General features: G+C 38.7%; 1 protein-coding gene across 2 annotated transcripts; it reads left to right on the forward strand.

Moving 5' to 3' along the window:
• The first annotated feature begins 43,435 nt into the window (after positions 1-43,435).
• Positions 43,436-102,346, forward strand: LOC149744298 (dedicator of cytokinesis protein 11-like). 2 transcript variants are annotated; one of them, XR_016391357.1, is made up of 4 exons: positions 43,436-46,257; positions 98,200-98,321; positions 98,935-99,021; positions 100,404-100,489. XR_016391357.1 is itself a non-coding variant. In XM_089904459.1 (4 exons), exons 1-4 carry the CDS (start codon positions 45,062-45,064, stop codon positions 100,587-100,589), a joined length of 405 nt encoding a protein of 134 aa, XP_089760585.1. In that variant the 5' UTR covers positions 43,436-45,061; the 3' UTR covers positions 100,590-102,346. The 2 variants fall into 2 exon arrangements, 1 of the variants encoding a protein (XP_089760585.1); XM_089904459.1 differs by having other exon boundaries at positions 43,436-45,071; positions 100,404-102,346.
• The last annotated feature ends 3,258 nt before the right edge of the window (positions 102,347-105,604 follow it).

A 105,604-nucleotide genomic window follows, 5' to 3' on the forward strand; every position in this document is an offset into this window, starting at 1 on the left:
TCCCATGTCTTTGAGATGTAAATGTTCTACCTGACCTTCTTAGGCACTCTTTTTTCTTCCCCCGTGTTTTGAGAACTTGCTCTCTGCCATCTGAAAGGTACACATATGGTGTACTTTGGGCAGCCAGTTGAATAGGGAGGGATTCTGAGCAGTTTTTTTTGTTTTTTTGCTGGTTTTGTTTGTTTGTTGGGTCTCTTTTTTTTTTCTTTTTTTTTTTTTGTCTGACTGCCAACTCTCAGGAGAAATTTGTCATAAGAGCTTCCAGAAAGGGCTTTTGTCATCTTAACCTTTGTTGTGTCCACCTGTACAATAAAGTCTCTTTACTTTCTTAGACTGTTTTGGGGAGTAAATTTTCTAGATCTTGTGAGGCTACATTCTTTGCACTCTCTTGTTGGGACAGCTCTTGCATCTTATGGGTTTGAGTGGTTATTAAGTTATACCTCATTAATGGCCAGACAATGGATCCTTTAAATTGGAGAAACTTTAAACTGGTAAATTTTTAGAGAGCTCTCATTATAAATAACTGCTTTATTGGCATCTATGAAAAAATCAAATTAGAAGGCAGATGCAATATATATATATATATAATGGCTAACTTAAGTACTCCCTTAGTATAAAACAAACAAACAAGCATACAAAAAATGGTTTTGGAAGCCTTATTTGTGGGTGCTACTTCTCCTTAATGGGTCTTTGAAATGCTAATAAAAATGTTAGGTTAATTAATGCTACTTAGGTTGATTAAGGGTGGGAGAAAAAACTGAGGGGAAAAGTTCTAGAGACTTTTTTTTCCCAACTAGGTGGAAATTTTAAAGGAACTCCTCCCAAAAGATAAAAATCTTTAGAAGATTATTAAGAAATTGAATAAATAAAATGGACAGTAATATGATTAAAACAAAAGTTTTTTTCTACAACACTATCTAAGGTTGGATGGGCCAAAGAGATCCCCTATTGGTCCCCGACATTAAAGGACCCCAAACGTGTCCACCCTATTTACCCCAGTGTAATATATATATATATATATATATATAGGACTGGAGAAAAAAATTACACTGAGATATCTGACAAGCAATTGCTTAGGGCAACAGTTAGGCCAATTAACCAAGTTAAAAGATTGACAAAAGGGCCCGACTCCCTCAGCTCAACTCCTCATTGGAGACACCAGAGCCTTTTATACAAAAAAAAAGATAAAATGGTCAGGGGATAAAAGGAAAGCTTCTAGGACTCCTTGTAAGACCAAGGTTTGTTGATGGGGTCCTAATGGAAACTAAAGTTAAAAGTATAACAGTTAACAGAATTGAGATGAAAGTTTATATAAATTGGTATATTTCAATGGGCTTTATATAAGATGGTTACATAATTTTTGCCTAATTATGTTGTGGGATTGACATTTTGTCTCACTAGGGAATGCTTCACCTGCTTGGTATGATAAGACAAGTCATATAAATCTGCCACTCAGACAATATTAATTAAACTTACTAAAGGAAATCAACAGGGTTACCTGAGTTCACACAGTATGAAGTAAAAACTGGGAGCCAATATTCAGGGGCTACTACTACTAATAATAATAATAACAATTATTATAATAATAGAAATTTTTGCCCTGGGTTTAACCTGTGCACTCCAAAATAGGGATATTGTTGGATGCCTTATGCACATTTTTGAAGGCATGATATATTGAACCCTAAAATTCTAGAACATAGAACACTTGATTTTCAGTTTAGGAAGAAATCTTCTCACTGATATATAAAAGCAAATTAAAAAATATAGTTGGGCAAATCAATCTTTTAATATTATTTAGGTGACAGACTAGTTCTTTGGGGAATTAAAAGCAACTCTTTGTCTTGCAAATCTCTACAAATTAGAAATGTAAATACAGCTCACAATAATCTGATACTAAGCCTATTTAGCCCAATCAGGTAAAATCTGAAAACAAAGGAATAATAAAAAACAGGAAAAAAAGGGGGGCCTTTTAAAACTCAAACTGCTGGAAAGGTTCCCTCACCCATAATCTAATTCATAGTTTCCTTAAAGATTTATTAAGGACAAATATGAATCTTAAAAGTCTTTTCCACATATAGTAAAGCCTTAGTCATCTGACCAAATAAATTTAACTTATTCCAGATGTTACTCATAAACTACTAAGTTTATATTGTAATATCTCATTCATAACTAATTGTTAAAGTGAAGCTATGAGATCTCTAGTTTTGTCTGTTTGTATGTCTGTGTGTACATTATACGTATGAGATTTCTTTACTCCTGGAAAATATAAAAAAATAAAGTTATAAAAGAGCTCTATTTAATTGGCTTAAAAGTAAGTTCTTACCAATTAAATATTTCTAAATATAAAGGAAACTGGCCAGAATGAATTTCAGGCTTATGTGATCTAGGAAATATTCAATATTAAATTAATGTCTAGTATTAGAACTAGCTTAGGCTTCCTGGTTTAATCAATACAGACATGTCCTAATTTTATTGTACCTAGGTTTACTGAAGGTCAATAAGTTCATGTTATTTCTGTTGCAGAGTTTGTCAGCAAGAAAAAAATGACTTGGTATGATGATCTATTCATAAGTAAGTTATAAAATAAAGACAAATGAGATAAGAGTTTTCAGGTGAACACTTTAGGAATAATTATGTTTTGGGTATGTCTATCTAAAATAGTTTCTCCAGATTTTTTGTAACTTGAAACTTCAAAGTTTTGTTAAATTAAATAATGGAATTCATTGAATATCCAGATCATTTCAAGTAGGATAAAATACTGGAACATTGACTGCTAAACTGGTCTAAATTTGCCTAATTTTGTCTCTTTACAAGAGAGAACTGAAAGATATTTGGGGTTTGTTAGACACATGTCTTGTACCACATTGAGAAAAGAAATACTATGAAAACCTCTATGTTTCTAGAGGTTATGGAATGTTCCTAAATTTGCCAATCAGGAAATGTTGGTTTAGCAAACAGTTCAAAATTGCTTGCTTTTCAGGTTTTGCTAGAGATTTTAAGAGTTGAAAATTATAATAAAATATTTAATTAAAGCTAGAAATAATAAGGGAAATGTGTCGGTATGCAGGGAAAGTAGGATATGAGTTTTCAGCAAAAGAAGGTATGAGGAATGGAAATGTATTTTGTTAAGGGGAAAGAGTGATTTTGTCCTAGAGCTGCTTGTTCCAGGATGGAAAAATAAGGGACAAATGAATATGGATACATAAAGTTGTGGAAGGTTTGTAGAAATAGAGCCCTTAAAAAGGAGTTTTGTACATGCTAAGGCTTAGATTGGATTGAATTTAATTAGATAAATGATTTCTGTTATTAAAGGTGGGCGGATGCAGGACTGGAGTTTGGTTTTCTCTCTCTGTTAAGAGAACAAAATTTTCTTGGAATGTTGAGCTACTTTTGATAACAGATTGTGAATTTCTTTGCCTTCTAAATGATCTGTATTTGACTTAAAAATCTTTTCTTGTCACTTTGGTTAACTGAATAAGTACTGCTTCATGGTGGTCTATGATTCTATTTGACCAAGTGTTTTAAAAAAAATTTTTTTTGATATTTTTTGACAAAGTTTCCAAATGTCAAATTCTAAATAAATTTCTTCTGATCTCTGGGTAACTTTGGGATTCTTCAAAGGGACACTGAAATATCTCAAAGAGAGATACTAAATTAGTTAGGTTTATTTGGTATGTTAAATTACATGGGAAACATTGTCAAATAAGTGGTGATAAAACCTTCTTAGGTTATGTTGTGTGGGTTAATGTATTTAATATAGATATTCCAAAATTTATTTGGAATTCCTAAAATTCTGATGTCTTGGTATAATGTTATAAGTCATAATTCCAGTTATTATCTTAAAATGTTGTATGTCACAGAAATAACGAAGTTTCTTGTCAATTGCATTGTAATCAGGTCTTTAACCATGCTATTTTAAGTCTTTTGTTATTTATAGGCCATCATTGTTTTATTCTGATGCTTTTACAAAATGAAGATCTTCAAGAAGATTCATAAAAAGGACTTTTTGGCAAATATAAGTTTCTGATGACTTTTAGATCATTCCACTGAACTGGGTAAGAAATTTAAAACTCTAATGGAAAACCTGATGACTTCATACAGATCAACAGAAATTGATTACATGGGACTGAATAAACTGATAAATATTATATAGTTTTATGACATTTTTCTGAAAAATACTGGCTTTCAATCTTTGTTTTCCAGAAAACTGTTCCTCTTACACTATGATAAGTTGATAAAGTATACCATTGTAAACAAAAATAAAACAGTTATCTTTTTCTCTCTACCTGATCCTTTCAGAATTTGGTTTCTCTAGCTGGCTCCCCTGTGGATTTGATGTTTTATTTTCACCAGATTACAACTTATAATAATAATTGTTTTAATTTGTTCTCTTGTTACTTACAAATTATTGATGCCTTGTGCCTCTCTCTGCTATACTATGATTTTTATTAATGTTACTACCTGTATTACTTATATCTTATCTATTTTACAAGATTACTGTCTCTTACTTTACCCAATGTGTAACCAGACCTCAGACAAAATTAATGATGGCTAAATGTCTTGAGGAAATCCATCATAAATATAACTCTATATAGAATAATTGTAGTGGTGCAACTCTACATATGGGAAGAAGCAACAAGGAAAAACATTTCCTGGATTATAATAGACTAGTAAAACAGGTGATCCAAAGAATTTTAGATTATCAACAAGGCTTAATCCAAAAATTATCACATTGAATGACCTATCAACAGACTCCTCCCCTACCCTAGGAATGAGCCTTCCCAGCACAGTGGGACAAAATTGGTCATGAAATGCCTCTCAAACATTGGTCGAATTTATGGTGAAGAGGAGAGACTGTGGACAATAAATATTGCCTGCTATTTCAGTAAACAAAGGATGTTGCTGTCATCAAGACATCAGCCACTGCAGCTAACCCCCTCATTAGTCCCTGAGGGAAATTCAGGAGGGAGAAAAACAGGATAGTGGTCCTAGATAGTTAAGATACATATCAAATGAATGATTTCAATAAGCCCAGACTCTTGCATCTTCCCATGCATAGAAAAGCATTAAAATCATTAACTTGAGATGTAGTCTGCTAAATAAAACATAAGTCTCAATGTTTAGGTTGTGCATTTTTTTCAGTCAACATGCCTTAAACCTGTTGTTAAAAAGAAGCAAGCCCTAAATGGAATCACTCTTGCTAAGCCTCACCAAGAATTAACACTTAACCTAATTGCAGTTTCAACCTCTCCCAGGAGTGGAATTTTAAACCAATCAGTCTGGAATTTCCAGGTCAGCTCTAGTGAGGTAATCTGCATAATTATAAACCTCCTGCCCTTCCCCCTAAAGGAAAGTAACTTAGCCTGAAACAACCCTTTCTTTTCTTTTGCTAATAACTTCCTTGTCCTACCCAGTTTCTGCCTATAAAATCCTTTCGTTTTTACATCTCCTCAGAGTGCCTTTGCTATCTACTAGATGGGATGCTGCCAGATTCATGAATTGTTGAAAGAGCCAATTAGATCTTCAGATTTACTCTGTTGAAGTTTACTTTTTAACACTATAGACCATCTGGGTAGAATTGGTATGTTTAGTATGTTGAATCTTTCAATCCATGACAATGGTATGTATTTCCATTTACTTCTCTTTGGTTTCTTTCATCAACATTTTGTAATTTTCAGCGTATAGATTTTAAGTGATTTTTTTAAAGCTTATATCTAAGTGTTTAATTTTCTTTGGATTGTACCTGATATGATGTGTAAATTGTGGTGAAATATACATGACATAAAATGTACCCTTTTAACCATTTTGAAATGTACAATTCAGTGACATTAATTATATTCACAAAGTGGTGCAATCATCACCAATTTCCAGAACTTTTCCAGCATCCCAAACAGAAATACTGAACACATTAAACAATACTTTTGTACGCCCTTCTTCCAGTCCCTGGTGTTCCTGGTGAATTTAAGGTTCTTTCTCCATATTGAAAGAATTTGGAGATGAGGCAGGGAGGTCAAGAAAGTAGAGTGAGAGTTTATTTAAGCAAGAATATGCTCTCAGAGGGAGAGCGGGCAGACAGGTGAGGAGCTGCTGCCCTGGGTTTCTTTGGCAAACCGGTTATGAGGGGCATACAAATGAATGGGTGGAATATTCACTGCGAAACGAGGAGTTTAGGGGTCATATTCCCTGATTTTCATCCCAGCTCCATCTTCCCAAGGGGAGGAGGGATTTTGCCCTTATTTAGCTTAGATTAGAAGTGTTATGGTGTCGGTGCATGATGGGTACTTTTATCTGTAAGGCTAATTTTATTGTAATGAGAGCATAATGAGCAACAGGTTACATTCAGACTCAGGAGATTCCCGCCTTTCCCCACCTTTCTTTGTTTCCAGGACACTTATCACCCAGAATGCATGGTTTCCTGTCAGTCTGGAGGTTCCTGCTTTTCTTTGCTGCCCATGGACCCCCACTGTTTACAGGATGCATCATTTCCTGCCACTTTTCACCTCCCCCCATTTCTCTGCTCATACATAGCTACCTGCCTGCTGTAACACTGGTTACTTCTATTCTACTTTCTGTGTCTAAGAATTTTAGGTACCTCATGTAACTGGAATCATATATTTATCTTTTCGCTTATGGCTTATTTCATTTATTGTAAGGTTTTCAAGATTCATCTGTGTCATAGTAAAAGGATGCAGAACTATCTCATCAGGCAGATGTCCATTTTTGATTATTATGTGTGGATTCACCCATGTCATAGCATGTATCACAATTTCAATTTTTAAGGCTGAATAACATTCCATTATATGAATATACTACATTTTGTTTACTCATCTGTTGGTGGATTTTGAATTGGTTAAACATTTTGGTTCTTGTGAATATGGCTGCTATGAATATTAATGTACATGTATCTGCTTGAGTCCTTGCTTTCAATTTTTTGGACATACACCTAGGAGTAGAATTGCTGGATCATATGGTAATTCTATGTTTAACTTTTTGAGAAACCACCAAATGGTTTTCCATAGCACTGTACCATTTACATTTCCACCAACAATGCATGAGAATTCCAATGTCTCCACATCCTTGTCAACATATTATTTTCTGTTTTGTTTTGTTTGACATATTACTTTATATATTCTAGGTATTAATCCTTTATCAGATAAGTGATTTTTAAGAATTTTCTTCCATTCTGTGGATTTTCTTTTCACTCTCTCAATAATATCCTTTCATGCAGAAAAGTTTAAAATTTTGGTGATGTCCAAATTACCTATATTTTGTTGTTGTTGTCCATACTTTTGGTGTCATATCAAAGAAATAGTGCCAAATATAATGTAATGAAGATTTACCCCTTTGTTTTCTACTACAAATTGTATAATTTTAGCTCTTATTTTTAGATCTTTCATCCATTTTGCACTAATTTTGTACATGGTGTAAAGAAAAGGTCTAACTTTATTCTTTTGCATATGTATATCCAGTTTTCCCAGCACCAATTATTGAAAAGACTGCTTTTTCCTATTGAATAACCTTGGCACACTTGTCAAAAATCAGTTGACCATATGTGCAAGGGTTTATTTCTGGAGTCTCTATTCTACTCCATTTGTCTCTTTGTCTGTCCTTATGCGACTTGCACACTTCGTATAAATGTCTGTTTTTCAGTTTTTGCATTTACATTTTCTATAGATATAAATGTGATGATTTGTGTGTTTACTTTGTATTCTGCAGCCTTGCTGAATTCACTTATTCTGGGAGGTTTTTTTGTAGGTGTCTCAGAATATTATATGTAGACACTCATGTCATCTTTAAATAGAGATCAGTCTCTTTCTTCCCTTTTACAAAGTATGATTTTTATTTATTTTTCTTGTTTTATTGCAGTGGCTAGAAATTTCAGTATTATGTTGAATAAGAGAAGTATAGCTGACATCCCAAATTTAGGGGAAAAGCATTCAGTTTTCACCACTACATATAATGTAAGTAGTAGTGTTTTGGTAGATGTTCTTTATCAAGTTGAGGAGATTGCCCTCTATTTCTAGTCTGCTGAGGTTTAAAAAAATATTTTTATGAATATGGTAAAAAGATCATTGGTTGCTGGGGATTGGGGAAAGAATGAATAGACAGACAGAGCATAGAGGATTTTTAGGGCAGTGAAAATACTTTGTATGATACCATAATGAGGGATAAATGTCATTTTACATTTGTCCAAACCCATAGAATGTACAACACCAAGAGTGAACCCTAGTGTAAACTTTGGACTTTGGGTGATTATGGTGTGTCAATATAGGTTTGTCAATTGTAACAAATGTACAACTCTTGTGGGGGATATTCATAATGGGGCAGGCTATGCATATATGGGGAAAGTGAGTATATGGGGAATCTCCCTTCCTTCTCAATTTTGCTGTGAACCTAAAAGTGATCTAAAACAATAAGGTCTTAAAAAAAAAGATCCTCCCTCCATGTCAGCTTTGCTAGGAATAGGGGAAGGAGGAAGCTCAGCAGAAGGCTTTTTTTTCCTATTTTTAAAATTATGTAATCATTCTCATTTAATATTATTGATATAGTTTGTTTACCTCTGCTATTTCACTTTCTGTTTTATATTTTCTCGTATCTTTTCTCTCTATTCCTCCTGCTTTATTTTACATTAAGTAGATATTTTGTAATGTAGCATTTTAATTTATTTAATTTCTTTTTCTTTAAGTATAATGTTTAGTTATTTCCTTCATGGTTGCTCTAGGGTTTACCATATGCATCTTCACTTATCAGAACTAGCACCAGATTTACACTAACTTAATTCCAGTGAGATATGGAAATGTTACTCCTACCTCTATGGATATATATCCTCTTTCTCCTTTTTGTGCTATTATTCTTATACATATTATGTCTATATATATTAAAACCCAACAATAAATTGTTATAATTATTAGTTTATATAATTTTATGTCTTTTAAATAAGCTGAGGAAAGAAAGAAGAGTAAGTATATATGTAAGCATTTGTTATATTAACCTTTTTTATTTTTTATTGAAGTACAGTTTAATTACCATGTGTGTTAATTACTGCTGTACAGCAAAGTGACTCAGTTATACATATACATATTCTTTTTCATATTCTTTTCCATTATTGTTTATCATAGGATATTGAATATAGTTCCCTGTGCTATACAGTAAGATGTTGTTTATCCATCCTATATACACCAGTTTTCATCTGCTAATCCCAAACTCCCATTCTTACCCTCTCCCACCCCCCAGCCCTTGGCAACGATCAGTCTATTCTCTATGTCCCTGATTTTGTTTGTTTCATAGATAGGTTCATTTCTGTCATATGTTCGATTCCACAGATAAGTGATACCATATGTTATTTGTCTTAACCTTCTTATTTGTCATTTTGCGTTGTCTCCATTTGTTCCTATGGATTCAACTTACTATCAGGAATCATTTTATAAGCTCAATACAGCTTTTCTCCAACCTAAAATCTTTTGTGCTGTTATTGACAAATATATTTCTATATGTTAAAGGCCCCAAAGTACATTTTATACATTTTTTTTATAAAATTGCTTTTTAAATTAGTTTAGAGAAGAGGAAGTAGTGTGCATTTATATTGGTTTATAATTATGTAATTTCCTTTTCCCTTACTCTTTGTTTTTTTCATATATAATCAAATTACTGTCTTGAGTTAGTTGCTTTTAGCCTGAAGAACATTCTTTAGCATTTCTTATAAGATGAGCCACAAATTTTCTCACCTTTTGTTTATTTGGGTATGTCTATTTCACCTTCATTTTTGAAAGATAGCTTTGATGGATATAAGATTCTTGATTGCTTCAGATTTATTTTCTTTGCCAATGATCCAAGGCTTGCCTCATATTTTTGGGAGATCTTCAATTTGATCTGGCAGAGAAATAAACCTACCTGGGCTGCTTTCCATTGCTGGGTTGGTGGTTCCGAAATTCTGGGTTGGCAGCATGGTGTTAGATGCCCTGCCCATTCTTAAGTCCTGGGATATCCCAAACCAGTTCATATTATTTTTAACTAGCTTTCAGAGTTTTATTTTGGTTTCCTTTTGAATTATTTCCAAGGTTTAGTTGTACATAGTAGCAAAGAGCCACCCTACTTGGGATAACAAGTTTATGCCATCTTATTCCAACTAGAAGTTTCCTGATGAGAATTTCAGAAACATAAAATTGCATGAGTAGAATGCAGATAGATTATGAAGGAGCTACACACACCATAAGCACTTAGACTTGAAGCTATAAGCATTTAGGGGTTCATTGTAGTTTTTAATCAGAGCAGTGATGTGATAGAAGTGGTAGTTTTAGAAGATTAGTCTGTTCACACTGTGCAGAATAAATTAGAGGTTCAAATTGATTTTAGTTGACTGTATTCTAGTTAATTGCCACCGATGCATCTAATACTACCATAAGTTGTGCTGTTGATGAAAATATTAAACTACACAGGCTCTGTGTTCAGCTCTATGAACATACCATTTATTATGTTGTCTCTCAGATCTAAGGGTTTATATAACCCTGTATTTAAGATCCCAAATTAGGAATGTGAATAATAATCTTGTTCTTAAACCAAAGCTTACCGCAGATCAATATCAGGCAGTGGGTACCACTGCACCATGGAAATTTTCTCAATGTCTAAAGCTATGAACTAGATCCCTGATACAAGGTAAAAATTCTGACTCTTGCAGGTCTTGAACATTTGCTATTCTAGTCAACAGACTCATTAGAATGTAGTTTAGATAAACTAAGCAATTATACCCAATTTATCTAGTGATATTATCTCAACAAGGATAAGAAAGTATTCCAAGAATATTGCGGAGAGAGATGTGGGCAACACATGACAGAGCTATCAGGGATAGGGAACAAAAGATGGCATATGCACAAACTTGCCAGGGATCTGGGAGAGTTTAAAGGGAAACTACCCCTAGTTGGTTTTGATCAAAGTCTGTGTCTTGCTGACATACAGTCACTGTATGGTCTCAGAATTGGAAATCAATAATCCATCTTATAAGAAGTTGAAAAACAAGCTATTAACTAGGTAGAATCAGGAAGTGAGGGAAGAATGAGAGATTATATCAGTTTAGCCTATAATTCCTGCCTCAGTCTTCCCCAGATCCTCACAGCTGGGTCACCTACAAGCACAACATCTCATCCCCCTCACCCCCTCCCAATTTCTGGGCCAAGCAAGCTTGGTCCCATCTCTCTCTATCCCAAAGGTGACACCTATTGCAGGATGTACCTTCTACAAAGCCCTAAAACACATTTTTTTTAAAAAAGTCATTCCTCCTTATCCTTTCCACAACCAAGTAAAATAACCTAAATTCCTTTAAGTTCTCAGAGAAATTATTTTCTACACTTTTGATCATTCTATTTTTTTTCCTGGACTATGTTCACATATTCTTTGGACAACTTGGGTACCAGAAGTAGATACAACATTCTTACAGAACTTTAACATATATATATATATATATATATATATATATATATATATATACTAAAGGAATTATCTGGTTTAATGAAACAAACAAATGTTAGAGAGTTAGAAAATCAGGATCTAGGTTTGACTCCATTGCTAGATTACTTTTAGTCCTTAAACAAGTCTCCTTACACCTCTGGTCTTCAGTTTTACAAATCTATAAATGGTTCTTTCCAGTTGTGTCATTTTAAGATTTTGCTTCTGTTTGCTGCCTGCCCAATCATTTTCCAAATCCCAGCATCCTTTTGGTTCTTTTAATAACCACAATGTGTTGCTGTCTCACATTCTGCTTGTGGTCCACCACTCCTAGATATTACTCTTATTGATTAATATTTCTTTAACTTGATTTTGGAATTTTGTTTCTTACTTAGGAGCCCATGCAATAGACTGGAATAGTTGCTACCTTTCCTGTTTTATTTTATTTTTTATTTATTTTTATTTTATTCACATCTTTATTGTATTATAATTGCTTTACAATGGTGTGTTAGTTGCTGCTATATAATAAAATGAATCAGCTATATGTATACATATATCTCCAAATTTCCTCCCGCTTCATCTCCCTCTCACCCTCCCTATCCCACCCCTCTAGGTGGACACAAAGCACCGACCTGATCTCCCTGTGCTATGTGGCTGCTTCCCACTAGCTATCAATTTTACATTTCGTAGTGTATATATATACATGCCACACTCCCACTTCATCCCAGCTTACAATTCCTCCTCTGCATGTACTCAAGTCCATTCTCTAAATCCACGTCTTTACTCCTGTCCTGCCCCAAGGTTCGTCAGAACCATTTTTTTTTAGACTCCATATATATGTGTTAGCATAAAATAATTATTTTTCTCTTTCTGACTTACTTCACTCTGTATGACAGACTCTAGGTCTAACCACTTCACTACAAATAACAATTTCATTTCTTTCTATGGCTGAGTAATATTCCATTGTATATATGTGCCACATCTTCTTTATCCATTCATTTGTCGATGGACATTTACGTTGCTTCCATGTCCTGGTTATGGTAAATAGATCTGCAATGAACATTTTGGTACATGACTCTTTTTGAATTATGGATTTCTCAGAGTATATGCCCAGTAGTGGCATTGCTGGGTCGTATGGTAGTTCTATTTTTAGTCTATAAAGGAACCTCCATACTGTTCTCCATAGTGGCTGTATCAATTTACATTCCCACCACCAGTGTATGCGGGTTTCCTTTACCCCACACCCTCTCCAGTGTTTATTGTTTGTAGATTTTTTTTTTTTTTTTTTGCGGTACGCGGGCCTCTCACTGCTGTGGCCTCTCCTGTTGCGGAGCCCAGGCTCCAGATGCGCAGGCTCAGCGGCCATGGCTCACGGGCGCAGCCACTCCGCGGCATGTGGGATCTTCCCAGACGAGGGCACGAACCCATGTCCCCTGCATCGGCAGGTGGACTCTCAACCACTGTGCCAGCAGGGAAGCCCTGTAGATGTTTTTGCTGGCCATTCTGACCAGTGTGAGATGATATCACATTGTAATTTTGATTTGCAGTTCTCTAATGATTAATGATGTTGAGCATTCCTTCATATGTTTGTTGGGAATCTTTATATCTTCTTTGGAGAAATGTCTATTTAGGTCTTCTGCCCATTTTTGGATTGGGTTTTTGCTTCTTTGATATTGAGCTGCATGAGCTGCTTGTAAATTTTGGAGATTAATCCTTTGTCAGTTGCTTCATTAGCAAATATTTTCTCTCATTCTGAGCGTTGTCTTTACATCTTTTTTAAGGTTTCCTTTGCAGTCCAAAACCTTTTAAGTTTCATTAGGCTCCATTTATTTATTTTTGGTTTTATTTCCATTTCTCTAGGAGGTGGATCAAGAAGGATCTTGCTGTGATTTATGTCATAGAGTATTCTGCCTATGTTTTCCTCTAAGAGTTGTATAATGTCTGGCCTTACATTTTGGTCTTTAATCATTTTGAGTTTATTTTTGTGTATGCTGTTAGGGAGTGTTCTAAATTCATTCTATTACATGTAGCTGTCCAGTTTTCCCAGCACCACTTATTAAAGAAGCTGTCTTTTCTCCATTGTATGTTCTTACCTCCTTTATCAAAGATAAGTTCACCGTATGTGCATGGGTTTATCTCTGGCCTTTATATCCTGTTCCATTGATCTATATTTCTGGCTTTGTGCCATTACCATACTGCCTTGATTGCTGTAGCTTTGTAGTATAGTCTGAAGTTCAGGAGCCAGATTCCTCCAGCTCCATTTTTCTTTCTCAAGATTGCTTTGGCTATTTGGGGTCTTTTGTGTTTCCATACAAATTGTGAAATTTTTTGTTCTAGTTCTGTGAAAAATGCCACTGGAAGTTTCATAGGGATTGCATTGAATCTGTAGATTGCTCTGGGTAGTATATTCATTTTCACAATATTGATTCTTCCAATCCAAGAACATGGTGTATCTCTCCATCTCTTTGTATCATCTTTAATTTTTTCATCAGCGTCTTATGATTTTCTGTATACAGGTCTTTTGTCTCCTTAGGTAGGTTTATTCCTAGGTATTTTATTTTTTTGTTGTAATAGTAAATGGGAATGCTTTCTTAATTTCACTTTCAGATATTTCATCATTAGTGTATAGGAATGCAAGAGATTTCTGTGGATTAATTTTCTATCCTGCTACTTTATCAAATTCATTGATTAGCTCTAGTAGTTTCCTGGTAGCATATTTAGGATTCTCTATGTATAGTTTCATGTAATCTGGAAACAATGACAGGTTTACTTCTTCTTTTCCAATTTGGATTCCTTTTATTTCTTTTTCTTCTCTGACTGCTGTGGCTAAAACTTCCAAAACTATGCTGAATAATAGTGGTGAGGGTGGGAAACCTTGTCTTCTTCCTGGTCTTAGTGGAAATGATTTCAGTTTTTCACCATTGAGAATGATGTTGGCTGTGGGTTTGTCATGTATGGCCTTTATTATGTTGAGGTAAGTTCCCCTATGTCTACTTTCTGGAGGATTTTTATCATAAATGGGTGTTGAATTTTTTTGAAAGCTTTTTTGGCATCTGTTGAGATGATCATATGCCTTTTATCCTTCAATTACTTAATGTTGTGTATCACATTGATTGATATGTGCATATTGAAGAATCCTTGCATTCCTGGGAAAAAACCCACTTGGTGTATGATCCTTTTAATGTACTGTTGGATTCTGTTTGCTAGTATTTTATTGAGGATTTTTGCATCTATGATCATCAGTGATATTGGCCTGTAGTTTTCTTTCTTTGTGACATCTTTGTCTGGTTTTGGTATCAGGGTGATGGTGCCCTCATAGAATGAGTTTGAGAGTGGTTCTCCCTCTGCTATATTTTGGAAGAGTTTGAGAAGGATAGGTGTTTCTTCTCTAAATTTTTGATATAATTCGCCTGTGAAGACTTCTAGTCCTGGGCATTTTTCTGCTGGAAGATTTTTAACCACACTCTTAATTTCAGTGCTTCTGATTGGTTTGTTTATATTTTCTATTTCTGGTTCAGTCTCGGAAGGTTTTGCTTTTCTAAGAATTTGTCCATTTCTTCCAGGTTGCCCATTTTATGTGGATATAGGTGCTTGTAGTAATCTCTCATGATCCTTTTTGTAATTCTGCAGTGTCAGTTGTAACTCCTTCTTATTCATTTATAAGTCTATTGATTTGAGTCTTCTCCCTTTTTTTCATTGTGAGTGTGACTAATGGTTTTTCAATTTTGTTTATCTTCGCAAATTACCAGATTTTAGTTTTATTGATCTTTGCTATTTTTTCCTTCATTTCTTTTTTCATTTATTTCTGATCTGATCTTTATGATTTCTTTCCTTCTGCTAACTTTGGGATTTTTTGTTCTTCTTTCTCTAATTGTAGGTGTAGGATTAGGTTGTTTATATTTGAGATGTTTCTTGTTTCTTGAAGTAGGATTGTACTGCTATAAACTTCCCTCTTAGAATTGCTTTTGCTGCATCCCGTAGGTTTGGGTCATTGTGTTTTCATTGTCTTTTTTTTCTAGGTATTTTTTGATTTCCTCTTTGATTTCTTCAGTGATCTTTTGGTTATTAAGTGGTGTATTATTTACCCTCCATGTGTTTGTATTTTCTACAGATTGTTTCCTGTAATTGATATCTAGTCTCATAGTATTGTGGTCGGAAAAGATACTTGAAACAATTCCAATTTTCTTAAATTTACCAAGTAGTGATTTGTGACCCATGGTATGATCTATAGTGGAAAATGTTCCATGAGCACTTGAGAAGAAAGTGTACTCTGTTCTTTTTGGATGGAATGTCCTATAAATATCAATTAAGTTCATCTTGTTTGATGTATTGTTTAAAGGTTGTGTTGAGTTATTTATTTTCATTTTGGTTGATCTGTCAATTGGTGAAAGTGGGGTGTTAAAGTCCCCTACTATGTTTGTGTTACTGTTGATTTCCCCCTTTATGGCTGTTAGCATTTGCCTTATGTATGGAGGTGCTCTTATGATAGGTGCATAAATATTTACAATTGTTCTATCTTCTTCTTGGATTGATCCCTTGATCATTATGTAGTGTCCTTCTTTGTCTCTTGTAATAGTGTTTGTTTTAAAGTCTATTTTTTCTCATATGAGAACTGCTGCTCCAGCTTTCTTTTGATTTCCATTTGCATGGAATATCTTTTTCCATCACCTCACTTTCAGTCTGTATGTGTCCCTAAGTCTGAAGTGGGTTTCTTTTAGACAGCATATATATGGGTTTGTTTTTGTATCCGTTCAGCCAGTCTATGTCTCTTGGTTGGAGCATTTAATCCCTTTACCTTAAAGGTAATTATCCACATGTATGTTCCTATTCCCATTTTCTTAATTCTTTTGGGTTTGTTATTGTAGGTCTTTTCCTTCTCTTGTGTTTCCTGCCTAGAGAAGGTCCTTTAGCATTTGTTGTAAAGCTGGTTTGGTGCTCCTGAATTCTCTTCACTTTGCTTGTCTGTAAAGGTTTTATATTCTAGGTCGAATCTGAATGAGATCCTTGCTGGGTAGAGTAATCTTGGTTGTACGTTTTTCCCTTTCATCACTTTAAATATGTCCTGCCACTCCCTTCTGGCTTGCAGATTTTCTGCTGAAAGATCAGCTGTTAACCTTATGGAGATTCCCTTGTGTGTTATTTGTTGTTTTTCCCTTGCTGCTTTTAATATGTTTTCTTTGTATTTAATTTTTGACAGTTTGATTAATGTGTGTCTTGGCATGTGTCTCCTTGGATTTATCCTGTATGGGACTCTCTGTGCTTCCTAGACTTGATTGATTATATCCTTTCACATATTAGGGAAGTTTTGAACTATAATCTCTTCAAATATTTTCTCAGTCCCTTTCTTTTTCTCTTCTTCTTTTGGGACACCTGTCATTCGAATGTTGGTGCCTTTAATGTTGTCCCAGTGGTCTCTGCTACTGTCCTCCATTCTTTTTTCTTTATTCTGCACTGCAGTAGTTATTTCCACTATTTTATCTTCCAGGTCACTTATCCGTTCTTCTGCCTCAGTTATTCTGCTATTGATTCCTTCTAGAGAATTTTATTTATTGTGTTGTTCATCATTGTTTATTTGCTCTTTCGTTCTTCTAGGTCCTTGTTAAACGTTTCTTGTATTTTCTCAATTCTATTTCCAAGATTTTGGGTCATCTTTACTATCTTTACTCTGAATTCTTTTTCAGGTAGACTGCCTATTTCCTCTTCATTTGTTTGGTCTGGTGTAATTTTTACCTTGCTCAATCATCTGCTCTGTGCTTCTCTGTTTTCTCATTTAACTTAACTTACTGTGTTTGGGATCTCCTTTCTGAAGGCTGCAGGTTCGCAGTTCCCGTTGTTTTTGGTTTCTCCCCTCAGTGGGTAAGGTTGGTTCAGTGGGTTGTGTAGGCTTCCTGGTGGAAGGGACTAGTGCCTGTGCTCTGCTGTATGAGGTTGGATCTTGTCTTTCTGATGGCCAGGTTTATGTCCGGTGGTGTGTTTTTGGGTATCTGTGACCTTATTGTGATTTTAGGCAGCCTCTCTGCTAGTGGGTGCAGTTGTGTTCCTCTTTTGGTTTTTTTTGGCATAGGATTCCAACACTGTAGCTTGCTGGTCATTGAGTGGAGCTGGTGTTGGCATTGAGATGGAGATCTCTGGGAGATTTTTGGCATCTGATATTATGAGAAGCTGGGAGGTCTCTGGACCAATGTCCTCAACTCAGCTCTCCCACCTCAGTAGCACAGGTCTGACACCCGGCCAGAGTAACAAGACCCGGTCAGTCACACGGCTCAGAATAAAAGTGAAAAGAAAGAAAGAAGGAAAAAATAATAAAATAAAATAATTTAAATAAAAAATAATAATTAAAAGTAAAAAAAATATTACAAAGTAGAAAAAAAAAAGAAACAAAGAAAAAAAGAAGAGAGCAATGAAACCAAGAAACACATCCACCAATGATAAGCACTAAAAACTATACTAAAAACAACAACAAAACAAACAAACAAAAAAAAAGTGGGCAGACACAACCCTAGGACAAATGGTAAAAGCAAATCTATATAGACAAAATTACACACAGAAGCATACCCATACACACTCACAAAAATAGAAAAAGGAAAAATATATATATATCATTGCTCCCAATGTCCACCACCTGTATTGGGGATGATTTGTTGTCTATTCAGGTATTCCACAGATGCAGGGTACATCAAGTTGATTGTGGAGATTTAATTCGCTGCTCCTTAGGCTGCTGGGAAAGATTTCCCTTTCTCTTCTTTCTTCACACACCTCCTGGGGTTCTCCTTTGGATTTGGCCCTGCCTCTGTGTATAGGTCGCCTGAGGGCGTCTGTTCTTAGCTCAGACAGGACGGGGTTAAAGGAGCAGCTGATTTCAGTGCCCTGGCTCACTCAGGCTGGGGAGAGGGAGGGATACGGAATGCAGGGCGAGCTTGTGGTGGCGGAGGCCAGTGTGATGTTGCACCATCCTGAGGCATGCTGTGTGTTCTCCTGGGGAATTTGTCCCTGGATCCCGGGACCCTGTCAGTGTTGGGCTGCACAGGCTCCTGGGAGGGGAGGTGTGGATAATGTCCTGTGCCTGCACTCAGGCTTCCTGGGGGCTGCAGCAGCAGCCTTAACATCTCATGCCCATCTCTGGGATCCATGCTGATAGCCGCAGCTCACGTCCATCTCTGGAGCTCATTTAGGTGGTGCTCTTAATCCTCTCTCCTCGTGCACTGTGAAACAAAGAGGCAAGAAAAAGTCTCTTGCCTCTGCAGCTGTTCCAGACTTTTTCCCGGACTCCCTCCTTGCTAGCTGGGCACACTAGCCTCCTTCAAGCTGTGTTTATGCAGCCAACTCCAGTCCTCTCCCTGGGGTCTGACCTCTGAAGCCCGAGCCTCAGCTCCCCGCCCCCACCTGTCCCAGCAGCTGAGCAGACAAGCTTCTCGGCCTGGTGAGTGTTGGTTGGCACCAATGCTGTGTGCAGGAATCCTTCCCCTTTGCTCTCTGCACTGCTGTTGCTGTGCTGTCCTCCATGGCTTGGAAGGTTCCCCCCGCCAGCCCCCCATCTCTGCCAGTGAACGGGCTTCCTAGTGTTTGGAAACTTTTCCTCCTTCACACTCCCTCCCAGTGGTGCAGGTCCCACCCCTGTTCTTTTTTCTCTGTTTTTTCTTTTTTCTTTTGCCCTACCCAGGCACCTGGGGAGTTTCTTGCCTTTTGGGAATTCTGAGGTCTTCTGCCAGTGTTCAGTAGGTGTTCTGTAGGAGTTGTTCCACATGTAGATGTATTTCTGATATATTTGTGGGGAGGAAGGTGATCTCCACATCTTACTCTTCCGCCATCTTGAAGGTCTCTCCTGGATATAAAATTCTTGATGGACACATTTTTTTGTGTCCATACTTTTCATGTGGCATCCCATTGCTTTCTGGATGCCACTGTTTCCGATGAGAAGTCAGTTGTTGATCTCACTGTAATTTGTTGTAGATGACTCCTTTTTCTCTTGCTATTTTCAAGATTCCCTCTTTATCTTTGCCATTCAGCACTTTTGCTATTTTATTTCTGGGTATGGGTTTCTTTGGGTTCATACTACTTGGGTTAAAAAAAATTAGATGAGTGGATTAATTCATTTGGGGAGTTTGAATGCATTATTTCTCCATTTTTTCTACTCCTTTTTGTCTTCTCTTCCTTGTAGCATCATAAATGATGTCCCACATTTCTGTGAGTTGGTACTTATTTTTTAATTTACTGTTTTATCACTGTTCTTCAGATTACTTAGAATATTTTGACTTATCTTTAAGTTTTCTGATATTTTCTGCCAGCAACTTAATTCCACTATTGAATCATACTAGTGATTATTCACTTTTATTATTGTAATTTTCAACTTCATAACTTTAAGTTCTTTCTTTTAAATTAATTTCTATCTCTTTATTGAAATTCTCTATTTGATGTGACATTGTTATGTTTTCCTTTTCTTCATTAAGCTTGACTTCCTTTAGTTCTTTTAACATATTTAAAATAGCTGATTTAAAATCTCTCTGCCAAGCCCAACACCTGGGCCCCTCCAAAGGCATTTCCCATAGCTTCCTCTTTTTTTTTCCTTTGTATGGGTCAATCTTTTAGATTTCTTTTTATGTCTTGGGATTTTCATTGAAAAGTGGACATTTTAGGTAATATGATGTTACAACTCTAGATACTGATTCCCCTCTACCCTCTACAGGTTTGCTTGTTTTTTTTCTTTTTCTTTGTTTATCTTTTTAGTGACTTCACTAAACCATTTTAAACAAGTCTATTTCTTCTAATAATGTGAAAGTTCTGTTTCACTCCTTGAAGACCTCTGCTTTCAGTATGTACACACTCACCCTGGTATGATAGTGGTTAGCTGAGTTCTCTTTGTCTCTTTCCCTGATATTTCCATTAAGCTGTCTGCCTCTTTTGATATCACACTTATCTTTTAGTTTCCATTAATTGCCAACTACTTGCTCTATTGTTTTCAATAATTTCCTGGGGTGTAAATGGTTCCATAGTATAATCTACTTAAATTCAAGTGGCATTTTTTAAAAAGACTGGTCTTTGAGGTTTATTTTGACCAATATATCATAGTCAGAATAAACCTCAAAGACCAGTCTCTTAAAAAAAAAAACAACTGATAGGTAAAAAATATTTTTGATAGGTAAAAAAAATAACTTTTTTGCCTTTGAAAGGTAAAAAAATATATAGTTTCGAGGTATATTCTGACCTCTACTTCAGCAGGACTCCTCTTAGCTGTTTCTTTTCCTGGTTCATTTTTCTAAACTTCTAGCTAGCCTACAACTTAGGCTGTTGTTCTTCCCTACACTCTGTTTTAAAAAAAAAATATCTTAAGGACAGCTTTAGAGTTCTCTGTTCTTTTGTACTGCCTATCTCCATGGGCAAATTATCTGAGGAACTGTTCCAGGCACTCAGCATAGTGGTCAGTAACCTCTGATTCTCTTAGCTTACCACTCTTGTCAGGGAATTCCCACCCTATGAGCAAGCTGAGGTCAGCGGAATTAGAACCCTAGTATTTCCAGCCCGTCACACCTGGGACAAGGGCTGGTTTGGTGCTGGGTTGAAGAAGGGACTTTATGAACTCTCAGCTTTGCACACCAGGAATTTAACCTCTACAACTCAAAGTTGAATGGAGTGACATATCCTGGTAGCTTGCTCCATACATTGAGATGTCAAATCTCTTGATTGATATCTGAGGGAACAGGTATCCCTGATGTCTTGGGCATATCTGCCTGGATTGTACCCTATATCAAACTGAGCTGGAGGTGGAGAGAGTGAGTGGGTCATAATTCAAGTGCCACAAACTCTTGCTGGTCTTCCTAAATTTTAGTAGATTTTCTTAAATAAATGTTATTCCATTCACTATATGCCCTTAAGACAATTTGTTAAGAACATAAATCGTTGTTTTCTTTTTCTTTTAATATACTTCATCAGCTGTGCTTGTCTTGCTGGGATGCAGTTCCACATACTGTGATTCCATTTGTATAATTGATTAAAACTGCATGTGAATTTACAATTACTTCAAAAAATATGTTCCATATGAATATTAAGGTCCTGTGAAGATACCACCATGAGCTAGATTAAAGGCAAGTTGGACAAGATTTCCACATGGAAAATGTGTTTGTAAAGACAACAATTTGGTATGGGGGTTTTGTGAAAAGAACATTCTCTCCTTTTATAAGATGGGGACACTTAGGTCTGGGAGTCCTGAGGCAGATTTTAATTAGTGTTAGGTAGGAAAAAAATGACATGTCATGGGAACAGTAGAATAGTAGAAACCCATGAATGGAGTTTTATATTAGCTTTGATATTAATAAGCTGCATAATTTTTAAAAAGCCCTATCTATCAGGGTTACAATCTGAAAAATAGATTATCATTAAATGTATTTTCCAGCTCTGACATTCTATATTCAAGAAAAGGTGAAATGTAAATGGATAAAAAACATAGAAATATATATACAACTTGACTAATTTACAAAAAATTTTTTAAATTCTATTTTTAACATAAGAAATATAATGTTTTAAAAAGATACATTCTAGTACTGGCAAAGGTATAATCACATATGCTGCTGGTGAGATTATTTATAATCTATTTACTATTTTAAAAGTAAATTTCTTCTGGCAATCTCTTTATCAAAATATGTAGATCACAAAATGTGTTCATTAATTTTGACCCAATAATCTCCATACTATGTTTCTATCCTAAGTAAATACATGACTATAGAAACTTTATCAAAAAACATATTCATGTTAATGTTATTTATGATAGCACAAAAATAATATCTCTGACAACAATAGGAAAAGCATTAAGTAATTATCCATTCATGCAGCCATTAAAAATGTTTACCTCAGGATGATGATAACAAGATGGTAGATTAAGACACTCCAGACTCTCATTCCTTCATGAAACCAACTAGAGAGTGGCTAAAACAAACTTATAGGAGCTTGGGCAAACTGTCAAAAGCCTAAAGCAACTAAGTAAATTACCAATCAAGAAAAAGCCACACTCAAAAGAGTTTGAAACTTTGTGGCATCTTTATTCACCCTTGTCCCATTCCCTCCTGAGTGTGGCATGCCAAGGTTAAGAGGAAGCATTCCAGTTCCAGATTCCATCCTCAGGCTAGAATGAGCAGAATGGATCTTATTAGCAATGTTCTAACCTCTCTATGGGCTGCCTGAGGTACTGGTTTCTTCTTTACCCAACTCAGAGCTCAGAAGAAGAAATGTGGCATAGCTTGAATCTCAGGCTGGAAAACTACATAGAATGCAGTGGTGGGCATTCCTTATAAAAGCTGCAGGAAGACTGGAGACCCTCAGATACGTTTTCCAAGGGGTTATGGGCAGAGGAATACTATATGACAACCAAAACAGAAGCTGGGATGAGACTCTGGGAAATGAAGACATTTAAAAGCAGCTGCATATTTAGGGGGACTGGAAAAAGCACACATACAGGTCCATGTAAGACACATGTTCAAAAACTGCTAAGAATTTAAAAATCATGTTATGATAGTGAGTCTGAGCAACAAGCTCATCTTCAGTTCCCACCTAGAAGAAGTATATGGTGCTCTGCTTCCCTCAGAGAGTACTATTTGGGGGCCAGATAGGGTATTCATCTCTCTTCCCCTGACCAGTGGAAGTAGGAAGGGATGATATGATACTGTTATCTGAATAATATAGACAAAATGAAGAGGTTAGCTAGATGGAATATTAGCTATTAGCTAGGTGGGATAATGTCTCCCACATAGTGGTTTGATTCCCCTGGTGGGTTACTGTTGGCAGGGTTCAGCAGAGAGCAGAGTCTCAGCCCCAGGCATTCATCATTGAAACTGAAAATTGAGCAAGCTGGAGATAGTAAGCACTCCAATTTCTCCCTAACCCTAGCATTGCCACGGCATGGTGAAGAGTTCAGCCTCAACATACACCTGCCATCAAGGAAGTGAAACAAGTTGAGGCAAGCAGGGTAGTCAAAAAGGCTTCCTCACTCCCATGAATTCTGAGGGATCCAAGGTAAGCTGAGTCCCTACTCCACCAGACATCAAGCAGGTAGAATGAGGTAGTTCAGGAGTGGGTGATAGATGTTAAGCTATCCCCATCCAGTGCAATGAGGGCCAACCATAAGCTGAGCTTATGCCTCCACCCTGAAGCAAGAAGGCAGTACAAGATAGGATGACTAAAGATGGCAGAGTAGAAAGTCATGAGCTTACCCTTTTACGAGACCAAAAAATCACAACTAACTCTGAACAACAATCAACAAAAAACGCTGGAACCTACCAAAAAAGATACCCTGTATCCAAAGACAAAGAAGAAGCCACAACGATATGGTATGAAGGGTGCAACTGTGATAAAATCAAATCCCATACCCACTGGGTGGGCGACCCAAGGACTGGAGAGAAATTGTACCACAGAGGCCCTCCCAGAAGAGTGAGACTTCTGAGCCCCACATCAGGCTTCCCAGCCTGGGGGTCTGGCAATGGGAGGAGGAGCCCTCAGAGAATCTGGCTTTGAAGGCCAGTATGGTTTGATCACAGGAATTCCACAGGACTGGGGGAAATGCAAGCTCCACTCCTGGAGGGTGCACACAGGGTTTTGTGCACACCAGGACTCAGGGAAAAAAGCAGTGACCCCGTAAGGGACTGGGCCAGACCTACATGCTAGTATCGGAGAGTCTCCTGCAGAAGTGGGGGGCGGCTGTGACTCACTGTGGGGACAAAGACACTGGCAGCAGCAGTTCTGGGGAGTGATCATTGACATGAGCCCTCCCGGAGGCCACCACTAGCCCCACCCAACAGCCTGTAGGCTCCAGTGCTGGGACACCTCAGGCCAAACAACCAACAGGGCAGGAACAGAGCCATGCCCACAGCAGACAAGCAGCTTAAAGACTTCCTGAGCAAGGCTCTGTCCACCAAGGGACAAGATCCAGCTCCACCCACCACTGGGCAGGAACCAGTCCGTTCCATCAAGAAACCTGCGCAAGACTCTTAGATAGTCTCAGCCACGAGAGGGCAGACAGCAGAAGCAAGAAGAACTACAATCCTGCAACCTGCAGAACAGAAACTGCCATCACAGGAAGTTAGACAAAATGAGTTGACAGAGGAATATGTCCAAGATGAAGGAACAAGATAAAACTCCAGAAGAACAACTAAGTGAAGTGGAGCTAGGCAACCTACTGGAAAAAGAATTCAGAATAATGATAATGAAGATGATCTAGGGTCTCAGAAAAAGAATGGAGGCAAGAGTAGAAAAGATGCAAGGAATGTTTAACAAAGACCTTGAAGAAATAAAGAAAAACAAACCGAGATGAATAATACAATAACTGAAATGAGAAACACACTAGAAGAAATTGATAGTAGAATGACTGAGGCAGAAGAAAAATAAATGAGCTGGAAGATAGAATGGGGGAAATATGGCCACAGAACAGAATAAAGAAAAAAGAATGAAAATAAATGAGGACAGTCTAAGAGACCTATGGAACAATATTAAACACACCAACATTTGCATTACAGTGGTCCCAGAAGGGGAAAAGAGAGAGAAAAAGGACCTGAGAAAATATTTGAAGAGATAATAGCTGAAAACTTCCCTAACATGGGAAAGGAAACAGTCACCCAAGTCCAGGAAGCACAGAGAGTCCCAGGCTGGATAAACCAGAGGAGGAACATGCCAAGACACACAGTAATCAAACTGACAAAAATAAGAGACAAAGGAAAAATATTAAAAGCAACAAGGGAAAAACAGCAAATAACACACAAGGGAACTCCCATAAGGTTATCAGCTGATTTCTCAGCAAAAACTCTGCAAGCCAGGAAGGAGTGCCATGATATATTTAAAGTGATGAAAGGGAAGAAGCTACAACCAAGAGTATCCTACCCAGCATGGATCTTATTCAGATTCAGTGGAGAAATCAAAAGCTTTACAGAAAAGTGAAAGCTAAGAGAATACAGCACCACCAGTCTAGCTTTGTAACAAATGCTAAAAGATCTTCTATGGGTGTAAAATAAAAGGTCATGCTAGAAACAAGAAAATTATGAATGGAAAAGTTCTCCAGTAAAGGCAAACATACAGTAAATGTAGGAAATCATCTGCACACAAATATGATATCAAAACCAGCAATTGTGAGGAGAGTACAAATGCAGGATATTGGAAATGCATTTGAAATTAAAAGACTAGCAACTTAAAACAATCTTGTCTGTCTATAGTCTGCTATATCAAAACCTCATGGTAACTACAAACCAAAAATCTACAATAGATACACACAAAAAAGAAAAAGTAATCCGGACACAACACTAAAGTTAGTCATTGAATCAAAAAGGAATAGAACAAAAGAGGACATAAACAGATGGAAAGTTACCATGTTCTTGTATTCAAAGATATCAATCTTGTCAAAATGACTATACTTCCCAAGGCAATCTACAGATTCAATGCAATCCCTATCAAATTACCAATGGCAATTTTCACAGAACTGGATAAAAAGATCTTAAAATTTGTATGGAGGCATAAAAGATCCCCAATAGTCAAAGCAATATTGAGAAAGAAAAATGGAGCTGGGGGAATCAGGCTCTCTGACTTCAGACTATACTACAAAGCTACAGTCATGAAAACAGTATGGTACTTGCACAAAGACAGAAATACAGAAAATTGTAACAGAATAGATAGCCCAGAAATAAGCCCATGCACCCATGGTCACCTAATCTATGACAAAGGAGGCCAGAATACACAATGGAGCAAAGATAACCTCTTCAGTAAGTTGTGCTGGGAAAACTGGACAGCTACATGTAAAAGAATGAAATTAGAACACTCCCTAACAGCAAAACACAAAAATGAACTCAAAATGGAGTAATGACCTAAATGTAAGACTGGATGATGTAATATTACACACCAACTTGGAGGCCATGAGGATGTAGAAGACTGTGCTCTCCTTTCCCCAGGAAGGTGTTGGGGAACTGATAGTGGATCTGAACTTTCAACTCACTCATGTGCAAAGAAAGAGGTAGTGTGAGTTGATGCTTTGCTTTTGCTAGAGAAGAGTTAGGCCAGCAGGAACCTGAACATACAGAACCATCTAAACCTCAGACTATATCCCAACACAATTACTGTCAGCTGTAAATAAAATTAAATATGATTCAAAGTTTCATAATATAATATCTAAAATGTCAATGATAAAATTGAAAAATACTCTTTATTCCAAGAACTAGGAAAATCCCAATACAAATTTAAAAAGATAATCAACAGATGCAAATGTAGAGATGAATGAGATATTGAAATTATCTATCTTCAACAAAAATTTATGTATTCTCTTATAATAGAGAAACAAGAGAAAATCTTAGCAAAATTTTAGCAAAGAAATATGTTATAAAATGGGAGCAAATGGAAATTTTAGAAAAATACAATAACAGAAATATAATACTTGCTGGATGGACTAAGTAGCAGAGTGGTGATGACAAAGGAAGGAATCAGTTCACTTTTGGATAGACTAACAGTATTTACCCAAACTGATCAAGAGGAACAGATTTAAAAAATAAACTGAAACTCAGAAAACATTGAGACAATAACAAAAGAGCTAATATCCAAGAAGTTGAGAGAGTGAGAGGAATTGGAAAAGTATTTGAAGAAATAGTGGCTGAAATCATCCCAAACTCATTGAATGACATAAACGTACAGACTCAGGAAGCTGAGTCCCCAGATAAATAAACATAAGCAAATCTACCCCACAGCATATCATAATTGCCTTCTGAAAAAAAATGTTGATAGTAGTAATAGACACTTTTCTTATACTGGAATACCAATTAGAATAACAGCAGAATTCTCAACTGAAATCATAAACACCAAAATAAAGTGACACACTTTTCAAGTTTTGAAAGAAAATAACCTGTGAATTTCAAATTTTATTTGAAGTGAAAGACATGCTCATATGAAGAAAAACTAAGAATGTGTTGCTTGTAAATCTACCCTTAAGAAATCATTAAAGAAATTTCTCTAAAAGGAAAAAAAAAAAAAAAAGAAAAACACCTGAAAATTCAGAAAGGGAAGAATTTAAAAATGGTTAAAAATACAGGTAAATAAAATAAAGTATCCTACTTCTCATGAATTTTTAAATCATATTTGATAGTAGAAGCAAATATAACACTATCAGATGTGGGGTGAAATTTATATAAAGGAAATAATTTAAAGTATTGAATTTTTAAGATGTGAGCGTTAATTTTATGTCTCAACATAACTGAGTCATGGGGTGCCTGGATATTTGGCCAAATACAGTAAGTCCCCTACATACAAACCTTCAAATTGCAAACTTTCAAAAATGTGAACGTGTGTTCGCATGTCCAATCACATAAGTTAGTTTACGTGTCTGGAGTACATTGTCACGTGCATGCATCCTTTACAAGTGGTTGTGCTTCTGTGTACAGTACTATATAGAGTACAGTATCTTTATTTCAAGCCCAGGATGTCCAGAAGCAAGCGTAAAAGCAGTGGTGATGTAGCTGGTACTGCTAAAGTACCAAGGGATAATGGTGGGAAAAAAAGTGGAAATAAATGGGAGAGTGGAGCGAGGTGAAAAGATGGTAGACATTGCTTGTTCTTATAACATGAATCATTCAACCATCAGCATGATTCTAAAGAACAAGGACAAGATCATTGGAATATGTGAGGTCTGCTGTGCTGATGATGTCAACAATAATATCGAAGAAGCATGGAAAAGTGATGGGGAAGATGGAGAAACTTCTCAGTGTGGATGCAGGATCAGTATCAACATCAAGTCATGCTCAGCTTAATGCTGATTCAAGAGAAAGCTAAAAGCAAAAATTCTCAACAAAATACCACAACACCAAATCCAGCAGCATATTAAATGGTATTATACACTATGATCAAATGGGATTTTTCCCAGGAATGCAAGGGTGATTCAACATAAGAAAATCAATCAATGTAATACACTACATTAATATAATGAATGAAAAGAGAAAAATACATGATCTTCACAATCAATGTAGAAAAAGCATTTGAAAAAATCCAGTCTTTTCAGGATTTAAGTAAAAAAAACCAACGTTCAGAAAACTAGGATTAGAAGGCAACTTCTTCAACATGATAAAGAGCATTTATGAAAAATCTACCGCTAACATCATTCTCAGCAGTGAAAGACTGAAAATCTCTCTTCCTAAAATCACAAACAAGACAAAGGTGTTCATTTTTACCACTTCTGTTTAGGCATTTATTGGAAGTTCTGGCCAGAGAAATTAGGCAAGAAAAAAAAAAAAGTCCCCAAATTGGAAATGAAGAAAGAAAATAGTCTATTTGAAGATAAAATAATTCTACATAGGAAATCCAAAATTATGTATAAAAAAGTTACTAGAGCTAATGAACAAATTCACTGAAGTTGCAGATTATAAGATCAATACACTAAAATGTTTTGTTTCTATAAAATAGCAATGAGCAATCTGAAAAAGAAATTAGGAAAACAATTCTGTTTACAATACCATCCAAACAAATAAAGTACCTAGGAATAAATTTAATCAAGAAGGTAAAAGGGGACTTCCCTGGTGGTCCAGTGGCTAAGCCTCCAAGCTCCCAATGCAGGGGGCCCGGGTTCGGTCCTTGGTCAGGGAACTAGATCACACATGCTGCAACGAAGAGTTTGCATGCTGCAACTAAAGATTCCACGTGCCGCAACTAAGATCCGGCACAGTTAAATAAGTAAGTAAGTATATAAATATTTTTTAAATGTTAAAAAGAAGGTAAAAGACTTGTACACTTCAAACTACAAAATACTACTGAAAGAAATTAAAGAAGACATAAATAAATGGAAACACATCCCATGTTCAGAGACTGAAAGACAACATCCTCAAAATGATTTAAAGATGAAATGCAACCCCTATCAAATTTCCAATGACCTTCTTTATAGAAATGGAAAAGTCAGTCCTAAAATTCATATAGAACGGCAAGGAACCATAAATAGACAAAACAATCTTGAAAACACAGAAAAAAGTTGGAGGATTCAAACTTCTCATTTCAAAACTTACTGCAAAGCCACAGTAATGAAAACCCATGAAAAGATGCTTAACTTCACTTTTCATTAGGTAAATGTAAATCAAAGCCACAATTAGATACCACTTCATGTCCAGTACAATGGGTATAATAAAAAACAGGGGAAATCAATTGTTGGTGACAATGTGGGGAAATTTGAACCCTCATACACTGCTCATGTGAACGTAAAATAGTGCATCTACTGCTGAAAACAGTTTGTGGTGTTATGAGTTGTATGTCTCCCTCAACATAGATATGTTGAAGTCCTAACCTCCAGCAACTCAGAATGTGACCTTATTTGGAAACAGAGTCATTGCAGATGTAATTAGTTAAACTAGGATAAGGATATGCTGGAGAAGGGTGAACTCTAATTCAATCTGACCTGCATCCTTATAAAAAGAATACCATATGTGAAAAGACAGAGATATGAATAAGTCATGCAAATATGAAGGCAGAGATCAAAGTGATGCATCTACAAGTCAAGGAATGCCAAAGGTTGCCAGCAAACCACCAGAATCTAGGAAAGAGGCATGTAACAGATTCTCTCTCAGAACTCTGAGAAGGAATCAACCCTGCCAACATTTTTTATGTGTAACTTCTAGACTCCAGAACTGTAAAACAATAAATTTCTGTTGTTTAAGCCACCCAGTCTGTGGTGCTTCTTTTATACAGCAGCCCTAGCAAACTAATACAGGTGGTTCCTCAACAGATTAAACATAAAATTACCACATGACCTCGTAATTCTATTCCTAGGTATGTACACTTAAGAACTGAAAACAAGTGTTGAAACAATAACTTGTAGACAGATGTTCATAGCAGCACAGTAAACAAAAGGTGGGAGCAATCTGAATATCCATTAACTGAGGAGTAGATTAAAAAATGTGGTATATCTGTATGATAGAATATTATTCAGCCATAAAAAGAATGCTACAGACTTCCCCAGCAGTCCAGTGGTTAAGACTCCGTGCTTCCACTGCAGGGGGCACAGGTATGATCCCTGGTCGGGGAACTAAGTTTGCACATGCTGCATGGTGCAGCCAAAAAGAAAAAAAATTAAAAAAAAAAGAATGCTACAACATGGAAAAACCTTGAAAACATTATGCTAATTAAAAGAAGCCCAACATAAAATGCCATATGTTATATGATTCCATTTATATTAAATATCCAGAATAGGTGAACCCCCTAAGCCAGAAAGTAGATTAGTGGTTACCAAGGCTGGAGGAATAAGAGAATGGGGAGTGACTGCTTAATGAGTATGGGATTTCCTTTTGTGGTGATGAAAGTTTCTGGAACTAGATAGTGGTGAGGGTTGCACAACAATGTAACTGCATTAAATGCCACTGACTTATTCACTTTAAAATGGTTAAACTGATAATTTTATTTTATGCATGTAATTTTCTAAAATTAAAAAAAAAACTATCAGGAAAGTAAAAAGACAGCCCACAGAATGGGAAAAAAACATTTGCAAATCATATATCTGATTAGGGTCTAGTATCCAGAATATATAAAGAACTGTTACAGCACAACAAAAGAAAGAACAAATAACCTAATTTTTAAACTAGGCAAAGCATTTCAATAGACATTTCTCCAATGAAGATATGCAAATGGCCAATAATCACATGAAAAGATTCTCAAATTCATTAGTCACTAAAGAAATGCAAGTCAAAACCACCATGAGATACCATTTCATATCCACTAGAATGTACATAACTTTTTAAAAAAAGAAAAAAATAGCGTTGAGAGACTGGAACTCTCACACATTGCTAGTAAGAATGTAAAATGGTGCAGCTGTTGTGGACAATATTTTGGTAGTTCCTCAAAAAGTTAAGAGTTACCTGCTATACCAGCAATGACTCAGCAATATGCTCAAGGTATATACTCAAAAGAAATAAAAACATATATGTTCACATAAAAACTTGTACATGAATGTTCACAGTAGCATTATTCATGAGAAGTCAAAAGGTGGAGACAACTCAAATATTCATGAACAAATGAGTGGATAAATGAAATGTATATCAATGTAATGGAATAATATTCAGCTACAAAAAGAATCAAGTACTGATACATATTACAACATGGATGAACCTTGAAAAGTTTATGGTAAGGGAAGAAAGACACAAAATGCTACATATTGTAAGATTGCTGAATAGGCAAATCCATAGAAATAGAAAGCATATTTATGGTTGCCAGAGGCTGAGGGGAGTGGGAAATAGGGAGTGACTATTAATTGGTTCCACGTTTTCTTTGTGGTGATGAAAATATTCCGGGATTAGGGACTTCCCTGGTGGTCCAGTGGGTAAGACTCCACACTCCCAATGCAGGGGGCCAGGGTTTGATCCCTGGTAGGGGACCTAGATCCCACGTGCATGCCACAACTAAGAGTTTGTATGCCGCAACTAAGAAGTCTGCATGCCACAACTAAGACCTGGCACAACCAAATTTAATAAATTAATTAATATTTTAAAAAATATAATGGGATTAGATAGTGGTGCTGATTGCAAAACCTTGCAAATATACTTAAAACCACTGAATTGTACACTTTAACATGGAGAATTTCACGGAACATGAATTATATCTCAATAAAAAATAATTAAGGCCAGATTGTAAGGATATTGTTCTAGAAAAAGTTTCCAAGTTTTCTAATCTTAGTTTCCTAAGATTTTAGGACTTAGGTAGAAGGGACGACTACCAACATATGTGGGCAGTTTATATCAAGGAAATAGCAATATGACACTGAAGACCTTGGTCCATGCCTTATGCCACCAATAATATAATTTATACCTTTAGGTCTCATTTTACTCATCTGGAAAATGAGGAGGATGGACATATTAGAACCTATGACAGGAGAACATTAAAACTGTTCCATGGAGAGAATGTGTCTGTGAGGATATTATGATTTCCCAGGGGCCTTGAAAAAGGTTCTTAGGAACCTAGAAAAATTAGTGTTTAAAAAGAATGTGATTAACAGTTAAATATGAAGAAAGTTCAAATTAAATGACAATTGAAAAAGCCCACTTGATTTACCAATTAGAAGGTCAATGGTAACAATTATTAGGGCAAAAATGGAGGAGGAAGCCATATTGTAGTGGGTTGAGGAGGTATTGATATAAAGATGGTGAGTGCAGATTACTATTTCATATATCTTGGGTTTGGAAAGGAAAAGAAAGACAGCATAGAGGAGAATCAAGATCATTTTATTGTTTTATATATTTATTATTAAAATAGGGAAGCCTACAACATGTTTAAATTTGAGAGAGAAGTCTATAAGAGAAGGAAAAGTTGAAAACATAGAAGATTAAAACAATAAATGAAGCCAGGTTCCAGAAAGGTAAAAGGAATTCAGAAAACAGATAGAGGGATTAACTTTTACACTGGAGAATAAAATATGTCTTCATTTGAAGCTGGAGGGGAGATTAAGGGTGACAGGGAGCTTTCTTTGCCAATACATTACACATTATTTGGGTTCTCAGTTAGGGGGACATTACAGTTTTATGGGAACTTGTCTTAAAGGGATAAAAATGGTCATTACTGCCAGGTAACATGAAGTTAGAATATCCACCATCCCCACTGATCTGCTATTACCTGGCTTTTATTGGGTAAGCCCTAAGCTTGTTTGGATTTCAAATACCTTCAGTGTAAAATGAGGCAGGAGATTAACTTGATGACCTCTAAGTTCCTTATAGCATGGACAACACATGATTTTATTGATCTATTTATTGAGAGCATCTCTGTGGTATGGGATCTCTGTTGGATGGACATTAGCCTCCTGTGGGCTGTTTCTCTTTGTGTCATCTGTGGTTTCCAGACTGTGTCAAGGGGCATTATCACTGCTAGATATCATTAAAAATCTCTGGATCATCAGTTGGGGAATCTGGATCTGGTTCTATCTCTACCAAGAGCCAGTTGTTGAGACTTTGGTGGTTTTACTGAACTAAGGAACTTGGTTTCTTCAAGTATATAATCTAAAGTGTACCCCATATGTGTGTGCAGGATAGTCCCATGTTCTTTCCTCTTGATAAAGTGAATATTATAAAAATTTACAGGATAATATAATAGAGAAATTCTCAGTTAAAATTCATACTGAAGTGTTTATGGATGAAATGATGTTATGTCTGTGATTTCCTTTAAACATACTCCATCCAAAAAAGAAGAACATAGGAGAGGGATAGGTGAAACAAAATTGGAAAACTGTTAACTATTGATTCTGTGTGAGGGAATTTCAGGGTGAAGCATATTATTCTCTCTTTGTGTGTTTAAAAAATGTCTATAATAAAAAGCTTTAAAATTATGAGACAATCATAATAGGTTACATGTGGACTTGATATATCCATGTTATTTCCCTTTACTCTGTCCATGCTCACACCAATAGCTGTGAGTTGGCTGAGACTATCAGTTGAAAATAAAAGCACATTTTTTGTGGCAAAACTAAATATCGGAGGCATAACACTACTACTGCCACATGGAGACTCTCTCAAAGAGATATTGTTCTAGTTGGGGGAGTATTGCCCATCTATGTGGGCAAAGATGATAGTCAGTTGGTATGTGCTGGTCTGACAATACTAGTTATTAAAATACTAAAATACTTCTTTACTGGTTTAGTAAATATAATCTGTCCTGATACCTCTGGGTTTCCCAACCCCAGCCTCAGCCCCTAAATTGCCTCATCTTTTTATAATACTGCAACTGAGATGTTTATACCAGGCATTATAGAGGGAACTAGGACTCTGCTCCAGCGCTCACAGCCCCTGATGACTGCCCTGATTGGTTAGTGACCAGACTTACTGATTAGTTAAATGTGCTGAATACCCCTGTGCAAATGGGGTTTTTGTATGGAGTTATATAGGTGGTCTCAAGTTTTGAGAGACCACAAGGTAGTCTTTCCCACCCCTGTATTTTGACCAGCTTTTGTTCCGTGGATTATAGGTTGCCCTTTCTTTCTAACCATATTTAATACTAATCAATTTTCCTCTCATTTCCCCTACAGTATGATCTCTCCCCCAGGCCAGGAGTGAAAGTCTTATTCCTAGAAATGTCCATAAGTACATCAACTATCCGTGACTGCCATGCCATTTTCCTTTGCTCAATTTCTTCTCCCAGGCACCTTCTACTCCCTTGCTCTCCCCTCCTGGGAGGTTTGCTTTCCCAGGCAGCCTCTGTTAAGCCTGATACTTAGGGGAACCCCCTAGCCGCCGAAGCACTTTTTAGTCACCGCAAGTTTTTTTTCAAGCAGCAAAGATCTGACTGTGCCAGCCAGAGGCTCTGGGTAATCAAGTCTCATACACAGGCTTGCTCTTCTAAAATCCATACATCCCTTGTCAGGTGGTAACAAATGCTAGTGGCTACGGAGTGACAGTTTTGGAGCCTGGAGTAGCACAAGGGTTCTGTATTGATGGAAGAAATATTTTTATCAGTTTTAGTTTAAAAGGGGTTCCTCATTAAGTTTTATTAATTTTTGGTCAAACAGGTACATAGTCTCAGAGAATTCACAAAAGGATATCATTTGAAGCACTTGAAAAGTTATCGTAATTTAAGGTATACTTAAGCACAAAAAGCAACTGACACAGAATAATCACAGAGTAAGTCTATTTCAATCTCTTCATCTTCTCCTTTCTAAGCAGAGCCTCTGGGGAGGGCCCTAGAGTAAGGTTTAGGTTTGGAACTCCAGACGTCATAGTTCATATTTGCTGGTTGTCAGGCAGAACAGAACAGTGGTTCAGAGGCAGTCTCTGTGTCCAGGTGAGGGCTGTCCAGTAGGTACAGCTTCCTTGGGATGCAAGGGTAACACACCATCTGAAAGTCTACCGTTGGAGTTCATTCTTTTGGAGCTTCTCAGTGTTTCATATAAACAGTCATACATAAATAAGGTTTCAGGAGAATTATGAAACATTTTATTTCATTTTTGTTTTGTTCTTTGTGGGCTATTTTGACAGAGAAATAGTTGAATGTAACATCATAATACACTTTAAGCACACTTGAGAAGAGTACTGTACATGAATATTGTTAAGACCACATTTAGTATCTTACTATACATATAAAATATAAATTAATATGAATATATGATACAGTTATAGAGAATTTAATTGAATCATAGATAAGTAGAATTCTTGGAAAGGAGGTGAGGGTTCAAAATGAGGATCCTATACTATTCCTGTACTTATGCTCTATTTTTGACCACCTAACCTCTCTCAAGTTTCCTCCTTTGATTTCCTATCTGATACCTGCTTGAGAATAGAATTGCTAAGGTACTTGAAAATTCACCTGAGAGGTTAACTCAAAAACACACAATTGTCCATTAGCTGGCCTGTGCTTCTTTTGTTTGATTGTCTAATGATCTGCCCCTCAGCCAGTCTTTCTGACCCTGCCCTGGAACTCCTTGTTCTTCCTCAGTAGTGTTTCCCCACCTGAAGTGGCTTCCCAGATCTGCAAGTGTTTTCACTTCAATCATCCAAGGAGGCAGTGGAAGCTTCCCTTTTTCTCCAATAATACATCTCTATCAACATCTTGCTTTCACTACAGACTAAGAAGAATAACACTATTTAAACACCAAATAGGAGAGCTAGTTTGTAGTTATTTTTCATTTATTTAAGGGTTGACATTTCTATTATTTAAAATAATAGGGAAAATTCTATTATTATTACCCAACTCCTAGGGATAAAGGTATGGGAAAGAGAGAAATCTACTATGTTGACTTCACTTTTTTTTAAAAAATAATTAATTAATTAATTAATTAATTTTTGGCTGCGTGCGGGCTTTCTCTAGTTGCAGTGAGCAGGGGCTACTCTTCGTTTCGGTGCACAGGCTTCTCATTGTGGTGGCTTCTCTTGTTGCGGAGCATGGGCTGTAGGCACGTGGGCTTCAGTAGTTGTGGCACATGGGCTCAGTAGTTGTGGCACATGGGCTTAGTTGCTCCGTGGCATGTGGGATCTTCCCGGACCAGGGCTCGAACCTGTGTCCCCTGCATTGGCAGGCGGATTCTTAACCACTGTGCCACCAGGGAAGTCCCTTGACTTTACTTTTAACCAGTGTGATGACTTAGCCCAAAGCAGTCTGCTCTTAAATACCTTTACTGCCTTCTAAGCTTGAAAGAAAGGTCAACATTTGGAGGGGGAAATAGCAACATTAATAATAACATTAACAATAATAATAGTCGTAACCAAGTAGTAATATAGTAATAATCTCAGATAAATAACAAGGGAATGAAACTATTAACAATGATAATAATGCCTTGCATTTGCGAAGGTGTTATGATGCTAAAACACTTCCAAATGGGTCATCTGTTTTCACAGATAACCCTCACAAAAGCTTTGTGAGGTAGGTAGGTATTATCATCCCATTTTACTAATGAAAAAACTATGGCAGACTGAGGTCAAGTGATTTGCCCAAGGTCATACAAATGTTTGAGTCAAGAAGGAAACTCTGGTCCCCTGACTGAGCCTTGTGCTTTTCCCATTATGCACCCCATCTCGACTCTACATCTAAACCAAATCACAGAAGTGCTCTCTTTAATTTTACAAATGTTTTTTTCTATAACAGAAATTGGACAGGCAACAGATTCTTTCAGTTGGAGGGACAGGTTATGTTGGGCTATTCAGTCTCTGCTCAAGTCTATTAGGTTACCAAAGACCCCATATTTGGAGTAAAGTTTGTGACCATGAGTAAAGCTGTCCTTTGTGTAAAGTAAGCTGAAATCAGTCCACAGTTCACAGTGACCATGGATTATTACCAAGATTTATAAACAGATATGAAACTATAACTAATCTATAAGCAGATACTAGGCAAAAAGCCCTCTTTGGCTAAGAAAGAACAATCTCATTAAGGAAGGATGAGATCTCAAGTAAACTATCACACCCTCTGTCCTCATTTATATTATTTTGCACGGTGCCCTCTGATGGATGTTCTAGGCAAGATAATTCATGAAAGCACAGACACTTAACCATCTAAAGAATAAGAAGAAAAGATCTGTCACAAGCAAAATGCTTGAAACAGAAATTGCAGCATATTTTTCATTTTCTTTGTCACTTCAATGTCATCATAAAGACTGGCTTCCTTGAAGACCCAGAATGTCACATTACCCCATGGACCCTCTCAGTCCCCAGCTGATGGAAGGCCACAGGTTCCTCAAGGAGCTCTTACAATGTGTCCTGGCTTTGCCACCCTGTGCCTGTTCTGCTTCAGAGGCAATTCTGCTTCAATCCAGAATTGGTGGCATAAAGGGTAAAGAAATGCTCAGGTGTATGATTGGATGCATGTGTGCACATGAGTTTGTATATGTGGGTGGTGGTGGCTGAAAGAAGGAGGTCTATGTACAGGGAAAAATAGAGAACAGGAATGCTGAAGTAAGATTACATGTAGCTCAACACCAAAAAGGCAGTTAATGCTCAGGAGGTAAGCAGGGGACAATGAATTTAAAAAAAGAAAGGGGGCAGGACAGGAATAAAGACGCACATGTAGAGAATGGACTTGAGGACATGGGGAGGGGGAAGGGTAAGCTGAAAAGAAGTGAGAGAGTGGCATGGACATATATACACTACCAAATGTAAAATAGATAGCTAGTGGGAAGCAGCCGCATAGCACAGGGAGATCAGCTCGGTGCTTTGTGACCACCTAGAGGGGTAGGATAGGGAGGCTGGGAGGGAGACCGAAGAGGGAGGAAATATGGGGATATATTTATATGTATAGTGATTCACTTTGTTATACAGCAGAAACTAACACACCATTGTAAAGCAATTATACTCCAATAAAGATGTTAAAAAAAAGGAAACAAAAAAAAAGCATACAAAACAGAAAACGAAAGGGAAAGAACCTAAAGAGTAGACAAAAGCACCAGAAATGAGGAGACCTTGATTACTGAGGAAATGACAAGGCTCAGCCCAGGAGATTGTGAACCTCTGGTTAAGTCAGTAACTAAAACCCAAGCTTTAGTAGCCAGGAGCAAACATGTATGGAAATGTGAGCACCTGAGTAAAATGTTGAAAGGAGAGATAAGTAGTTATTTATGGCATGTCTGGGGCATGTGTGACAGCAGTGGTGCAAAATGAGGAGATGAAGCTGGAAAAATTCAAGAAATGTGTGACAGGGTATTTAGGGTCTGAATTGAAGTGAGTTGAGTTGAAGAGGATGTGAGAAAAAGGTAAAAATATTAGAAATATTATAGACAAATTAGAGTGAAGCTATATACATTTAATATAGAGATAACTGGGGTGGAAACAGAATTAGCACAGGAAGAAAATTAGCACAGAAGAGCACAGGAGTTTGGGTTACAGATTAATAGAATTGTCATAGGGAAGTACACAATATCATGAAAAGTAAAGCCAAGAGAAGAGAAAGTGAATCACCAGCAGTAAAGAAACCCTGATTCCTGGGGTAAGAATTTGCCACAATCTGAGAACTTCCAAGACTTCATTTTAAGGCCTGAAATCATATCCAGGCTCAGTTAGCATGGAAATTACAGTTGGAAATAAGTGCAAAGAATAGGCAGCAGGATAACAAGAGAGGCCACAAGAGGCTTGTACCTGTGTGAATGTAAGTGTGTATGAGTGTGCGTGTATACATGCACCTGATTGTGTCAAAGTTCCCATTTAGGATGCAACAAATTACAGTCGATAGGGAGTGGTTAGGGTTGGGAGGCTGATCTAATTTTCATGCAAGTATTGAGAGAAAAGTGTTACTGTGAGTCACTACAACAGACAACTGGGATCAGGGATTTCAGATGGGAAAAAATCAATATAATTCACGAGCAAAAAGATGTGCAAGTATACACACTAGTAAAATACAATTGCCAGTGTGTTCCTCCAGGTGAGAGAACCCATAGTCTGGATAATAAGGTGGGAAATGTGAAACCTAGGAAATAATTCAGCAACCAGAAGAACTGCAAAAACTTTAAGATGGGTGTAATAGAAGTCCAGGGCCATTCACAAGTAGGTCTTTCTCCTTGAGATGACCTTTTGCTTTTTGAGATGACCAGGCTAGGTTGAGGCAGAAAGCAAATACATGAGAGTACCAAACTGGTGCTCAGGGGTACAGTGAAGAAAAAGAAGGTGTTCTTGGGCTTCCCTGGTGGCGCAGTGGTTAAGAGTCCGCCTGCCAATGCAGGTGATACGGGTTCGAGCCCCGGTCCAGGAAGATCCCACATGCCGTGGAGCGGCTGGGCCCGTGAGCCATGGCCGCTGAGCCTGCGCGTCCGGAGCGTGTGCTCTGCAACGGGAGAGGCCACAACAGCGAGAGGCCCACGTACCGCAAAAAATAAAAAAAATAAAAATAAATAAAAATTAAAAAAAAAAAGAGAAGGTGTTCCTATTGGGGACGAGGAGCTATTAAAGTCTTCCCTGTGATGCTTCACTCATGCCCTCCCTCACCCACCGTTCTTCCACCTTACTAATAAAAACTATTAATGGTAATCACAGATCAAAACTGGAGTCACGGGCTTCCCTGGTGGCGCAGTGGTTGAGAGTCTGCCAGCCATGGCTGCTGAGCCTGCGCATCCGGAGCCTGTGCTCTGCAACGGGAGAGGCCACAACAGTGAGAGGCCCGCGTACCGCAAAAACAACAACAACAACAACAACAACAAAAAACTGGGGTCACAGTAGGTCTCAATCAGGGAATCCAGTTCTCACCCCTCCTACTTCTGAAGCAAGGTAGGTGAGAGTCGACAGACTCCTGCAGGACATCTCATGGTGCCAGTTGCTCCATCAGATATAGTGTGATCACCTCTCAGGTTCCAGGACTCAGAGCCATCAACCAGAGAGGGGACTGGGGCTGTACCTGCTGGTATGTCCATGATTGGAGAACATTGGCTTAAGGGCTATACCATCTGGCTGATTTGTTGTTATCATGCTGAGTATGAACATCTAACCTGTGCTAAGGGGGTAGGCCAAATTTCCTTGGGAGGAGAATGGAATGGTCATGGTCTGAGCCATGGAGATGTGGAGGGAGTTGAATTGGCTGACATGACATGTGATTCTGCCAAATATCCACTGCCTGCTTAGGAATTGGGCCTGGGGCAGGGGAGCAAAGGGGCGGTTGGCTTGTCACTCAAATAATCCCTTCAGGCCTTGCAGGAAGGCAAGTTTAAGAATGGGGGATTGAGGTGGGTTTATATCCCATCTTCCTCCTAGTCCCATCACCCATCCCTGGACTGGAGCAGCATTTACCCTATGTGCTAGAACCAACCTTATATAGTCACTCACCAGGGCAAATGGACTGTTGAGCAGAATTATCAAAATGTTAGATATTGCCAGATTAAAGATAAGAAGGTCTGCTGATTTGTTGATTTTCTTGTGCTTGATGAAAACTTGGCAAACAAGGGAGTTGCTGAAGAGAGATATTATGATGATGACTGAATATGTCAAGGACAACACTATTTTCGCTGTGATGTGGGGTTTGCTGCCCAGCCATTACCTGGTTATTTCTGTCAGCCCTTTCCATTCTGGACTGTGGATACTGTTTCCATTTAGACTTGTAAGGTTCCAGCTGTGAACCTCAATTGGTGGAACTCAAGTGAAATTTTGGAGGAGCCGATCAATAGTATGTTCCACTTGTAATAGAAAAGGGAATACTCCATTAATGTAAGAGTTCATTTTTTTGGAGTGACAAATTAAGCAGGCCTGAAGGGGCTACAGAAGAGATAGATATGGGAGCTCTTCTCCACAGTCTTAACAAACAGAAACTCCTGAATCTGCCTTAGATGTGAAGAATCACGACTTAACTGCTTCACAGAAGAGTGGATCAGCTTTTCAAAGCTTGTTATAAAGTGGGATCCTGAGGAGCCAAAAACCAAATCTTTACCTCTCCTGTAGGAGAAGGGAAGCCAGGGGTCCTGCTGATTAGCTCACTTTTACTGGGATGATGGAATCCTATGGGGCCAATTAGAGCAACCATTTACCCGTGGGACTGAATTATCCTTCCCCTTTCCTCATCTCCTTCAATAAGTATGAACTTCTTTCCAGTCATTTGCAGGCAAAAGCTATCAAGCATATTTGAAGTATATTTAATTCATTCCCAATTATCACTGTGGGAGGGAGCAAATGATACCCTTAGTACATTATACCAAACCTCTCTCAAATAGGTTTAAAGGAACTAAAGAATAAGTCTTTCATACTGTCATTAGGGGTTCAGATCTGACTGAGAGTGAAGTCACTTTGTCGTCCTTTAGTCAGAAAAGAGCTATAGTCCAGGTTCAGGGCCAGAGACCCTGCACTCTCCCTAGGTCCCCTAATTCAGTCTCCATATCAGGGCTGTAGAGTGGGAGAGGAGTGGTGTACCCTGTTAAATTCGACACACTGGTAGATTAAGATTCTGGCTGCACTTCACATTTATTAATTTGAATACTATTTAATTCCATTTTCATCTTTGAGATATATTTTATCTTCATTTCTGACTAATCTCCAATTAGCAGTGACTAGGGAATTGCTAAAGGAACCCTTTAGTGAATTATTTTTAAAAGCAAATAATCACCCGTCTAATTTAATTGGTCTGTTTTTTCTTTCCTATATTTTTAACGAGATTTTTAAAGAAAGGTACACCTATATAAAATATTTAAAAATTTTCCTTGCTCCAGGTAGAGCCAGGGATGATCCTTCATTAGTAAATGTGAATGATGCCCAGACAAACACCATGTTAACAACCAGTCTGAACATATAGTCTCAATGAATATTGCCACTAAGTTTAATCTTGTGAGAGGGAGGAAGCGCACATTAATTCATTTCCAAGGCTCTTGGGTTAAAACCATTTTAGTTCACACCTCCCCCTTCTACTAGAGGCTTAGTTCCAAACAGCAGGTTGTGATTTTGAAATACTTTGCATTAGACAACATAAGTACCATCCACTATGTGTTACTTCCTGGCCAGGTGATACCTAGCAAATGCATTCAGGTGATTCCTACATACTGCCTCTTTTCTGACTAACTTAATAGTTTTGAGGTATTACTCATCTCATTCCATTAAGATTTATCTGTACAGGTTTACAATCAATCAATCCATCAGCAATATTTACCAAAAACCTCTGAAACTCAGTAGGCCAGCTACCTTTAAGGATGACCAAAGAAGTTGCTCACTGACAAGCCAACAAACCAAATAATTAGAGAATGATTCAAGTTGGAAAACTAATATAGTGCAAAATGCAGATGATGTAAGTGTCTAGGTGTTGAGGAAAGAAAGCTTTTGATGAGAGCTGAAATAGAGGAGGTTTGAGAGAGGGTAGATAGAATCAGATCTAGATTTTGATGTACACTTACAGACAGACACACAAGCCTGGATTCTCACCATCATGTTGTTCATCAAACCATGCCCCAGGGCTGCCCTAGAGGTACCACTGCCTTCTAATGCATATTGCATTAATTAATTAGTAAATAAATGAACCCCTAATAAGAGCTGGTATCAAGGCCTATCAGGCTAGATACCTCTGGTTTCTGGCCTTGGAGCCATCCTGGGTGCTCCAGGGTGGGATGAGGGGACTGGGGTCTTTCTACATTATCTTAATAAAGTAAAGGCCAGTTCTGGGTTGCGCTTCCTTGTGCTGGGTGACATAAATAAAAAGATCAAGCCAGAAGAATAGGGTCTCTGAATAGCTGACTAGTCTCTAATCCTAGGGGATGACAGCTAGTTAATAAAGTGGGGTAAGTAATGTGTATGCATGTGGTAGGGTGGAGTGATGTCAGAGTATTGTAGGCTTAAGACCTTTGGTTTCCATTCCTATTCCACGCTCCTGTTCTGTCACCAACTTGCAGTATGACTTCAGGCAAATCAATTTTCTGTACCTTGGTTTCCTCAACTATCGGATGGAGATGATATATACCTCACAAAGTGGTGCTGAAGATTAAATGAGATCATGATGGGGTGTGCATGAAAATGTATGCTATTCAAAAGAAAGGCCTTATCATAATTTTATTGATTATTTTTCTTTCTTGACATCCCCACCTTACCTCCTTCACTGTGATAAACATCTTTATTGTGGAAAATTCTTCAGTCCTTCTCTAAGACTACCTACTTTTTTTGTTTTTAAACCAATGAGCTCAGGTTGAAAGGGAGCAAAGGTGGGAATATGTGTGGGTATGTATATATGGATTGTGTATGTGGTGGATATGAGTTTCTGGTGCATACTTTGTGTGTGATGTGTGTTTGAGAGGTGTGTATTTTTTGTTGTATGTATCTGTGTGGAGGATGCTTGTTGTGTTTGCATGGTGTAAGTTTGTGTGGTGTATATTTGTCTCCTAAACAGCAGATGTATGATGTATGTTTGTGTGTGATATGTTTCCATGGCATGTGTTTATGTGTAGGTTTGTGTACTATACATTTGCATGGTACGTGCTTATGTGGCATGTGTTTATGTTGCATATGTTGGGCAGAGTTGCAGACTTTCCTCATTTCCTTTTTATTCTCCATCTCTTCCTCCCACTTCTACCTACCCCCCCCCCACACCTCAGAAATAAATTTGCCAAGGGGCAAACAAGAATGGTCAGATCCTGGGCTAAGATCCAGGATCCCTAAGGGCCAATGAACTCACCATTTTTCCTAGCTTTTCATATCCCCCTGTCTTGGGTGACTCCTCTTATGTTGCAAAATGCCATCATTCCTGATTGAAACACCTCACAGTAGCTGCCCATGCTACAGGAGAGTATGTGTGATTGGGAGAGGGTGGGGTTGCTGTCTAGTCCCAGGAATTGACCTTGATTCTTTGTTTGGTCCAGGGGAGGCTATGTTGTTTCCTCATCTAATCTGGATGGGGGAGGATTTGGAGGCTCACCCCAATGATCCAGTTACAGATTTGGCCTCAGTGTTCCCCAGCTGGAGCACTGGAAAGATCCCTTCACTGCCTGCAGAGGAGTGGGCAGATAAAGGAATGCAAACCAAATTTCCAGCTAATACACCTTCCCAAATGTCCAAGTCCGGGTGAGGCTGGGGGTAAGGTTAGAATTTGAGACTCCTTCACTAGTATGCTGGGGCAGAATAGTAATATACAGTGTGGAGGGGTACATCCTCTTTTCCTGATCTTACCCTTGTCCCAATTCCCCTGTCCCAGGCTGGGGGCGGAGTGGGGGGTGGTTCATTTGAGAGAGGACCACCTCCCCTCAGAGGGGAGGCGGGACACAAGAGGGCGGTGATGGTATGAGCCTCCGCCCCTCCCCTATTGCTACGTGGTTTGCTAAGGAGACACGGCACAGTGCCGTTTCTGGTGTTTCCGTAGAGCTGGAGATGGGGAAGGGGCTCGAGAACTTAAGTTTAGCCAGTTTGTAAAGACCCGCTCCTCATCAATAGGACTTCTCTTCCAGCCAAACAGGCAGTAGGGAGCAGTAAGCTCCTTCCCCCAAATTTCGGGAGGGTGAGGCTTTAAAGAAGCAAAGTCACGGTAAGACCTCCTAGCACCGCGCAGGCGAGGGTTGCAGCGTCTTGTGCCCGTACCCCAACCTCCAGCTATGCTTGGGAGCTGGGCACGATAGGAGGAAGCTCTAATTGCCGAGATTCGCCTTTTTCCACTTCGCGGCCAAGAGCCTCTCCCCCAATTCCTGAGTTGATGATTCCGGTGGCGGCGGCTCCCTTGAAAGAAACCTTACCTGGGATAAGTGCCCCTTTCTACCCGGCGTGACTGAAGACAGAGTTGGGGAGAAGACTGAGAAGACTCGGGCATGGAAGGAGGTAAGGAAAGGGTGTGGAGGCGGCAGTTCCAGAGCTGGCTGCAGGCTTTCCAAGACCAGGGGGTGGGGTCATTCTAATAGTTTGTGTGTACTTTGATGAAAAACAAGCAAACAAGCAAACCAGAAAAACAGTTTTCGAGCTCGGAAACATCTAGGGAAGGGGAAGGGGGCCAAAGCAGCCGAAAGAATCAGCTGCTGGACTCTGGGCAGACGCTGGTAGGATACAGGTAATGGGATAGTGGGCTTTCCGGGGGCCTTTGGGACAGACATTCTAAATTTTCAGGAGTGCCACCATCGATATGGACCATGAGTGGACAAAAACAGGAAGGAACTCACCTTGGAGTGCTTTAGCCCACGCACGATCAGGAAGCCAGGCACCTTTAGCCTCAGTTTGTCAGTTGGGGAAAAAAAGGGAGTTGGAAGACTCGCTATCCTCTTCCTCTAGCTGGAACTGCTTCGCCCCGGGGGCTGTCTCCTGGGCGCAGCACACCAGAGCCTAATGCAGCCACGGAGGCGGTGCACGCGCTCGCGGGGGCGCTGGGGTCCTGGGCACCGCCCTTCAACGGTGAGGGCCGGGCACCGGGCGGGCGGGCTGGCCCGCAGAGCTTGGCAGAAGACTTGGGCTTCAGCCTCTGCGAGGAGGTGCTGTTGTGTGGGTCTGCAACTCAGGGGGACACAGATGGCTCATGCGGGAGGGAGGGCGAGCCGATTTTCCAGACGCCATCTGGAGTTCCTTTCACCCCTATCAAAGGCGCAGGCATTTGCGGGCCAAATCAGAGTATTTGAATGGGGGAGGGGGAGTGTTTGTCGCCAGCAGGGCGCATTCTTCACTTTTTAACCTCTTTCATCTAAATGTAACCCATTCAGTTTAACAATCAGCAGGCAATTAACATGTATCCCCCGCGGGTCCCTTTTATCCTGGATCTCCAACTCCCTCCTCCCTAAGGCATCTGGCTTCCAGATTTGTTTTTCTAAGACAGCAGCCCCTCGGGCGCCCTGCCTGCTCTGTGGAGCCTCTGGGTGGCGGGAGCGTGGAGAGGAGAGATTGGGAGTGCCACGTGGAGGTGAAAGAGGCAGTTTGTGAAAGAGGCTTTTTTGAAAAGCTGCAAGCGACCAACTTTCCAATGATGCAAAACAGCTGATGTGGAATCACAAGAGCATGGGTCAACTTTTGCAAAAACAATGAGGTCAGTACTTAATCTTTGTAAGAAAGTTGGGGTGGGGGGGCAACCTAACAAAACATGAGGAAGGAAGAGAGGAAAGAAAAAAACCAGGAAAGCAGGCGATTTCCTACTTTAAAAGGCACAGCAAAGAGTTTTATTTCTTGAAACTCCTGAGGTTTGGTTATTTTATTACTTTTTTTCCTTTTTTAGTCCCCCCCCCCCCGGTGCGTGTGAGTGTGTGAGTGTATGTGTCCTTCTGGAGAAAATAATCTCCCAATGTGTGTCTTTTATTTTCTAGAAAGATTTCCTTATTTTCCCTACATCCCAATTCTTCTCGAAAGGAAACATAAACACTCCAAAAACTCCTATGCGCACTAACTCACTAATTTCCGCCGGGGCAGTGTGGGGCACCGTCAGTCTTTGTTGGCACATCTAATTTTCCCCAATAATAGGAGAGCATTGTGGATTTCTTCCATAAATCCCCTTCCATAAATTTCCCCTGCACAGTGTGAGAACCTGATTTTCCACTTGTACCCCACATCTCTCACCAGAGTGTGTGTTAACACCTCACCTCTGCCACAGTAACCAGATTTCCCCCTACCCCCGTCCCCGTTGAAGGACAACTGATTTATTTCCCATACACCCTGTATTTCCTTTGGAGAGTGCAGGGTCCTGCACCCCAGATTGTTCTGGGTTTGTGATAGTTCCCACGTTATCTCCTGCGTACCTCAAAATTATTTCTATTTGGAGTGAGAATACCATAACTTTACCTAACTTGAACGTTTTTTCTGGACCATTTGGAAATATTTTAAAATCTCCATTGGGACTTACCTGGTCTTCCAGTGGTTAAGACTCCGCGCTTCCAATGCAGGGGACGGAGGTTCCATCCCTGGTTGGGGAACTAAGATCCCACATGCCCCGCGGCGCAGCCAAAACAAATTAAATAAATAAAATAAAAATGTAAAAAAAATCTCTATTGAACATGAAATTTTGCGGTATCACCATGTATTTACCTCAGTGTAGGTTAGAGCATGCAAATCTTTCCAGCACCCGGTGACCCCATCTACTCTCCCGCCTGCCGCACCCCGCAAAGGAGCAACATTGCGCTGTCTGCCAGACACATTAAATTTACCACAGACAGGGCCGGGGGAATGCTGTGTCTTTCACGGGCATCAAAATTTTCTCGACAGCCAGTAGGACATGCCGTATCTCTCCTACACCAAAATTTACCCTCAGGCATATTTCCCCCTTTCCCCTTTCTACCACGTTCCTTAACCCCAAGCTCTCTTTTTTTTTTTTTTTTTTCCTCCGGTACGCGGGCCTCTCACTGTTGTGGCCTCTCCCGTTGCGGAGCACAGGCTCGGGACGCGCAGGCTCAGCGGCCATGGCTCACGGGCCCAGCTGCTCCGCGGCATGTGGGATCCTCCCGGACCGGGGCACGAACCCGTGTCCCCTGCATCGGCAGGCGGACTCTCAACCACTGCGCCACCAGGGAACCCCCCCCCCCGCAATCTCCTCTTTAAAAGAGCCCAGAGAGTCTGCTCCACGCCCAAAGGGTGGCCAAGAGCTCTGGAGACATTGTCAATTGTCTCTCCATTTTGCTAGATCCCAATATCACCTCCTCTGCCAGACCTGACAGCCATTGTCAGATGCTCACAGGCACACAGCTCCTCTGGTAGTCAGCGAGTTCCCCAACAGACAATGCAAGATCCTTGCTCTGTCAACAGAAGTGCATCAGCTGACCCTCAGCAGCTTAACACATCTGCAGAATGAAATGTTATATATTACGAGTGTCAGGGGGCAAAAAAATTCCAATTCCATACCTGAGAATGCAGAGTTTTGGATAAGCACAGCGAACAGCACAATAACCTAGAAGCAAGTGCCTTCATGCAGTCTTCCCTGAGTTCCCGAAGTTCATCTCAATCTAGCCAGTGTGCCACCAGTAAGACCTTTCCCTCCTCTCTCACCCTCTCACCTTTATCCCCCAACCCCCCCCGCCCTCCCTAATCTAAGGGCGATCTGCTCTGGCTCTGGGACTAGACTATCTGTAGCACTTGGAATTCTTCCAAAGTCACCTTCTCTCCCCAGAGTCACAGTCCCTGGAGAGTTAGCCCAGGCCAGGCAATCGGGACCAGGCAAGGTAGCAGCAGCTTTTGACCAAAGGTCAAAGCCTCCTGATAGCCAATTTATAGGATTCCACAGTGAGGGAGGGACAGGGTGGCACTGTAGCTGAATTGGTGTAGAGGGCACCGAGAGTTCTGGGCTGTGGGTTCTGTATCCCCTCCTCCTTGAGCTGTCACTTAGTTTTCCAATCCATTTTTTCCCAAAGTACAGCTTCTAAGCATGTCGAAGTTTCTGTGTCCCTGCAACCAGCCCCAGCCTATCGAAAGAGATATAAAGTGGTTGTCTTGGTCACCCAGGAGGGCACTCTAACCACCTAATCTCATGATGATTGAGACCTAAAGGAAAATTCAGCTGGTGACCATGATAAGAAAAAAAGGGAATGAGAAGGATGTGTGTATGTATAGACTTGTTTTTTCATGGTGAAGACGTTCCTTTGAATAAACTCCCTCCCTCCCTCCCTCCCTCCCTCCTTCCCTTCCTTTTCTTTACCTTTGAGTCCTACAACACCAGTTTGAATTCGTTTTTAGATGGTCAGGCATTTTCTTTTTCAGGTGGGAAAACAGGCAAGTCACTTGTTTGAGATAGAAATATTAGTGTCAGAGCCAGGTCTTCATTCCAATCTTCTGACTCCAGGTATTTCCATGGTGCCTCAACGTAACTTCTCAGACATGAGACTGTGCAGTTAGGTGTGCTCATTTTGTTTTTGTGCTGTTATGCTAATCACACAGAGCTGTGAATTTGGAGACTCAGATGCAATGTGTTCAAGACAATTTTGTAAGTTGTGTTTTGGTCAAGAAATAAATAATATACAGGTTACTGAAGAGATAATATGGCAAGTTGACATCTCTGATGATCTCTTTTTGGTCGTTGTCCAATAGCTTTGGTCTTGTTGTTGCCTTATCAATCACCCTGTCACTTTTTTCCTCCACAAATGTCTCTTCCTTTGTATTTACGATAGCACCTTCTCAAACTCTTCAGACTGTTATTTTAAGTGCCTCCTAACTCACCTCTCTGACGACCCCTCCCTGTGTCCCCAGATGTCCATGACTCTGGTTTACCAAGGGCAGATTAATCTAAATGAAAGTTTTATCATGTTATGATCACTACGTAAGAAGCTGAAATGATTGCCTAGATCACAAACTCCTCTATCTATTGAGAATCTGCTGAAATTTGCCCCCACACCTCCCCAACCAGTTTCCTCATCCTCTTGCCAAATTATATCTATTTTCAATTTCCAGCTCTAATTCCACTTCCCATTAAAGTGTTCTTTGACTTCTTTTTTAACAACTTTGTTGAGCTATAGTTCATAGATCATACAATTTATATATTTAAACTGTACAATTCAGTGGTTGTATACTATTCACAGAATTGTGCACCCATCACTGGTTGCACAATTTTAAAACATTTTCATCACTATGAAAAGAAATTTTGTATATCAAACTTTCAGTAGTAAGACCAAGTTCTGGAGATCTAATGTACAGCATGGTGATTATAGTTAATAATGCCGTATTATATGTCTGAACATTGCTAACAGTAAATTTTAAATGTTCTCACCACACACACACACACACACACACACAAATGGTAAGTATGTGACATGATGGAGGTATTAGCTAATGCTATGGTGATAATCATTTTGTAACATGTAGGTGTATCAAATCAATATGTTGTGCACTTTAAACTTACTCAGTGTTATATGTTAATTATATCTCAATAAATCTGGAAAAAAAAAAGAAACTGTACTCATTTGCAGTTTTTCCCATTTCTCCCCAAGTACTCTGTTCCCCCATACACCTTTCCCCAGCCCTAGGAAGCCACTAATGCACCTCTGTATCTATGGATTTTTCTATTCTGGTCATTTTTTATAAATGGAAACATACATATATAGTTTTTGTGACTGGCTTCTTTCATGTAGTATAATATTTTCAGGTAGATCCATATTGCACTGTGTATATGCTTCATTCCTTTCTATTCCAAATATTGCATATATGTATACAGATATACCACATATTGTTCATCCATTCATCAGTTTATGGAAATCTGGATTGTTTCCACATTTTGGCTATCATGGGTGATGCTGCTATAAACATTCATGTATATTTTTTGTATGGAATATGTTTTAATTTATCTTAGGTAATTCAACTGAGAGTTGAATTACTGGATACAATTGTAATTCTATGTTAAACTTTTGTGAGGAACTGCCAAAGTGTTTTCCAAAGTTATTATACCATTTCACCCTTCTTCACATGCTCATTAACAACTGTTATTCATCTATAGCCATCCTAGTGGGTGTGAAGTGATATCTAGTTGTGGTGTTGATCTGCATTTCCCTACTAAATAATGGTGTTGAGCATCTGTTCATGTCCTTATTTGGCTGTTTGTATATCTCCTTTGGGGAAGTGTCTATTCAATGATATTGCCCATTTTAATTGATTAGTTTGAATTTTTTATTATTCAGTAGTTACAAATGTTATTTATATATGCTGAGTACCAGTTCCTCATTGGATATGAGATTAAAGAATATTTTATCACATTCTTTGGAATGGCTTTTCACTTTTTTTCTTTTAATTTAACTATAGTTGATTTACAATATTGTGCTAGTTTCAGGTGTACAGCTTCAGATTATTTTTCATTATAGGTTATTACAAGATATTGAATATATTTCCCTGTGCTATACAGTAAATTATTGTTTATCTATTTTATATATAGTGGTGTGTATCTGTTAATCCCATATTCCTAATTTATCTCTCCCCCTTCCCTTTCCCCTTTGGGAAGCATAAGTTTGTTTTCTATATCTGTGAGTCTGTTTCTGTTTTGTAATTAAGTTGAGTTGTATTTTCTTTAGATTCCATAAATAAGTGGTATCATATAATATGTCTTTCTCTGCCTGACTTACTTTACTTAGTATGATAATCTCTAGGTCCATCCATGTTGCTACAAATGACATTTTCTTTCATTTCTATGGCTCAGTAATATTCCATTGTATATATACCACATTTTCTTTGCCCATGCATCTGTTGATGGAAATTTAGGTTGCTTCCATGTCTTGGCTATTATGAATAGTGATGCTATGAACATTGGTGTGCATGTATCATTTTGAATTAGTTTTCCCTTTTTTTTTGGATATATGCCCAGGAGTGGGATCATATGGTAACTCTATTTTTAGTTTTTTAAGGAACCTCCATACTGTTCTTCATAGTGGCTGCACCAATGTACAGTCCCACCAACAATGTAGGAGGGTTCCCTTTTTCTCCACACCTTTTCCAGCATTTATTATTTGTAGACATTTGGTGATGGCCATTCTTACTGGTGTGAGGTGATACCTCATTGTAGTTTTTATTTGCATTTCTCTAATAATTAGTGATGTTGAGCATCTTTTCATGTACCTGTTGGCCATCTGTATATCTTCTTAGGAAAAATGTCTGTTTAGGTCTTCTGCCCATTTTTTTGATTTTTTTTTTCATATTGAGTTGTATGAACTGTCTGTATGTTTTTGAAATTAAGCCCTTGTTGGTCGCATTGTTTGCAAATATTTTCTCCCATTCTTTAGGTTGTCTTTTCATTTTGTTTATGGTTTCCTTTGCAGTGCAAAAGCTTTTAAGTTTGATTAGGTCCCATTTGTTTATTTTCAGATTTATTTCTTTTGTCTTGGCCGACTGAATCTAAGAAAATATTACTAAGATTTGTATCAGAGAATGTTTTATCTATGTTCTCTTCTAGGAATTTTATAGCATCTGGTATTATATTTAGGTCTTTAATGAATTTTGAGTTTATTTTTGTGTATGGTGTGAGCAAGTGTTCTAACTTCATTGATTTACATGTGGCTGTCCAGCTTTCCCAACACTACTTGATGAAGAGACTGTCTTCTCTCCATTGTATATTCTTGCCTCCTTTGTGGAAGATTAATTGACCATAGGTGCATAGGTTTATTTCTGGGCTCTATTCTGTTCCATTGCTCCAAATGTCTGTTTCTGTGCCAACACCATGCTGTTTTGATTACCATAGCTTTGTAGTATTGTCTGAAATCTGGGAGGGTTATGCTTCCAGCTTTGTTCTTTTCCTCAGAATTGCTTTAGCAATTCTGGGTCTTTTGTGATTCCATATAAATTTTAGGAGTATTTTTTCTAGCTCTGTGAAAAATATCATGGATAATTTGATAGAGATCACATTAAACCTGTAGATTGCTTTGGGTGGTAGTGCCATTTTTTTACAGTATTAATTATTCCAATCCAAGAGTATGGGACAACTTTCCATTTCTTTGTATCATCATGAATTTCCTTTATCAATGTTTTATAGTTCCCAGTGTATAGGTCTTTCACCTCCTTGGTTAGATTTATTATTAGTTTTTTTTTTCCGATTTTAAAGGGGATTTTTTTTTTTTTACTTTCTCTTTCTGATATTTCATTGTTAGTGTAAAGGAATGCAACAGATTTCTGTATATTGATCTTGTATCCTATCCTGCTAGCTTTTTTAGTTCTAATATTTTTTGTGGAGTCTTTAGGATTTTTCTATAGTCATCTGCATACAATGACAATTTTACCTCTTCCCTTCCAATTTGGATATCTTTTATTTCTTTTTCTTGTCTGATTGCTGTGGCTAAGACTTCTGATATTATGTTGAATAGAAGTGGCAAGAGTGGGCATCCTTATCATGTTCCAGAATTTATCGGGAAGGTGTTTAGCTTTTCACCATAGTGTATGATGTTGGTTGCAGGTTCATCATAAAAGGCTTTTATTATGTTGAGATATGTTCCTTTTATACCCTCTTTGGTGAGAGCTTTTATCATGAATGGATGTTAAATTTTATTAAATGCTTTTTCTGCATCTATTGAGGGATATGCGGTTGTTGTCTTTTCCTTTGTTGATATGGTGTATCACATTGATTGATTTGCATATGTTGAACCATCCTTGTGACCCTGGAATGAATCCAACTCGATCTTTTTATGTGTTGTATTCTGTATGCTAATAATTTGTTGAAGAGTTTTACATTTATATTCATCAAAGATATTGGCCTGCACGTTTCTTTTTTTTGTATAGTAAGTCCCCTACATACGAACCTTCAAGTTGAGAACTTTGGAAGATGTGAATGTGCATTTGCACATCCAGTCACATAAGTTAGTTCATGTGTCTGGCATACATTGTCATGTGGGTGCATTCTCTACAAGTGGTTGTGCTTTTGTGTATTTTACAGTACAGTACTGTATAGAGTACAGTAGCACAGTATTGTTATTTGAAGCCCAGGATGTCCAGAAGGAAGCATAAAAGCAGAGGTGATGTAGCTGGTACTGCTAAGAAGTGCCAGCTCTTGTGCTGTACTACTGTACTTTACAAGGTACTGTACTGTAACATTAAAAATGTTTACTTTTTGTGTTTGTTTTTTATGTATTATTTGTGTGAAAAATGTTATGAACCTAGTACAGTACAGTACTATATAGCCAATTGTGTTAGTTGGGTATTTAGGCTAAATTTGTTGGACTTACGAACAAATTGGACTTACGAATGCACTCTCATAATGGAACTCATTCGCATGTAGGGGACTTACTGTAGTGTCCTTTTTTGTTTTTGGTATAAGGGTGATGGTGGCTTTATAGAATGACTTTGGGAGTGTTCCATCCTCCTCAACCTTTTGGAATAGTTTATGAAAAATAGGTATGAGTTTTTCTTTGTATGTTTGGTAGAATTCCCCAGTGAAGCCATCTGGTCCTGGACTTTGGTTTGTGGGGAGTTTTTTTGTTTTTTGTTTTTTTTGTTTTGATTACAGATTCTATTTCACTACTAGTGATTGGTCTGTTCCAATTATCTGTTTCTTCTTGATTTAGTTTTGGCAGGGTGTATGTTTCTAGAAACTTGTCCATATATTCAAGGTTGTCCATTTGGTTCGCATACAACTTTTCATAGTATTTCTTATGACTTTTTTGTATTTCTGCAGTATTGGTTGTTATTTCCCCTCTTTCATTTCTTATTTTCTTTATTGGGGTCCTCTCTCTTTTCTTGCTGAGCCTGGCCAGAGGTTTGTTGATTTTGTTTATCCTGTCAAAAACTAACTCTTGGTTTTATTGATTTTTTTTCTATATATTTTTTGAAATCTCTATTTCCTCTCTGATCTTTATTATTTCCTTCTTTCTCCTGACTGTAAGCTTTGTTTGTTCTTTTCTAATTATTTTAGGTGGTAGTTTAGGTTGCTTATTTGAGATTTTTCTTGCTTTTGGAGGAAGGAATGTATGACTATGAACTTCCCTCTCAGGATTGCTTTGGCTGCATCCCATAGATTTTGTATGGTTATGTTTTTGTTATCATTTGTCTCAAGGTATTTTTTGATTTCCTCTTTAATTTAATCATTCACCCATTGGTTTTTTAGTAGCATGGTTTTCAGTCTCCATGTAGTTGTTTCCTTCTCATTTTTCTTTCCATGATTGATTTCTAGTTTCATGCTCTTGTGGTCAGAGAAGATGCTTAAAATAATTTCTATCCTCAATTTACTGAGGCATTTTTTATGTCCTAGTTTGTGGTCTACTGTAGAGAATGTTCCCTGTGTATTTGAAAAGACTGTATATTCTGGGTTTTTTTTTTTTGTTGTTGTTTGTTTGTTTTTTGTTTTGTTTTTGGATGTAGTGTCCTATAGATGTCAGTTAAGTCTTAACTTTTTTATTATGTCATTTAGTGTCTCTGTTGCTTTATTGATTTTCTGTCTGGAAGATCTGTCCATCGATGTCAGTGAGGTGTTAAAATTCTCCTACTATTATTCTATTCCTATCAATTTCTCCTTTTATATCTATTAGTATTTGTTTTATGTATTTAGGTGCTCCTATTTGGGGTGCATATATGTTAATGAGTGTAATATCCTCTTGTAATGATTCCTTTATCATTATATAATGTCTTTCTTTGTACTTCTTAATGGCCTTTGTTTTAAAGTCTATTTTGTTTGGTATGAGTATTGCTACCCTGGCTTTCTTGTTATTTCCATTTGCATGAAATATCTTTTTCCATCCCCTAACTTTCAATCTATGTGTGTCTTTTGCCCTAAAGTGAATCTCTTGTAGACAGCATATTGTAGGTTCTTCTTTTATTATACAACCTGTCACTCACTCTGTCTTTTGATCAAAGCATTTAATCCATTGACATTTAAAGTAATTATTGTTAAGTATGTATTTATTGCCATTTTAAACCTTGTTTTCAAGTGGATTTTTATTTCTTTGTTGTTCCTTTCTTTTTGTTTTTCCTTTTGTGGTTTGGTGGTTTTCTTTTGTGTTATGCTTGAGTTCCTTTCTTTCTGGTTTTTGTGAGTCTTTTGTATGTTTTTTGATTTGTAGTTATCCTGGTTTTCAAGTATGTTAACCCATAACTATATCTACTTGCTTTAGACTGATAGTCATATAAGCACAAACACATTCTAAAAGATCTACATTTTCTTCTTCCCCTCCCCCATATTTTGATGATTTTGATATCCTATTTTACATCTTTATCTCTATGTTTATCCTTTTGCTGTTCTTTGTAGTTATAATTGTTTTCACAATTTTTTATTGTTTTTAATCTATGTGCTGCCTTATTTAAATGATTTTCAATTCTTTTATATATCTGCCTTTCCTATTGTGATTTTCCCTTTCCTATAGATTCTTGCTTCTATAGAATCAAGAAGATGTTAGAGAAGGCCTTAGAGAAGACCTTTCAGTATTTCTTTTAGTATAGATTTAGTATTGCTGTATTCTTTTAGTTTTTGCTAGTCTAAGAAATTATTTACTTCTCCTTCTATTTTTAAATGATAATCCTGTTGGGTTAGAGTGTCCTAGGTTATAGGTTTTTACCTTTCAGGACGTTGAATATATCTCACCACTCCCTTTTTTCTTGCAAAGTTTCTGTAGAGAAAACAGCTTATAGCCTTATTGGGTTCCTTTGTAGCTGACTTTTGTTTTTCCTTTTTTTCCCTTTCCTTTTGTTTTTCTCTTGCTGCCTTTAGAATTCTCAGTTTATTTTTAACTCTTACCATTTTAATTATGATATGTCTTGGTGTGGGTCTGTTTGTGTTCATCTTGTTTGGAACCCTCTGTGCTGCCTGTACCTGGGTATATGTTTCCTTCTTTTGATTTGGGAACTCTTCTGCCATAATTTCTTCAAATACATTTTTGACACCCTTTCTTTCTCTTCTCCTTTTGGAATCCCTATTATGCATAGGTTGGCACACTTTATATTATCCCATAGATCTCATATTTTGCTTTCATTTTTTTCACTTGTCTTTTTGTCTGCTGCTCTGATTGGGTCATTTCTATTATACTATCTTCCAGATCACTTATTTGTTCTGCATTATTTAGTCTGCTACTTATTTCCTTTAGCTCAGTTTTTATCTTGGCAGTTCAGTTGTCTAATTTTGATTGACTCCTCTTTATGGTTTCCAGTTCCTTGTTGCAGTGATCTGGATTTCTATTAATAGTCTTTCTTAGTTCCTTTAACATTTTTATTCCCTCTTTTTTGAACTCAGGGTCTAGTAGAATGGTGTGGTTTGTTTCATTGTTCCTTTAGGGGTTTTCTTTTGTTCTTCTATTTGGGAGTAGTTCCCCTGCTTTTTTTATTTTAATTATATTTCTCTGACTATGAATTCAGGAGAAACAGTTATCTACTGCAGTCTGGAAGGGCTGTTTTTAATGTGGGAGCATCCCTGTGTAGACTGTGTAAGTCCAACATTTTTGTTGCAAGGGCTGTATTTGTTACGGATGCCTCCTTGGTCTTTCTTCAGAGTGTGTTGGCTATTGTCCCCTTGATAAGGGATGTGTTTGCTGTTGTAGTGACCAGAGCCTCCACTGGATGTTGGGTGTGGGCTTCTCTTTGCTCTGTGGTTGTCACAGCCTTGTCAGGGGCAGAGTCTGCTCCCCAATTGTTGGAGTAGAAGGCTCCAGATCTGGTTCTAAGGTGAGGTGTGAGGTAGGTGGAGCTGGAGTGCTCCCTCTGTGAAAGGAGCCACTGCATGTTCCTCCCCAGGAGATGTCAGCCAGGATGTATGACACTGTGACACCATCCACCACCCATTGTGTGCTCCCAAAAAATCCACTGCTGCTGGTACTACCCCTGGACCTGCCTCCACTGCAGGAGTGCTGATAATCAGGTCAGTCGTCATCCTGCCTTCAGCATGTGTGCTCTCACAAAAGCACAAGCTCCCAAAGCCTGCTGAATCCATGCCCTGGTGTGGGAGTGCTGATAATCACTCAGACTTCAGTGTTAATTTCCATGTGTGTTTGCTCACAAAGCACAAGCTCTCAAATCCCACTGAAGTCATGCCCCACTGTGGGAGGGCCAATAATCGGCTTGGACTTCAGTCCCTGTGCATGTGTGCTCCCAAATTCTTCCATGACCAGAGCTGTACCCTGCTGTGAGCATGCTGGCGATGAGGCTTCTATGTCAGACCCACACCCCACCATCAGGGCATTGATAATGGGACTTCTATGGCAGACCCACACTCCATTCTGCATACACTCCATTCTGCATACACTCCCAATTGCAGCCTGGACCACATTCCAGGACATATGGGCTGTTTCTGTGCAGCCAAACCAAGCCTTCTCCCCGAATCTGTCCACTGAACCCTGAGTTTCAGCACCCAGACACTGTGCACATCTGCAGGTATGTGTCTCAGCCTAGGAAGTGTGGCAACATGGCAGCCATCAGTGCTGGTCCCTCTCTGTCCTGCTTGGCAGCAGGCCAGCAGGGGAACATTCCTCTCAGGAAAGTGTGTTTGAAGTTGTCAAATATATTTTCTGCATCTGTTGAGATAATCACATGATATTTGCCTTTTATTTTACCAGTGTGGTGTATTACATTAATTAATATTCAGATGCTAAACCAACCTTGCATTTTGGGAATGAATCACATTTGGTTGTGGTGTTTAGTCCTTTACATCTGTTGCTGGACTCTGACATAATTTGGTTCAGATTTTTCCATGTGTATTCCAATAGCATATTGTTCTATAGTTTTCTTGTGATGTCATTTTCTGGTTTTAGTATCAGGATAATAATGACTTCAGAGTGATTTGAGAAGTTTTCCCTCTTTACCTAGTTTTTGGAAGAATTTGTGAACAGTTGAAATTAATTATTATATAATTGGTAGAATTCAAAAGTGAAGCTATATGGGCCTCATGTTTTTCTTTGTTGGAAGAAAACATAAATTAAATCTATTTACTTATGTAAATTAGTAATGTTATGTTATGTATCTGTTCAGATTTTCTATTCTTCTTGAGTCATTGTTCATAATTTGTGTCTTTTAAAAAATATTCCCATTTCATCTAAGTTACATAGTTTGTTGCATACAGTTGTCCATAGTATTTTCTTATAGTCTTTTTACTTAGGAAATGTCAGTAGTCACGACCCCTCTTTCATTACTGACTTTAGTACTTTGGGTTATTTTCTTAATGATTGTTCTAAGCTTTGCAATATACATCTTAACTTATAAAAATATTCTTAAGATTTATACTAACTTATTTCCAGTGAGATATAGAAATGTTTACTTCTATATAGCTCTATTTCCTCTTTCTCTTTTATGTGTTATTGTTTTTCATATTACATCTTACATGTTACAGACCTAAGATTACATTGTCATAATTATCAATTTATAGAATTATATGTCTTTTTAAGGAAGCTGAGTGAAAAAAGGAAAGCAAGTATATTTTATAGAGTTGGTTATATTAATCTTCTTAATTGCCATTTCTGGTTCTCTTTGTTTGTTCTCAAGAATTTGATTCACCACCTACTGTCACTTCCTTACTCTTATGGCTTTTTTCTCCCCACCTCCTTTTATTGTAAAATATGTTACATTAGTATATGTTAGGGGACCAAAATAAAGTCACACTCACACACACATACACAATTGGTTTTTAAATTGGATAACAGAAGAAAGGAGAAGAAAGACACAATTATATTTTCTTTTTTACATAATCACTTTTATATGTGTTCTTTGTTTTTTAATGTGTATTTGAATTACTGCCTTGGGTCACTTGCTTTCAACCTAAATAACTTCCTTTACTATCTCTTGTAAAATGGGTCTGCTAGCAATGAATTCTCTCAATTTTTGTTTATATGGGAATGTCTTTATTTCACCTTTAGTTTTGAAATATTGTTTTTCTGTATGTAAGATTCTTGGTTGGTAAGTTTTAGCACTTTAAATATATTTGCCTTCAGTCTTCTGGCTTCCATTTTTTCTGATGAACTATCAACTGTTAATCTCTTTGGGGGCCCCCTTGTACATGGAGAACAGTTTTTCTCTTGCAGCTTTCAAGATATTCTCTTTTTCTTTGGCTCTCAACATTTTGACTATGATGTGTTTGGGTATGGATCTCTTTAAGTTTATTTTACTTTGAATTTATCAATGGTGTCTCACATTTCTATAAAACTCTTTTCATTTTTCTTCATTTTTTTCCCTCTCTTCTTCAGATTGCATAATCTCTATCAATCTGTCTTCATGTATATTTATTCTTCTGCTAGTTCAAATTTACTGTTGATCCCCTCTAGTGAAAATTTCATTTCCCTGGGGAGGGAAAGATGGACTATATGTCTAATGTACAAACTTTATAAGGGGCTACCCAAAGGAATGGCTTCTGTATTACCAGCATATTCTAGCTACCTGGGGTTCAGTGGAAACAAAGATAGTGGTATAATATAGCACACAACTAGTTGCCACAGCCCCTCCCTCTCAGCTCAGTAAAGAGCAAACAGGTGAAAAATCCAAGATAGCAGGTTCTCACTGGGGAGTGAAAGAGTTAGATAGAGCATCCAATGATCTAACTTTTCTGTAGGCTGTCCAAGGAACTGACTTTATTTAGTCTTTATTGCCTTGGAACAGTGATGTGACTGTCATTCTGTAGATGCATGAGGACTGCTACAAACAAATAAGATTAGATTAGCACAAAGGTTGAGAGGCCCAAGAATTTCTGTCCAGGCTGATTGGTGAATATTTTTGTCTGTACAAGGCCAGTTAATAAAGACTGGGAGAAATGAGTTTTGTCTAATGCACAGACACCAGAGAGGCACAGAAATTGAAGAGACACAGAAATATGTTCCAAAGAGAGGAACAAGACAAATCTGTAGAAATTGATTCTAATAAAACCAAGATATATATTTTACCTGAGAAAGAATTTAAAATGAGCATCATAGAGATGTTTACTGAGGCCAGGAGAATAATGCATAGAGAAACTGAGAATTTCAACAAACAGAAAATATTAAAAAGTTCCAAACAAATCATAGGGGATAAAAAATAAAATAACTGAACAGAAAAATAAATAAATAAAAGTAAAACACTAGAGGCATTCAACAACAGACAAGTTAAAGCAGAAGATAGGATCAGTGAACCTGAAGATAGATCATTGGAAATTTTTCAGTAAGAGAAGGATACTGAATAAGAATCTAAAAAATGAATAAAGGACAACTGTCAGTCGAGTGAGTGGGACACATTGGGCATGCTGCATGCTAAGGACTCATTGCTGAACTCGATCCTCCTGGTGAGCATTTCTCTGGGGCCACAGACAATGAACAGGGGACCAGGGACCAGAGACCAGGGACTGGGGACCAGTGACCTGGTAACATTTTTCTTGAATGTCCCTGGGGAAGGTACAACTGTTGGTGAGGAGACAAATTCCTCCCTCCCCATGCTGGGCTGGTTTCAGGCACTGGAATTCACTTCCAAGGTCCACTGCAGGCCAGCCTCCGTTGGTGCAAGCATGTTGAGAAATTTTCACCATCATTTTTGGTCAACATCACAACCTATGTGTATGCATGAAGAAAGTTTATTTTTTCCTTTTTTTCTGCTCACTGCTGCCACAATGAAGGAACATCCATAAACGAGACAAAAAACAATATGGTAATATTTAAAATAATAAAAAAAAGTAAAAAGTGAATAAAGCTTAAGTAACTAATGCAACGCTATCAGGTAGAACAATATACACATCATGAGAGCCTCAAAAGAAAAGGGAAAGAAAGGATCAGAAAGTTAATTCAAAGAAACAATAGCTAAACCCTTCACAAATCTGGGGAAGAAAATGAATAGCCAGATCCTGAAAGCTCCAAGCTTGCCAGTTAAAATAAATGAAAAAAGAAGTCCACACTGAAACAAATTATAAAAAAATTGTTAAAAGACCAGGCAAGAATTTTGAAAGTAACAAGAGAAAAGTGACTTGTGATGTACAAGAGGATCTCTATAAGACTGTCAATGGATATTTTAGCAGAAACATTGCTGGCTAGAAGGTACTGGGATGGCATATTCAAAGTTCTGAAAGAAAAGCAAAACTGCCAATCCAACAATATTATATCTGACAAAACTATCCTTCTAATATGAAGGAGATAAAAGATAAGAAGTTCTGACAAAATCAGAGAAAAGGGAAAGAGTTTTAGAGTAAAGGGGGAAGTTTGGCAAGGTAATTAGTACGTGGGAATTGAGGGTAAAGAGGAGGTGTATTCACTGGAGAAAAGAAGGAGGAAGATAGTGCCGGAGGCAGTCTGATAACAAAAATGCTGAAGGAGAGAGATAAGATGGTGCTGGAGGCAGAGCTTGAGAAGCAGAAGTCAAGTAGGAAGAGCCTAAGGCTTTGGTATCCTATCTTTTTTTTTAACATCTTTATTGGAGTATAATTGCTTTACAATGGTGTGTTAGTTTCTGATGTATAACACAGTGAATCACTATACATATAAATACATCCCCATATTTCCTCCTTCTTCTGTCTCCCTCCCAGCCTCCCTATCCCACCCGTCTAGGTGGTGACAAAGCACCGAGCTGATCTCCCTGTGCTATGCAGCTGCTTTCCACTAGCTATCTATTTTACATTAGGTCGTATATCTAAGTCCATGCCACTCTCTCACTTCGTCCCAGGTTACCCTTCCCCCTCCCCATGTCCTCAAGTCCATTCTCTACATCTGCATCTTTATTCCTGTCCTGCCCCTAGGTTCTTCAGAACATTTTTTTTGATTCCATATATATGTGTTAGCATAACGTATTTGTTTTTCTCTTTCTGACTTACTTCACTCTGTATGACAGACTCTTATGTCCAACCACCTCACTACAAATAAATCAGTTTTGTTTCTTTTTATGGCTGAGTAATATTCCATTGTATATATGTGCCACAGCTTCTTTATCCATTCATCTGTTGATGGACACTTAGGTAGCTTCCATGTCCTGGCTATTGTAAATAGAGCTGCAGTGAACATTGTGGTCCATGATTCTTTTTGAATTATGGTTTTCTCAGGGTATATACCCAGTACTGGGATTGCTGGGTTGTATGGTAGTTTTATTTTTAGTTTTTTTAAGGAACCTCCATTCTGTTATCCATAGTGGCTATATCAATTTATATTCTCACCAATAGTGCAAGAGGGTTCCCTTTTCTCCACACCCTCTCCAGCATTTATTGTTTGTAGATTTTTAATGATGTCCATTCTGACTGGTGTGAGATGATACCTCACTGTAGTTTTGATTTGCATTTCTCTAAGAATTAGTGATGTTGAGCATCCTTTCATGTGTTTGTTGGCAATCTGTATACCTTCTTTGGAGAAATGTCTATTTAGGTCTTCTGCCCATTTTTGGATTGGGTTGTTTGCTTTTTTGATATTGAGCTGCATGAGCTGCTTGTAAATTTTGGGGATTAATCCTTTGTCAGTTGCTTCATTTACAAATATGTTCTCCCATTCTGATGGTTGTCTTTTTGTCTTGCTTATGGTTTCCTTTGCTGTGCAGAAGCTTTTAAGTTCCATTAGGTCCCATTTGTTTATTTCTGTTTTGATTTTCATGTCTCTAGCAGGTGGGTCAAAAGGATCTTGCTGTGATATATCTCATAGAGTGTTCTCCCTATGTTTTCCTCTAAGAGTTTTATAGTATCTGACCTTACATTTAGGTCTTTAATCCATTTGGAGTTTACTTTTGTGTATGGTGTTAAGGAGTGCTCTAATTTCATTCTTTTACATGTAGCTGTCCACTTTTCCCAGCACCATTTATTGAAGAGGCTGTCTTTTCTCCATTGTGTATTCTTGACTCCTTTATCAAAAATAAGGTGACCATATGTGTGCGGTTTTATCTCTGGTCTTTCTAACCTGTTCCATTGATCTTTATTTCTGTTTTTGTGCCAGTACCATACTGTCTTGATGACTGTAGCTTTGTAGTATAGTCTGAAGTCAGGGAGCCTGATTTCTCCAGCTCCGTTTTTCTTTCTCAAGATTGCTTTGGCTATTCGGGGTCTTTGTGTTTCCATACAAATTGTGAAATTTTTTGTTCTAGTTCTGTGAAAAATTCCATTGGTAGTTTGATAGGGATTGCATTGAATCTGTAGATTGCTTTGGCTAATATAGTCATTCTCACAATGTTCATGCTTCCAATCCAAGAATATGGTATAACTCTCCATCTGTTTGTATCCTCTTTAGTTTCTTTCATCAGTGTCTTATAGTTTTCTGCATACAGGCCTTTTGTCTCCTTAGGTACGTTTATTCCTAGGTATTTTATTCTTTTTGTTGCAATAGTAAATGGGAGTGTTCCTTAATTTCTCTTTCAGATATTTCATCATTAGTGTATAGGAAAGCAAGAGATTTCTGTGCATTAATTGTGTATCCTACTACTTTAACAAATTCATTGATTAGCTCTAGTAGTTTTCAGGTAGCATCTTTAGGATTCTCTATGTATATTGTCAAGTCATCTGCAAACAGTGACAGCTTTACGTCTTCTTTTCCGACATGGATTTCTTTTCTTTTTTGTCTCTGATTGCTGTCACTAAAACTTCTCAAACTATGTTGAATAATAGTGGTTAGAATGGACATCCTTGTCTTTTTCCTGACCTTAGAGGAAATAGTTTCAATTTTTCACCATTGAGAACATTGTTGGCTAAGGTTTGTCATATATGGCCTTTATTATGTTGAGGTAAGTTCCCTCTATGCCTAATTTGGTGGGATTTTATCATAAATTGATGTTGAATTTTGTCGAAAGTTTTTTCTGCATCTATTGAGATGGTCATGTGTTTTTTTTCCCTGCAGTTTATTAATATGGTGTATCACAATGATTTACATTTATTGAAGGATGCTTTCATGCCTGGGATAAATCCCACTTGATCATGGTGTATGATGCTTTTAATGTGTTTTTGGATTCAGGTTGCCAGTGTCTGGTTGAGGATTTTTGTGTCTATGTTCATCAGCACTATGGGCCTGCAATTTCCTTTTTTTGTGATATTTTGTCTGGTTTTGGTATCAGGCTGATGATAAAATGAGTTTGGGAGTGCTCCTCTCTCTGCAGTTCTTTGGAAGAGTTTGAGAAGGATAGGTGTTAACTCTTCTTTAAATATTTAATAGAATTCCCCTGTAAAGCCATCTGGTCATGTACTTTTTTTTTTAGGAAGATTTTGAATCATAGTTTCAACTTCATTACTTGTGATTGGTCAGTTTATATTTTCTATTTCTTCCTGGCTGAGTCTTGGAAGGTTGTGCTTTCCTAAGAATTTCTCCATTTCTTCCAGGTTGTCCATTTTATTGGCATAGAGTTGCTTGTAGTAGTCTCTCACCATCCTTTGTATTTCTGCAGTGTCAGTTGTTACTTCTCCTTTTTCATTTATAATTATATAGATTTGAGTATTCTCCCTGTTTTTCTTGATGAGTATGAGTAATGGTTTATCAATTTTGTTTATTTTCTCAAAGAACCAACTTTTAGTTTTACTGATCTTTACTATTGTTTCCTTCATTTCCTTTTTATTTATTTCTGATCTGATCTCTATCATTTCTTTCCTTCTGCTAACTATTTTTTTTCTTTTATCTCTAATTGCTTTAGCTGTAAGTTTAGGTTATTTATTTGAGATGTTTCTTGTTTCTTTAGGTAAGATTGCATTGCTATAAACTTCCCTCTTAGAACTGTTTTTGTTGCATTCCATAGGTTTTGGGTCATCGTGTTTTCATTGTCATTTGTTTCTAGGTATTTTTTTGATTTCCTCTTTTAGTTCTTCAGGTATATCTTGGTTATTAAGTAGTGTACTGTTTAGCTTCCATGTGTTTGTATTTTGTACAGATTTTTTCCTTTAATTGATATCTAGTCCCATAGTGTTGTGGTCAGAAAAGATACTTGATACGACATCAATTTTCTTAAATGTACCAAGGTTTGATTTGTGGCACAAGATATGATCTATCCTGGAGAATGTTCCATGAGCACTGGACAAGAAAGTGTATTCTGTTGTTTTTGGATAGAATGTCCTATAAATATCAATGAAGTCCATCTTGTTTAATGTATCATTTAAAGCTTGTGTTTCCTTGTTTATTTTCATTTTGGATGATCTGTCCATTGGTGAAAGTGGGATGTTAAATTCCCCTACTATGATTGTGTTACTGTTGATTACCCCTTTTATGCCTGTTAACATTTGCCTTATGTATGGAGGTGCTCCTATGTTGGGTGCATAAATATTTACCATTGCTCTATCTTCTTCTTGGATTGATCCCTTGATCATTATGTAGTGTCCTTCTTTGTCTCTCGTTATACTCTTTATTTTAAAGTCTATTTTGTCTGATATGAGAATTGCTACTCCAGCTTTCTTTTGATTTCCATTTGCATGGAATATCTTTTTCCATCACCTCACTTTCCATCTTTATGTGTCCCTAGGTCTCAAGTGCGTCTCTTGTACACAGCTTATATATGGGTCTCATTTTTGTATCCATTCAGCCAGTCTATGTCTTTTGGTGGGATCATTTAATCCATTTACATTTAAGGTTATTATCAATATGTATGTTCGTATTACCATTTTCTTAATTGTTTTGGGTTTGTTATTGTAGGTCTTTTCCTTCTCTTGTGTTTCCTGCCTAGAGAAGTTCCTTTAGCTTTTGCTGTAAATCTGGTTTGGTGATGCTGAATTCTCTTAGCCTTTGCTTGTCCGTAAAAGTTTTAAATTCCCTGTTGAATCTGAATGAGATGCTTGCTGGGTCAAGTAATTTTGGTTGTAGGTTTTGCCCTTTCATCACTTTAAATATGTCTTGTCACTGCCTTCTAGCTTGCAGAGTTTCTGCTGAAAGATCAGCTGTTAACATTATTGGGATTCCCTTGTATGTTATTTGTTGTTTTTCCCTTGCTGCTTCTAATATTTTTTCTTTGTATTTAATTTTTGACAGTTTGATTAATATGCGTCTTGGCGTATTTCTCCTTGGATTTATCCTGTATGGAAGTCTCTGTGCTTCCTGGACTTGATTGACTATTTCCTTTCCTATATTAGGGAAGTTTTGAACTATAATCTCTTCAAATACTTTCTCAGTCCCTTTCTTTTTCTCTTCTTCTTCTGGGACCCTTATAATTCTAATGTTGGTGCGTTTAATATCCCAGAGGGCTTTATGACTGTCCTCAATTCGTTTCATTCTTTTTTCTTTATTCTGCTCTGTAATAGTTATTTCTAATATTTTATCTTCCAGGCCACTTATCCATTCTTCTGCTTCAGTTATTCTGCTCTTGTTTCCTTCTAGAGAATTTTTAATTTCATTTATTGTGTTGATCATAATTGTCTGTTTGCTCTTTAGTTCTTCTAGGTCCTTGTTAAACATTTCTTGTAGTTTGTCCATTCTATTTCCAAGATTTTGGATCATCTTTACTATCATTTCTGTGAATTCTTTCTCAGGTAGACTGCCTATTTCCTCTTCATTTGTTAGGTCTGGTGGGTTTCTATGTTGCTCCTTCATCTGCTGTGTGGTTTTCTGTCTTCTCATTCTGCTTAACTCTGTGTTTGGGTCTCCTTTTCACAGGCTGCAGTTTCATAGTTCCTTTCGTTTTTGGTGTAAGCCCCCAATGGCTAAGGTTGGCTCAGTGGGTTGTGTAGGCTTCCTGGTGGAGGGGACTAGTGCCCATGTTCTGGTGGATAAGGCTGGATCTTGTCTTTCTGGTGGGCAAGTACCTTGTCTGGTGGTGTGTTTTGGGGTGTCTGTGACCTTATTATGATTTTAGGCAGCCTCTCTGCTAATGTGTCTGGTTGTGTTCCTGTCTTGCTAGTTGTTTAGCATAGGGTGTACAGCACTGTAGCTTGCTGGTCATTGAGTGGAGCTGGATATTAGCGTTGAGATGGAGATTTCTGGGAGGTTTTCGCTGTTTGATATTACGTGTAGCCAGGCAGTCTCTGGTGGACCAAATTCATGAAATTGGCTCTCCCACTTCAGAGGCACAGGCCTGACATGCGGCCAGAGCACCAAGACCACGTCAGCCACCTGGCTCAGAAGGAAAGAGAGATAAAAAAAAAATTAAAAAGAAAAAAATATATAACAAGAAATAAAGTTATTTAAGTAAAAAAATTAAAAAAAATATTAAAGAAGAAATTAAAGGTAATACAAAAAAAAAGAAAGAAAGAAGAGAGCAACCACACCAAAAAACAAATCCACCAATGATAACAAGGAGTAAAAACTATATTAAAAAAAAATGGAGAGACAGAACCCTAGGACAAATGGTACAAGCAAGGCTATACAGACAAAATCACACAAAGTAGCAAACTCACTCACAAAAAGAAAAAAAGGAAAAGTGTATATACCTATATATATCTAAAAAAAACGAAGAGAGCAATGAAATAAATAAAAAATCTACCAGTGATAATTAACTCTAAATACTAAAGTATGATAAAAATAAAACCCAAAACTGGTCAGTCACATACAGCAAACCCCACATCTACAGTTGCTTCCAATGTCTACCCCATCAATTTTGGGATGATTTGTTGGCTATTCAGGTAGTACACCAATGCAGGGTACATCAACTTGATTATGGAGATTTAATCCACTGCTCCTGAGGCTCCTGGGAGAAATTTCCCTTTCTCTTCTTTGTTCACACAGCTCCTGGGATTCAGCTTTGGACTTGGCCCCACCTCTGCATGTAGGTCACCTAAGGGCATCTGTTCCTACCTAGGCAGAACAGGGTTAAAGAGTAGCTGATTAAGGAGCTCTGGCTTACTTAGACCAGGTAGAGGGAGGGGTATGGAATGTGGGGCGAGTTTGTGGCTGAAGAGGCCGGTGTGACATTGCAACAGCCTGAGGCATGCCATGTGTTCTCCCAAGGATGTTGTCCCTGGATCATGGGACCCTGTTATTGGCGGACTGCACAGTCTCCTGTGAGGAAAAGTGTGGTTTGTGACCTGTGCTTTCACATAGACTTCTTGGTGGCTGCAGAAGCAGCCTCAGAATTTCATGCCTGTCTCTGATGTCTGGCTGATAGCCACAGCCTGCACCCATCTCTGGAGCTTGTTTAGGCAGTGCTCTGTATCCCGTCACCTCGCACACCCCGAAACAGTGGTCTCTTGCCTCTTTGGCAGGTCCATACTTTTTCCTGGACTCCTTCCTTTCTAGCTGTGGTGCACTAGCTGCCTTCAGGCTGTGTTCATGCAGCCAACCCCAGTCCCCTCCCTGGGATCTGACCTCCAAAGCACAAGCCTCCACTCTTATCCCCCACCTGCCCCAGTGGGTGAGCAGACAAGCCTCTTAGGCTGGCGAATCCTGGTAGGTACTGATCCTCAGTGTGGGAATCTGTCTGCTTTGCCCTCTGCACCCCTGTTGCTGCACTCTTCTCCATGGCTCCAAAGCTTCCCCCTCCCCCCCGCCGCCACCCGCCATCTCTGCCAGTGAGGCTGCTTCCTAGTGTGTGGAAACTCTTCTTCCTTCACAGCTCCGTCCTCTGGTGGCCAGTCCTGTCCATATTCTTTTGTCTCTGTTTTTTCTTTTGTCCTACCCAGTTACATGTGGAGTTTCTTGCCTTTTGGGAAGTCTGAGGTCTTCTGCCAGCATTCAGTGGTTTTCTTTAGGAGTTGTTCCACATGTAGATGTATTTCTTTTTTTTTTTTCTTTCTTTTTTTTTGCGGTACATGGGCCTCTCTGTTCCAGTTGGGCTCTGCTATCATTGCAGGGCATGAAAGCTCCTCTCTCTGGTGTCCCAATTCTATTTAATTGATGTTTCTTTTTGTTAATTTTATAAGATCAATACAATAGAATTGAGTGTTCATAAATAGACCCTCACATTTATGTCAGTTGATTTATACCAGAGTACTGTGAAAGAATAGTCTTTTTGAGCAACATGGATGAGCAAAAAGCTACCTTTGTCTCCCCCCTTCAATCTACAACCTATAAAACATCCATAGTACAAAAAAGTAGCCTGTGCCTAGCACACAAGGACACTGGAGAATTCCCCATATCTATACATCTAAAGGTGGTTTGACTGGAACATGTAGAAAGTGCAGAACCTGAGGACCAGTGGAAGTAGTGTTGACAATCTGAGATTTCTGGCCAAGGCTGCTGAGTTCACAGCCCCAGAGATCCCAGTAGTAGCAGGCAAGCAGTGCACAGGACTCCAGCATCCTGGCTATAGCAGTGCCCAAGGCCACAGGTAAGTAAGTGGGCAACAGTGGCAGTAGGACCTGAGACACCATCTCTCTAGCTGCTGAGGTGCCATAACTCTGGCTCCTATTCCCCCTTGCACAGCAGCAGAACCCATGAACATTACAACACTGGACAAGGTAGGGGTGCCTGCACCACCAGGGCTCCCACTCTTCCCCAGCCCCTCCCCTTGCAGCAGCAGAGTTTGAAACTCAGGGATCCCAGATGTGGCAGAAGAGCCCAACATTCCAGTGCACAAGGCATCACTGCCAGCAACACTGGCAGACAAAGGCACCAATGATTTGAAGGCACAAGAAGCAATAACAAGGGCATAGAGCCACAACTATGAGAGAGACTGTGGGGGGTGAAAATTGAAGACTCTCCAGTATAACCAGAGGCAGATCAGGTAAGAAAACCTGAAAACTTATGCTATAGCTCTATCTAGGAAAACAAAAGAAAGACCTTTAATTTCTAACTTGTTGATACTTCAGATGCAATGACAGAGTAACAACTTAATAAGTAGCATGAAGAACCTCAGTAACACTGTACCACAAAAGGAAAATGATAATTCTCCAGAAACCAAACTTAAATTCACAGATGATTGTGATCTATCTGATAAAGAATTTAAAATAGCGGTCATAAAGGAACACATTGAAATACAAGAAAACCCAGAAAGGTAATTCAATGAACTCAGGAATAAAATTAACAGAAGGAATACTATCAAAGAGATTTGAACTCTAAAAAATATCCAAACAGAAATTCTGGAGCTGAAGAAAACAATGAGATGAAGAATGCATTAGAAAACATTGGAAATAGAACATATCACATGGAGGAGAGAATTAGTAAGCTTGAGATAGAAATCTATAAATGATACAAGTAGAAGATGATAGAGAAATAAGATATAAAATAATAAGGAAATACTATGAGAGCTATCTGACTCTTTTAGGAAGATCAATGTTAGGGGAATTGGTATCCCAGAAGGAGAAGAGAGGGAGAAGGGAGCTGAAAGTTTATTTAAAGAAATAATAGCTTAGACCTTCCCAAACCTGGAGAAGGAACTGGATATAGAAGTCCACGAAGCTAAGAGAACACCTAGATTTGCATTACAAGAAATGTTGAATGGAGCTCTTCTACCAGAATATATACTACAAAATGTAAAATAGATAGCTAGTGGGAAGCAGCCACATAGCACAGGGAGATCAGCTCGGTGCTTTGTGACCACCTAGAGGGAGGGGATAGGGAGGGTGGGAGGGAGAGGCAAGAGGGAGGAGATATGGGGATGTGTGTATATGTATAGCTGATTCACTTTGTTATAAAGCAGAAACTGACACACCATTGTAGAGCAATTATACTCCAATAAAGATGTTAAAAAAGGAGAAATTACACAAAAGTTTGAGTAACATGATATATAGACAGAATAAGAAAATTGCAGCTATTAATCAGAATAGAATTTAAAACACTTTATTAGGACTTCCCTGGTGGCACAGTGGTTAAGAATCTGCCTGCCAATGCAGGGGACACAGGTTTGATCCCTGGACTGGGAAGATCCCACATGCCATGGAGCAACTAAGCCCATGTGCCACAACTACTGAGCCTGCACTCCAGAGCCCATGAGCCACAACTACTGAGGCTGTGTGCCACAACTACTGAAGCCTGTGCGCTTAGAGCCTGTGCTCTGCAACAAGAGAAGCCACCACAATAATAAGCCTGCACTCTACAACGAAGAGTAGCCCCAACTCACTGCAACTAGAGAAAGCCTGCATGCAGCAACAAAGACCCAATACAGCCAAAACTAAATAAATTATTTAATTTTTAAAAATAATAAAATAACTATTATAGCATGAATGTTAAATGGGATAGAAGTAGATGAAAAACAGCTATATGTACTTAACTTGGTAATATATTCAAAACATAAAAAAGGTATAATTTGAAACAAGACAAACAAAAGAGGAAGAAGAAAAGGATGGTACCCATATAAGTAAATGAAGATAAGAGATGATCAGCAGAAAAAGGACTATGTTATCTATGAAACATTTCATACAAACCCCATGGTAAACACAAAATATAAATCTAGAGCAGAGATATGAAACAATAAAAAGAGGAAACTCAGAAAACCAGTATAGAAAGTTACTAAACCACAATGGCAGGCCGAAACACAAAGAGAAAAAAGATATACAAAGCAACCAGAAAACAGAGGATAAAATGGCAATACTAAGTCCTCATCTATCAGTAATGAATATCAGTGTGGATTGATTCAATTCACCAATCAAAAGACACACAGTGGATGGTTGGATTAAAAATACGGTCCAATTATATGGTGCCTCAAAGAGACTAACCTCATTTCTAAAGACAAACATAGGCTAAAAATTCAGGGAGGGAAATGATAGAAAAAAAAAAAGGCAGCCCAAAGAAAGAGGGTGTAGCCATACTCATATAGGACAAAATAGACTTTAAGCCAAAAATGGTAACAAAAGAAAAAAATGGACTGTATATAATGATGAAGGGGACAATTCATCAAAAAATTAAGTTATTAATATATATGCACCCAACATAGGAGCAAAGTAAGTATAAAAAAATTACTAACCTAAACAGTAAAATTTCATACTGTTTTGAAACAGTATGAAATGTCATAATAGCAGGAGACTTGAACACTCCAAATACATCAGTGGATAGATCATCCAGAGAGAAAGTCAACAAGAAAACAGTTGTTTGGAATCAAATGAAACATTAGATAACATGGATTTGATAGATTTGTGCTGACCATTCCATCCACATGTAGCAGAATACACATTCCTCTCAAGTTCATTTGGAATTTTCTCAAGGATTGACCATATATTGAGAGACAAAAGATGTCTCAATAAATTTATGGAGATAGAAAACATATCAAATAACTTTTCTGATCACAGTGTTGTGAAACTAGAAATTGATTACTGAAGCTGGAATAGTCACACATATGTGGAGACTAAACAACATGCTGCTGAACAACTATTGGGTCAATGATGAAACCAAAGGAGAAATCAAAAATGACATGAAGACATGTGAAAATAAATATATGACATACCAAAATCTATGGATGCAGCAAAAGTGATATCAAGAGGGAAATTTATAGCAATATATGTCTATATCAAAAAACAATAAAAATCTCAAATAAGCAGTCTATCCTTACACCTAAAGAAACTAAAAGAGAAAAACAAACAAAGCTCAAAATTAAAGGAAGGAAGGTTGTACCTTTGTAAGAATTTGTCCGTTTCTTCTAGGTTGTCCATTTCTTTGGCATATAGTTGCTTGTAGTAGTCTCTTATGAGCCTTTGTATTTCTGTGTTGTCCATTGTAACTTCTCTTTTTTCATTTCTAATTTTATCGATTTGAGCTCTCTCCTTATTTTTCTTGATGAGTCTGATTAAAGTTTTATCAATTTTGTTTATCTTCTCAAAGAACCAGATTTATTGATAGTTTCATTTATCTTTGCTATTGTTTTCTTTGTCTCTATTTCATTTATTTCTGCTCTGATCTTTATGATTTCTTTCTCTCTACTAACTTTGGGTTTTGTTTGTTCTTGTTTCTCTAGTTGCTTTAGGTGTAAAGTTAGGTTGTTTATTTGAGATTTTTCTTGTTTCCTGAGGTAAGATTGTATTGCTATAAACTTCCCTTGTACAACAGCTTTTGCTGCATCCCATAGGTTTTGGATCATCGTGTTTTTGTTGTCATTTGTCTCTAGGTATTTTTCAGTTTCTTCCGTTCATTGAAGCACTATTTACAGTAGCCAGGACATGGAAGCAACCTAAATATCCATCGACAGAGGAATGGATAAAGTAGATATAGGACATATGTACAATGAAATATTACTGAGCCATAAGTAAAAATGAAATAATGCCATTTTCAGAAACGTGGATGGACCTAGAGATTGTCATACTGAGTGAAGAAAGTCAGAGAAAGACAAATATATGATATTGCTTATATGTGGAATCTATTAAAATGATGCAAATGAACTTATTTAGAAAACAGAGGGTCACAGATGTTAAAAACAGACTAATGGTTAAAAGGGGGAAGGGGGGATGGATAAATTAGGAGATTGGGATTGACATATACACACTATTATATATAAAACAGATAACTAATAAGGACCTACTGTATAGCACAGGGAGCTCTACCTATATGGGAAAATAATCTAAAAAAGAGTATATGTGTGTGTGTGTGTGTGTATGTGTGTGTGTGTGTATAACTGATTCACTTTGCTGTACAGCAGAAACTAACACAACATTGTAAATCAAGTATACTCGGATAATTTTTTTTTTAAAAATAGAAAATAAAAAAATAAAGGAAGGAAATAATATAGACAAGATCTGAAATGAATAAAATAAACACTACAAAAACAATAGAAAATGTCAGTGAAACTAAGAGGTGACTCTTGTAAAAGATAAACAAAACTAAGGAACTGTTAGCTGTACTCAGAAAAAAAGGGAGAAGTCTCTGATTAAATGCAATCAGAAACAAAGGAGAAGAAATAGCCATGGTTGTCACATAAATACAGAAGAGTATAAGAGAATATTTTGAACAGCTCTATGTCAACAAATTGGCCAATCTAGAAAAGATGGGCAAATTCTAAGAATCTTACAACCTTCCAAGACTGAATCGTGAAGAAATAGAAAATCTGAATAGACCAATAGCTAGGACAGAGATTGATAGAGTAATCACAATGCTCCCAATAAAAAATTCCAGTACCAGACAGCTTCACATGTAATTTCTCCCAAACATTCAAAGTGGATTTAATACCTATTCTTCTCAAACTTTTCCAAAAATCTGAAGGGGATGGAACACATCCTAACTCATTTTGCAAGGCCAACATCACACTAATATCAAACCCAGACAAAAACAACACAGACACACACACACATACACTGAAAATTACAGGCCAATAATTCTGATGAATGTAGACCTCCAAATCACCAACAACACATTAGTTAACCAAATACAACAACGCAGCAAAAAGGTCATATACCATGATAAAGTGTAGTTATTCTAGGGATGCAAGGATAGTTCCCACAAATCAAGCAACATGATATACCATACTAACAAAATGAAGGATAAAAACCATTTGATTATCTCAGTAGGTCCAGAAATAGAATTTTACAAATTTCAAAATCCATTTATGACAAAAGAACGCCCAATAAAGTGGGAGTAGTAAGAGAGTATCTAAAGATAATAAAAGCCATATATGAAAAACCCACAGCTAACATCATACTCAGTAGTGAAATGTGAAAGCTATCCCTCTAAAATCAGGAACAAAGCAAGGATGACCACCTTTCTACTCTTGTTCACCATAATATTGGAAGTTGTAGTTGGAGGAACTAGACAAGAAAAGAAAGAAAAAGTATCCAAATAAGAAAGCAAGAAATATATAGAGAAAACACTACAGACGCCACCAAGAAAACTGTTAGATACAATAAATGATACATTAAAATTTGCAAGGTATAAAATCAATATATAAAGATCTGCTGGGTTTTTATATCCTAACTGTGAGTTAGCAGAAAGAAAAGTTAAGAAAACAATGCTATTTTTAATCTCAACAAGAAGATTAAATACCTAAGGATAAATTTAACAAAAGAGTTGAAAGACCTGATCTCTGAAAATTATAAGACATTATTAAAAGAACTTGAAGAAGACACAAACAGATGCAAAATATTCCATGCTCATGGTTTAGAAGAATTAGCATTGTTAAAATATCCATATTACCTACAGAAATCTACAGAATCTGTGAGATCCCTAACAAATACCCAAGGTTAATTTTCAGAGAAATAGAACAAAAAAATGCTAAAATTTATGTGGAACCACAAAAGAACACAAATACTCAAAGTAATCCTGACCAAAAATCAAACAAACAAAAACAAAAAACCTGGAGGTATCACACCTGGATTTCAAACTATATTACAAAGCCATGGTAATCAAAACAGCATTGTCCTCTCAGAAAAACAAATACATAGATAAATGGATTAGAATTGAGACCCCAGATAAAAACCACAGATGTATGGACAACTATTTGTCACAAGAGCAAAGAACATACAATGGAGAAAGGATAGCCTCTTCAATCAAAGATGTTGGAAAAATTGTACAGCACATGAAAAACAAAAGCACAAAAAATAAGTAACATTTTACCACTATCTCACACCATACACAAAAATAAACTCAAAAATGATTAAAGACAAATTTAAGCTTCATTAGCCCCCAGTTGTTTATTTGTGTTGTTATTTCCATTTATCTAGGAGGTGGGTCAAAAAGATCTTGCTGTGATTTATGTCATAGAGTGTTCTGCCTATGTTTTCCTCTAAGAGTTGTATAGTGTCTGGCCTTACATTTTGGTCTTTAATCCATTGAGATTATTTTTGTGTATGGTATTTTTTAGGGAGTGTTCTAATTTCATTCTCTTACATGTAGCTATCCAGTTTTTCCAGCACCACATATTGAAGAGGCTGTCTTTTCTCCATTGTATACTCTTGCCTCATTTATCAAAGACAAGGTGACCGTATGTGCATGGTTTTAACTCTTGGCTTTCTATCCTGTTCCATTGATCTATATTTCTGTTTTTGTGCCAGTGCCATACTGTCTTGATGAAACTTAAAAGCTTTTGCACAGCAACGGAAACAATAAACAAAATGAAAAGACAACACTCAGAATGGGAGAAAATATTTGCAAATGAAGCAATTGACAAAGGATTAACCTCCAAAATATACAAGCAGCTCATGCAGCTGAATATCAAAAAAACAAATAACTCAATCCAAAAATGGGCAGAAAACCTAAATAGACATTTCTCCAAAGATGATATACAGATTTCTAACAAACAGATGCAAGGATCCTCAACATCACTAATCATTACAGAAATGCAAATCAAAACTACACTGAGGTATCATCTCACACCAGTCAGAATGGCCATCATCAAAAAATCTAGAAACAATAAATGTTGGAGAGGGGTTGGAGAAAAAGGAAGCATCTTGCACTGTTCGTGGGGATGTAAATTGATACAGCCACTATGGAGAACAGTATGGAGGGTCCTTAAAAACTAAAAATAGAACTACCATATGACTGAGCAATCCCACTACTGGGCATATACCCTGAGAAAACCATAATTCAAAAGGAGTCATGTACCAAAATGTTCATTGCAGCTTTATTTACAATAGCCAGGATGTGGAATCAACCTAAGTGTCCATTGACAAATGAATGGATAAAGAAGATGTGGCACATATATACAATGGAATATTACTCAGCCATAAAAAGAAACAAAAATGAGTTATTTGCAGTGAGGTGGATGGACTTAGAATCTGCCATGCCAAGTGAAGTAGGTCAGAAAGAGAGAAACAAATACCGCTTGCTAACACATATATATGGAATCTAAAAAAAAAATACAGGTTCTATAAAACCTAGGGGCAGGACAGGAATAAAGAGGCAGACGTAGAGAATAGACATAAGGACACGGGGAGGGGAAAGGTAAGTTGGGATGAAGTGAGAATGTGGCCTTGACTTATATACACTACCTAATGTAAAATAGATAGCTAGTGGGAAGCAGCCACATAGCACAGGGAGATCAGCTCAGTGCTTTGTGACCACCTAGAGGGGTGGGACAGGGAGTGTGGGAGGGAGATGCAAGAGGGGGAGGATGTAGTGGCATAAGTATACATATAGCTGATTCACTTTGTTATACAGCAGAAACTAACACAACAATGTAAAGCAATTATACTGCAATAAAGGTGTTAAAAAAAAAGTCTTGAATGTAAAACCTATAACCATAAAACTGCTAGAAGAAAATATAGGCTGTTTACTCTTTGGCACGAATGTTAGCAATAGTTTTCTGGATATGTCTCCTCAGGCAAGGACAACAGAAGCCAAATAAAACAAATGGGACTGCAGTGAAATTAAAACCTTTTTTTTCAGTGAATGAAACCTACAAAAAAATTAAAATACAAGCTACAGAATGGGTGAAGGTAATTGCAAATGATATATCCAGCAAAAGGTTGATATCCGAAGTATATAAAGAACTCATAAAACTCAATATCAAAACTACAAACAACCCAATTAAAAATATGCAGAGGACATTTTTCCAAAGAAAATTTTTTTCAAAGGAGCCATGGAGAAGGTCATGAAACAGATGTTAATATCACTAATCATCAGGGAAATGCAAATCAAAACAATAATAAAATATCACCTCACACCCGTCAGTATTGCTATTATCAAAAATACAACAGGGCTTCCCTGGTGGCGCAGTTGTTGAGAGTCCGCCTGCTGATGCAGGGGACACGGGTTCGTGCCTCGGTCCGGGAAGATCCCACATGCCACGGAGCGGCTGGGCCCGTGAGCCATGGCCGCTGAGCCTGCACGTCTGGAGCCTGTGCTCCGCAACAGGAGAGGCCACAGCAGTGAGAGGCCCGTGTACTGCAAAAAACAAAACAGATATCAGTTTTTGGTAAGGATGTGGAGAAAAAGGAGTCCTTATACGTTGTTGTTGGGAATGTAAATTGGTGCAGACACTTTGGACAAGGGTATGGAGATTCTGCAATGAATTGTGAATATAAAAATAGAAATATAGATCAATGGAACAGGATACAAAGCCCAGAGATAAAGCTATGCACATATAGTCACCTTATCTTTGATAAAGGAGGCAAGAATGTGCAATGAAGGAAAGGCAGCCTCTTCAGTAATTGGTGCTGGGAAAACTGGACAGCTACATGTAAAAGAATGAAATTAGAACACTCCTTAACACCATACACACACAAAAAACCACAAAATGGATTAACGACCTAAATGTAAGGCCAGACACTATAAAACTCTTAGAGGAAAACATAGGCAGAACAGTCTATGACATAAATCACAGCAAGATCCTTTTTGACCCACCTCCTAGAGAAATGGAAATAAAAACCAAAATAAACAAATTGGAACCAATGAAACTTAAAAGCTTTTGCACAGCAAAGTAAAACATAAACAGGATGAAAAGTCAACCCTCAGACTGGGAGAAAATATTTGCAAATGAAGCAACTGATGAAGGAATTAATCTCCAAATTTACAAGCAGCTCATGCCACTCAGTATCAAAAAAAAACACAAAAAAACAAATCCAAAAATGGGCAGAAGACGTAAATAGACATTTCTCCAAAGAAGATACACAGATTTCCAACAAACACAGGAAAGCATGCTCAACATTGCTAATCATTAGAGAAATGCAAGGCAAAACTACAATGAGGTATTACCTCACACCAGTCAGAATGGCCATCATCAAAAATCTACAAACAGTAAATGCTGGAGAGGGTGTGGAGAAAAGGGAAGCCTCTTGCACTGTTGGTGGGAATGTAAATTGATACAGCAACTATGGAGAACAGTATGGAGGTTCCTTAGAAAACTAAATATAGAACCACAATATGACCCAGCAGACCCACTACTTGGCATATATCCTGAGAAAACCATAATTCAAAAAGAGTCGTGTGCCACAATGTTCATTGCAGCTCTATTTACAATAGTGAGGACATTGAAGCAACCTAAGTGTCCATCAACAGATGAATGGATAAAGAAGATGTGGCACATATATACAATGGAATGTTACTCAGCCACAAAAAGAAACAAAATTGAATTTTTTGTAGTGAGGTGGATGGACCTAGAGTCTTTCATACAGAGTGAAGTAAGTCAGAAAGAGAAAAACAAATCCTGTATCCTAACATATATATATGGAGTCTAAAAAAATATGGTTCTGAAGAACCTCAAGGCACAACAAGAATAAAGATGCAGACATAAGGAATGGACTTGAGGACACAGGGAGAAGGTAGGGTAAGCTGGGGTGAAGTGAGGGAGTGGCATGGACATATATACACTACCAAATGTTAAATAGATAGTGGGAAGCAGATGCATAGCACAGGGAGATCAGCTCGGTGCTTTTTGACCACCTAGAGGGATAGGATAGGGAGAGTGGGAGGGAGACACAAGAGGGAGGAGATATGGGGATATATGTATAGGTATAGCTGATTCATTTTGTTATATAGCAGGAACTAATACATCATTGTAAAGCAATTATACTCCAATAGGATGTTAAAAAATAATAAAATAAAAAAATAAAAAGTGAATAGTACTACTGTATCATCCAGCTCTCCCACTTCTGGATATTTACTTCCTACATGCAGAAACACTAGTTCTAAATGATATATGCACCCCACTGTTCATAGCAGAATAATTTACAATATCCAAGATATGGAAGCAACTTAAGTACCCATCAGTGGATGAACGTATAAAGAAGAAACAATATATATATATACTAGAATTCTACTCAGCCAATAAAACAAAACAAAAGAAAACAGAACAGGAAGTCTTGGTATTTGTGAAAACATGGATGAAACTTAAAGGTATTATGCTAAGTGAAGTAGGTCAGAAGTAGAAAGACAAATAACATATCATTTCACTCATATATGAATATAAAAAAACAAGCAAACAAGAAGAAACAAAATAAATGAACAAATGAAAGAAAAACAAGCACATAGGCACAGAGAACAATGTAGTGGTTACCAAAGAGCAATATGCGTGGAGCAATATGGGTAAAGGCGATCAAATCTATGGTGATGAATTGAAACTAAATTTTTGATTTTGAGCACACTGCAGGGTATATAGATAGAAATATAATTTTGTACACATGAAAATTATTTATGTTATAAACCAGTGTTACCTCAATCAAAAAATTTGTCCTTTCAACAAATGGTGCTAGGGCAACTGAATATCTATATGCAAAAGAATGAAACTGGACTCCTAACTTACATTACATAAAGAAATTAATTCAAAGTGCACATAGATCAAGACATCAATGTAAGAGCTACAACTATAAAACTATTGGAAGATAGCATAGCATTAAATTGTTGTGACCTTGTGTTCAGCAAAATTTTTTTTAACTGAAATTTTTTTTAAGACATGACACCAAAAACATAATTTAGAAAAGAATAATTGGGACTCATTAAAAAAGAAAACTTATGTGCATGAAACTATACTGTCAAGAAAGTGAAAAGATATCCCATAGAATTAGAGACAATAATTATATATCTTACATCCGATAAAGAATTTACACCCAGAATATTTTAAAAACTCAAAAATTAAGAATAAGTCAAATAATCAAATATTTAAATAGAAAAATATTTTAATAGACATGTCTCTAAAGAAATTATATGGATAATTAGCACATGAAAAGTTGCTCAACATCATTGGTCATCAGCATGTACTTATATTTGTCTATGTGACTTGCCTTGGCTAAGAGAATGTGGTCAGAAGGTGACAGTATACTCATTTTGAATTTAAGCCTTTACAAGTTTTGTGTGCCTCTGTGTCTTTCTGTACTTTGTCAAATCCAAAAAGAGAGCATGTCTTGGCTATCACTGGGGTAAATGAGAGGCTCATAGACCAGACTCGAACCTAACCTATATCACAGAATTGCCTACCTGAATTCAGTTGTGTTCAGTAGTGCCACCACAGCCAAACTACAGATGCATGAGAAATAATTACTGTTGTATGTCACTGAAATATATTTGTTACAGCATGCCTGATTCAGTTTCCTGGCCCCTCAACACTGCCCAGTGCCTCTCAGTGTGGTACATTTTAAAGTTTTTCCTCAGCAGCCATGCACCATGGGAGGCATTTCTACCTATCGCGCTTGCCATTGAAATATAAATATTCTCAAGTAGGTAAAACCTGGGCCAGCAAGCTCAGTTTAATTCCTGGTTAGGTCTTAATAACTCAAAAAGGCTTTTTGGAGTAACAGTCAATTTTTTGTCATTAGAGGTCTGAAAGCTGATGATGACAAAACATTCGTCCAAGAATCCCTTTTTTATTATTATTATTTTTTTACATCTTTACTGGAATATAATTGCTTTACAATGGTGTGTTAGTTTCTGCTTTATAACAAAGTGAATCAGTTATACATATACATATGTTCCCATATCTCTTCCCTCTTGCATCTCCCTCCCTCCCACCCTCCCTATCCCACCCCTCTAGCTGGTCTCCTTAGGTAGGTTTATTCCGAGATATTTTATTCTTTTGGTGGCAATGGTAAATGGGAGTGTTTTCTTGATTTCACTTTCAGATTTTTCATCATTAGTGTATAGGAATGCCAGAGATTTCTGGGCATTAATTTTGTATCCTGCTACTTTACCAAATTCATTGATTAGCTCTAGTAGTTTCCTGGTACCATCTTTAGGATTCTCTATGTATAGTATCATGTCATCTGCAAACAGTGACAACTTTACTTCTTCTTTTCCAATTTGGATTCCTTTTATTTCCTTTTCTTCTCTGATTGCTGTGGCTAAAACTTCCAAAACTATGTTGAATAAGAGTGGTGAGAGTGGGCAACCTTGTCTTGTTCCTGATCTTAGTGGAAATGCTTTCAGTTTTTCACCATTGAGGACGATGTTGGCTGTGGGTTTGTCATATATGGTCTTTATTATGTTGAGGAAAGTTCCCTCTATGCTTACTTTCTGCAGGGTTTTTATCATAAATGGGTGTTGAATTTTGTCAAAAGCTTTCTCTGCATCTATTGAGATGATCATATGGTTTTTCTCCTTCAATTTGTTAATATGGTTTATCACATTGATTGATTTGCGTATATTGAAGAATCCTTGCATTCCTGGAATAAACTCCACTTGATCATGGTGTATGATCCTTTTAATGTGCTGTTGGATTCTGCTTACTAGTATTTTGTTGAGGATTTTTGCATCAATGTTCATCAGTGATATTGGCCTGTAGTTTTCTTTCTTTGTGACATCCTGGTCTGGTTTGGGTATCAGGGTGATGGTGGCCTCGTAGAATGAGTTTGGGAGTGTTCCTCCCTCTGCTATATTTTGGAGGAGTTTGAGAAGGATAGGAGTTAGCTATTCTCTAAATGTTTGATAGAATTCGCCTGTGAAGCCATCTGGTCCTCGTCTTTTGTTTATTGGAATATTTTAATTACAGTTTCAATTTCAGTGCTTGTGATTGGTCTGTTCATATCTTCTATTTCTTCCTGGTTCAGTCTTGGCAGGTTGTGCATTTCTAAGAATTTGTCCATTTCTTCCAGGTTGTCTATTTTATTGGCATAGAGATGCTTGTAGTAATCTCTCATGATCCTTTGTATTTCTGCAGTGTCAGTTGTTACTTCTTTTCCATTTCTAATTCTGTTGATTTGTGTCATCACCTTTTTTTTCTTGATGAGTCTGGCTAATGGTTTATCAATTTTGTTTACCGTCTCATAGAACCAGCTTTTAGTTTTATTGATCTTTGCTATCATTTCCTTCATTTCTTTTTCATTTATTTCTGATCTGATCTTTATGATTTCTTTCCTTCTGCTAACTTTGGAGTTTTTTTGTTCTTCTTTCTCTAATTGCTTTAGGTGCAAGGTTAGGTTGTTTATTCGAGATGTTTCCTGTTTCTTAAGGTAGGATTGTATTGCTATAAACTTCCCTCTTAGAACTGCTTTTGCAGCATCCCATAGGTTTGGGTCGTTGTGTCTCCATTGTCATTTGTTTATAGGTATTTTTTTATTTCCTCTTTGATTTCTTCAGTGATCACTTGGTTATTAAGTAATGTATGGTTCAGCCTCTATGTGTTTGTATTTTTTACAGATATTTTCCTGATATCTAGTCTCATAGTGTTGTGGTCGGATAAGATACTTCATACGATTTCATTTTTCTTAAATTTACCAAGGCTTGATTTGTGACCCAAGATATGATCTATCCTGGAGAATGTTCCATGAGCACTTGAGAAAAATGTGTATTCTGTTGTTTTTGGATGGAATGTCCTATAAATATCAATTAAGTCCATCTTGTTTAATGTATCACTTAAAGCTTGTGTTTCCTTATTTATTTTCATTTTGGATGATCTGTCCATGGGTGAAAGTGGTGTGTTAAAGTCCCCTACTATGATTGTGTTGCTGTCGATATCCCCTTTTATGGCTGTTAGTATTTGCCTCACGTATCGAGGTGCTCCTATGTTGGGTGCATAAATATTTACAATTGTGGTATCTTCTTCTTGGATTGATCCCTTGATCATTATGTAGTCTCTTTCTTTGCCTTTTTAATAGTCTTTGTTTTAAAGTCTATTTTGTCTGATATGAGAATTGCTACTCCAGCTTTCTTTTGGTTTCCATTTGCATGGAATATCTTTTTCCATCCCCTTACTTTCAGTCTGTATGTGTCCCTAGGTCTCAAGTGGGTCTCTTTTAGACAGCATATATACAGGTCTTGTTTTTTTTTTTTTTTGCTTTTTGTGTTACGTGGGCCTCTCACTGTTGTGGCCTCTCCCGTTGCAGAGCATAGGCTCTGGACGCGCAGGCTCAGTGGCCATGCCTCACGGGCCCAACTGCTCCGCGGCATGTGGGATCTTCCCAGACCGGGGCACGAACCCATGTCCCCTGCATTGGCTGGCAGACTCTCAACCACTGCGTCACCAGGGAAGCCCTCAGGTCTTGTTTTTGTATCCATTCAGCCAGTCTGTGTCTTTTGGTTGGAGCATTTAATCCATTTCCATTTAAGGTAATTATTGATATGTATGTTCCTATTACCATTTTCTTAATTGTTTTGGGTTTGTTAAGGTAGGTCTTTTCCTTCTCTTGTGTTTCCTGCCTAGAGAAGTTCCTTCTCATTTTTTGTAGAGCTGGTTTTGTGGTGCTGAATTGTCTTAGCTTTTGTTTGTCTGTAAAGGTTTTAATTTCTCTGTCAAATCTGAATGAGATCCTTGCTGGGTAGAGTAATTTGGTTGTAGTTTTTTTCTCCTTCATCACTTTAAATATGTCTGCCACTGCCTTCTGACTTGTAGAGTTTCTGTTGAAAGATCAGCTGTTAACCTTATGGGAATTCCCTTTTGTGTTTGTTGCTTTTCCCTTGCTGCTTTTAATATTTTTTCTCTGTACTTAATTTTTGATAGTTTGATTAATATGTGTCTTGGTGTGTTTCTCCTTGGATTTACCCTGTATGGGACTCTCTGTGATTCCTGGACTTGATTAACTATTTCCTTTCCCATGTTAGGGAAGTTTTCAACTATAATCTCTTCAAATATTTTCTCAGTCCCTTTCTTTTTCTGTTTCTCTTCTGGGACCCCTATAATTTGAATGTTGGTGTGTTTAATATTGTCCCAATGGTTTCTGACACTGTCCACAATTCTTTTCATTTTTTTTTCTTTATTTTGCTCTGCAGTAATTATTTCCACTATTTTATCTTCCAGGTCACTTATCCATTCTTCTGCCTCAGTTATTCTGTTATTGATCCCTTCCAGAGAATTTTTAATTTCATTTATTGTGTAGTTCATCACTGTTTGTTTGCTCTTTTTTTTTTAAACATCTTTATTGGGGTATAATTGCTTTACAATGGTGTGTTAGTTTCTGCTTTATAACAAAGTGAATTAGTTATACATATACTTATGTTCCCATATGTCTTCCCTCTTGCGTTTCCCTCCCTCCCACTCTCCCTATCCCACCCCTCCAGGCTGTTATAAAGCACCGAGCTAATATCCCTGTGCCCTGCGGCTGCTTCCCACTAGCTATCTACCTTACTACGTTTGTTAGTGTGTATATGTCCATGACTCTCTCTCGCCCTGTCAAAGCTCACCCTTCCCCCTCCCCATATCCTCAAGTCCGTTCTCCAGTAGGTCTGCGTCTTTATTCCTGTCTTACCCCTAGGTTCTTCATGACCTTTTTTTTTCTTAAATTCCATATATATGTGTTAGCATACGGTATTTGTCTTTGTCTTTCTGACTTACTTCACTCTGTATGACAGACTCTAGGTCTATCCATCTCATTACAAATAGCTCAATTTCGTTTCTTTTTAAGGCTGAGTAATATTCCATTGTATATATGTGCCACATCTTCTTTATCCATTCATCCGATGATGGGCACTTAGGTTGTTTCCATCTCTGGGCTATTGTAAATACAGCTGCAATGAACATTTTGGTACATGACTCTTTTTGAATTTTGGTGTTCTCAGGGTATATGCCCAGTAGTGGGATTGCTGGGTCATATGGTAATTCTATTTGTAGTTCTTTAAGGAACCTCCATACTGTTCTCCATAGTGGCTGAACCAATTCACATTCCCACCAGCAGTGCAAGAGTGTTCCCTTTTCTCCACACCCTCTCCAGCATTTATTGTTTCTAGATTTTTTGATGATGGCCATTCTGACTGGTGTGAGATGATATCTCATTGTAGTTTTGATTTGCATTTCTCTAATGATTAATGATGTTGAGCATTCTTTCATGTGTCTGTTGGCATTCTGTATATCTTCTTTGGAGAAATGTCTATTTAGGTCTTCTGCCCATTTTTTGATTGGGTTGTTTGTTTTTTTGTTATTGAGCTGCATGAGCTGCTTGTAAATTTTGGAAATTAATCCTTTGTCAGCTGCTTCATTTGCAAATATTTTCTCCCATTCTGAGGGTTGTCTTTTGGTCTTGTTTATGGTTTCCTTTGTTGTGCGAAAGCTTTGAAGTTTCATTAGGTCCCATTTGTTTATTTTTGTTTTTATTTCCATTACTCTAGGAGGTGGGTCAGAAAGGATCTTGCTGTGATTTATGTCATAGAGTGTTCTGCCTATGTTTTCCTCTAAGAGTTTGATCGTTTCTGGCCTTACATTTATGTCTTTAATCCATTTTGAGCTTATATTTGTGTATGGTGTTAGGGAGTGATCTAATCTCATACTTTTACATGTACCAGTACAGTTTTCCCAGCACCATTTATTGAAGAGGCTGTCCTTTCTCCACTGTACATTCCTGCCACCTTTAACAAAGATAAGGTGTCCATATGTGCATGGGTTTATCTCTGGGCTTTCTATCCTGTTCCACTGATCTATATTTCTGTTTTTGTGCCAGTAGCATGCTGTCTTGGTTACTGTAGCTTTGTAGTATAGTCTGAAGTCAGGGAGCCTGATTCCTCCAGCTCCTTTTTTCGTTCTCAAGATTGCTTTGGCTATTCGGGGTCTTTTGTGTTTCCATACAAATTGCGAAATTTTTTGTTCTAGTTCTGTAAAAAATGCCAGTGGTAGTTTGATGGGGATTGCATTGAATCTGTAGATTGCTTTGGGTAGTAGAGTCATTTTCACAATGTTGATTCTTCCCATCCAAGAACATGGTATATCTCTCCATCTATTTGTATCATCTTTAATTTCTTTCATCAGTGTCTTCTAATTTTCTGCATACAGGTCTTTTGTCTCCTTAGGTAGGTTTATTCCTAGATATTTTATTCTTTTTGTTGCAGTGGTAAATGGGAGTGATTTCTTGATTTCACTTTCAGATTTTTCATCATTAGTGTATAGGAATGCCAGAGATTTCTCTGCATTAATTTTGTATCCTGCAACTTTACCAAATTCATTGATTAGCTCTAGTAGTTTTCTGGTAGCATCTTTAGGATTCTCTATGTATAGTATCATATCATCTGTAAACAGTGACAGTTTTACTTCTTCTTTTCCGATTTGGATTGCTTTTATTTCATTTTCTTCTCTGATTGCTGTGGCTAAAACTTCCAAAACTATGTTGAATAAGAGTGGTGAGAGTGGGCAACCTTGTCTTGTTCCTGATCTTAGTGGAAATGCTTTCAGTTTTTCACCATTGAGGATGATGTTTGCTGTGGGCTTGTCATATATGGCCTTTATTATGTTGAGGAAAGTTCCCTCTATGCCTACTTTCTGCAGGGTTTTTATCATAAATGGGTGTTGAATTTTGTCGAAAGCTTTCTCTGCATCCATTGAGATGATCATATGGTTTTTCTCCTTCAATTTGTTAATATGGTGTATCACATTGATAGATTTGCGTATATTGAAGAATCCTTGCATTCCTGGAATAAACCCCACTTGATCATGGTGTATGATCCTTTTAATGTGCTGTTGGATTCTGTTTGCTAGTATTTTGTTGAGGATTTTTGCATCTATGTCCATCAGTGATATTGGCCTGTAATTTTCTTTCTTTGTGACATCCTTGTCTGGTTTTGGTATCAAGGTGATGGTGGCCTCGAAGAAGGAATTTGGGAGTGTTCCTCCCTCTGCTATATTTTGGAAGAGTTTGAGAAGGATATGTGTTAGCTCTTCTCTAAACGTTTGATAGAATTCACCTGTGAAGCCATCTGGTCCTGGGCTGTTGTTTGTTGGAAGATTTTTAATCACAGTTTCAACTTCAGTGCTTATGATTGGTCTGTTCATATTTTCTATTTCTTCCTGATTCAGTCTTGGCAGGTTGTGCATTTCTAAGAATTTGTCCATTTCTTCCAGATTGCGCATTTTATTGACATAGAGTTGCTTGTGGTAATATCTCACGATTTTTTTTATTTCTGCAGTGTCAGTTGTTACTTCTCCTTTTTCATTTCTAATTCTATTGATTTGAGTCTTCTCCCTTTTTTTCTTGAGGAGTCTGGCTAGTGGTTTATCTATTTTGTTTATCTTCTCAAAGAACCTGCCTTTAGTTTTATTGATCTTTGCTATCATTTCCTTCATTTCTTTTTCAATTATTTCTGATCTGATTTTTATTTCTTTCCTTCTGCTAGCTTTGGGGTTTTTTTGTTCTTCTTTCTCTAATTGCTTGAGGTGCAAGGTTAGGTTGTTTATTCCAGATGTTTCCTGCTTCTTAAGGTGGGCTTGTATTGCTATAAACTTCCCCCTTAGAACTGCATTTGCTGTATCCCATAGGTTTTGGGTTGTTGTGTCTCCATTGTCATTTGTTTCTAGGTATTTTTTTATTTCCTCTTTGATTTCTTCAGTGATCACTTCATTATTAAGTAGTGTATTGTTTAGCCTCCATGTGTTTGTATTCTTTACAGATCTTTTCCTGTAATTGATATCTAGTCTCATGGCGTTGTGGTCAGAAAAGATACTTGATACAATTTCAATTTTCTTAAATTTACCAAGGCTTGATTTGTGATCCAAGATATGATCTATCCTGGAGAATGTTCCATGAGCACTTGAGAAAAATGTGTATTCTGTTGTTTTTGGATGGAGTGTCCTATAAATATCAATTAAGTCCATCTTGTTTAATGTATCATTTAAAGCTTGTGTTTCCTTCTTTATTTTCATTTTGGATGATCTGTCCATGGCTGAAAGTGGGGTGTTAAAGTCTCCTACTATGAATGTGTTACTGTCAATCTACCATTTTATGGCTGTTAGTATTTGCCTTATGTATTGAGGTGCTCCTATGTTGGGTGCATAAATATTTACAATTGTTATATCTTCTTCTTGGATCGATCCCTTGATCATTATGTAGTGTCCTTCTTTGTCTCTTTTAATAGTCCTTATTTTAAAGTCTATTTTGTCTGATATGAGAATTGCTACTCCAGCTTTCTTTTGGTTTCCATTTGCATGGAATATCTTTTTCCATCCCCTTACTTTCAGTCTGTATGTGTCTCTAGGTCTGAAGTGGGTCTCTTGTAGACAGCATATATAAGGGTCTTGTTTTTGTATCCATTCAGCCAATCTGTGTCTTTTGGTGGGGGCATTTAGTCCATTTACATTTAAGGTAATTATCAATATGTATGTACCTATTGCCATTTTCTAAATTGTTTTGTGTTCGTTATTATACGTCTTTTCCTTCTCTTGTGTTCCTTGTCTAGAGGAGTTCCTTTAGCATTTGTTGTAAAGCTGGTTTGGTGGTGCTGAACTCTCTCAGCTTTTGCTTGTCTGTAAAGGTTTTAATTTCTCCATCAAATCTGAATGAGATCCTTGCTGGGTAAAGTAGTCTTGGTTGCAGGTTTTTCTCCTTCATCACTTTCAGTATGTCCTGCCACTCCCTTCTGGCTTGTAGGGTTTCTGCTGAGAGATCAGCTGTTAACCTTATGGGGATTCCCTTTTGTGTTATTTGTTGTTTTTCCCTTGCTGCTTTTAATATGCTTTCTTTGTATTTAATTTTTGACAGTTTGATTAATATGTGTCTTGGCATATTTCTCCTTGTACTTATCCTGTATGGGACTCTCTGTGCTTCCTGGACTTGATTAACTATTTCCTTTCCCATGTTAGGGAAGTTTTCAACTATAATCTCTTCAAATATTTTCTCAGTCCCTTTCTTTTTCTCTTTTTCTTCTGGAACCCCTATAATTCGAATGTTGGTGTGTTTAATGTTGTCCCAGAGGTCTCTGAGACTGTCCTCAGTTCTTTTCATTCTTTTTTCTTTATTCTGCTCTGCAGTAGTTATTTCCACTATTTTATCTTCCAGGTCACTTATCCGTTCTTCTGCCTCAGTTATTCTGCTATTGATCCCATCTAGAGTACTTTTAATTTCATTTATTGCGTTGTTCATTGTTGCTTGTTTCATCTTTATTTCTTCTAGGTCCTTGTTAACTGTTTCTTGCATTTTGTCCATTCTATTTCCAAGATTTCGGATCATCCTTACTATCATTATCCTGAATTCTTTTTCAGGTAGACTGCCTATTTCCTCTTCATTTGTTAGGTCTGGTGCATTTTTATCTTGCTCCTTCATCTGCTGTGTGTTTTTTTGTTTTCTCATTTTGGTTATCTTACTGTGTTTGGGGTCTCCTTTTTGCAGGCTGTAGGTTCGTAGTTCCCGTTGTTTTTGATGTCTGTCTCCAGTGGCTAAGGTTGTTTCAGTGGGTTGTGTAGGCTTCCTGGTGGAGGGGACTAGTGCCTGTGTTGTGGTGGATGAGGCTGGATCTTGTCTCTCTAGTGGGCAGGTTCACGTCTGGTGGTGTGTTTTGGGGTGTCTGTGGCTTTATTATGATTTTAGGCAGCCTCTCTGCTAATGGGTGGGTTTGTGTTCCTGTTTTGCTAGTTGTTTGGCATAGGTTGTCCAGCACTGTAGCTTGCTGGTCGTTGAGTGAAGCTGGGTGCTGGTGTTAAGATGGAGGTCTCTGGGAGATTTCCGCCGTTTAATATTATGTGGAGCTGGGAGGTCTCTTGTTGACCAGTGTCGTGAAGTTGGCTCTCCTACCTCAGAGGCAGAGCCCTGACTCTTGGCTGGAGCACAAAGAGCCTTTTGTCCACACGGCTCAGAATAAAAGGGAGATAAAGTAGAGAGAATTAGTTGAAGTATGAGGAAAGAAAGAAGGAAAGGAGGAAAGGAAGGAAGGAAGAAAGAAGCATAGAAGGAAAGAAAGGAGGGGGGAGGGAGGGAGGAAGGAAGGAAGGAAGGAGGGAAAGAAGGAAAAAAGACAGAAAGAAAGAAGATACAGTAAAAATAAAATAAAGTATAATAAAGTTATAGAATTAAAAAATATTTAGAAAAAAAAAAAGGGACGGATAGAACCTTAGGACAAATGTTGGAAGCAAAGCTATACAGAGAAAATCTTACACAGAAGCATACACATACACCCTCATCAAAAGAGGGGGAAAAATCATAAATCTTGCTCTCAGAGACCACCTCCTCAATTTGGGCTGATTCGTTGTCTAAAGGAGGGAAGGAAGGAAGGAAAGAAAGAAAGAATGAAGGTAAAGTATAATAAAGTTATTACAATTAAAATTAATTATTAAGAAAAAAAAATAAAAAAAAACCATGGACGGATAGAGCCCTAGGACAAATGGTGGAAGCAAGACTATACAGACAAGATCTCACACAGAAGCATACACGTACACATTCACAAAAAGAGGAAAAGGGAAAAAAAAATCATAGATCTCGCTCCTAAATTCCACCTCTTCAATTTGGGATCATTCCTTGTCTATTCATGTATTCCACAGATGCAGGGTATATCAAGTTGATTGTGGAGCTTTAATCCGCTGCTTCTGAGGCTGCTGGGAGAGAGTTCCCTTTCTCTTCTTTGTTCTCACAGCTGACAGGGGCTCAGCTTTGGATTTGTCCCTGCCTCTGCGTGTAGGTCGCTGGAGGGCGTCTGTTTTTTGCTCAGACAGGACGGGGTTAAAGGAGCTGCTGATTCGTGGGCTCCAGCTCACTCAGGCTGGGGTTGGGGGGGGGATGGAGGGGCACTGCGTGCGTGGAGGGCCTGCGGTGGCAGAGGCCGGCGTGACGTTGCTCCAGCCTGAGGCCCGCCATGCGTTCTCCTGGGGAAGTTGTCCCTGGATCCCGGTAACCTGGCAGTGGCGGGCTGCACAGGCTCCGCGGAAGAGGGGTGTGGAGAGTGACCTGTGCTCTCACACAGGCCCCTTGGTGGTGGCAGCAGCAGCCTTAGCGTCTCCAGCCTGTCTCTGGGGTCCGCGCTTTTAGCCGCGGCTCGCGCCCGTCTCTGGGGTTCGCGCTTTTAGCCGCGGCTCACACCCGTCTCTGGGGTTTGCGCTTTTAGCTGCGGCTCGCGCCCATCTCTGTGGTTCGCGCTTTTAGCCGCGTCTCGCGCCCATCTCTGGCGTTCCTTTAAGTAGCGCTCTTAAACCTCTCTCCTCCCGCACCAGGAAACAGAGGGAAGAAAAAGTCTCTTGCCTCTTCGGCAGGTGCAGACTTTTCCCTGGACTCCCTCCCGGCTAGCCGTGGTGCACTAACCCCTTCAGGCTATGTTCAAGCCGCCAACCCCAGTCCTCTCCCTGCGCTCCGTACGAAACCGAAACCCGAGCCTCAGCTTGCAGCCCCGCCCACCCCGGCAGGTGAGCAGACAAGCCTCTCGGGCTGGTGAGTGCCGTTCGGCACCGATCCTCTGTGTGGGAATCTACCCGCTTTGCCCTCCGCACCCGCCGCTGTGAACTCCTCCGCGGCCCCGAAGCTCCCCCCTTCGCCCTCCGCAGTCTCCGCCCGTGAAGGGGCTTCCTAGTGTGTGGAAACTTTTCCTCCTTCACAGCTCCCTCCCACTGGTGCAGGTGCCGTCCTTATTCTTTTGTCTCTGTTTTTTCTTTTTTTCTTTTGCCCTACCCAGGTACGTGGGGAGTTTCTTGCCTTTTGGGAGGTCTGAGGTCTTCTGCCAGCCTTCAGTAGGTGTTCTGTAGGAGTTGTTCCACGTGTAGATGTATTTCTGGTGTATCTGTGGGGAAGAAGGCGATCTCCGCGTGTTACTCTTCCGCCATCTTCCCCTGTTTGCTCTTTACTTCTAGGTCCTTGTTTAAAGTTTCTTGTATTTTGTCCCTTTTATTTCCAAGATTTTGGTCATCTTTGCTATCATTATTCTGAATTCTTTTTCAGGTAGACTGCCTATTTCCTCTTCATTTGTTAGGTCTGGTGGGTTTTTACCTTGCTCCTTCATCTGCTGTGTGCTTCTCTGTCTTCTCATTTTGCTTAAGTTACTGTGTTTGAGGTCTCCTTTTTGCAGGCTGCAGGTTCATTGTTCCCATTGTTTTTGGTGTCTGTCCCCAGTGGCTAAGGTTGTTTCAGTGGGTTGTGTAGGCTTCCTGGTGGAGGGGACTAGTGCCTGTGTTCTGGTGGATGAGGCTGGATCTTGTCTTTCTCGTGGGTAGGTCCACGTCAGGTGGTGTGTTTTGGTTTGTCTGTGGCCCTATTATGATTTTAGGCAGCCTCTGTGCTAATGGATGGGGTTGTGTTCCTGTCTTTCTAGTTGTTTGGCATAGGATGTCCTGCACTGTAGCGTGCTGGTCATTGAGTGGAGCTGAGTCTTGGTGTTGAGGTGGAGATCTCTGGGAGATTTTCGACATTTGATATTATGTGGAGCTGGGAGGTCTCTTGTGGACCAATGTCCTGAACTTGGCTCTCCCACCTCAGAGGCACAGACGTGACGTCTGGCTGGAGCACCAAGAGCCTGTCATCCACACAGCTCAGAATAAAAGGGAGAAAAAAAAGAAAGCAAGCAAGTAGAAGATAAAAGTTATTAAATAAAAAATAATTATTAAAAAAATTTAAAAAGTTATAAAAAAAAGAAAAAAGAGAGTACGCAAACCAAAAAACAAATCCAACAGTGATAGCAAGCAATGAAAACTATACTAAAAAAAAACAAAAAGAAAACTGGCAGAACCCTAGGACCAATGGTAAGAGCAAAGCTATACAGACAAAATCAGACACAGAAGCATGCGCATACACACTCACAAAAAGAGAAAAAATATATATATCGTTGCTCCCAAAGCCCGCCTCCTCAATTTGGGATGATTCGTTTTCTATTCAGGTATTCCACAGATGCAGGGTACATCAAGTTGCTTGTGGAGCTTTAATCCGCTGCTCCTGAGACTGCTGGGAGAGATTTCCCTTTCTCTTCTTTGTTCTCACAGCTCCCGGGGTTCAGCTTTGGATTTGGCCCTGCCTCTGCGTGTAGGTCGCCTGAGGCGTCTGTTCCCGCCCAGACAGGACAGGGTTAAAGGAGCTGCTGATTCGGGGGCTCTGGTTCACTGAGGCCGGGGCGAGGGAGGGACACAGAGTGCGGGGTGGGAGCCTGCGGCAGCAGAGGCCGGCGTGACATTGCACCAGCCTGAGGCGCGCCATGCGTTCTCCCGGGGAAGTTGTCCCTAGATCCCGGGACCCTGACAGTGGTGGGCTGCAGAAGCTCCCGGGAGGGGAGGTGGAGAGAGTGATCTGTGCTTGAACACGGGCTTCATGGTGGCTGCAGTAGTAGCCTTAGCGTCTCATGCCTGGCTCTGGGGTCCGCGCTAATAGCTGCGGCTCGCGCCTGTCTCTGGAGCTACTTTAAATGGCACTCTGAATCTCCTCTCCTCATGCAGCAGGAAACAAAGAGGCAAGAAAAAGTCTCTTTCCTTTGGCAGGTCCAGACCTTTTCCCGGACTCCCTCCTGGCCAGCCGTGGCACACTAGCGCCCCTCAGGCTGTGTTCACTCCGCCAACCCCAGTCCTCTCCCTGCGCTCCAACCGAAGCCCGAGCCTCAGCTCCCAGCACCCCCCCGTCCCGGCGGGTGAGCAGACAAGCCTCTCAGGCTGGTGAGTTCCAGTCGACACCAATCCTCTGTGCGGGAATCTCTCCGCTTTGCCCTCTGCACCCCTGTTGCTGCGCTCTCCTCCGCGGCTTCGAAGCTCCCCCACTCCGCCACCTGCAGTCTCCGCCCGCGAAGGAGCTTCCTAGTGTGTGGAAACCTTTCCTCCTTCACAGCTCTCTCCCTCTGTTTCAGGCCCCGTCCCTATTCTTTTGTCTCTGTTTTTTTCTTTTGCCCTACCCAGGTACGTGGGGACTTTCTTGCCTTTTGGGAGGTTTGAGGTCTTCTGCCAGCGTTCAGTAGGTTTTCTGTAGGCGTTGTTCCACATGTAGATGTATTTCTTATGTATTTGTGGGGAGGAAGGTGATCTCCACGTCTTACTCTTCCACCATCTTGAAGCTCCTCTCTATTTATTTATTTTTGGCTGCATTGGGTCTTCGTTGTGGGCTACTCTTTGTTGCAGTGCATGGGCTTCTCACTGCGGTGGCTTCTCTTGTTTTGTAGCACGGGCTCTAGAGCCCAGGCTCAGTAGCTGTGGGTCACGGGCTTAGTTGCTCCGCGGCATGTGGGATCTTCCCGGACCAGGGAGTGAACCCATGTCCCCTGCACTGGCAGGTGGATTCTTAACCATTGCACCACCAGGGAAGTCCCTGAACCAATCTTAAATTTGTTCGTTTGTTCATTCACTCAGCAAAAATGTCTGTGTATGTATTATGTACAAGATATTATAGGAGGTACTATGGAGAATACAGTGGAGAACCAAGCATAGATCTCATCTTCAGTGAGCACATGATCTAGTAGGGGGAATGAGACCTATGTAGACATTTATAACACAAGATAGAAAGTAGTAGCTACCAAGAAAATGGCGCTATGTGATGTCAGAGAAGAGCGAGTTATTACTTCAGCTGGTGGAGGGACAAGTGGCTGGGAATTAGGTAAGGGTTCCAGGAGGAGATGGTGTTTGTGTGAGGCCTTAAAGGGCAGGGTAGAGTTTGATAATGCAGTTTTGGTAGGAAGGTAGAGGATTCCAGGATGAAGGAACAGCTGGTACAGAGACAGAGTATTGAGGAGTCTGAACAGGGAACCACAAATAATTCAATAGGATCAAAGCACAGGGTACTGGGGAGGGAATCATAGGATGCCAGGTTGGAAAGGAAGCATCAGATGGTGGAAAGCCCTGAATGCCAGGTTGTGGGTTTGATTTTATTCTGTTACTAATAAGGAAATACTGGAGGGCTGTAAACACTAGTAAGAGCTGTTTTGCAGGAAATCTAATCAGGCGACAATATAATGGGTGAGGTGATTTGGAGCAGGAAGAAGGAAGGAAGGAGGAAACACTAGTTAGGGGGCTATTTCTGAAGTCCAGGAGAGAAAGGGGGCCACACTATGGCTGTAATGGGGGTGGGTGGGTGGAGGAAAAGAGAATTGCAGAGGAATATACTGAACCTGGCAAGTGATTGGCTACTGGAGAGGTAATTCAAAGTTAACGCTAAAGTTTCAAAACTGGAAAGAAGGTATTGCCAGGTAGCAGAATTGTGGGTAGGGATGGTAGGTTTTGACTGATGTTGAGTTTGAGGTGCTAGTGAGACATCTGAGTGATGCCCGGCCCACAGCAGGACTGAATATTAGGAAGTTCCCTTTGTGGATAGGGTGGTCCTCTTCTAGATCCCCATAGAAATTGCAGTTCATTCAGGGTAGGGACCTTGCAGGTTGAGAAGAAATCTGGCAGAATGATGAGAACCTATGACAGTGCACCTCCTGAGCAACAAATGACTATTTCCTTATCCAAATCCTAGACAGATTGGGCAAGATGCTTAGTGGAGTGTGAGATGGTTGTTCTATGTGCCACTCATCACTTTTTAAAAAAATATATTAAAAATTTTTTTGAAGTATAGTTGATTTACAGTGTTTCAGGTGTACAGCAAAGTGATTCAGTATATACACCTATATATATATATATATATATATATATATATATTCTTTTTCAGATTCTTTTCCATTATAGGTTATTATAAGATACTGAATATAGTTCCCTGTGCTATACAGTAGGTCCTAGTTGTTTATCTATATTATATAGAGTAGTGTGTATCTGTTAATTCCAAACTCCTAATTTGTCCCTCCCTCCCCACCACTCATCACTTTTAACTGTCCATCCTTTAAGTGGCTTCACATCTTTGAGCCAGATGGCTTGTGCTTGACATTGTACCTTGATAGCTTCCAAGTGTGCTAGATGAGTTTTGACTGCAAGATACCCTTGGCCATGCCCTGATTGATTCACAGTGCAAAATGTTGCCTAAGCAATTCCATAGAGACAGAAAGGAGATCAGTGGTTGGCCGGGACTGGAAGAAGGGGAAATAGGGTGTGACTTCTAAGGGGATATGGAGTTCCTTTTTGGGGTGATGAAAAAGTTCTGGAATTAGATAGTGGCAATAGATGCACAGCTCTGTGAATATACTAAGAGCCATTGAATTGTATACTTTAAATATTCAGTAGATGAATTGTATGGCATCTGAATTATATCTCAGTAAGAATTTCTATAAGGAAAAAAAATGTTGCCTAAGAAGAAGAAGAAATATATTTTCCTTTTCCTACTTTCTGGACTGGAAGCCTTTTGTCATTTGTCTAATTTTCAGTTTAACTACTTTGACAGAGTCCTTTTGCATGGTTTTTCTGCTCATGTTACTTTCCTCTGCTTTTTCTAAAAGAAGATCTCTGGGTAGAGCATTTCTGAAGTTGTACTAGTAAGATGCCCTTCAGGCATGTTTCAGCATCTAACAAAGCCTTTCAATCTGCTTAGAGAAAGCAACATATTAATCTCTTTAAGAATTAAAGCATTTGCCAAATTAAACACGTGAATGAAAACATTCTAACCAGATTTGTGTTGACTTCTGTGCTCACAGTGTAAACACACGCACGCGTGCACACACAGACACATACACACACACGCACTCACGCAAAGTATTTCAAAACATCAGAAAGCAATGGCTTTCAAAAGTACTCTCCAGCCAACACCCTCTCTCATATGCCAGAACTCAGTCCAGAGCAAGCTTTTTTATAGCTGAGTTATATAAACACTTGAAGCCCAGAGTAATCTGTATAATGGAAATACTGACATCGCTTGACTTGAGCAACACAGATGGCTCTGGCTTTTTTAGCTAGAACATGATGAGTTTTCTAATAGGAAGCCAAGAGGCTCTTTGGGGTAGAACTGTTAAGAAATAGAGACTGGGAGGAAAATCTCTCAGTGGATTGCAGTTGTAAGCACTGTGCCCTGGTTGCATTCTCCTACTACCCCTCTTCCTTCTGTAATCAGGAAAACTGCCCAGATAGATACTGCCTTGTATAAGTATGGAATGTAACCTTGACTTGTGACCTTAATTTTCTGCAGTCCCTTGCTTACCCTAGGGTTGCTGGAAGCAACAATGGTGATTGTTGTCTCAGATATGAGACTCTGTAAGGATGGACAAGAGACATCTGAATCGTTTAAAAAATAAGTCTACCAAAAATTCTCCCCCAATGTGTCAAGATAGTGAAATTGATGCACTTTAAAAGTTTTCAAGTGTTTTGGTATATTAGCTCACTTTGGTCTCTCAATCACTCTGTTTGATAGAAGAGCTGTGTGTTGTTTCCATCATTATAGTCAAGGGGTAGCATGAATAACCTGTTAGTGGTCAGGCTAGGATTAGGAAGCGATACAAACTCATTGTTCCTTCCCCGGTACTCGGATGCCCAGTACCTGGACTCCCACATACAGACCTGCCCTGCTCCCTGGTGACCAGACATTGGTGTAGCTAAGTGCATTTGCGATCTTGTGTCTCATGGCTGTTTATTGTCTTGGCAGTTGGCTTTGCCTGGGTACCTTTGCTGAAGGATGGTAGAATCATCACATTTGAGCAGCAGCTGCCAGTTTCCGCTAATCTTCCCCCAGGCTACTTGAATCTGAATGATGCCGAATCAAGAAGGGTAGGAAAATACCTGTATTTGTTGAAGTAATCATGATGAAGTGTTTTTTCCCCCTCTTTTTAAAAACTGTATTGAAGTATAGTTGATTTACAGCATCATGGTAATTTCTGCTGTCCAGCAAAGTTATTCAGTTATACGTATGCGATGAGATGTTTAAAAAGCAGAATACCATTGGCACAGTCGATAGTTTGGTCTGGTTGATGACTACTCAGAGTGTGGTTTGAGGGCCGGTGCTGGTCCACGACGAAGATAAGTATAGAAAATGAGTGTTGAGAAGCTTGTATAATAGTTTGACAAAGTAACCTCATGTCTGTTGATTCTGATAACGATTTTTAAAATGGGACTTCGATTTTGTGCATCATGAAAAGAATTCATTTATTTAGTAATTTTTATTGTCATTTGGAAAAATATCAGCCTGCAAAGGATTGGAAATTCAAACTGGTTTAGGGTACATTTATTCTAAAGGCATGTTATTTTCTCCAATAATTCCCTATGTGCAAAACTAACACATTTGTTTCTGAAAGAAAATGTTGAAATGCATAAAGGCGTTATATGTTGCTCATCTATCCATTGCTATGGTACAGAAACTCATGTGTGTGTTTTCTCTTCACAGCAGTCTAATATGGATATTAAGTGGGTAGATGGTGCAAAGCCTTTGTTGAAGATTAAAAGTCACTTGGAGTCTACCATTTATACTCAAGTAAGTTGCATCACCTGAATTTTGTCAATTTTAATACTTGACTATATTTCTGGATTAAAATAGACTATATTCGATTCTACAGCCTTAGAGAAGTTGTGGCCTGAAAGACTTTCTCATTAGTAATAACATCATTCTTAATAATAGCTCAAATTTAAAAATTCTTCTCAAATTACCAAATCCTTTCACCTATTAATGCCCCTTTTTTGTTCCAGGATTCTATCCAGCATAGCGTGTTACATTTAGTTGTCATATCTCCTTAGGCTCTTCTTGGCAGTGACAAGTTCCGAGACTTTCATTGTTTTTGGTCACCTTGTCAGTTTTCAGGACTACTGGTATTTTGTAGGATGGCCCTCTGTTGGGATTTGTCTGACATTTTTCTCATGGTTAGACTAGAGTTGAACACAGAAATTTTCAGTCAGTGGATCATGGCTGGCTACTACAGTTTGCTCTTAGCCTCAGCATCCATGAAATTAGGATCAAGTATCTGTGAGATGCCTCAAGCACAGTTTGAAAAATCACGGATGGAGAAGGTGAAGTCCACGCTCTTTGGTGTGGCCTACAAGGTCCCTCTCAATTCCCCCTGCCCACTTCATCATTTTAGAGGAAAAGAAACCGAGGCTTGCTCGGGTTAGATGATTTACCCAAGGTCACACAGGTAATAATTAGAGAAAGCAGGTCAAAATCCGAATTTCATGATTCTGGTTCCTGGTACAGTCCATGCTGTCCACAACTTCAATATCTGTAGATTCCATACAGGACAGCTGGACACTGACCGGTGCAGGGCCAGGGTACATTGGGCACTGAATGCCTGGGACTTGCTCTGGTGACTCCCTGCTGCTACGTTTTCTTCACCTGTCAATTCAGACCTCTCTTCCTGCTCGTTTCATTAAAATATAGAAGCAGCCCAACTTCAGAGGCTACACTAGCCAAAAAAGAGATTAAACAAATGTGTGACTACTTGGGCATAAATGGTGACCTACCCAGTGTGCTTAGGTACATGCTGAATGTGCCTGGTTTTGCTGCTTTGTGTGATGGTCGAGAGGACTATGGGACTCATTTAGCAACATGCATGTTGGTAGCTGCAGATGCTGAGTCTGGCCATTAGAAGACCCAGGGAAACAGGTTTCCAAGATTCCGGGGTGGTGGGGTGTGGTGTGGGGGCGGAGCCTGTGCTTTGCAGGTGGGAGGGAGGGAGACGCAAGAGGGAGGAAATACGGGGATGTATGTATATGTACAGCTGATTCACTTTGTTGTACAGCAGAAACTAACACACCATTGTAGAGCAATTATACTCCAATAAAGATGTTAAAAAATAAAAAGAAATGGAGCGGAGGGGAAGATGGCGGAGGAGTAAGACTCAGAGATCACCTTCCTCCCCACAGATACACCAGAAATACATCTACACGTGGAGCAACTCCTACAGAACACCTACTGAATGCTGGCAGAAGACCTCAGACCTCCCAAAAGGCAAGAAACTCCCCATGTACCTGGGTAGGCCAAAAGAAAAAAAGAAAAAACAGAGACAAAAGAATAGGGACAGGACCTGCACCAGTGGGAGGGAGCTGTGAAGGAGGAAAGGTTTCCACACACTAGGAAGCCCCTTCACGGGCAGAGACTGCGGGTGGTGGAGGGGGGAGCTTCGAAGCCATGGAGGAGAGCACAGCAACAGGGGTGCGGAGGGCAAAGTGGGGAGATTCCTGCACAGAGGATCGGTGCCGACTGGCACTCACCAGCCCGAGAGGCTTGTCTGCTCACCCACCGGGGCAGGCAGGGCTGCGAGCTGAGGCTCGGGCTTTGGTCGGAGTGCAGGGAGAGGACTGGGGTTGGCTGCGTGAACACAGCCTGAAGGGGTTAGTGCACTACAGCTAGCCGGGAGGGAGTCCGGGAAAAGTTCTGGAGCTGCCGAAGAGGCAAGAGACATTTTCTTCCCTCTTTGTTTCCTTGTGCGCGAGGAGAGGGGATTAAGAGCGCTGCTTAAAGGAACTCCAGAGATGGGTGCGAGCCGCGGCTAAAAGCGTGGACCCCAGAGACAGGCGCGAGCCGCCGCTAAAAGCGTGGACCCCAGATATGGGTGCGAGTTGTGGGTAAAAGCACGGCCCCAGAGACGGGTGCGAGCCGCGGCTAAAAGCACAGACCCCAGAGACGGGCGGGAGACGCTAAGGCTGCTGCTGCTGCCACCAAGGGGTCTGTGTGCGAGCTCAGGTCACTCTCCGCACCCCTCTTCCGGGAAACCTGTGCAGCCTGCCACTGCCAGGTTCCCGGGATCCAGGGACAACTTCCCTGGGAGAACACATGGCGCACCTCAGGCTGGTGCAACGTCATGCCGGCCTCTGCCGCCGCAGGCTCGCCCCTTACTCTGCGCCCCTCCCTCCCCCCGGCCTGAGTGAGCCAGAGCCCCCGAATCAGCGGCTCCTTTAACCCCGTCCTGTCTGAGCAAAAAAGAGACGCCCTCCAGCGACCTACACGCAGAGGCGGTGCCAAATCCAAAGCTGAGCCCCTGGGAGCTGTGAGAACAAAGAAGAGAAAGGGAAATCTCTCCCAGCAGCCTCAGGAGCAGTGGATTAAAGCTCCACAATCAACTTGATGTATCCTGCATCTGTGGAATACCTGAATAGACAACGAATCATCCCAAATTGAGGAGGCAGGCTTTGGGAGCCAGATTTATGATTTTTTCCCTTTTCCACTTTTTGTGAGTGTGTATGTGTATGCTTCTGTGTGAGATTTTGTCTGTATAGCTTTGTTTCCACCATTTGTCCTAGGGTTCTATCTGTCCGTTTTTTGTTTTTCTAAAATTTTTTTTCTTAATAATTTAATTTTAATAACTTTATTTTATTTTACTTTATCTCCTTGCTTCCTTCCTTCCTTCCTCCCTCCCTCCCCCCCTCCCTCCCTCCCTTCCTTTCCTTCCTTCCCTCCTTTAGACAACGAATCAACCCAAATTGAGGAGGTGGACTTTGAGAGCATGATTTTTGATTTTTTCCCCTTTTCCTATTTTTATGAGTGTGTATGTGTATGCTTCTGTGTGAGATTTTGTCTCTATAGCGTTGCTTCCACCATTTGTCCTAAGGTTTTATCCGTCCGTTTTTTTTCTAATAATAATTTTTTAATTAATAACTTTATTATATTTTATATTACTTTATTTTCTTTCTTTTTTCCTTCCTTCCCTCCTTCCTTCCTTCCTTCCTCCCACTGTCCCTCCCTCCCTTCTTTCTTTCTTTCCTTCTTTCCTTCTATCCTTCTTTTCTTCTTTCTTTCTTCCTTCCTTCCTTCCTTCACTCCTTTCTTTCTTTCATTCTTTCTTTCTTCCTATTTCTACTAATTCTTTCTCTCTACTTTTCCTCCCTTTAATTCTGAGCTGTGTGGATTAAAGGATCTTGGTGCTCCAGCCAGGAGTCAGTGCTGTGCCTCTGAGGTGGGAGAGCCAACTTCAGGACACTGGTCCACAAGAGACCTCCCAGCTCCACATAATATCAAACGGTGAAAATCTGCCAGAGATCTCCATCTCAACACCAGAACCCAGCTTCACTCAATGACCAGCAAGCTACAGTGCTGGACACCCTATGCGAAACAACTAGCAAAACAGGAGCACAACACCACCCATTAGCAGAGAGGTTTCCTAAAATCATAATAAGGCCACAGACACCCCAAAACACACCACCAGATGTGGACCTGCCCACCAGAGAGACAAGATCCAGCCTCATCCACCATAACACAGGCACTAGTCCCCTCCACCAGGAAGACTACACAACCCACTGAACCAACCTTAGCCACTGGGGACAGACATCAAAAACAACGGGAACTACGAACCTGCAGCCTGCAAAATGGAGACCCCAAACACAGTAAGATAAGCAAAATGAGAAGACAGAAAAACACACAGCAGATGAAGGAGCAAGATAAAAACGCATCAGACCTAACAAATGAAGAGGAAATAGGCAGTCTACCTGAGAAAGAATTCAGAATAGTGATAGTAAAGATGATCCAAAATCTTGGAAATAGAATAGACTAAATGCAACAAACATTTAACAAGGAACTAGAAGAACTAAAGATGAAACAAACAATGATGAACAACACAGTAAATGAAATTAAAAAGACTATAGATGGGATCAATAGCAGAATAACTGAGGGAGAAGAACGGATAAGTGTCCTGGAAGATAAAATAGTGGAAATAACTAGTGCAGAGCAGAATAAAGAAAAAGGAATGAAAAGAACTGAGGACAGTCTCAGAGACTTCTGGGACAACATTAAACACACCAACATTCGAATTATAGGGGTTCCAGAAGAAGAAGAGAAAAAGAAAGGAACTGAGGAAATATTTGAAGAGATTATAGTTGAAAACTTCCCTAATATGGGAAAGAAAATAGTTAATCAAGTTCAGAGAGTCCCATTCTGGATAAATCCAAGGAGAAATATGCCAAGACACATATTAATCAAACTGTCAAAAATTAAATACAAAGAAAGCATATTAAAAGCAGCAAGGGAAAAACAACAAATAACCAACAAGGGAATCCCCATAAGGTTAAAAGCTGATCTTTCAGCAGAAACTCTGCAAGCCAGAAGGGAGTGGCAGGACATACTGAAAGTGATGAAGGAGAAAAACCTGCAACCAAGATTACTCTACCCGGGAGGGATCTAATTCAGATTTGATGGAGAAATTAAAATCTTTACCGACAAGCAAAAGCTGAGAGAGTTCAGCACCACCAAACCAGCTTTACAACAAATTCTAAAGGAACTTCTCTAGGCAAGAAACACAAGAGAAAGAAAAGACCTACAATAACGAACCCAAAACAATTTAGAAAATGGGAATAGGAATATACATATTGATAATGACCTTAAATGTAAATGGACTAAATGCTCCCAACAAAAGACACAGATTGCCTGAATGGATACAAAAACAAGACCCATATATATGCTGTCTATAAGAGACCCACTTCAGACCTAGAGACACATACAGACTGAAAGTAAGGGGATGGAAAAAGTTATTCCATGCAAGTGGAAACCAAAAGTAAGCTGGAGTAGAAATTCTCATATCAGACAAGATAGACTTTAAAATAAAGACTATTACAAGAGAAAAAGAAGGATACTACATAATGATCAAGGGATTGATCCAAGAAGAAGATATAACATTTGTAAATATTTATGCACCCAACATAGGAGCACCTCAATACATAAGGCAAATACTAAGAGCCATAAAAGGGGAAATCGACAGTAACACATTCATAGTAGGGGACTTTAACACCCCACTTTCACCAATGGACATATCATCCAAAATGAAAATAAAGAAGGAAACACAAGCTTTAAATGATACATTAAACAAAATGTACTTCATTGATATTTATAGGACACTCCATCTGAAAACAACAGAATACACATTTTTCTCAAGTGCTCATGGAACATTCTCCAGGATAGATCATATCTTGGGTCACAAATCAAGCCTTGGTAAATCAAAGAAAATTGAAATTGTATCAAGTATCTTTTCTGACCACAGCGCCATGAGACTAGATATCAGTTACAGGAAAAGATCTGTAAAAAAATACAAACACATGAAGGCTAAACAATACACTACTTAATAACAAAGTGATCACTGAAGGAATCAAGGAGGAAATAAAAAAATACCTAGAAACAAATGACAGTGGAGACCTGACGACCCAAAACCTATGGGATGCAGCAAAAGCAGTGCTAAGAGGGAAGTTTATGGCAATACAAGTCCACCTTAAGAAACAGGAAACATCTCGAATAAACAACCTAACCTTGCACCTCAAGCAATTAGAGAAAGTAGAACAAAAAAACCCCAAAGTTAGCAGAAGGAAAGAAATCATAAACATCAGATCAGAAATAAATGAAAACGAAATGAAGGAAACAATAACAAAGATCAATAAAACTAAAAGCTGGTTCTTTGAGAAGATAAACAAAATAGATAAACCATTAGCCAGACTCATCAAGAAAAAAAGGGAGAAGACTCCAATCAATAGAATTAGAAATGAAAAAGGGGAAGTAAAAACTGACACTTCAGAAATACAAAAGATCATGAGAGATTACTACAAGCATCTCTATGCCAATAACATGGGCAACCTGGAAGAAATGGAAAATTCCTAGAAATGCACAACCTGCCAAGAGTGAATCAGGAAGAAATAGAAAATATGAACAGACCAATCACAAGCACTGAAATTGAAACTGTGATTAAAAATCTTCCAACAAACAAAAGCCCAGGACCAGATGGCTTCACAGGTGAATTCTATCAAACATTTAGAGAAGAGCTAACACCTATCCTTCTCAAACTCTTCCAAAATATAGCAGAGGGAGGAGCACTCCCAATTTCATTCTACGAGGCCACCATCACCTTGATACCAAAACCAGAGATGGATGTCACAAAGAAAGGAAACTACAGGCCAATATCACTGATGAACATAGATGCAAAAATCCTCAACAAAATACTAGCAAACAGAATTAAACTGCACATCAAAAGGATCATACACCATGATCAAGTGGGGTTTATTCCAGGAATGCAAGGATTCTTCAACATATGCAAACCAATCAATGTGATACACCATATTAACAAATTGAAGGAGAAAAACCATATGATCAT

The sequence above is a fragment of the Delphinapterus leucas genome, chromosome X (genome assembly GCF_059928025.1).
Source record: "Delphinapterus leucas isolate spDelLeu-1000000601 "Yukka" chromosome X, BTC_Dleu_Yukka2, whole genome shotgun sequence".
In the NCBI taxonomy this organism is placed as follows: domain Eukaryota; kingdom Metazoa; phylum Chordata; class Mammalia; order Artiodactyla; family Monodontidae; genus Delphinapterus; species Delphinapterus leucas.

What these genes read in the sequence shown, in the direction of transcription:
- LOC149744298 (XM_089904459.1), top strand. An exon ending in ATGATGCCGAATCAAGAAGG is followed by an intron (nt 98,322 to 98,934) that starts GTAGGAAAATAC and finishes TTCTCTTCACAG; the next exon opens with CAGTCTAATATGGATATTAA. An exon ending in AGTCTACCATTTATACTCAA is followed by an intron (nt 99,022 to 100,403) that starts GTAAGTTGCATC and finishes TCCTCCCCACAG; the next exon opens with ATACACCAGAAATACATCTA.